Source organism: Falco cherrug, chromosome Z (genome assembly GCF_023634085.1).
Source record: "Falco cherrug isolate bFalChe1 chromosome Z, bFalChe1.pri, whole genome shotgun sequence".
Classification (NCBI taxonomy): Eukaryota; Metazoa; Chordata; class Aves; order Falconiformes; family Falconidae; genus Falco; species Falco cherrug.
The window spans coordinates 44221869-44365402 of record NC_073720.1 but is presented as its reverse complement, the minus strand read 5'-3'; the positions used below and the strand labels follow the sequence as shown (position 1 = coordinate 44365402).

At 40.5% G+C, this 143534-nt stretch overlaps 4 protein-coding genes across 13 annotated transcripts in view; 3 read left to right on the top strand and 1 right to left on the bottom strand.

Annotated features, from left to right (window-relative positions):
• The window catches only part of TUT7 (terminal uridylyl transferase 7), a 42493-nt gene extending 6498 nt beyond the window's left edge, over window positions 1-35995 (top strand). For 2 of the 6 annotated variants that reach the window (XM_055698395.1, XM_055698396.1), the window contains exons 3-29: window positions 1114-1286; window positions 1825-1941; window positions 2951-3128; window positions 3564-3652; window positions 4676-4727; window positions 6501-6570; window positions 7439-7565; window positions 8291-8410; window positions 9401-9532; window positions 10276-10456; window positions 10830-11965; window positions 12091-12241; window positions 12937-13023; window positions 13875-13975; window positions 14481-14538; window positions 15228-15331; window positions 16276-16365; window positions 16457-16570; window positions 16673-16750; window positions 17390-17567; window positions 18279-18326; window positions 18443-18534; window positions 18969-19084; window positions 31460-31785; window positions 33609-33685; window positions 33857-33920; window positions 35054-35995. In XM_055698395.1, the coding sequence (XP_055554370.1) occupies window positions 1114-1286; window positions 1825-1941; window positions 2951-3128; window positions 3564-3652; window positions 4676-4727; window positions 6501-6570; window positions 7439-7565; window positions 8291-8410; window positions 9401-9532; window positions 10276-10456; window positions 10830-11965; window positions 12091-12241; window positions 12937-13023; window positions 13875-13975; window positions 14481-14538; window positions 15228-15331; window positions 16276-16365; window positions 16457-16570; window positions 16673-16750; window positions 17390-17567; window positions 18279-18326; window positions 18443-18534; window positions 18969-19084; window positions 31460-31785; window positions 33609-33685; window positions 33857-33920; window positions 35054-35127 (4133 nt within the window). In that variant the 3' untranslated portion in view covers window positions 35128-35995. Of the gene's footprint in view, window positions 1-63; window positions 196-1113; window positions 1287-1824; window positions 1942-2950; window positions 3129-3563; window positions 3653-4675; window positions 4728-6500; window positions 6571-7438; window positions 7566-8290; window positions 8411-9400; window positions 9533-10275; window positions 10457-10829; window positions 11966-12090; window positions 12242-12936; window positions 13024-13874; window positions 13976-14480; window positions 14539-15227; window positions 15332-16275; window positions 16366-16456; window positions 16571-16672; window positions 16751-17389; window positions 17568-18278; window positions 18327-18442; window positions 18535-18968; window positions 19085-28580; window positions 28637-31440; window positions 31786-33608; window positions 33686-33856; window positions 33921-35053 lie in introns of those variants that run through there. The other 4 variants (XM_055698398.1, XM_055698397.1, XR_003560866.2 and 1 more) reach the window with 4 other exon arrangements.
• A 3132-nt stretch (window positions 35996-39127) lies between these two features.
• On the top strand, window positions 39128-45896 carry ISCA1 (iron-sulfur cluster assembly 1). Its single transcript, XM_055698399.1, has 4 exons — window positions 39128-39291; window positions 40878-40931; window positions 42638-42743; window positions 45462-45896. The coding sequence occupies exons 1-4, from the start codon at window positions 39211-39213 to the stop codon at window positions 45608-45610; spliced, it is 390 nt and encodes a 129-aa protein (XP_055554374.1). The 5' UTR covers window positions 39128-39210; the 3' UTR covers window positions 45611-45896.
• A 34971-nt stretch (window positions 45897-80867) lies between these two features.
• Window positions 80868-113631, top strand: GOLM1 (golgi membrane protein 1). Of its 4 annotated transcripts, none has more exons than XM_055698415.1 (11): window positions 80868-81092; window positions 81577-81638; window positions 88100-88221; window positions 90245-90424; window positions 96320-96374; window positions 97407-97509; window positions 104167-104305; window positions 107980-108109; window positions 109347-109631; window positions 111664-111777; window positions 112104-113631. In XM_055698415.1, the coding sequence occupies exons 3-11, from the start codon at window positions 88123-88125 to the stop codon at window positions 112151-112153; spliced, it is 1155 nt and encodes a 384-aa protein (XP_055554390.1). In that variant the 5' UTR covers window positions 80868-81092; window positions 81577-81638; window positions 88100-88122; the 3' UTR covers window positions 112154-113631. The 4 variants fall into 4 exon arrangements, with proteins under 4 accessions (XP_055554390.1, XP_055554388.1, XP_055554387.1 ...); XM_055698413.1 differs by having other exon boundaries at window positions 88045-88221; XM_055698412.1 differs by lacking the exons at window positions 80868-81092; window positions 81577-81638 and adding an exon at window positions 81649-81898.
• A 481-nt stretch (window positions 113632-114112) lies between these two features.
• Window positions 114113-143017, bottom strand: NAA35 (N-alpha-acetyltransferase 35, NatC auxiliary subunit). 2 transcript variants are annotated; one of them, XM_055698410.1, is made up of 23 exons: window positions 142905-143017; window positions 141425-141566; window positions 140313-140346; window positions 138759-138873; window positions 137723-137797; window positions 136298-136465; window positions 135405-135471; window positions 134606-134649; window positions 133961-134011; window positions 133073-133156; window positions 131171-131285; window positions 130620-130798; window positions 129650-129709; window positions 128571-128677; window positions 128275-128341; window positions 126897-126995; window positions 124905-125083; window positions 123009-123145; window positions 120911-120978; window positions 120526-120666; window positions 118680-118802; window positions 117187-117267; window positions 114113-116715 (listed from the first exon to the last, which is right to left on the bottom strand). In XM_055698410.1, the coding sequence occupies exons 2-23, from the start codon at window positions 141546-141548 to the stop codon at window positions 116656-116658; spliced, it is 2178 nt and encodes a 725-aa protein (XP_055554385.1). In that variant the 5' UTR covers window positions 141549-141566; window positions 142905-143017; the 3' UTR covers window positions 114113-116655. The 2 variants fall into 2 exon arrangements, with proteins under 2 accessions (XP_055554385.1, XP_055554386.1); XM_055698411.1 differs by lacking the exon at window positions 142905-143017 and adding an exon at window positions 142601-142843.
• Between the last annotated feature and the right edge of the window lie 517 nt (window positions 143018-143534).

Genomic DNA, 143534 nt, shown 5'->3' with positions numbered 1-143534 from the left:
GTCATGGAAAAGAAACTTTGTAAATGTATTTGGTAAAGCAGTTTTGATTTTTTTTTTCCTAAGTGATTATTACAAATGAAAACATGCTATAATAAGGGGTTTGGAGCCTAAGGAAGTTGCATAAACTTTCTCGGAAGCAGGGAACTTTGGAAATTCTATGTATCTGGACATCCTGTATAGCTGTTCAGGTGAAAGGTAAGGTGTGACCTGAAGTAATGTGTGAAAATCTGTCCTGTGTATATTCATTCCTGAGGTGATTTTTACAGGTATTCTTTGGACCAGTAGCAATTTCTGCTTCAAAATGATGGCAGAGTAGAAGTGATATTTACATTAATTTGTTCCAGAACTGTTGCTGTAAACATACAAGCTTTCTAAGCCTGTTTATTCTGCCAGTTTTACAGTTTTATTAAGCAATGTCTGAAGATACTTAACAAGTTCGTTATTTATTGACTTGTGTAGCCAATAGGGCTGGGTCTATTTAATAATGTGAAGGCAATACTGATCTATATTCTGATTTAATTGGAAGGCAAGTGACATTAACAGACAATTACTGCTGGTGATAATAAATTGTTCTGTGTCAGTTAAGATGTGGCAGTGCTACATCATAGTGCTGTTAGCTCTTACAAATCATTAAGATTGATCTACACTCACCAATTCTGTGATATTCATAGTGGTCTGTAGATCAGTTCACTTTCTAGCTTGTTCATCTACCTAAGCCTGACCAGGCATCCTGAAATCTTTGGATGTATTCTACCTGTTCGTTATAATGACATGCAGGTATGTCTCAACTAGGCAGTAAAACCTATTGCCTTTAGTTTTAAATTTTTGCCAAAAGAATTGTTTATCAAAGCTATCTAAATAACATCAATGCCTTCAATAGGACAGATTAGTGGTTTTTTTAGTAGTTTGAAACAAAGGTATTAGGTTATGACACAAGTACATGCTTTTGCTATTTTTAGACTTGCACAGAACAGATGATGAAACCATGCAGGAAAGATGATTTGTATCTTTAGGCTCCCACATTAGTGGAATGGTAATTAAAGAAAAAAAATCAAAATGCTGTGTGGTATCCTGAAGTTACTTGACATATTTGCTCTCATGACTCTTTGTAAGAAATGAAGTTTAGGAAACCAAGAAGACTGAGAAGAACTAGAAAAGATGAGTGTGATCAAGATGAAGTGGATGGTCCAGTCATAGATGAATCTGTGCTGTCGGCAAAAGAACTTCTAGGGTTGCAGCAAGCTGAAGAACGATTGAAGCGAGACAGCATTTATAGACTGAAGAAGGTGCCACTGTCTTTACTTGTATAGACCTCTCCTTTTGTCTGTGAATACAATATAGAGGGTACACTTTGAGCAATTTCTGTAAGTAAGAAGTCCAGTTATAGAACTGACTTAATGTACAAAGTGGGTGCTGCTAATTGTCAAGAGAAGGCAGGTTATCCTTTGGAGTTTTTTTACTCTGGTAAATCTTAGTTTGGCAGCAATTTAAGCACAAGAAATGGCTGCTCCTTTAGTTAGCAGTATCATCAGATCACTAGATACTGATGCAGTGAACCAAAAAAAAGTTTTATTGTATGTTTGTTCGGTTAATATATTCTTTCATGGGCACTGGGTATTTTTTACTGTAAAAGACAAGGCCTTGGGCTTGACTGACCCGATACAACCATTCTTCTGGCATTGTATTTGATATGTGAAGTTAGGAAAGCTAAAGTGAGTATTTCTAGATTTCAGAGTATTACGCATTCAACTTAGCAAAGGTATTGAATGAAATGAAGGTGATATCTTTCTGTATTTTAGAGGTTTTTTACTATCTTTATTTTAGCAGCCTCGAAGCTACCCATCAGCAAAATACACCTGCAAATTATGTGATGTTTTGATTGAGTCTGTGGCTTTTGCTCATAAGCATATTAAAGAGAAAAGACACAAGAAAAGCCTAAAGGTGAGTTAAGGACAAGAAAAAATATAAAATGCAGATTTATGAAACTGTCCTTACCCTACTAATAACAATGAAACTGCACTGCTTCTAAAATCATTACTCATTTAGTTTCTGCTGTGTTTGAATCTTATTAAAAATACCACTACTTGGTGATAGTGGTAGAAAGAGTAAACTCGTGACCAGGGCTTTGCTTCACCCTCGGCTTCGGTATTTAATTTGTACTTGTTCATGCCTATTATTATTAAAAGAAGTCCTCATTTAAAGGATAACTCAGTAATATTCGGTTACTGTTGACTGAAGTATGATAAAAAATTTGTTCCAACTGACTCTTCTGTTTTGCTGTTCTGTAATTCTTGTAGACTAGTTGTGTATTCTTCTTAGAGTATATTTCATTGGCCTATTTCAACACTGAAGAGTTTTGATCAAGTCTAGAGCAATGAGGGGGTAGCAATAAGCAAATACAGTTGGTATAGCATATTAGAAATTATAATACATATGTTAGGGTAAAGATGTAAATTCAGAAATAGTGTAAAAGTTAAGAAGCTGTGCAGTATTACAGACTTGTTTATCTGTAAGGAAAATAGGTTTGTTTTGAACAATAACATGAAAATAACTTCCAGCATAATCTCAATTTTACTTTCTTGTTTTAATTAAATATCTTCTGTACCTTCTATTTAATCACCTTGAAGTGGACATAACTATTTGTCTTCTGTAGGTGTTCTGTTTCTTCCTCTTTAAATCCTGCTGTTTCCCAGTAAACAGATGATGAAAGAATTGGTGACTTTTTTTAATGTTCCAAATACATGTATATATATACACATTACTGAAGCCTCCTGGAATATCTGATTTTTTATACCTGTCACAATGTCATACTCGGTGTTCTTGCTTCGAATGACTTCCATTATCTGGAAAACCTGTGGTGGTGTTACTTGTGTTGAGTTGCAGGCATTAATTCTAGCACATTAAGCAACTCAAGAAAATCATTAAAACATCAGTCTTACTATCTTTAAAGGAAAAGCAAGAAGAACAGCTGCTGACTGCTCTGCCTCCTGCAACACCTTCCCAGATACAAGCGATTGGTGTTGCTATTGAAAATGTAGTGCAGGAGTTTGGCTTAAATAAGGAAGATCTAGAAGAAAGGCTCAGCATTAAAACAGTGATGGAAAATTTACTGCATCAGAAATTGCCAGGTATTATTTACAATTTGTTTTGGATGCTAGATATGCCAACTTCATGAGCTGTTTGGGGTTTTTTAAAGTGAAAATCTTGGCTAGCGAAGTTCTAAAACAGTGTATTTTGTTTCTAGTTTGTTGAATGACATGTGACAGTATAACCCTGTATCAGAGAATTAAATTACAATGGTGCTCATGACCCAAATGGACCTGTCGTAAAAGGTGAAGATGAACAGGACATGGGCATTTGACCTTCATGAAAGCCTTTACAAACAACAGCATGAAAGGCAGGATTTACTAACACAGTTCTCTGCTGTCAGAATACCCTTCTTCCTTTCCTGTGGTTCTCAAAACTAGATGTAGGTTTAAGATCTAGTGACAATGGTGTGAAGTAGCTACTGCACATTTAAAATCAGGTATAGAGTAAATGCAGTATAATTCTTTTTGTTACAGAGTGCTCATTAAGATTGTATGGCTCCTCCTATAGCAGATTTGGTTTCAAAACTTCAGACATAAACATAGATATCCAGTTTCCTGCCAATGTAAGTAAGACCCTTTTATTAAGTAGGTCTAAATGGGTTTGAATGTTTGCAACTTTATGTAGATGATTGTTTAAATATAACTTGCAGTGTGGTGGTAGCACTTTTTATGAAAATGCATAAGGTAAAACAGAGCTAGCACATTAAAATGGTCTTAAAATAATATTCCTGGCTTCATACAGCAGTAGTGGTCAGGCAGTACAATACAGCTTTCTGTTTTATTGAATCTTTCTTCTGAAAAAAACACTCCAAACATCTGTATTCCTAGAAGTCCCATGAGGCAGGTCATTATTTAGCTTCTCTTATATCTGGAATAAATAGCACTTCCATGGTCTTGTTTCTGTATCGATATATGCACATTGGAGTTCGATTGCTAGGTTATTTTTCAGCCATGAACCCATCATGTCATTTCTATGTGAAGTAATTTAAAGTCTTGATTTGTATAGAAACAACTAGCATAACAACTTTGTGCTTGAACATGGAAAAGAAAGACTGTGAAGAAATTTTGATTCCGTACTCTAACTTATTCCTGCTGTAGTTGAATTGGCAGTCTTAGTTAGAATTTTGCATTTCCTCTAAGAAACAAAGATGGCAATGTTGCAGAGAAAAAAAGAATTATTCAAGTGCATATAACTTAGCAAAGCTACGATTCCAATCTTTGACATAAGGTAGATCCACTGTCAGAAGGCAGTCATATTTAAGCACAGTGAAACAGTATTTATGGTGGTGTGTTTTTCTCACAACAAAGTCTGTGATAGAGGTAAAAATAGCGTTACTTACAATTACTTCAGGATTTTATGTTTTTCTTAAAAATAAGCAGTTTGTGTTTCTTTTGATACAATTTAGGGATAGCCAAGGACTAAGAAGTTTTTTCTCAGATGCTGTAACTTTGTTTCCTTCTTGCTGCCTTCTCTGGAAGACAACAAAAGTGGCCTAATGGACGATGTTTTAAATTGTATTTTTTTTAATTGTGGGAAATCACCACTTTGACAGCTATGAAAACAGCTTTATTACTTGTATTGACAGATGACTCAACCAGATGTTCTCCTGCTTGTGCAAGAAAGTCTCCAGAACAGTGGTAAGAAAAAGTTGCTGCTTTCTCGATTGCATTAAACTGTTACTGCTTAGTATTGTTGAATTCCAACTCTGAACAGGTAAACCACATGCTCTTCTTTTTTTAGAAAGAAGTCAGACTTAAAAATACTGCAGGAAATAATACATTGACAGAACTATTTGATATTCAGTTTTATGATTATTGAAGTCCCATCATTTGTGTTGATATGAGAAATTCCTATTGGAAGGTTTTCTTCTACATTATAAGTGAAGATGTCATTAAACTTAAGGTAGACTGTGCTGCCTTTCTTCCCCAAGACTACTCTATTAGCTATGTATAGTACAGAAAGTAGCCTAAGTTCTTCTAACGTGATCAGAAACTTGGTAACATACTGTCAGGTTGTGGTCTCTCTTTGTATAATTATGGGCACATGCCCGTTAGTACAGTGAGACCATGTACAGATGGCTGCACACAGACACATGGGGTTTTTTTCAGGTAATGAATACAACTCTATGCATTAATACAGGCAAGTAAAGTTTAAGACCTTTAAAAAAGAATGCACTTAAACAAATTCAATCACGTGCAGGCAAAAAAAATTAAAAGATGGAAAGCAAACTCTGTCTTTTTAAATGCAGATTGCAAAAAAATAGCTTTATTACTCTCTTGCCTTGCTTTATGCCTGCAGTTGGGAAATCAGACTGTATGGTTCCAAACGTGTATATAAAACGTGCATATATTTACTGACCTACATTTTTCTCATTGCCACCCCCACACCCATTGTATGTGCTGCTTCTGCTCTGGTCAAATGACCATTATTGTCTTTGAGAATGGGGTTATTGTTCAACCAGACTAGGAGAATGAAGACCCAGATCCCATAAGAAGTTAGGATCGCTAACATGTCTTGAAAGCAAGCAATTAACATTTAATGCAAAGCCTTTTTCTGTGTGTCAGAAGATAAAGGCACAGAGCATTAGGTGTTTGAGGTACCCCAGTGGTAGAAACAAGATGTTTTTCAAAGTAGCAAAGTGTTCAGCTGGTTAGGTAACATCAAGAAGACCTTGTCATTTCAGGATTTCTGACTTGAATATCTAAAATTGTTTCATAGTTTCCTTTCTACCTGGCTGAGTGAAACAATAAGGCCTCAAAAAAAAAAAAGGCCAGTTTGGATCAGTAAACTTCGTTTGGCGAAGACTGCAGTGGCATCTCTACTTTTTAGAGTTAAGATAAAAATGTAGCTGAATTGTATTTGGAATACTATATAAAGAGTAAGAGGAAAATATAAAAAATTAAGCATCGCAAGAAGACATTACATTGTGCCAGTAAGCCTGTTCTGTGCTTACACAGAGCATTTTTAGATTGCCAGGGAAAATAAACTTCGATATTTTCTTTATGTGTAGTACTGACATAACGTTCTGTGTCTTTCATCTCTTACACTAATTTTTTTTTTATAGATGTTATTGGTCTGTCTGTATGCCTGGATTACTGAAGCCAGCACTTCAACAAAATATACCTACTTAATTATACATACAGTGTATATGAATTTTGAGAAGTTCCTTTTTTCTTGAGTATTTTCTTACCAGTGCTTATCATAGAGTATAGACCATACTCATCACATGAAAAACTTGTTTTAAAAGTGACAGGATTAATTTATCAGATGTACTGTTATTTGTCTCAAAATTAGTCATTATATTAAGAAGTTGAGGTTCTAGCTATACTTCTCTAGTTGCATCCAGTTCAACATATTTTTTGTCACCACCATGCTTAACGTGGCTTCTTCTTTTTCTTTCTCCCACCTAGAATCCTTTACGGAAGTTGATGCAGATTTCCATGCTAGAATACCAGTGGTGGTGTGCAGAGAAAAGCAAAGGTCTCGGTTGTCACTTTGTGTGTTCTAATAGTATATAGCAATGTAAATTATATGTACCAGCATCAGAAAAATGACGTTTCTGTACTAAATTATTACATATCCATGGATCTTGAAACAAACTAACTCATGGGCAAGTCATTCCTAGCCTAGAATAAGAGGGTAAGGGTTGTTCTGTCCTCAGCTGTGTATTTCTCAATCCCTTCGACCATTATGGCTTCCAGCATGTACCCTTACCCACCCTTCCATTTGGGATAACTGCTTAATGCAGAAACTTTCCTTCCTTATAGGTAGTGTAGATACCATATTAAATTATGGATTTCTGTAAGGGCAAGATCAGCTTGCTTAGCTTCACTAGTATTTTGAGAACAAATGAAAGATGTTTTATTTTGCCCATTTAATGGATATCACTTAAGATTAATGAAAAATTCTATAAGCAGCCAGTGATACAGAAAAATTACCAGTTATTTGCTGCTACCTGGATCATTCAGTATTTGAAAATATTTCTTGTGTTGTGGAAACATCATAGAAACTAGTTTTCTTATGGGAATGGTATGGGAAGATGGTTTTGATTCATGAAGGAAGTTGGTACTATAACTTTTTTAGTTCAGTGAATTAATGTGGTTAGAAACAAATACTTAAATTGTATTTGGAAACACTTTTACAGAGAATTATGATGCCTATCTTTTAAACCTAACCATAAATAAAATTGGTTTTCCACTCTTCTTTTAATGTAGATACGGTATCTTTGAGAGGCTGTTAAGTCTTTCCTTACAGCCTTCTGCTACACAGTTTTGTGAGATGTTACCTGACCTATGGCTGTTCTTACAAAACCTTCAAGATCTTTTACTTTGTTCTTTTTGGGTTTTAGTGGCCTTATTTGTAAAGTGAGTGCAAGGAATGAGAATGCTTGTCTGACAACAAACCATTTGGCTACACTTGGAAAACTGGAACCTACTGTAGTACCTTTAGTGGTTGCCTTCAGGTACTGGGCAAAGGTAAGTCTCATTTGGATTCCCCCAGCTTTAAGTAAATATTGAATCAACATTGATATTATGCTGGTAAGACTGTAGGTGTGGTTTAGGAAAAGTTGGAAAAAGGATATATATAATCTTTTTTATAACTTGTAAATTTTATAAGTGATACAACTATCATTTGTGTTTTAAAAAGTTCCACTGAACTTCAGAAGTGGAATTTTGAGCTTCAGCCAGTGTTGTGCAGACCATAACTATCCTGCTCTGTTACCAAACAAGTCAGAGGGATGTATATGAAATGGAATTACCAGTTTCCTGTAAACTTAATCAATCATGAAAAACATGAAAGGAAAAAGCTGCTTTGTTGCTATATGTAGATGAAAACTCTTGCAAATTGAAATAGCTTGCTTCAAAACTTTGTGTGCCTGCAATTAAAATAGGATTTGAGAAAAAGATTGAAAAACTTTTTACTTTTATTATAGCTATGTAAAATGAGTTGTCATTCTTTGCAAATGTGCTGTATGCTCTCTGCATCCTATGGTTCTTACACTGAAAATGCTATGGTAGTAACATCAGTCCAATAAATACACAAGCCTTCACAAAAAAGTCCATCTCATAAGAACTTAAAGATGTCTGAGTTTCTGTACTTAATGTGACAGACTTCTGAACAGTAATGAAAAGAGTATTTTTCACAGTATCACTTGAAACCTTAATGACTTATTGACCTTAATGACACATTATTTTTACAGTTGTGCTGTGTTGATCGTCCTGAAGAGGGAGGCTTGTCACCTTATGTGTTTGCTTTAATGGTTATTTTCTTCCTACAACAGAGGAAAGAGCCTTTTCTACCTGTCTATTTGGGATCATGGGTATGTATTAATACACTGAATAGTATGAATGAGAGGACCAATCACTTGTGGTGTGTAACCTGTCAGCTTCTTGCTATTCTGAGCAAGCCATAAGCCAGACATTTCTGCAGGAATTCAGAAAGAAGCAATGCAGCCACACTACACCTAATGTTTGTATGCTTGGCTGTAAGCATGTGACTCACAGTCCTAGTCCTGGAATTAAGTGCTCTGTTGCCCCTTTTGTGAGTAAGGAGAGCTGGGCATTAAGTAAGGCATTTCATAGCAATGTACTTCATCATTTCTTCAGCCTTTTTTTCAGGGTTATGAGAACTGTGAATTCACATATTACATCCTAAAACAACATCTTGGATTTTAACATCTAATTCTTCAAAATGTAGACCATAGTTGGGGAGCACACTGGTGTGATATCTGCCAGAAGTATCAGACTAGGGGTTTAGCGCATGTATTTCTTGGGTGTAGAAGCTGAAATGCATCTTAATATCAGAAACTGTATTACAGGCACAAATCCAGAACCCAGTTCTCTAGGACATCGTTCAGGTGTTATATTCATGATGCCTGTTTTTCTTCTTAGTCACCTATTATATTTAGTGTGCATGTTCCAGTTTCCATAACCAATTACATTGGCCTTGCAGTTAATAATTTCCTTCAGTATGTGACTGACTCATTCCCAAAGCCTCTCCACACTCTGCACTGAATGAGAGAAATGCCCTATACTACTATATGGCTGTATAATTAAAAAATACACATTTATGCTTGTGTTATGTGCAAAGACAAGGTTCAATACATATGAACACCCTTCGAGAAGCACTAAACTCCTGAAAGCTTTTTGTAAAGAAGAATAGGAAGAAGAGAGAAGCAGATTAGGGCATATTCTAGGCCTGGAACAGCTATTTTTGAACTCAGTAGTAATTTGGCCTACTACTATGGTGGGGGTGAGATTTAAAGTTCACATGATGTTTAGCTGTATGTTTCTTTTTCTGTTTCCTTTAGATTGGAGGATTCTCATTAAACAAATTAACTAATTTCCAGCTGAAAGAAGTTGAGAATGATTCTGTGGTTTGGGAGCATAACCCAACTGATGATCCTGATTTGCCACAAGAAACTTACCCTAGAAGGGGCAAGGTCTGAACTATTTAATTTACTTCTGTAGTAGTCTAGCAATCATTGCTGTTCTTGAAAAAAGAATCTTCTTCTACTTTAGTTTTGTGTTTGTTGCAAAACCACGAGCTGAACGGAGAGATTGCATGACCGCTTGATACAAGGTTTACTATGCTTACATCTTGATGCTAAGATGCTAGCAGGAGACATTTCCAACTTTTTTATAAGATCCTGGGTTTAAATCTGTTAGAAGAGAATATAGCTTATAGACTTGAAGCAATTTTATCTCTGAATAAAGCTAAGCATATGAGAAATATTTCCTCTTAGCTTTGAACTGTTCTTACAAATTATTTTATAACAAATTGGCAAGAAACATACTATTATATGATTGCATATTATTATGACAGTTAACAATACTTACTGGGTTCTGCTAAAAAATAGGCTATATCACCTATTCTGTCCCTTTAGATTAGATGTGATATTTTCTTGGAAATTTATAAACTATGGCACAAAGACTTAATTAAGCAGTTCTTATTAATCATTGTTTCTGTACATTACCATTGCTGCAGTCTTTCATTTTGAATTTTTATAATCTGAGTTGATACTATCTCTTCCAACTTCTTAATTGCAGTTTTTATTGCAATTGCGAGACTATAGAAGCAACTATATATTTTGTAATATTACACTACAGGTGAAATATGAGGAAGTGCAACAGCTAAACACCTGTGCATTAAATACTATTTCATCCTTTCTTCTGCAATTGACAGGTTCCCTTAGTGTTTGGTTCAGGACAGCAGTGTTCAGCACCTGCTGGTCAGCTATGGCTAGAACTACTTCGTTTCTATGCCTTGGAGTTCAATATGGCTGATTTGGTTATTAGCATACGACTCAAAGAAACAGTGTCTCGTGAATTGAAGGACTGGCCTAAAAAGCGCATTGCTGTAGAAGGTATATATATCAGCAAACTTCAAAGAACTCTTACTTCAGTTTTCTAGGGTACTGTCTTGGCTATTGGCATTGGGTGTAATAACTACTATGGAATTTTTCAATATTGGACTTGATTCCAAATAATATAGTAGAATATGTTTTGAAAAAAAATATCAATTTAAGTAATATTTCTCTTGGGTATTTTTTTAGTGTTATCAAAAGCAATTAAATGGATTTAAAAATAGTCTTCAGTGCAATTAATAGATATTATGTCCCTACACAATGTTTTAGAGTAACTAACAGTAGTATATTCAAATTTTGTAAGAATGTTAAGTGTATTTTTTTTAAAAAAAGTTAACTGCTGCACTGCTGGCTCACTTCTTCTTTCTACTAGACCCATATTCAGTCAAAAGGAATGTGGCAAGAACTCTGAACAGCCAGCTAGTGTATGAGTATATTCTTCACTGCCTGAGAGCAACTTACAAGTACTTTGCCTTGCCTCACAAAAAAAGTGCAAAATTGAGCAAGAAGTCCCCTCCAAATGCCAGTGAGGAGAAATCCCAAATGCTAGACCATGGAAAAAATGCTGTAAAGCATGAAAATTCTGAGTTGCAGAACTTGGATGGTAGAACAAACACAGCAGTAGTGGAAGACTGCATAACAGAGACCACAAGTATGACCCAGGTACATACAGCTGGTCCTTCAAAACTATGTGATGGCTCAGAAAGTCTCACAGAAGAAGAACTGGCTGTTGATATAAGTCATTTGGGAATTGCCCATGAAGATTCAGACTGTATAATTGAGGAATTTATTTCTGGAGATAATGAGGATTTTAAACCAATTTGTGAAGAGTCAGAGAGTGGAAATGAAGAGGAGGAAGAGGAGGAAGATGACCATGAACACCAAAAAAGATGGACTAGTATCTTGGCTAGTGAGCATGGAATAGGTGAAGACAGTGATAGTGGAGATCTCCCTGTCACAGTGAGTGAGCATGACATAGAGACATGTAGCACTTCAGATTTAGAAGGTTTTCAAAATTCTGCACTTACAGAGAGTGATGAGTTTGGCTTAGAGTGCAGTGGTATAATGGATGACAAGATTGACATTGATGAGGAGAGCACTGAAGGTACTGATGAACTGGATGAATCCCCAGAGAAATTCCAACGTTCAGCACAGACACAAATATCCCAGATGATTAACTGGGATAAAAAGGAGGAAGAGGAAGGAGAACCAAGTCATCTAAACCAGAGAGAATGTGGTATTATGATAAGAGCTAGAGATGAACTGGGTGACACATACACTGGATCTGGAGACGATGATGCACTGTCAGAGGAGGAAGATTTTTCCATCCTAAATAAATATGAGAACAAACATTTCAAAAAAAATGTGGACGGACCTCTGAGGATCAATCTGAGTCAAGAAGATCTTACTGAGAAGGGAAGCCTTTTTGAAGAGAACACAGTGATAGAACAGTGCTTAGAATCTGAACTTTTTTATGAATTCAGTAAATCAGCTTTTACAAAGGGCAAGGTAAGCAAGCTGTATCAGAACATAATCATACTGCTTTCATTCTGTTATCAGTTCTATGAAAGTGTTGCTCAAACTCATTTAAGTATTATAGTTTTTAAAACCAGTCTTGCTTTGTGTCCATTCAGTCTCCTACAGTTGTATGTACCTTGTGCAAACGGGAAGGTCATTTAAAGAGGGATTGTCCAGAAGACCTGAAAAAAATTGAGCTTGACCCACTGCCAGCACTGACACCCAAATTTTCAGTTATTCTAGATCAAGTTTGTGTCCAATGTTACCGTAAGTTGTTTTTTTTTTCTTTGACTATTTTGCGGTAGAAAAAGAATTGCAAAAAATAGTTAAATAAACACAGGCTTATGGTGTTAAAAAGGGGGGTGGTTTATTTGGTACACTGCATCCAACTCTTAGATACAATTCCAAGATTTATATGGGCTTTAATAGGACTGAGTAGCTTGTACCTAGAGAAGTACAAAATGCTTAGGCTTATCTTCCACATAGTGTCTGTCTGATTACTTATTTAGGCATCTTAATATACTTTCTAAGAGTTTAATTTTGGGTGGGCTTTTTGACTGATTTTCATATTTCTACCTACTTTGAATTTTGTTACTGTTCCTTACCTTGTAAACAAAGACTTCAGGGCTCTAGAAAAAATGGCGTCAAAATACTGTTTGGTAACACTTCTCCACTTTTGCTCTTTTCAGAGTGACCCTCCTTTCTTTCTCACCATTTCTGACCAGACAAAATGCATTATTTGTCTAATTAATGTTTTTCTTTGAACAGGTATTTCTCTTCTACTTCCTCCTTGCTCTCTTGCCTTCACATGTGAATCTTCTCTTGCTTTTTATCTTCTCTCCCTGCCCCCCACCCCACCCCCCTGCTGTAAACCCCTCACTTTTCTAATTTGAATCTTTGCTGTTGACTCTTTCTGCAGATCAGTTTGCCTAATTTTTTATGTCGTCTGGTTTTTTTTTAAGATGATTTTGCTACAAATATTGTAGAAGACGAGGCTCGGGAATTTATAAGGCAAAACTTGGAAAACTTCATTAGACAGTATTTCCCAGGTAACTAGGCAGTTCTGGCTTTACATTTATACTTTGGTGTGCTCATACTTGAGTATTGTCCAAGAAAATTTATCATACCAGCATAATAAACACTTGAGTTTTGAACATTTAGCATATATTGTTGCTCAGCATTGCTATACTTCATTAATTAATTTCTATTTTAAGTCTTTTAAGGCTTTGGTGTAAGTCTTTTTTTACTTATTCATATATACAGCACAGTAGGAAGGAACAGTGGCAAGTTAAGGAGAAAACAATCAAAGTAGTAGTGGAATGGGTTTTTAATTGTTATTTTAGCCTTATTCATTAGCCATACTTTTTGTTGTTGTAAATGCTCTTACAAACAACAAATTTTGCTTAGTCATTCTTACTGAAACTTAATGGGTTTGGAATATTTTAAAATACAGGCATAACATCTCATGTCTCTGCAGAACCTAGCTATTTGAATGTTTTTTTCCTGTTTCTGGAGTTCTTAGCTGTAACACCTGGACTTCAGTGCATAGGCTTTTGAAATTAGCAAAAGAGTTGTTGGGGCAGATATCCCTTATACTGAAAATCTCTGTAGAGAGCAGTCTTTTTTTTTTTTTTTAAATCAGATTTCAGCTCAGACCTGCATGCTGATGATTTATTTACTGGAAAACCCAAGTTGTATATGGATCTGTCAAACTGCTCATTTGAACCAATACAAATAGAGATTCTTTCCTTGTCAGAAAAGTTGATAAGAAAGTAAGTTTAGATGTACCATAGAAAGATAGTAATGTTTTCAAGCCTGTATTAAAAGACATGCAGTAGTTTGAAGCTACATACAATTTGAGATTCTGTGATAGTGTTATAACCCATCACATCTTTTACAGGAACCAAGCTGAATTTGTTTGGGTCTTCAAAAAATGGTTTTGGCTTCAAACAAAGTGACCTTGATATCTGTATGACGATAGATAGGCTGGAAACTGCTGAGGTAGATTGAAAAGATTTTTTTTTTTTTAAATAAATTAAAAATGTTATGGTTACATTGTGTATATAGTGTAACATCTATTATTTTATAAACACAAATAGGTGCCACAAAGGCAGATTATTTTAGGGGGTTTTGCTGTTTTAGGCATGAGTTTAAGAACTGCTCTCAGTAGCCATTTTTGTTCTGAGTTTTGCACTGCCATTACTTCTAGCATTGGCTGTGCAGATAAATAGCATGCTTTGTAGCATAAACAACTAGGAATGGGGGACAGTGGAAAAGGACACCAATCTCCTTTCATGCCTAGTATAAACTTTCTAAAAGCCTATGTTAAGATACTACCTAGTGTTGATTTTACAAGTGCTATGTGAATACCAGAAATTGTTTCAAAATAATTCTGTGTAATATGAAAACCGATTATACAGCTTTAAGCTTAATGGCAAGTCATAAAAGGTTTGCCTAAAACACTTAAGAGTAGATACAACTTTCAACTTTTTTTTTAATGTCTTAGGGACTTGACTGCATCAGAATCATTGAAGATTTAGCAAAAATTCTCAAGAAGCAGTCAGGTAACTCTCTTGAAAATTAAAAGAAGCCGTTCTGTTTATGTGACTTCACTTGCTGTAGTGAGAATGATCTAGGGCACTGTAGATGAAAATCATTAAGATTAAACTGTACTGAAGAGCTTAATGCAAGAGTGATTTATATGTTGTGAACATGTGGATTTATTTTTCTTTGCATATGTGGGTTTATGAGGTTATAATATTACAGGATCACATCTGAATTGGACAGATAGAATATTTATAACCTACATGCATAAGAACAAATCTTAAGTTAAACATTGACGCTTCAAGTTAGTAGTTATGCTGTTTTTCTATGTTCAGTGCCCAATAAATTCATATAAAAGATAGACTGATTCAAATTTGCAATGGAAAATTACAATTTTATAGTGCTTGTTTTGGTGTCTCACATGAATTTAATATAATTGGAGTGAACTATCAAAGACCTCTTAAGCTTATTTCCTGTAACATTTAGACTGATCTTTGTTTTATTGGGGGGGCTAAATGTATGTTTGTATATATTATGTTTAGCAGATTCAACATGTTTGATAAATGCCTAAAATCAATAATGAAGTACAATTTTGGTATCAACTAAGATTTTATTTTGTAGCCTTTTTACTACAGTCTGGGTTTATCTGTAGGGCATTTGATAGTCACGACTGTTTGCAGTCATTCAGTAATCAAACATTTCATCCTAGGTTTAAGAAATATCTTGCCTATAACAACTGCTAAAGTCCCAATTGTCAAATTTTTCCATGTCAGAAGTGGTCTTGAAGTAGACATCAGTTTATATAATACTCTGGTAAGGTTATCTCCTTTTTTTATTTTTTTGTTAACAGAGAAATGTGGGTCTGCTTCTTGAGATTGAAGTGATTGTTTTGTTGAGGTTCAATAATCAATTGTTTCCAATTACCTTTTTTTTAATTTGACTATGAGTGGAGTCAGTTGCACAATTGTGACTTTAGAGTTGTCACTTCCCTAAGAATATATATTGTTCCTCAGTAATAGTAAGAAATAGTGGTTTAGGTGTTTTAAGTCTCTTTGTAAATGAGAGAGACAAAATAGAACTTCAGCTTTCCCACACTCCACTTCCCATCACAGCTCTTGCTTAGCACTGAGACCTAGAATAGTGATTTTGAGCTCAGCTTGCCTGAACTGGAACATGTACAAAAAAACCCCACAAGTTCTTGGCTAAATATTTTAAAAACAAGTTTAGGTTTTTTTTTTAATGTCTCTGAACTTCAAAAGCCAGTTCCTTGGAACACCTAAGGAAAGTAAGTTTTAGAGCCAAGTAATCCTGAAGTTCTTGTATGAGCTCAATGGGAGTCTAGAAGAAGACACCTCAACCACTAAGCAAGTCTGAAAGTTTTTCTCTTCAAGTTATGCATCCGTGCGAGTCAGTTGATAGGTCTCAACATTTCTGGGCTGAAATCTCTTAGTTATATGACGAAATACTTAAAAAATGCAGTATAAGATAATGCGTCCCTTGCGGAAGTACTGTTCTGTGAAGGCTGCTTGTAACACTTCTTCACAGATTAAGGATGTTGATCAGGTTTTTAACAGAGCAGGTGATAACCAACCTCATTTGCTAAGTGCTTCCTTTCTCAGTATACATTCTACTATGCAGGACTTCACTTCTGCATTTCTAAGCACACAGCTAGAGGTTTTTGGTTTTCACGTTTTCAGATTATTCCTTCATTACTTCAGAGCTCTTGTATCTTCAGTGTGACTTCCTTATTTTTATAGGCCTTGCATAACACAAGACTCCTGTCGTCATATGCAGCCATTGATCCTAGAGTGAAATACCTGTGTTACACAATGAAAGTCTTTACGAAGGTAAGTATATCTCAGATGTTCTAGAAGTAGTAGTGCCTGCAGCAAGAGATGATAACCATAAAAGATACAAACGGAGTGTTTCTTTTTCTAGATATGTGACATTGGGGATGCATCTCGAGGTAGCCTTTCTTCTTATGCATATACTCTTATGGTGCTTTATTTTCTTCAACAGAGAAATCCACCTGTCATCCCTGTTCTTCAAGAGGTACAGTATGTTGAGAAACAAGTTATCTGTACACAGTATTGACCAGAATGTCAGTGCTGAATCTGAAGGGCTCTTGTAATGACTTTAATATTATGCTTTTAGATCTACAAAGAACCAAAGAAACCTGAAATTTTAGTTGATGGCTGGAATGTTTATTTCTTCGATAAGATAGAGGAGTTGGTGAGTAAATCAGGTTAATTTGAAATGGTGTTACCAGTAGATTTGCAAATGAAAAATAATTCCTTTTAAGAAACATTGTCCTCAGATATGGTGTCTGAATATAGAAACTGAAGTGGAGTAGCTATTGCTTTGAAAATCCTAATCCCATGCTGTAAAGCTTTAAGAATGTGGTCGGTTGTAATTAAACTGTGGGGAAAAAAAAAATCTGTAAAATCTGAAAAAATAGATTAAAAAAATTATTTTAAGATCTTAGTGAAGATTAATTGCTGTATGTGTCACATTACTGGGTGGAGATAACTCCTCCAAATACCAGCTGCATTTCTAGTTATAGCTGATTGATCCTGTTTAATGATTTTATGTTAAATAGGCACATAAAGGGAATTAATAGTTTTTTTATATAACAGGTAAAACCTGAAGGTCCAAGTTTTATTAATTCTTCACTTTGTAATATTTTTTAAAATATTACACAATTTTAAAATCAATATTGGATTATTAATACCCATTATGAATGGAAGTATTCTGGTGTAATTCAGTTGTGCTTCTTTATAAAACAGACTTACATTGTTTGAGTTTCCTAGTTATGAAAATTATTCTGTTTAATGTAAGTACTGGAAATAAAAATGTTTCTGTAATTTTCAGTCATCTGTTTGGCCAGACTGTGGCAAAAACACAGAATCTGTTGGGCAGCTGTGGCTGGGACTTCTCCGTTTCTACACAGAAGAATTTGATTTTAAAGAGCATGTTATCTGCATTAGGAGAAAAAATCTGCTTACAACTTTCAAGAAACAGTGGACCTCCAAATACATTGTAATTGAAGGTACAAGCACATGAAGTACTTGAATATGTGGCATTTCCTTAATGCCCACATGAAAAATTTGATCTTTCGACAAAACTTATTTATTTTTCTGCTACTAGATTATCAGTTATTTGCTCATGTTTTGAAATAATCGCAAAATTCCCGTTGAGTCTCAGTAGGGCTAAAAATTATTCTTGGGTTCTTTTTCTCTACTAAAAAGAAGCTGCAAAGCAGACTTCCTACTTTTCATGATGACAGTAACTGACAGAAAAATAGATTTAACCAGATCATTTGGAAAAGAAATCAGCTGTAATGCAACTGAGGTTTCTCATAAATACTAATTTTAGCTGTGTCCATATTTCCATGACCAATTTAACCCTGCATATGATTACACTGTTAAGTAATGCCATGGTCTTTAACAAGAAAATGCAGTGATGTGTTTTAGAAATGTTCCTTAAACCATTTTCTGGCCCATATGACTTCCATGGAAATGATTTCCACTCTCTTGCCTGCACATTCAACTTATTCTTTTACAATACTTCAGTCAGTTCAGAGCTGCACAGCTGTGTTCCCGCGTCCATGGTGTTAACTTATTTTCAATAAATTTGCAAAAGTTTGATTTCAGTATCTTAAATCTACATTGGGAATGGCTGCCTTGGGTTGTTCAGGGCAAAATCAGCAATGTATTCATACACATGGACTTGAGTAATGCTTGTAATGCTTTTTGTACAGACCCCTTCGATTTGAACCACAATCTTGGAGCTGGATTGTCAAGGAAAAGTAAGTCCTCTGTTAACAAAGCTGGTTACAAAGTGAAGAGCTTGTCTTAGATCTTGGTTTACTGGCTTGTCTGATGTTTGGATAATGTTTTCTCTTTTTTTTTTTTTCTTCTCCAGTGACAAATTTTATAATGAAGGCTTTTATCAATGGTAGAAGGGTATTTGGTACTCCTGTAAAAATATTTCCCAAAGAATATCCATCAAAAATGGTAAGTTGTTTCTAGGAGCAGTATGTGCATGCTGTGGGGTGTGTATACCTTACCACTTGCAGGGGTATGGTTGCACTCTTTTTAAGCACTTCTCTCAAATTTCAACAGTATTCAAAATCCTTACAGGAGTTATTGCTTCATGTTGTTTGCATGTAATATGTGGTGGCATGCAGAATACTTGTACTGGCTTACACATTTTAGTCCCTATCAAAACTGGCTTACCATTTCTTAAAACTGCAGCTTTAAAAATCTCTTGCAGACACAGGCTGCCTGTAAAAAGAGGCCAGTGGCCAGTTAAATCTCATCAGGTCTTTCAGGAGTTCAGCTATGTGCACCAGGTTTATTCTTCTCTGTAACTCTTCTTGCTGTTTTAACACTTGCTTGATTCCCAAGTGTACGGGTTTTCACTTTTAAATGAACGATTTCTTCTTCAGGAATACTTTTTTGATCCAGAGGTATTAACAGAAGGAGAATTGGCACCAAACGATAGATGCTGCAGAAGCTGTGGTAAAATTGGCCATTTCATGAAAGATTGTCCCATGAGAAGAAAGTGAGTATAGTTTTGGCATCTGTGTGGAACTTCTTAGGTTTGTTTAGTAGAAAGATTAGGATGGTAATGCTAAAGCAAAACTAGATGCTGCAGGTTTTCTTTAAAGTGTATCACTACCAGTTTTGGCAGTGCTAGATGGTGTTAGTTTTTTACAATTTGGTCTGTGTTGAGTCATGACATAACTTTTAAGAATCATCTGTAGTGGTTTTTAACAGAATCTCTTCATAGAAGGCTGCAAAACTACTTTAAGGTAGTAATGCTGATTCTGCACTTCATTATGTAGGAAGCAACAGTCAAAGAGAATCTAAATGCAGAGCTGAATAGCTGTGTGCTGTGAAAATCACTCGTGAGAGCATTTATGTATTTTCACTTAATAGCTTCTACTTCATCAAGACACGTTTTTGGCATGAACTGTTTAGAGCGATGCAATTCATGTCAAAAATTGTTTTCTGTCAAAGATTCATTGTCAAACGACAGTGTCACAGCATTGTTTTTCTACAGCACACACATATGAGAACAATGTCCTGTTTTACATCCAAGAGATTTCCTGATCCTGAGTAACTAGATGCCCAAAATTCAGCAACTGTCATCTTGTAACAAGTGAATGCTAAGCTGATCTTTCTGCTTTTCATATTATGAATGGTTTAAACTTAAAACTGATCCACTGATTATTTTTTTCCTAGTTAAGTCAAAGCTCTTGAAAGACTTCATGTCTAAAATAGTGAAAATTGGCAAATAAAACTTCAAGAGGACAAAATCTTGAAAGCCTTTGTGCTTACTTGTAAGGTGAATGGAAAAATCTAACCTTTGTTTAGAGTATGTTAAAAGCTGTAACTAAAACTCACCTGCACTATTATTTAAGTGGGTAAAAAGCTACTTACATCAGATCAGATGAAGTAGCCTTTCTACTACACAACAGAAGATGGTGAACTTACATTGTTGAGACTGAATTTGGGAATTTATTCAACTTCAGCAAATGCAAATATAGTAGCTGATGACAGTTTGAAAATAAAGAATGCTGAAGATTATGTTAGTCTACTCAATGTCTGAGCTGCTGTCTCAGATGCAATGGATTTCTAATCTTATTCTGGAGTGAAACCCCAGTTCATGTGGTCCCCATGTTACCAAAATCTTGGAATGAAGAACTTATCGACACCAATGTGATGTAGATAAGCAGACACTTCTTTATTAACGGCCGGGTGCGTGAGTGAGTCCTCTCACGATCAACGCACACCATGGTTCAAAATCATACACCTCATATAGAACTCCTTCATACATATTCATTAAATATTCCTGCATAATCATAAGATTTCCCATAAATCATTAACATACTCTCCTCCCATATCCGATTCTGCGCAGTAAAGCTTAGAAAGGTCCGGAAATGGGTCTGGGGTACGATTTGGGTAGGTGGTATATGAGTCGGTGGTCTCGATCTCCCCCTGCCGGAATTACCTTTCACTTAAGGTAACTGTTTCTTGGCCGGCAACTATGGGTTGCTTCACTCGACTCTCCCCAGTTCACATTAATGCTCATTTTGACATTTTAGTACATTCTCCTAGGTTACATATAAACAATCATCTCAAATCTTAAGTCTAAGTTCTAAACATTCCTACTAGGTGATTCTGACCAATACCTCCAGCCTTAGTACGGGGCTGTACAGAGGATTTTTATAGCAGCTTTTACTATAGAAGTTTCATTAAAATATATTTCTTATCCCTCTATATTTCTATTACATGATTGATTTTATAAAATCAAATAATCAATCAAATAAAGTCAATCAATCTTAACTTATTAGCAAATCTATAACATTTCCCCCCTTTGAAAGTGTTGAAAATTATTATTTCAATACTTTCACATTATTTACGTATCATTTGTTTCAACGTATTTTGGTGGTGGGCTATACCTTGGTGGACTAGTTGGTACTTCTCTCCTGATCATACGATTGACTGCAATTCTATTGTTAAACTGCTTCTTCAAACATGCATATACTAGCATGATCATCAAAAAGACAATCAGTAACAAAAACAAAGTTTTGATTATGGATTGTATCCAAGAGCTCAAGTTCCATCCTAATTTGTTAAAAATTTTCCCTAACCAGTCTTCTGACATACCTTCTTGAATTGATTCTGTTTCTTTTTCAATTTTATCTTATCATGTTCCACATCTTGTGTGACATTTGGAATGTGGATACAACAGTGGTCCAGTTTATCTTTGAAATATCCACATACTCCATGTTCTTTAAGTAGGAGCATATCTAATGCCATTCTATTTTGTAAAGTCATTCTGGAGATCGCCTATAATTGTATATTCAATTCCTTAAACCCCTTTTTGGTAATGTTTGCTAATTTTTCCACTTGACCAGTTAACTTATAGAGCCATGCTCTGTTTCTATAGAAAGCTATAGGATTTAAAAGTGATTCAAGTGCCCAGCCAATTTTCACTCCTGTAGATGGTTCATTCCAAATATCATCATTTGTCTCAGATCTCTTTGTTCGTTTCAGTTCTAAATTTTCTAGGGATCCTCTAAAAGGTGATTTCTTCCAAATTGGACACAATGTTGGCATGCCTAAAGTAATTTGTTTCACTTTACCATCTAATGGTAGATGAGTTGTCCAGGTTCCATCTCTCAATGCCCAAATCAGATGTCCTGGACTTTGAATAGTAGATTTTCTACAACTAAACATACTTCCTTTTCTGGGTGTATAGGCGCTAGTTAGATTAAGAATATTCTTAAGACCTCGACAAAAACAGCCATATTTTAAAACAGCGGCCAAAGGAGGGATTCTTTGAATTAAGTCTATATTGCTACAATCATACACTTTTTCACATTTCCACCATGACACTATTTTATTTTCCTTCTCTCCCAATGAAGTTGATCTATCATTGACCCAGGGTAATACTAAAAAAACTTTTCCATCCCAGGTAAAACACCAAGAAGTTTTTGCCATATACTGAAAATGGGAATATAAGGTCATAGACCAAACTGAATCCCAAACTATTTCCTTTTCCTGTAGGGTTCAATTCTTTCTCACATTTTGTCTCGGTTATCCATACACTGGTGTTTGTTGTAGCCATTTTAGGGTAGTAACACCATCCCTTGTTCCCTAAATCTCCATATAATCCCGGTTTTGCTACAAATCATCCTTTACATTCCCAAATGGTTGAATATACTGGTGATTCTTCCCCAGCTTTAGCCTTTTGCAATTCCCAAGTTTCCCTAGGTTCTTGTTTACAATTCATTGTCCCATTTTCATATTCCAATTTGGTCAGATTCATGGTTAAGATTCCCCATGGAATAGATTCACCTACTGCCCTCGGTATTGGTAAACAAGCAGTGATCTGCATAACATTTTATAAATTGGCAAATCCTTTAATCAATACTACCATCAAATTTTCCTCAGCCATTTGTTTGGGAATGTCAATCACTTGTTCTGTTTCTACTTGTCTTTTGTTCCTGTCCACCAAGTCAGCCCATGATCCCACCAACACTACCGACCAAAATAAAATCCAATATGAAAAATTAGACATGTTTCGGTGTCAATTTTAAAGTCTCTGGGTCACGATTGACAATTTTCCATGAAATAGGTGCTTTCTTCACTCGAATATAATGTATCCAAGCATCTGATTCTGCTATCTTGATAGCTGTAAAAGTGGTTAACAGTACTTGAAAAGGTCCTTTCCAATGTTCCTGTAAAGGTTCGGAGGTCCAGGTCGTCACATAGACATAATCTTCTGGTTGGAAATCATGCACTGAATTTTCCAGGGATAAAGGTCTATTCCAAATTACTGCACTCTGAATTGCAGCCAAAGTTTTTCCTAGAGAAAACAAATAGTTATATACATCCTGCTTTCCTTTTACATATATGTTTGGATTTGGTTCTGGAGACTCATATGGTTTTCCATATAATAATTCATAAAGACTGACTGAGGTTCCACTCTTTGGCTGTACTCTGATTCATAATGCCAATAAAAGTGCCTGAGGCCACTTTGGACTGGTTTCTTGACAAATTTTACTTATTTGTCGTTTCAAAGTTTGATTCATCCTTTCCACTTGCCCACTAGATTGTGGTCTCCAAGACACATGTAAATCCCAATTAATACCCAGTATTTTGCTAACACTTTGGACTACTTCAGCAACAAAGTGTGGACCTCTGTCAGAAGAAATTCCAATAGGAACTCCAAATCTCGGAATTATTTCTTGTAATAACCACTTCACCACTTCTTTTGTTTGTGTGGTGCGACAGGGAAGGGCTTCTGGCCATCCTGTAAAAATATCAACCCCTACCAGGAGGTACCGGTACCCATTTTGTCTGGGTAGCTCTGAGAAATCTACTTGCCAATAATATCCAGGTTGTGTACCAGATTTCAGTCTACCCATTTGAACCTTTTTCTTAATCATTGGATTATTCTTCAAACATACTTCACACTTTGCAGTTACCATTTTAGCTATTCCAAACATCTTAACTGATATTACTTGTTTTCGTAAAGATGTTACTAAGGCTTCTGCCCCCCAGTGACATTCTTGATGTCTCGTTTGAATTATCTCTCTCATCAAAAGAGGTGGAATTACTACCTGTCCATTAGGAGTTATCCACCATCCAGCTAAGTTTTTCTTAGCATTTAATAACTGACTCAATTTGTCATCTTCCTCTAAATATCTCGGTTTTTCCCTAGGAAGGGTTACTGTTTTAAAAGGAATTATTGCCATTTGCAATGCTTGTTTCTTTGCTACCTTTTTTGCTGTTTTATCAGCTAAATTATTCCCAGCTATTATTTTTGTATTCTCAATCTGATGTGCCTTACAGTGCATGATTGCTACTTGATCTGGCTTTTGAACTGCTTGCAATAATCGTAAAATTTCTGTTTGATATTTAATGTTTGATCCTTGAGAGGACAATAACCCCCTCTCTTTCCACAAAGCTCCATGGACATGCACTACCCCAAAGGCATATTTTGAATCAGTCCAGATATTTACTTTCTTGCCTTTACTTAATTCTAGGCTCGAATTAAAGTGGTAGGTTCCGCCTTTTGTGCTGATGTGGTACTAGCCAATGCTTCTGCTTCTATAACTGTAGTATCTGTTGTTACCACATATCCGGCGTATCGGACTCCTTGTTCCATAAAGCTGCTTCCATCAGTATACAATTCCCAGTCTGGTTGCTCCGATGGTACATCCTTCTGATCCTCACGACTGGAATAAACATACTCGATGGTAGCCAAGCAATCATGTTCCAGTTGTCCTTCTTCCTATATGGAACTTAAAAACACTGCAGGATTTACCAGGTTAGTTGTTTTTAGAATCACATCATCCTGTTCAGTCAATACCACCTGGTACTTCATCATTCGGCTGGGGGACAGCCAATGTCTCCCCTTCTGTTCTAGGACAGTTATCACCATGTGTGGAACATAGACTGTTATTGTTCTTCCCAAAGTCAGTTTCCGAGCTTCTTGTATGAGCATTACTGGTGCTGCCACTGCTCAAAGGCAGTTTGGCCACCCTTAACTCACTGTGTCCAGTTGTTTGGAGAAGTATCTGACTGGTCGTTTCCAGCTTCCTATCTTCTGAGTTAACATGCCCAGTGCAAGGTGGTGCCTTTCGTGAACAAACAACTGAAAATCTTTGGTTAAATCCGTAAGTCCCAAAGCAGGTGCAGACATTAAGGCACATTTTAACTCTACAGAAGCCTTTTGCTGTTGTGGGCCCCATACAAAGGGAGAATTCTTTTAGGCCTCATATAGTGGTTTAGCTATTAGCCCATAGTTCATGATCCAAAGGCGACACCACCCAGTCATTCCCAAAAATGCTCTGAGTTCATGAATATTTCTCGGCTCAGGTATACCACAAATAGCTTCTTTGTGATCTTTTCCTAATTGTCATTGTCCTTTTGAAACCTCAAAGCCCAGATATATCACAGTCTGGCAGGCTATTTGGGCTTTCTTCCTGGATACCTTGTACCCATTTAGTCCAGAAAATTCAAGAGGACAATAGTCACCTGTATACAAGTAAACCTTTCTTCTGTAGCAATCAGTATGTCATCCACATATTGTAAGAGTAAATGTCCAGGTCTTGATTTATCCTGTTTCCAGATTTCAAGTTCCTTTGCTAACTGATTTCCAAAAATAGTTGGACTGTTTTTAAATCCTTGGGTAATCTAGTCCATGTCAGCTGCATCTTTCACCCGGTTTGAGGATTTTCCCATTCAAAAGCAAACAGTTTTCTGCTTTCCTTTTCCAAAGGTATACAAAAGAAAGCATCTTTTAAATCAAGCACTATAAACCACTGATAAGTCTCCCTTAACACTGTTAACAGTGTATAAGGGTTTGCTACTACAAGATAAATATCCTTAACTATTTGATTTACTGTTCTCAAGTCTTGCACCAGCCTATATTCACCTGAGGGTTTTCTGACTGGTAAAATAGGAGTATTATACTCAGATTCACATTCTTCCAAAATTTTATACTCCAAAAATTTATCAATCAATTTCTTCAATTCCTGTCTCACTTCTGATTTGATTGGATATTGTTTAATTCTCACTGTTCCTGCGCCTTCCTTCAAATCTATTTTAACAGGCTCTGCTAGTTTCGATTTACCAGGAATATCTGTTTCCCATACAGTAGGGATCACTGCCAAATCCACCTCCAATGGAATTTCTTGTTCCTTTACTCTTTCTTGTATCATCAAGATTTCTCCCGTTTTTGACTCGGGTCTTTTCAAGAAAAGTTCTCCTTCGTCAAAAACAATTTGTGCATTTAATTTGGATAACAAATCTCTTCCTAACAAGGGTATCAGACATTCTGGTACATACAAAAATTCATGTATAATTATCTTATTTCCAAATTTCAAATCCAGGGGTTGCAGAAATGGCCTGTTTTTGTTCCAATTTTTCCTTTACAGGTATTTAATACAAAAAATGTTGCTCCTGTATCCACTCCCAATCTCACAGGTTGAGCAACATTTTTTTTTTTCCACTTTCTTATTATCAAAAGTTATAGCCATTACCAAATTATCTCTAATAGTTAGCTTACATTCATCCTGCCAATCCTTTCTTTGTCTTACATAAAAGAACAAATCCACATTTGGCATTTTATTCCATTTCCCTTCTCTTTTACAATACAACATTAACTGCAAAATAGTGTTATAATTCAGTGTCCCATTCATGGGCCACTTTTCCTGATCATCCAATATATACAAAGGCCACCAATTATTACAATAGTCAAATTATTACAATACTCCATCATCTGGCTCTTTTGCAGATCATCTTGTAAATTTCCCCAATGTGCCAATAAACATCCCAAGAAAAAAATTTTTGGGATTTTGTCATTTACAGCAAGATTACCCATGCTTTTACTTTTAAACAACCGAGTTAACTTAGATGCCATGGTATAATCACTCACAGTACAATACACAATTATTCAACTCTGTCACTCCGATCCGCGGATCCACACTCCACACTCGCTTTCGTGCTCAATTGCACGTCTCACCCTTACAGCCACGCTCACACTTTTCCACAATTGTTACTTTAAACAAAGACATAAAACACAATATTATACACTTCTTAATTTTCTTCTCGATACACAGACACAATAAACAATTCTGTATCAGAAGAAAAACCCCTCCTAACTTCTTGTTAGAGGCACTACCTTAGAGAACACTATAGCATATAGGTTCTCTTGTTTCCACTTTTGTCCAACCCTGCAATAGCTTTCGCTTATGTCTTACGGGCAGACGCCTAGGCTTCCACTTCCACAAGGATCCTTTTAGTCCAACCCTGCGCAGCTTTCACCGCGTCTGACAGGCAGACTTACTCAGTGGGACTCCAACCCACTGGTGGGTCTCCAACCCACTCCTTACCATACACTTATTATAGTGGGACTCCTACCCACTCCTTTAGTGCACTTGCTTTAGTGGGACTCTAACCCACTTACTACAATTACAAAAAGAAGTGTCTTACCAAAATCCAGGGAACGTCGCGAAGAGCCTTACGGATCGGGGATCGATGGGTATCCCCGAGAAATCCTCGGTGCTGGCTGGAACCGATCAGGTCCCCGACTCCTCCGGTCTCCTTCAGCGAGGTCCCATCTGGGTCGCCAAACTGTTACCGAAATCTCAGAATGAAGAACTTATCGACACCGATGTGACGTAGATAAGCAGACACTTCTTTATTAACGGCCGGGTGCGTGAGTGAGTCCTCTCACGATCAACGCACACCATGGTTCAAAATCATACACCTCATATAGAACTCCTTCATACATATTCATTAAATATTCCTGCATAATCATAAGATTTCCCATAAATCATTAACATACTCTCCTCCCATATCCGATTCTGCGCAGTAAAGCTTAGAAAGGTCCGGAAATGGGTCTGGGGTACGATTTGGGTAGGTGGTGTAGGAGTCGGTGGTCTCGATCTCCCCCTGCCGGAATTACCTTTCACTTAAGGTAACTGTTTCTTGGCCGGCAACTATGGGTTGCTTCACTCGACTCTCCCCAGTTCACATTAATGCTCATTTTGACATTTTAGTGCATTCTCCTAGGTTACATATAAACAATCATCTCAAATCTTAAGTCTGTTATCTACTAGGTGATTCTGACCAATACCTCCGGCCTTAGTACGGGGCTGTACAGAGGATTTTTATAGCAGCTTTTACTATAGAAGTTTCATTAAAATATATTTCTTATCCTTCTATATTTCTGTTACATGATTGATTTTATAAAATCAAATAATCAATCAAATAAAGTCAATCAATCTTAACTTATTAGCAAATCTATAACACCCAGACCATAAATGCCTTACAGGTTAAGACTACTGATACATTTGAGTCCTTTGCCCAGCCACTGCAATAGGTGATGCTATCAGTGGAGGGCATCCATCGCCTATGCTCTGCATCATGTTAATTGTTGTCTAGACAAGCTCAAGCACATTACTTTCAGCTAACTGATTGCCACGCTATGGTCCTGATTTCCAGGCCCCCTCCTGCATCGCCCCCTTCTTGGTTTTGAGCAATCCAACATGCGTTCTCGTTGTAAGCATTGAAACAAACAAGGAACACATAATGCTAAAATCAACAATACTGTCAATACCATCAATGCGCCTTTGATTATATTTTGTAAGCAGCCCCCTAACCCAAGGCTTGAAAGCCAGTCCGTTAACCCGTTCTCAATCTTTATGGTCTGTTCATATTTTCTTAACGCGGCGAGCTGCTTATGAATAGAGTTAGAGTGATCAGTCAAATTCATGCAACGCTTTCCTTAGTGCTGTTCACTATAGGCTACTCTACTGTTCATGCTGCTTCCTTCTAGAGGCGAGAACACGTTCCTCCTTTGTTTCTGTCTCATCCTAGTTTCTTCTCATACTCCCTCAAAATTATTTACCTCTTTGCTGCAGGATCTCAGCTGCACTTCATCAAAGCAAGCCAAAACTGCACATCAATGTCAAAACAACCCACTGTCTCTGTTCTGTACAATTTTACAATTTCCCCTTTCTGTTTTTGAACAGCTAGTACCCGGTTTGCCATGTTCTGCAGGGCCCTTGCAAACGTGACAGCAACTAAGGTAACAGCAAACATACAATACTGCTGATTGAGTGAATGGATGCCAAAAAGGTTGAAATTTTCTCAGATTTTCGTAACATGTTGCTGCAATGGGGCGCCTAAAATCCACATAGCACATACCATCAAAATCCTCACAGCCATGTCCTTGAACCAACAACAAAAAGCAGTGGCAATTTTGACTCACATTCTTAACTGCCTACCAAACAAGGTGATTTAACTCTTTAATGCTTTCCCTGCTGTTACTCCGGATAAGAGAAGAAGCGCTGCAATACGTTCCCATCATAGCCTCCTACTACATTAGCATCTACAGAAAGACAATTATCGACATTCAAAGTGTAAACAATATCATCTTCTTTTGGATTAACATTATACATAGGTGGAAGGGCACACCAAACAAGAACTGCTTCAGTCAAAAAGTTGGAAACATAGCATGCCTTCTCTGAACATACCTCTGGGGTCATTCCCTTCATTCCCTCTTTTTTTATGCAAAGAGAAACACTTTTACCATAACAGAGAAGCCCCTATTTACCGCAGCTGTATGCGCCACCAGGCTCAGGACAGGAATCATTCATGCAGTTACATAGCTATATATCACTACAAGCATGCAGACACCTATTAAACACTAGATAACCATGTTTATCTTTCCTATTCTCCTGCACGATACCTAGTTGTTCTCTCATTATGAATCCTCCCTTCCTGCACTGCTTTGCTTAACTCTTTAACAGCCTCGTATTGCACAGGCTGCCACTCTTGAGGTTCATCTGTCTGACAAAATACTGAACATGCCATAGCGACTCCCAAAACCCCTCACTTAAGTGCTTCACACTTGCATTCCTGCCACCAATCCCTCAGACCCCCTTTCACCCTCCCCAAAAATACAATCAATGCATCGGGAGAGACGAGGGGGTGGGGGAAAGGTCTAGCTCCTTTTCCAGATCTATAGGACCTGGATCAAAAGGTTTATCGGTGTCAATGAAATCATTTTCCGAGTTGTCCTGTTCCCGTGCTTGGTCCTGTGTTGCGAGGATCGCTGCAATCAGGGGCAGAAGCTTTGGGGGCAGAGGAGGTGTGGACAGAATCGCCATCGTTGACAGTGTGTTGAGTAGAGTCGCGCTGTCGGTGGAATTTACAGCCTCCTCTGGTTTTGCACCGTTAGTAGAATGAGTCCACCCTTGGCAAAGAGTAGTCAGAATTTGCCACCAAGATCTTAAGTGTATTCCCGACACGGAGTTCCCCTCCGCGGCAGCATCATACAACTTTCTATTGACCACTTTCATTTCTTTCAAAGTCTCTATAAAGTTTCTTGACTGCTCGCCTGTCTCAATGAATACAGGTTTCTAAAGCTTCTTAAAACTTCTTCAGATATTTAAAATCTCTAAAGTTTCTTGGCTGCTCACCAGTCTTGATGAATACAGGTGTTATCCTCAGGGTTTAGGTTGTCCGCCTGGTCCAGCCAGCCAGACGATCATTCAGCCAAGACGTCTCCTCTGGAACGCAGCCCTCTTCCACGAGCTGTCTTTTTTATCGACCAGTTCCGTCCTTATTCTTCCAAGGCTTTGGGACACCACCATAGGGGTCACCATTTGAGGAGACTGAGGCACGGACTCCCGGATCTGACTAGAAGACCCTTTATGAGTCCATAAACGTCTCTTTCTGGGGACGAAGCCAGATTCCCCATTACGGATTTCCCACAGCTCACCTCTCAACTCCGGAGGGATTTCAGGCCGGCCGGCTCCCGCCCCCTTTCAGCAGTTCATTCAAAGTTCTGTGGGACTCGCTGCATGTCGCTCAGTTAGGCGATTCGAGAGCGCTTCACGTTAGATCCTTAAACGCATCACGTCGGGGTCACCAATTTGCGGCGATGGAAAGACGGGACGCAGCTTGATGCAAGCAAATGTCAATTTACTGTGCAGAAGCACGAGTTTATATGCACTTTCAGAAGCTGCGCATTTTAAACAGATTGGTTCTTGAAGCTAAGCATTGCATACTAGGCAACCCCTGATTGGTGGTTAACTACCACCAATTAACAGCAAGGTGTTACCTTTCCTTGGCGCCATCCGTCCCCCACTTCCCTATGCTCTGTATCATGTTAATTGTTGTCTAGACAAGCTCGAGCACATTCCTTTCAGCTAACTGATTGCCACGCTATGGTCCTGATTTCCAGGCCCCCTCCTGCATGAGTCGTTTTCATTGCTATCAGCGCTGCATCTGACTGACCGAAGGAACCTTAGTATCATCTTCAGACTTGGAGGTTTTACTGATGTCTCCTCCTCTAGGTCATGTATAAAGAGAAGTTAGATAAAACCAGTCCAGCAGTGGTAGCCGTTTCTCCACTGCTAGATCATGTAGAACGTTAGAAGCTTTTCGCAGTAGAAGAGACTTTTAGAAATACTGTGAATATACACAGTTTCAGAAGGAAGAGACTGAGTTCTGACTGAATTGTACAAGTAGAAAAAAACCCCAGAACTATAGCCCTATTTTTTATTATTATTTTATTAGCATTTTGCTTGGGTTTTCTTTTCTTCCACTGTCTTTGCAACTCTAGCACCCAGAGTTTCTGTTGTGTTTCTATTTTTTGAGATATAATTATTAGAATTTAGGGCTCTATTGTGATCTTATCATGAAGTTAAATTGTTAGGTATGTTACATCAGTGTAGCAGTGTTTGGTAGGAGAGTCAAAGTACATTAATTCACTTTAACTCATTGAAGAAATACATGAAATGCATGTATTGTCTGTAGACAACACTGGTTTTGCCTGGGTTTTTTTTCCACTGTGCATGTATGTAAAACCTATCAATTCTGTAGCATTTTTCTGCTCCTGCAGACTAAGACAGAATCATGATTATGAAGACAGCAAAAACCAGAGGTACACAGAAAACAAGGAGAAAAGAAGCAAAGAGGACAAAGAAACACAAAATAAAACAACAGAAAAGGAAAGCTCAATCAAGGAGGGAAAGTTGCATCTATGTACACCTCAGAAGAAGAAACTAGCAAGGGTGATAGCAGAAACTGGAAGAGAAAAGACTCCCAGGCATTCAGCAGAGAAGTGGAAGCACCTGGAAGACAGAGACTTAAAAGAAAAACGTTGTTTTATCTGTGGAAGAGAAGGTCATATTAAAAAGGAATGCCCACAGTATAAAGGAGCTACAGGTATGAAAGTGGTTAAGCTGAGTAGCTTAAACAGAGCTTATGTTTTCTGGTATTTTTAAGAGAGCTGACTGATGGGTAAGGGTTTTGCTTTGAATGGCACCACGTAAATGCTGTCTTTGTTTTTACATGTAGTTGCATTTAGCCAGTTTTCCCTTCATCCTCACCTATCTTTCAGAACTTTGCTGTATCCCAAGATACTAGAGATGGTTTCTCTTAGCAGATAAAATGCTTGTAATAGAAAGACTATGAGTGTCTAATACTTTGAAATTGCTTCCATTGTCCTCACTATATAAGAGTTTGCTAACGTTTCAAACTACAGCTTCTCTTTCAGGACATCATAACTGCAACAAAAGCTAGCCTTGTAGCTCTTCACAACACGTAAACCAGAATTATTCCATAATAATCAAGTCACTATGAAAGTGAACAGATTGCTCGCATATAATATTATGAAGGAAATAAAACAATGTTCCTGCCAGCTCAGCAGTCAGAGATATACAATAATTTGTCTTACTTTGCATGAAGTCAGTTTGCAACTTTGACTTTAAAAAAAAAACCAAACCTACCACAATGCCCCCAAATTCAGATCCTGACTAACAGATCTGAACAGAATAATGAAGTAGTTGCTTAGCAGTATCTAAGTCATTCTTCACATAAGACAGATCTCATCATCTGTGTTGTAAAGGAAAATTATTCTAAGATAAAACTGAGACTCTTTAAGACAGTCAATAGTACTTTTATTTGGCATCCAAAGGAACAAAGTATTATTGTTTCTCTGTAGGTAAACCTAGGAGCATTTAAATTCATGCTGGGAAAATTTGCTTTACAGGTTACTCATAACTTGACCTCTTAAAAGTAACAAATACAAATCCTTTTTATAAATGTAATTTCAAGCCAGCTCTTCTCTACTAGTAAAAATGTTCTGTCCAGTTAGATCAGGAGACTCTTCTTAATCAGATGTAATAAGTGGAAGACTGTGCTTACAAAGACTCCCACAAAGGAAGTGGAAGGACAATGGTGTAAATGTATTTGGAAGTGTTCTTAGTTTGTCAGACAACTAGAATTGTTGGGTGGACAGAAAAGGTGTTTAAAAAGTGAAGCCACATTTTATTCAGCTTCTGACCTTTTGAAGGTGTGTGTCAAGTCTAAATTTAACCTTTGATCTTTGACTTTGTCTCTTTGAGGTTTTCTAGCATTCCATTTGCCATGATACTGAGTTGGCTAAGGTGGAGTATGCCTGACTTTTGTAGTCAGTGACGTTATAACATTCATCATACGAGAGCTATGCTGAGGCTGTACAGTACATATGTCTAAAATCATGATTTCTGGAGTAGGTATTTTTGTCTATTATCTGTATTTTGGGAATTACGGTATTTTAATTCAAAGAGTATTGGTGTTGCTAGGGCTTTGTCTCGTTTTTTTGCTTGCTCAGTGCCTGGTGTTCTCTCTAGTTGAATAGAGGATAATGAACAACTGGATCTAAGAGATCAGACTTTGTTCTTTGGCGTGCTACATCTGGTGAGACTATGGACAATTCACTTATCACCATACCTTCATTCATCCTCTGAAGATCCCTGTCTCCCCCTGATTCTGGAGGAGGATACACAGCTTTATTGTAGGTTCCTAACTTCCATGCTTAACTATGGATGCATCACACCTCATTGTGACAGTTTTCCACATTATAAAATTGAGGAAAATAAGTGTCCTACTTTCTATGTATTCCTAAGGTAGATTGCAAATATTTTGTTATTTTTATACCTTATGATACCTGAAGTGGAAACTAGTTTCAAATTAGAAAAATCTTTGTTATATTATGATCTTTATAGGTGGTTCAAAACCGGAAGTGTTGTGTGGATCCCCTTCTTTACCCAGTGCTGCCAAACATGCTGTTAGATTAAATCAGGTAAACACCAAGTGTCCCTTTCCTTTGATCTTTTTGTTTTAAAATATTCTAAAGTCCAATTAAAGTAATTAAAAATAGCTTTACTTAAGCTTTCAAGGACAACCTTTTTATTTTATTGTGGAATGACATAATTAAATTCTGTTGGTTCATCAGTGTTTGTGTTGTTTATAGGGAGTGATTTTACATGAAGAAAAAAATAAACAAAAAGGAAAAGTATTTTTGAGTCCCCAGTCAGGTTTGTATATCTTTGTTTCAATTCAGAAATTCTGTGTAAAAGCATGGATTTTTCACTTGCTTTCTTCGTCAGTCCTTATAGAAAATCTACTTAATTTGGTGACCACAGCAGGAGTCTGGACAGGTTGCTAGATAATTCTGAAGTGCAGCCACATTGGTGGGTTTTCTTACTGTAAAAGCATGCAATTTTTCAGTTTTGTTTTGGATGCAAAACCTAGGCATGTCAGTTCTGGGCATTTTTTCTTTACTCCGGTAGGTTTATTTTGCAGAAGGATACGGTAGGTTTCTATCACTTTCTCTCCTGTTTGGGCATACATGGGGTTTGTTTCTTCAGGGACAACATGTTGCTCAGAGTGGCTGTCCAGAACTTTCCACATGATCAACTGAGGGGAGACTATCAAAACACATCCTTGGTCTGAGCTGCCAAAATGCAAGGAAGTTAAAATTACACTTACAAATAATAGTCAGATGATAATACAAAGGACTTCATGTACTTTTTCTGGATCAGAGATGTTTTGTGAGAGATACGTGGTTACAAATACAGGTTCCTTACAGTAATTTCACACACCTATTAACGGATATGATGAAGGTTTTAAAATAACCTGGTTTTTTAATTACTTTGAGTTTCTAGTGCCACTCTGCAAACCTTGTAGCAGCTTGGGTTTTTTCAGTATGTGTGTGTATCTATCTATCTATCTATCTATCTATCTATCTATCTATCTATCTATCTATCTATCTATCTATCTATCTATCTATCTATCTATCTATCTCTTACAGGACACCAGAAGGGGGACTTAAGTAGCCTTTACAAACTTTGGAAGACTATCTCAAATTAATTTCTGTTTTCACTGTAAGGCTTTTCCAAATCTAAATTTGGGGATTTTAAACACAAAGTCATTTGTTATCAGGCGTTCAGTTGAAAAAAAATGCCACTTCTCAATTTTGTGTTTTAATATTGCCTACTGTCCTTCAGTTTTTAATGATCTAAAGTTGATCTTGTGTGTGCCGCCTTTATAGTTTGACTGAACAGTAATTTTCTTCTGGGCAATTGTTTCAGTTGTTTTATATCTTGTCTTTTGTGTGTTGCTTTGTTTTTTAAACCTTTATTAAAGTGCAATGCTTTCTTTCTCCCAGTCTTAGGCAGCCTTTCCAATAAATACATGACTCAGGGAAAAGCCTCACAGAAGAGGACCCAACAAGAATCTTGAGGAATATTAAGCACTGTTAAATTGCAATACAGGCACTTCATTCATTTTAAAAAAATTATTTAGCTAAAGCATCTGGATTCACAGGACAGCAGCATAGACAACCTTCGACTTAACTACGTTGTGTTTTATTTTAGATTGCTAGTACAAGTAACTGTGTCTTTTTCTTACGAACAGAAAAGGGCAGGTACTGAAAATGAACTGTTTTCACGGTTTTGTTGTTCCAGCTGACCATTCTAAAATGCACTAAAATTGTGTGCAAGCCAAATACATTATATTTTCTTCAAACATTGATTTTTTGAAGGCGCAAATAATATTTATTTATGTAGATTGTTTACCTTAATCCTTGTGTAAACGTGTTCTAAATGTTTGTAGACTGCCACATTATTTTTTTTATGTAGAGAACTGAAAACTTAGACACTAGTAAACATATGTAAAACAATCTTTGGACAAGCAGTGCCATTGATTTCTTGGGGTTTTTTCTGTTTTGTGATTTTATGGGAGTTCATTTGCTGCTGTGCTTGTGTACAAGAAGAAAGACTAAAAAACAGGTCAGTCCTGTTTGCTGCTGCTAAGAATTTTTTTCAAGGCCTTTGGGGATACAAACAAAAATGCTTTAAGGAGTAGAGGTATTATATTTGGCAACTAGGAAAATATATGTCGATTTTCATAAAATGTGCATAGGATCCTTGTACCAGCCAAGAATTTACTTAGTACTATTAATTTGAGCTTCACCTGAAGTCCTTCTGGCGCTGGTAATGTACTGTCTTATTTTGTTCAGGAAAGAATTAGTTACATGGTAAAGCTGAAACCACTGTTATTTATGACTTTGAAATAAATTGTAAAAATAAATAAATCGGACTTAAGTGTCTCTATTTCTTCTTAGGTTGTAATTTCAGGATTCTGGACTTAAATGTAAAATTAATGGTAACCTATTAGAATTACCTGGTTATAGACATGTCAGGTTTAATTTTTTCCTTACCCATCTATTTTTCTTAAAGTTGAAAGCTAGAATTGCCAAAGTGGTCTTAAGGAACTGGGATTCCGACTCCTGTTTTTGGTTTTCATCCATCTGTAGCCATCCATTTGTAAACTTTTAGATCAGCAACTTTCACAAATAATTTCTTTTGTATTCTTTCCTCAACATTTTCAAAGTAGTAGCAAGCAACAAACAGAAAATAATTCCAGCGTTGTCTTTATAGCATATTTCATCATATGAAACAAAGTCAGTTTTTCCCTCAGAAATAATTTAATTATTGTAGTTTTTCATATCGCAAAAGAAAAGTCTGGCTGACATGTCTTCTGTATGCCTTATTTGGCCCTCTCTTCAGTTACTTTTCAGTTTTGCCGATAGGAATGAAGAGTGTTAGCCTCTAAGGGACTTTGGCATAATCTCAAAGACTGAAGCTATTTTTTTAAAAAAAAAAAAAATCAGATTTATGCCTGCTCATCCAATTCAATTTGTGGTAATTTGTAGTTTAGCGGTGAAGTTTTCAGCTGTGAAACTTCTAAACTCACATCTGAATGAAAATTCATTCTGTAGATCCTCCAGGCTTCTCACTTCAGAGCTGCTTCTTCCTTATGCAACCACAAATTCTATATAGTTACAAGTATCTCATAGCCCTAAAATAAACCTCCCCTAATTTGGGATATATATCACAGGCATTAAACCACTAACACATCCTTTGCTTTAAAAGTAATTAAAGCACAGTCATAACTAACAGAATGATACGACACAGAAGAAACACAGTTGAGGAGGCATATATACCTGCTGGATGAAGTTGTAAAATTTAGGAAATTGATTAGAAATTAAAATTTAAGAAAACTGAGTTGTTCTTAACAATTCTTAGATCCTATTTGCCTTACAGGAGTATACTCAAGGGAGCAGCCTTCCACATGCAAAGAAAAACTCTGAAAGGATACACTGCATCAAGTTTCTAGAAAAAGAACTGTATCAAAAATCACAGTAAAAATTTAAAATAATAGTTCACAACTAAATTCATACTAATAAAATGTAATAATAAATACTAATAAACTAATAGTTTAAAAGGCCTCTACTAAACTACCTGCATACTCAGTCCCTGTAATGACACAGAGAGACACTGTTACAGGACTGTTTATTTGTACTGCTTTATTTTAAAAAAAGTGCTATTGCCATATTTCACGGGAATCTCACATGCTTTTGATGTCCCCATTTCCAAAGTTGGAAAATGTTTTGTGCTATGAGTAGTTAGTAATCAGTGCTGAAAAATGGAAAAGGACAAAGTTTTTTCAGGTATGCGGCACAGCTGTCTGAGATGACTTAATCTCAAGTTAGCTATATAACTAACTGCTAGATTAATAACACTCATCATCTCCCCTAATTTAATTGTTCTAGTGAGATTTGTTTCATAGCTGTATTTAAAACCAGTTTCTCATCCATTAGAAATTTTATTTAAATGTATTTAATACACATTGTTTCTTTTATAACCCTTCTCACATTTTTGTAAGAACTGCAGAAGCCATATAAAAAATTATCTTCATTATTAACTTTTCTGGGCTTAAAATAGCTGCTTAGAATGGGAGCTTGCTAGCAAAGAGTATTTTTTTCCTATACTGATAACTTTATCAATAATATCTCTTGTTATTCACTATTTAGATTTTAATACTGACTTTTGCTTTTTTTTGGTAATATACCGAAGAGGCAAAGCACCTTAGAAAACCTGTTGTTTTAGCCCGGGCTGAGTCTTTCATGCTGAGATTCAGTGACAGTGACAGTGACAGGTGACAGTGATGGTTGGAAGCATCCTAAGGAAGTGCAAGAAGGCAAAACTCTTCATGCCTGCATGGCAGACTGATGAAGACAGATAGTAGCTGCATTCATACCTAAGCTTCCCTCCTCCAAGGATACGTATCAGTGACTTCAGCTTCAGGCTGACGGTGTATTCAGGCCCCCATGACCCATAAGTGGGTGTGTTTTAGCTGAGGGTCTGCGCCCAAGTTGCACATACTGTGTGTGAAAGACACATTTTGCATAGCTGAAGAAAACAGAACTTTTTTTTCATGCAGTTGCTATATTTACATTTGAGGTCGAAGTACCGTGCCTCATTAAAGAGTAGTGAGTAATTTACATAATTATCTATGTAAAAAATAAACCCCCCTGCTCATGCACTGTTGAGCTCTTCAAAGCTGCTAAGCCCAGACTCGCCCAGGTGTAGTGACGAGGTGTGGACGTGTTGCTTGTGCTTGGACTTTGTCCGCGCTGGTTCAAGGTATTACCTACCGTATGCTGTCGGAGGAAATGGAAAACGAGGACTAGTTTTCCTTCTGGCGCAGGCGCCATGCGGTTCCGAGGCGCGGGATGAGCCCTCCCGTGCCAGGGCTGCCCCGCACGCGCCCCGCGGCTGCCACCAGCGGTGCGGGCAGGGCCGCGCAGCTCCCGCACTTCCCAGCCGCCCTCCCGCCGTGGCTGCGCACCGGGCGGGCGTCCCCCGACCGCCGCACCGCCCTTCACCCGGCCCCGGCCGCAGCCCGGAGGGAGGAGGGGGGCGCGGGCGGCTGGGCGGCCGTTCGCGGTGCGGTGCCCGCGGCAGCCCGCACCGGCCGCCGCCTCCGCGTTCGCTGCGCGGTCTGTCCGACCCGGCTCCCCCACGCGTGGGTTCTGCCCGCCGCGCCACCGCTTCCCGTCGGATCGCCTCACGCGAGGCCGGTTTGTACGCGCCCGCCTGTGTGACCGTCAGCCCGCGCTCCCTCTGCCGGCGTTTCTCGTGGCGGGGACTACGTGGCTCGCGGGCCCGCGCGCACCCGCAGACAGCCGGGGGGGCCCGACGGGCGGGGCCTCCGCCCGCGGCTGCCCTGGCCAAGCCCGCCGCCGCCCGCTGCCAGCCGCCCCGCGGGGGCCGGGCCCCGCTCCCGCCGCTGGCGCCCGCAAGGCGGAGGCGCCGCTGCACCCCCGGCGCCGGGAGGGGGGCGGGCCCGCCGCTGCCTGCGAGCGCCACCCGCTGCGCAGCCCGAGCTGGCGCCGGAAGCGCGCGGGGCGCCGTGGCGTCACGGCGTGACGTCGGTGGTGCCCATGGCACAGGGTAGAGGACGCGGCGGAGGGGGGCGATGGCCTCGTCCGTGGTGAGGGCCACCGTGCGCGCCGTCAGCAAGCGGAAGATCCAGGCTACGCGCGCCGCCCTCACCCTGGTCAGTGGCGCCGCCGCGGGCGGGAGCGCCGGGCCCACCGCCCCCGGGACCGAGCGGGAGCGGGAGCTGCGCCACGGGCGGGCCGGGCCTCCGCCGGCCCTGCCACCCGCCCCGCGGCCGGCCGCCCCTGCGCTGCCGGTGACAGCGGGGCGGGGAAGGAGGACGGGCCGCCCAGCCTCTCTGCGCGGTCGGCGGCGCTGGCCGCCCGGCCCGGCGGCGGGCGAGGCGCCGCGGTGGCGGGGGTGGGACGCGGCCGGGGCGGTGCTGCGGGCGCGGCCGGGCGCCGTTAACCCTCGGAGGCTGCCGGCTGGGCGCTGCTGCGCTCTGTAGGGAGGGTCTGCGGGGGGCCGGATGGGTCCCCTTCCCCCGTGAGCTCACTGCGGGGGAAGCTGCTGCCGCCTCCGGACCGCGCCCGGGTGCGCCCTGTGCGGGCCCCGCTGCGCAGAGCGGGGCCGCGGGGGGAGGGAAGAAGCGGTCGCTTCGCGGGGGCCTTTTTGCACAGTCACCCGAAGAACTGTATTTATCTAAAAAAAAAAAAAAAAAATTGCCTACAGAAGCTGACGAGTAGATGGTTTCCAAGGAGGCTTTGTATTCTTTTGTGGATTGAGGAAGTGTATTTGGCTCTGTGCCCTTTTGTTAATTGAGGCGAATTGAGGAGGCGAATTTGCGATTAGCGGCGGCGCTGGGGAGGCCGTGCTGTGAGAGGGACATACTGCAGAGTGAAAAGTACGGTCAGTTCCCTGCAGGAGCAGGGGCGGATGAAGTACTATAGGTCAGTCATTTGTCAGAGCAGGTGATTCCTGCTCGGTAGTGATTCTGTAACAAATTAAGAATAGTAGGTGTAATTAGGAAAGGTTTTCTACTGTAAGTCTACTTGTGGTTTGCTTTGTGTACTTAATTCTGCTCATGGCCAGAACTTCACGTTGCTAATGCTTTTCCTCTTCTCAGTGTCTTAGAAACTTGTAAGGTTGCAATGGGATTTTGTATGTTTATGTTTCATTCTTGCATTTCTGCAGCAGCTAGATCTGTATGAACAGTGGAATTTATCTGCTGTAAAGTCACAGTTCCCCTCTGGGTTAGTGGGAAGAGAGGAGTAGGCCATAAACACTTCTGTGCCTAATTGATTTTTGTCTGTAGTGCGTGTGTGACAAAAGTTTCACAAGAGCAGAACTATTAAATTGAATTCTGGTAGTGATTTTGGGGGGGGAAAAAACCCCAACCAAACACCCTAATATTAAGGACTGCGGTTCTTGAACTATCTGTTTGCTGCAGCATGGGTGAGGAGGGGAGTGAAGAGATACTGTGTTCTGCCTGGATTAGATTTAATAATCGTCTGTTTTACAGCAGATACAGCAGAGTGTGTATCTTCAGACGTTAGTTTCAAGTAGAACACAAGCTAGTCAGTACTGGCAGGTGGGTTACACTGAAGGAAACAAATGTCAACTGAGAACATTTGAGTGCATAGAGCTGGAACAGGAATTTTTTGTAATACAACTAAGTACTTTGCATGCTTCAGTACGTGCAAGTGCTACTGCAAATAAACCAGAAAAACCCATTTCAAATTGATGTGTATTTTTGTTTTTCAGACCCCATCAGCTGTTCAGAAGATAAAACAGCTTCTTAAAGATAAACCTGAGCATGTAAGTATAAACAGGGCTAACCTGTAGGTTGTGCTAAGGTACTAGCACAGCTCATAATTGCAAAGCATTTCTGCCTAGCTTAGAAATTTGAAATAAACACCGAGGCCTTTATTTGGAAGGGAATGCATAAGCTTGTTTATATACCAACCTCTGTTTTTTTATAAAATAAAAGGCAGGAAACAACTGACTGTAATGGTATTTCATGGTACAATGACTTTTGAGTTGGATAAAGTTAAAATCATAAGCTTCAAAATATTTTTAAGCTATATTTAAATGAAGCCTTTTGGTGTGGCATAGTGGTGACTTCTGGTAGGGGAAAGAGATCTTCAGCCGTTGATATTAAGATGCTATTAATGAAGTTCTTGTAGGAGTTCTTACTATGAAGTATATAATAATATAAAGTTAGATTCATACCCATTGGGAGACATTTCATTCTTGGGAAACTTGCCAGTGTATTTTTTTGAGTAATTGGCATTTTTCCAAATAACTGATTGAGCTTGTCATCTTTCTTCTTGCGGGAAAAACACTAAAGTCTTGCTTTCTAAATGTTATAAAAACAAGAATTAGATTTTCTTCTCTACAGTAACTACTATTTCAAGAACAATATTTGTCTTTTAACTTCCTTATGAGGCTCATTGTTTCTTTTGCTTCCTGCACATCTGCAACTAACTAGACTCTTTATTCTAATGTTTTAAAACCATCCTAAGTGAGCGTTAAGCCCACAGCTTAACTGGTCAGTCATCCCCTTGCTATAATGGTGTTTGGATCTTCTAACCCATTATTTGTAGCAGTTCCTGTAGAGAAAGGTATTTAGTCTGAAGAGATCAAAGGCTGTTTGTCTCAGATACCACTTGAAGACAGGTTACATGTTTTGATACATTTTTATTGTAACATAAATTATGGAGATGGACAATATAATTTTCATCTTCAGTTACAAAACATTGGTATGTGCAGAGTGGTACAGGTACTTTTGAAAGATTGTTGTACACAGAGTTACCGTTTTCTAAACACTTTCTCAGATCTTCACTTACACAGATGCTCTGTTGGACTTCTGTGGATGTCACAAACATTGACTAGGTTGGCTTTTAAGGTTGCAAAAAACAGTAAGCAAATAAACATACTTGATTTAAGAAGGAAATTGGTTTTTAAGTGAGACTGGCAGTAGACGTAATGAAGGAGTCGAAGGACGCTTTTCAAAACTTTGAAGTAAGTTTTCTGGTAGTGTCTTTACAAGAGTTCTGTGAAAATCTAGTAACTGCCCTTGGCCTCACAGCTTCATAGTTATGTTACTGTCAGTAATTTTAAGAAAAAAATAATAAATATTGCATGAATTAACATCTGAGTAAACTTGAATGTGAAGTTACAAAAATAGCCATCTTTGAAATTGCACCAAACAAAATTTCAAAATAACATAATTCATGAGACCAGACACCTACAGGAGTGCCAACAGTTTATTACTTCAAAACTTTAGCCTTACTTTAGGACTTGATCCACAGTAGCGAACAGCTGATGTTTCTTAAACCTTGGCAGTCAATTTTGTAAAAGGAAGAAAATGTTAGCTCTTAATCCATTAAGATAACTCTGCTTTGAGACAGTGGAGAACAACATATGTCAGCATTTTGTTGGTTTGCATACTTCTTATCTTGGTGTTCCAGAATAGGTTTTAAAAAAGTCATGAACGTGGTGGTGGTGGGTTTTTTTTTCAGGTAGGCATGAAAGTGGGTGTTCGTACGAGAGGATGCAATGGACTTTCTTACACGTTAGAATATACAAAATCGAAAGGAGACTCTGATGAAGAAGTGGTTCAAGATGGTGAGTTTCTGATAACAGCAGAGCAAACTTCTCTGTGGTGGTGGGGAAGAATAACCTATTACAGGTTTGCCAAGGTACTGGTAAAGAGTAACAAGTCATAGCAAGACATCCTACTGTTCTTTTATGGGGATTGTGGTCACCTTAGTTTCTGTTTTGAAGTAACCAGTTAGTTAAAATCTGCAGCTTTGCGGTCTCTGTCTAGTCCATCATTCATGGCTTTGGAGGTAGCTAATAGCAGATATTTGGAAATACTTTATCAGCATACCTGAACCAAGGCTTGGCAAAGTAAAGATTTTATTTGCAAGGGATTTTCCCAGCTGTCTTCTCTAACTAGTCTTAGTCTTCATTGATTCATAATTTGGTTTTAACTTCTTCACACTTTTGACCTTTACATTGCTTTGTAACAATGGGTTCTGTGCGTATTTTAAAAATTATTTTCTATGCTGGAATTTAATCTTTCTGCCTGACAACTTCATTGAGTATTCCATGATAGATCTATTGCTAAAGTTACTGTGATGGTTGTAACTCCAGCTAGCAATTAAGCCCTACGCAGCCACTTGCTCACTCTCCCGCTATGGGATGGGGGAAAAATCAACGGTAAAAGTGAGAAAACTCATAGGATGAGATATAGACAGTTTAATAGGTAAAGCAAAAGCCACACACGCAAGCAAAGCAGAACAAGGAATTCATTCACTGCTTCCCATGGGCAGGCAGGTGTTTGGCCAGCTCCAGGAAAGCCGGGCTGCACTATGTGTAACGATTACTTGGAAAGACAAATGCATAATGCCAGACGCCCCCCCCCTGCTTCCTCCTTCTTCCCCCAGCTTATATACTTAGCATGACGTCACATGGTATGGAATATCCCTTTGGTCAGCTGTCCTGGCTGTGTCCCCTGCCAACTGCTTGTGCTCCCCCAGCCTGCTGGCTGGTGGGGAGGGGTGAGGAGCAGAACAGCCCTGGCTCTGTGTAAGCGCTGCTCAGCGACAATGGAAACGTCCCTGTGTTCAGCACAAATCCAAAACATAGCCCTGTACTAGTTATTCTGGAGAAAATTGACTTTATCCCAGTCAAAACCAGCACAGTTCTATACATTTTTCCAGTTTTTACGAAGATTTCTGTCAGTGGTCTTTTTGTCAAGTACAGATTTTTACAGAAGCATAATAGTGTTTGGTTTTGTTTCTTTTTCTAAAAGCTCCTAAAATTCCTTTGTGGGGGTATTTTTGGGGGTTTTAGACATTACTGAACTCCATTATGTTATGTTCAGGAATGTTACTTTTAATTTGTTGGCAAAGTTAGAGATTTAAATATAAGTGGGATATCACAATTACTTTGTTACAGAAGCTATGTTGGTAGACAGAGCCCATCTTCCAGCTGTCTTCAAAATACCTGTGACCAACTCATAAATTTTATTCTTTAACAGAGAATTAGTTAGAACTTAGAAAATTACTAAGTTGAACCAGATTGTGTGAGATAGGGACTGCCACCTAATTCTGCAGGTGCCTCGATTTCAAATTCAGCTGGTTTCTGTAGTTGCCTCTTATTGATTCAAGAGCTTCTCTAGCTTTACAGTGCTAAAAAACTGTTTTCAGAAGGTATTTCCTGGTTTGGGTCTTAAGGAAGATGAAAGTGGTTTCCCTCAGTCAGGTTGGAGACTTTTTAAGTTTCAAAGCCAGACAGTATTTCGAGCGTGCCTCTGTGCTTTCTGTTTTGCTTTGGTTGCTTCTAGACAGTTTTCCATTGAAGGCTCTGACTTCTAGCTCTGTATTGAGGGAGTCGGTGGCTTTGGATACCTGCAAAAATTTTCTGGCTTTTAGGCAGGAAGGACTGTTTCAAGATCAGGTCCATGAACTTCCATTAAGTTTAACCTTCACTGTCAGTTACTGTCCAGATTGACCCCCAAAATATGTAGATTCAACTCAGTTGCCCATAGACTTGAGTTGTGTTTTTCAATATCTACTATGATGAGAAGCAGCTTTCCAGCAATCTTTCATATTACTTCTTGACTTCTTGTTGCTGTTTATTGATACAATTTTACATTTTTATTTTTATTAATTCTAGTCTGTGGACAGCTAAAGCAGTCCATTCACACCTTTGTATCAGATCTGCAGTTTTGAAGTTCAGTAACTTTCCGGCAAGGAAGGTACTCTGTATACTTTAGAAAAGGGATCTCCTTCTAGTTCCTAAGATGAACTACTCATTCTTCATCCTTACAAGTTGTAGTATCTTTGAACATTCACACCTTTGCCTTATTATAGGATTCAGTATTGCTAGTAGTTAATGTAGACCTAGTTTTTTTGGCACAGTAAAAAAATAATTTTGAGAGAGGAACAGTTGCTTTTTCAAGGGTTTTAGGCATATTGTTGGATGTGCAGACTTCAAGAATGGCAGGAAATGGATTACTGACTAGTACATGGGAATTGTGAACGAATCGCAGATTCAGTATTTGTGTTCTACAGCTTATTTCCCTAGGTATTGTGTTTTTAAATAACCCCTCAAAAAATACATACATTGATGTGCACACAAAAACAGTTCTGTACTGTTGCTGGACTTTTGTGGGTGCAGTAAAAACAGCCCATGTTAGGCCAGGAAAACCAGGTTATACTGGTAGTCTTCATATTTAGCTTCTTGTATTATTTTTATCACTCATTGAAAGAGAATTTCAAAGTTGAGTTGTGGTTTTGCTTTATGTGATTTTTTTTTTTCTTTGTTGTCTTCAAGGGGTTAGAGTGTTTATTGAGAAGAAGGCACAGCTGACGCTTTTAGGAACTGAAATGGACTATGTAGAAGACAAACTGTCCAGTGAATTTGTCTTCAATAATCCAAACATCAAAGGAACATGTGGCTGCGGAGAAAGCTTTAACATCTGAAGTCTCAGGACTGCTTTTTTGACTTTGAACAACACAAAATACTTAACTATTATGGCTTTCAGATGCAAATGCATTTTCTTTAGGTTCATACACTGCATAAAGTGTGGATACCATTAAGAAAAACAAAGCTAAATAATTTTGAAAACGCAAATTGTGTGTTAAATTATACCACTGATGTAGTTACGCTCTAATTTGTTATGAGTTGGGATCCAAAAGGTAAGAACAGGAAGTTCTGTAGTAACATCTCTGTACTTTCACATGCCAAGGAAATAAAATCTCACTGTTATTTTCCTTTGTCATTTTCTTTATTCACACTGCTCACAGTTCCCCATCCAAAACCCATTTGAAAGAATATATTGCCTATGTGTTCTACATTAATCGGGGGGTGGGGTGGGGTGGGTCGAGGCCCAGACATTTGTATGTGTTTTCTATAAAGATTTATAAACCCAGACACACAGTCCTCAGCCTCAGAATTCACTGTGATTGCGTAGATGCTTGCTTGGGTTTTTTTTTAGTTTTTTGATGTTTTCCTCTTTTTATGTGTGGGTTTTTTGGTGGTTTATTTTCCCATAAATCCAGGGAAGTTCATGTATTAATATAGCGGTAGGCTACCATACCGCTACTTTAGAAATACTTCAAAATGGGCTAACCCAGTTTTTTAGTTCTATTCCTTGCCTTGTTGAAGCATAGTCTCTGCTGTATTTAGGAAGTAATTTTCAAGAACATGAAATGTATTCAGTCACTGGCGTACTAAAGCAGGATACACACAGGCCTTTTCTCACATTTTCTGTAGTTAATCTTTCTTGACTGGAATTGCAAAGTGATAAACTGCCTGCGGATTCTGATTCCCCATGTTCACAGAATGTGCTGTCTGTGCACTAAAAGCTATGAACACCTCCTTTTTTTTTTTTTTTTTTTTTTGAGAGAGAGAGAGAGAAATCTAATACATCTCATTACTTTTAGGTTTTTGTAGTCATGTCTGCTAATTTTGTTACAGCTTGAACTCTGCTTCATAACTCGGTGAAAAACCCTAGATTTTACCACAAAACCTTATGGTAACTTCTATTTAACTCCTGTCTTGAAGTTAACTTGGTAACAGGAGAAAAAGAATTTGTAGTTTAAAACTATAGTATTTCTTAATAATTTAAAATTAATCTAGACAGTGATTAAAATGTCATGCTTACAAGAGGCCATTTTTTCATGGGAATGTAAGCTCACTTGCTTCTAATCAGAATCCTGATTTTTGTAAACCAGTATTTTTTAGGCTTATGAACTCTTCAGCAGTTCTCTGCTGGTGCTTGGGCAGAAGTGTACGTGTCTCCAGGCCTTCCCAAAAACTGGTATGAGAGAATTACTCTTCCACCCTTTTATCTCCATGTTTCTCTGATCATCCAAAGATGACACTATGCAGCTAAGCTGCTCCTTTGTGCAAAAGAGAAGATAACGTGTCTGCCTGGGCAGCTGGTTGGAACAGCTGGTGAAAAGGGTGCGAATAAAAAGTAGGGGACAACAGGCCTGGGATCTTGCAATCAAGGACAAGAAGGTGTTGGGATGAAAGTGAGCTGAGAGCATTAGGGCTGCATGCTGAAAATCCATAGGTCGTTTTGGTCTGGTCAGTTGTACCCACATGCCTATTAACAACTTTGGAATAGTAATGTGCTGAAGATGTAAAATTGCAGCAATGTTTTTATTCTTCCCTCCACACCTTTTCCCACGTGCAGAGGGAGGAATAAAAATAAGTCTTGATTTGTTTTATGTAGTGCACAGGAGCAGAAGGTCAGAATTTACACACCTTTGGTTTAATATTAAATGCTTGAATTCTGGTTGTATACTGTATCATCTTTTGATGTAAAACCACTTTATTTCAACAGTCAACTGTCGTGCACGGTTACTTTATATAGTAATGCAGGAATTACTGGTAATACACTGGCTGTGTGCATTTATAGTGCCATCTTTCAGTCTTGTCAAACAAAAAAATGCAGTTAATGTGATACAGCTACATTAACATGTCTAAAACTCCAAGCTAAGGGCATTTCTTTAGAGTGTGTTTCTCTGCTGCCTGCTAGAGGGTAAGACTTTTAATGTGGCAGTGCTGGTGGTTGGCAAGAGTACTAATACTCATTTAACTTGATGTACTTTGGGGCAGAGTAGATTGGTTTGCATTATTTTTTTTAGACCTGTGGTATGTATAGCAATCCTTTTCATGTGTTTTGTGTGTATGCCTTGAATGAAAGTTGGCACTTTCATACTCCCATGAAATAATCCTCTAAACTGTCACTTTACTAAGACACCTATCACACAATGTGTTAAACTTCTGTTAAAGTGCTATTTACAGTTGCATAGGAACATGGTTTTGTTGGTTATCATTATAATTCTGTGCAATACTGTATGCAGAGTTCTCAGTTATAATAATAATAAATATTGCCTGTTGGTAAACATGAAATATTCCTATCCTGAATGATTCTGTTTACAGTAATAAAGCACTGGTGGGAGAGAAAAAGTTTGTATGCTGGGATTACAAAGTAGATAAAATATTACTGTTACCTATTACTGTTACCTGAGTTAGTATTTCGTAGAAATATTAAACATTTCCAAATATGAACAGCATTGGAATAGCACAGAAACATATGGCAAAAAAATTAACTATGTACAGAAAGGTATTTACAGAAATCAGAAGGGTGGGCTGTTAATGCGTAGACTTCTATTAAACTTTGTGATACACTGTTCTCAGGGTAAAACTGCTAACAAGCAAAACAGTTTGAAGGCTTCAACATGCAAAAAAATCATTGTGGTATGTTTTAATGCAGGATGATGATTCTTAATAAAGTAACTGTTGTCATAAAAGGTTTTTAACTGGCTGGGCAATTTCAGGGTAGGAGTCAAAGGGCATTCCTGGCCATTCCACTTCAGGGCTGTGTAATGGCACACATATGCCATAATGCACTATGCTTATGACCCATTCGGAGTTTTTTTTATATATACAGGCTTTCCACCTCCAAAACTGCTTATTTTCCTGTTATGTGAAGATGCTGAACAACGGAGAGTAAAGTCAAAGTAACAGGAAGTCTGAGGGCAATCAAGAGAGACCTCAGGGCACTGGGGTAACTGGTTGAGGGATCAGGAGCACAAGCAGAGTTTTCTTCTATCCTACCAGTTGTAGGGAATGATGGGGGATGTAGTCGGAAGATCACACGGATCAGTACCTGGCTCCAGGCCTGGTGTCACCAGCTAAATATTGGGGGTTTTGATCATGGATCAGTTTATACGGCACCAGGCCTGCTGGCAACAGATGGGGTTCACCGGCCTCAAAGGGGAAAAGGGATTCTGGGTCAGGAGTTAGCAGGGCTCACTGAGAGAGCTTGAAACTAGCTTTGGAGGGGGAAGGAAACAGAACCAAGCTCACTAGAGGTGAGCCAGAGGGCAGAATGCCAGTGCTGGAGTGAGATCGATGGCACAACCGAAGTGCATCTACACCAATGCCTGAAGCATGGGCAACCAACAGGAGGAGCTGGAACCCACTGTGCAGCAGGAAGATTATAACATGATCTCCATCACAGAAACGTGGTGGGATAACGGACATGACTGAGTAACATCCATGCTGGCAATGGGTGGCAACAAACTCTTCAGAAAGGATAGGCAAGGGAGCAGAGGCGGTGGCGTAGCTCTGTATGTCAGGGAGTATTTCCACTAGAGCTTAATGATGGTAACAACAAGGTCGCATGTTTATGGGTAAGGATCGGGGAAGGCCAACAAGGTGGATATCCTGGTGGGACTCTGCTATAGACCACCCAACCAGGATGAAGAAGCAGATGAAACATTCTACAAGCAGCTGGGAAAAGTCTCACGATCGCTAGCCCTTGTTCTCATGGGGGACTTCAATTTACCAGATGTCTGCTGGCAATACGACACAGCAGAGAGGAAACAGTCTAGGAGGTTCCTGGAGTGTGGGAAGGACAGCTTCCTGACCCAGCTGGTGAGGGAGCCACCTGGGGGAGATACCTCACTGGACCTGCTGTTGGCAAACAGGGACAGACTGGTGAGTGATGCGGTGGTCAGAGGACATCTTGGGCATAGCAATCACGGGATGGTAAGAGTTTTCAGTTCTCAGAGAAGTAAGGAGGGGGTTCAGTAGAACTGTTGCCTTGGAAGTTCCAGAGGGCCAACTCTGGCCTGTTGAGGAGCCTGGCTGACAGTCCCTCGGGAGGCAGTCCTGAAGGGCCAAGGGGTCCAGGAAGGCTGGACAGTCTTCAACAACGATATCTTAAAGGTGCAGAGGCAGGCGGTCCCCACGTGCCAGAAGACAGGCTGGTGGGATAGAAGACCAGCCTGGCTGAACAGAGAGCTTTGGCTGGAACTCGGGGGAAAAAGGAGAGTTCACCACCTCCGGAGCAGGGGCAGCCAGCTCAGGAGGGCTGTAAGGATGACACGAGGTTATGCAGGGAGAAGGTGAGAAAGGCGAAAGCCCAGCTAGAACTCACGCTGCCCACTGCTGTGAATAATAACAAAAAATGTTACAAACACATTAGAAACGAAAGGGGGGCCAAGGATAATGTCCATCCCTTATTGGATGCGCAGGGAACATGGCCACAAAGGACGAGGAAAAGGCTGAGGTACTTAATGCCTGCTTTGCCTCAGTCTTCAATAGCAAGGCCAGTACCCTCAGGTTACGCAGCCTCCTGAGCTGGAAGATGCGGACAAGGAGCAGAACACGGTCCCCACAGTCCACGAGGAAACGGTCAGGGACCTGCTGCAGCACCTGGACACGCACAAGTCTGTGGAGCTGGCTGGGATCCACCCGAGGGTACCGCGGGAGCTGGCGCAACAGCTCACCAACCTACTCTCCATCATTTATCAACAGTCCGGGCTAACTGGAGAGGCCCCAGCTGACTGGAGATTAGCCAGCGTGACACCCACATACAAGAAGGGCAGGAAGGAGGATCCAGGGAACTACAAGCCTGTCAGCCTGACCTCAGTGCCAGGGAAGGTTGTGCAGGAGATCACCCTCAAAGCCATCATGTGGCATGTACAGGACAAGCAGGGGATCAGGCCCAGCCAGCATGGGTTTATGGAAGGCAGGACAAGCCTTTGACACTGTTTCCCACAACATTCTCCTGGATCTGGGGGTGCTGGCTGAACATGAGCCACCCATGGACCCAGGCGGTCAAGAAGGCCAACAGCATCCTGGCTTGTGTTCAAAATAATGTGGCCAGCAGGACAAGCAATAGCTTTGACCCCCTGTACTCGGTGCTGGTGAAGCTGCACCTTGAATACTGTGTTCAGTTTTGGGCCCCTCAGTTCAAGAGGAACGCTGAGGTGCTGGGTGCATCCAGAGAAGGGCAATGGAGCTGCTGAAGGACCTGGAGCACAAGTCTTATGAGGGGCAGCTGAGGGAACTGGGGTTGTTTTGCCTAGAGGACACTCGGGGGGGGACCTTATTGCTCCCTACAACTACCTGGAAGGAGGCTGTAGGCAGATGGGGGCAGGTCTCTTCTCCCAGATCACAACCAACAGGACAAGATGAAACGGCCTCAAGTTGCACCAGGGGAGGTGTAGATTGGGTATTAGGGAAGATTTCTTCAATGAAGGGGTGGTGAATTGTTGGAACAAGCTGCCCAGGGAGGTGGTGGAATCACTGTCCCTGGAGGTGTTTAGAAAAAGCATAGATGCAGTGCTTAGGACATGGTTTAGTAATGGACTTGGCAGTCCTGTTTCACAGTTGGACTTGATGATCTTTATGGTCTTTTTCAACCTAAGTTCTCCTGTTATTCTCTCATTCTAAGTAATAAATTTCAGAAAAATGCTAAAAATTGTTGGTACAGTTTGTTAATACTCTTGCAGGGCTACAATGTTATAAGCATTATGGAGACATGGTGGAGTGACTTATGACTGGAGCGTCAGAATGAAGGATACAGGCTCTTTAGGGAGGACACTGAGTGGGTAATAGGAGGGGGTGCCGCCCCTTATGTTATCAACCAGCTGGAGGGCATGGAGCTCTGTCTAGGGATGGGTGAGGAGCCAAGCAAGAGCTCATGACTCAGGATTAAAGGGAGCATAGGGACAGATGGCATTTTATTAGTCCTCTGCTACACCTGGCCGTGAAGACCAAGTGAATGAGGCCCTTTATAGGCAGATAGGAGCCACCTTATGTTCATAAGCCCTGGTCCTCGTGGGATACTTCAGCCAACCTGATATTTGTGGAAAAGACAACACAACATGGCCTAGGAAATCCAGAAAGTTCTTGCAATGCATTGATGACAATGTCCTTCTCCAAGTGATAGAGGAGCCAACAAGGAGAGGCTGGTGGGGAAAGTGAAGCTCAAGAGCAGCCTTGGCTGCGTTGACCACAAAATGGTGCCATTCAAGATCCTTAGGACAGTGAAGGGGGTGTATAGCAAGATTACTGCCTTGGACTTCAGGAGAGCTGGCTTTGGCCTCTTCAGGGATCTGATTGTTAGAGTACCATGGTGTAGAGCTTGGGAGGGAAGAGGTGCCCAAGAAACTGGTTGATATTCAAGGATCACCTCTTCCAAGCACAGCAGCAATGCGTCCCAACAAAGACAAAGTTGGGCACAGACACCATGAGGCCTGCATGGATGAACAAGCTGCTCCTGGACAAAATAAAATACAAGAAGAAAGTGAGAAGGAAGCCTTACAGGGGATGTAAGGAAGGACAGGCAGCCTGGAAGGAATACAGAGAATTTTTCTGAGCAACCAGGGATCAGGTTAGGAAAACTGAAGTCCTGACAGAATTAAATCTGTCCAGGGATATCAAGAGCAACAGAAAAAGCTTCTATAGGTATGTCAGCGCTAAAGGGAAGACTACGGAAAATGTGGGCCCTCTCCAGAAGGAAATGGCAGACCTAGTTACCCAGCACTGGAGAAGGCTGAAGTACTCAACTTTTTCACCACTATCTTCACCAGCAAGTGCTCCAGCCACACTGCTGAAGTCCCAGAAAGCAAAGGCAGGGACTGGGAAAATGGACTGCCTGCTGTAAGTGAACATCTTGTTCGAGACCATCTAAGGAACCTGAAGATGCACAAGCCCATGGAACAATGCATCTGTGAGTCCTGAGGGAACTGGCACATGAAGTGACTAAGCCACTATCCATCACACCTGAGAAGTTGTGGCAGTCCAGTGAAGTTCCCATGCACTGGAAAAGAGGAAATGTAATGCCCATTTTTAAAAAGGGAAATAAGGAAGGCCCAGGGAACCACAGGCCAGTCAGCCTCACCTCAGTGCCTAGCAAGATCATGGAGCAGATCCTCCTGAAAACAATGCTAAGACATATGGAACATAAAGAGATGATTGGTGACAGCCAGCTTGACTTCACTAAGGGCAAGTCATGCCTGATCAATTTGACAGCCTTCTGTGACAGGGTTACAGCACTGATGGATCAGGGCAGAGCGACCAACATCATCTACCTGGACTTGTACAAAGCTTTTGACACTGTCCGCATTATATCCCTGTCTCTAAACTGGAGAGGCATGAATTTGACAGATGGACCACTCGGTGGATAAGGTATTGGCTGGATGGTGGCACTCAAAGAATTGTGGTCAACACTTCAATGCCTAAGTGGAAACTGGGAAAGAGTGGCATTCCTCAGGGTCCATACTGGGACCAGTGCTGTTTAACATCTTTGTCAGTGACGTGGACAGTGGGATCAGGTGCACCCTCAGGAAGTTTACCAGTCACACCAAGCTGTGTGGTGCGGTTGACACACTGGAGGGAAGGGATGCCATCCAGAGGGACCATGAGAGGCTTGAGAGGTGGGACCACGTGAACCTCATGAGGTTCAACAAGGCCAAGTGCAAGGTCCTGCACCTGGGTTGGGGCAACCCCCAGTATCCGTACAGGCTGCAGGACGAAGGGATTGAGAGCAGCCATGTGGAGAAAGGCTTGAAGGTACTAGTAGATGAAAAGCTGGACATGAGCTGGCAATGTGCATGCGCAGCACAGAAAGCCAACTGTATGCTGGGCTGCGTCAAAAGATGGTTGAGGGAGGTGATTCTCCCCCTCTACTCTGCACTGGTGAGACCTCCCTGCAGTCCTGCGTTCAGCTCTGGGACCCCCAACATAAGAAGGACATGGACCTGTTGGAGTGAGTCCAGAGGAGGGCCACAAAGGTGATCAGAGAGGCTGGAGCACCTCCCCAGTGAAGACAGGCTGAAAGAGCTGGGCTTGTTGAGCCCGGAGGAGAGAAGGCTCCTGGGAGACCTTACTGCAGCCTTCCGCTACCTAAAGGGGGCTTATAAGAAAGATGAGGACAGACTTTTTAGTAGGTCCTGTAGTGATAGGACAGGGGGTAATGGTTTTAAACTGGAAGAGGGTAGATTCAGGATAGAAGTAAGGAAGAAATTGTTCACTGTGAGGGTGGTGAGATACTGGAGCCGGTTGCCCTGAGAAGCTGTGGATGCCCCATCCCTGGGAGTGCTTAAGGCCAGGCTGGATGGGGCTTTGAGCAACCTGATCTAGTGGAAGGTGTCCCTGCCCATGGCAGGGGGGTTGGAACTACAGGACCCTTAAGGTCTCTTCCAACCTGAACCTAGAATATATGACTTTATGAGTTGCACATTCATGATTCTGGAGAAAGAACCCAACCCTCATACAGTCAGGAGCCTGGAAATTCAATGGTTTCATACAGTCAGGAGCCTGGAAATGCAACAGTTACCCTTCTGTTGGATTTCTTACAGAATTAATAATACAGTATTAGTTATTATTATAAAAAATACAATAACAAACCACTTGCTTGCACCAGCAAGTCAGTATTCCTGATCCACCCCTTTTTATAGCACTCTTTGAATGGTCCAAGAACATATTGTTTAGGAAAACATGAGCAGTTCAATATGCAGTCATCCTTACAACAGGTGATGGGACAAATTTAATTTGAACTGCAAAATACAACATAGCGTCGCTGTTGACACAGAGAATTGTGCAGAAAAACCGAAAGGCCAAAAGGCCCTGTTTATTGTTCTTACTAAGCCTTTTTATACTTTTCTTAAGAATATGTGTCTATACATGATTGGTTTAATTACAGACCACCAGCTCATGATTGGATGACCTTTTGTTTGATACATCTTTGATACACTTCTTCTACTTGTGCATCTGGCAGTTCCTTTATCTCGTTAGCTCAGCCCTTCTTGGGACTTTCCGGACTCTTCATGAATACACAGGTATCTGTTCAAGGCTAAGCTCACATTCCGATCCCTCGGACCAGCCGAGGTTTCCCACAATTCCCCCTTCTTGTATTTGTGTAACAAAAATTGCCAGAGTTGTCCGCTGCAGGGCCTTTTGCAGCAGAGATGCAAGACATGGCAACATCAATAACACAACTACAACAATGAACAAAATCAACAACCTGGTTTTCATCAGAGACAGCAACCACCCTGAGAGTCCCCATCCTTTAAACAAGTTATTCAAGCAATCCCATCCATCACCTACTTGTAATTCTTGAGTCCATCTTTTAGAAACTGAATACTTTTATGTAATGACTCAGAGTGATCCAATAAATTCATACAACACGTTCCCTCAAAGTCTTCACATCCATGTCCTTGTGCCGACAATAAAAAAATCAATAAAGCTCGATTTTGTAGCGATGCATGACGAGCAGAATCAATATCTTTTAATAAGCCAGAAAAAGCATTGCTTGTAGCATTACTTTCTTTAGCAAGCCAACAACCTAACTTGTTGAGTGAATTAGGAGCATGTCCTGTCCCTATAGAAAGGACTAAAAAAGCAAAAATGCACTGCACTGCATTCCAGAACTCAACCTGAGAATTACAGTCGGTTGAGAAATCTGCACTGCCCTCTTTCTGCGTGTGTTGTTTCCACATCCTAACCACTGAGTCATTGGGGTGAAAAAAGGAAAGTTTGCCAAATGTACAAGGTCCCCCTATTGCCCTACTCGGAATTCCCTTCTGAGCTCTGTCCTCACAAATCAAAAATGTGTTTTTCAAAAGGCCAGCAGGGACTGTACTGGATTTAACTGTTCTAGGGGCAGTATAATTGTACCATGCAGACTCATTTCAATAGATTGTCAAGGTACTAGTTAAGTCAATACCCATCGTTTCATTTGAGTCACTAGGTGACCTGGTAAACTTTAAATAAAAACACACGGGAGCTTTTATAGTTACTAATAATTTAAATTCTTGGGGCTCTAACGGAAGGGCTGGGAAGTTGCTAATTTTGTCAAGACCTGTTCCCGAATCATTCTTTCTATACCACCGAGCACTTTCACCCCCTGTTAACCGCCAGGAGGCGTCACACCACCATTTCGGTTCCCGAACGCCCGTACTGACGCAAGCCCCTTGTACAGTCGGATTATACAATGAATCCCATTCCATCTCAGTGAAAGCAATGCCCACCAGGCATGTTTGGAATGGATTTGCTGGGCTACTCATGGGAACACACAGTGTAAATTGAGTGGTCGCATTGGTGAGGGTGAGACAGACGTTGGTATCAGGTAGAGCAGGCAGATGTTAATAGCCATCACTTCTATAGATCATCCAGGGCAGGCCAAATGCAGCAAGCAGGAACCACCAGGGGCCACCATCCATGGAGACACCAGCATACCCTCTTCCCCAGGTTAATAAATCACATGGAAGTGACCATTGACCGCTCTGCAGGTCCTTCACCTTTACCTTAACAGTAGAGGAGACAGTGGTCATTTTACGTAGGGACTCAAAGTGGCGACCCATAGGTGATTCCTGCAAGTCCTCTGTTATATTAACAAAATGCAGCACATAGGTGGCTTTATTAAGCTGTGCTTCAGGGGATTCACCAGTTATTCCCCCTTCTTGTTTTTGAAGAAGGCGCTTGAGCGTGCCGTATGCACGTTCCACAATGCTCTGTCCGGTAGAAGAATGAGAGATACCAGTGATATGGTAACCCCCCAAAGCTGTAAAAAAGCTTTCACTTGACTGGAAACATAAACAGGACCATTATTGGTCTTAGTTTGATGCGGAACATCACATACAGCAAAAGTTTGTTGCCAATGTTGAATGACATTCCGAGCTGTTTCCCCTGTGTGCACAGTAGCTACCATGACTGATGAAAATGTGTCAATAGACACGTGCACATATTTTAATTTACCAAATTCTCCAATGCGGGTAACATCAGATTGCCAAATCTGCAAAGCCTGTAACCTCTGGGTATCATACCATAATATGCAGGTATGTGTTTTCTGAGGTTTCCCACAAAATAGCATGCAGGTAATGGGACAGTGAAATTTAATATTGAGGAAACACACTTTCTTTTTCTTTCAATTGAATCCTATCTGCCATAGGTTGCTTCTATTCAGTTGGGGTTTTTTTTAATCCTAATTATTATTCCTCCCATTTATTTCAACCAGTGCCTTTAGTGGAAAAATTCTCCAACTATACCACTATTGTGCTTGCACTGGCTGCCTGGCCAGTTATTAGACAATTTTTTTATGATGCTAGAATTGTGCAGTCTCTTTTGACAGAAGAATCCCAAAGTTATCTGATGTGGCAGAGTATGCACCCCTGTGTTCATCCAAAAAAAGCCCTCAAAAGAGTACTTGAAAAATTAGGTTTTGTCACAACCAGTACAGCTTTTTGCCTATGGAGGGATCTGTCAGACAGTGAGGAGTTTTAAAACCTATGAGACATGCTGCTTCAACTTGTTGAGCAAAAATGCAAGTACTTAGCACAATTCCACATGCATTTATTTGGGTTTGAGCAGCATTTGAATGGCAGTTTTGTATGCAATGTCTGGCATTTTCTTTACAATGAGATACAGCAAGGGAAGATTAGCCACTGAATTGGAGCAACGTCTTTGCCCTTACGTTTAGGGTCCCCTTCAGTGGACCATTTTGCCAGCCAGTGCATGCCTTAGCTGGCAGCCGTCCTCCCCAAGCTTCTCACACGCCGGAACTCAGGGGTCCCATACCATGTCTGCCTCGGGGCTGGGTCTAACCTGCTCAAGGTTAGATCTAAAGGTCTAACCTGTGTAGGTCTAACCCCTGCTTGCCTTCGTACACTCGACTCGAAATTCAGAGGATCTGGGAACAGACAACTACTGCCACTGCGTGGCAGCAAGTCTCCAGCCCACGCGTTTCGAAAGGCGAATCCCTTCTTCCCCGACACCCGTGTCCGAAGTTTCCTATAGCATTTCCTGAATACCGCAGTACTTTTGCTTACACGTATGAAAACTATCGTTCAGCTCTGCTGTTTGTCCTTCTTGTATTCTGTGCCATGCTTTTCACCTGTTCCTGAAGGATGGCAGATGACTGCAGAAATGCAAAATGCCAAGTACTTCAGACCTCCTGATACAAAAATAAGCAAAGGAGCAGGGTGGAGCTTTCTGACCAGCTTTGACTATTGAGGCATTGATTTTTTTTCCAGCATTCCTCCCTTTGCTAGTAGTGTGCTAATGTTGTGTCCAGCTCCAAATTATTGCAGATTTATTTCTGACTGTTAGCTTTAACCTCTAGGGTAACAGAAGTTTCTTGCTGGGTTAGTACAGTTCAGTGGGACAAAGAATCTCACAAAACAGTATAGTCTTCATTCATAACAGAAATATTCTCATCCCCTACACCTTACTTATCTGGGTCTTTTACTGATTGAATAATGATTTTCTTGCATATGCTTTTAATGAAAAATTCCTTCTGTAGCTTACTGAAGCTAAGTCCAGACAGCAGGAATAAGGTCTCCTTACCAGCTTGTAGGAGACCAACTGGAAAAACAATCAATCTAACACCAAGGAAAGGCATTGCACCCTCAGAAGGGTGCAAACAGCAGCAGGAGATGAAACCCGTTAAGGCAATAGGGCGTAGAGGTCCCCTGAGCCTGTCCAAGGAACGTCTCAAACACAAGATTCAAATGAAAGGTTACTTTGTATGAACTGAAGACTGAAAAGAGAGAACAGCCTGCCAAAGGGTGGATAACGGCACAAGAAACAGCAGAGTTAGCAGATTTCTGCAGTAACTGGGGGAAAGGTAGATGCAGCAAAGGGGAGATTGCGACCACTGACCCAATTCAAGACCAGAAAGACTTGCCCCCTCCTTGATGCCTATAAGGAGCATGAGTGCTAGTTCTTTATATGGCAAGCAAGGCTGATTTTAATGGGATTGGCCCACACTGAAGGATAAGAATAGAAGATGAAGGTAAATGCTATTTTATGATTTTATTATTTAATTATGCAGTAAGAATAGGAATGAGAATGGGAATGGGAATGGGAATGGGAATGGGAAGAACAAGTAAAGAAGAAGAAAAGAAGAAGAAGAAGAGGAAGAAAGACGAAGGAACTTTGGATGAGTGCTTCTACAAGGAACACTCCCCATCAGCAGGCCAAACACTGGATCCAGGACTGGGGATCTGTCTCCCTTTCTCTCTCTCTCTTTCTCTTCCCCCCCCCCCCCCCTCTTTTTCTCTTATAGTTTTACCTTTTTCTAGTAAGTAATGCAATGCATAAAGTTTTATACACATGGCAAGTGATAAGCATTTCTGTTACCTGATTATTTACCAATGAGCTTGACTATGGAATAAAAGTCTTTGTTTACCTACAGACCTGGTATTATGTATACCCTATCCCAACCAAGGGAATCAGTGAATCTTAGTAACTCCGTCCTTCTTGGCGGGACATGACATAGCTAAAGAAATGAGCTTCCAAAAATTTGAAATAACCTGAATAGCAGAATTCAGTTCATTCAGTTTTGCAGCTAGCCACTTCCTTTTTCAACCATGTGTTTTAATCTTTAATTTGTTCACGGTGAGTCATTCACATAGAACTTTCATTCCAAACACAGTCTTCCTTCTGATTGAGTACTGAATAGTTGTACGGAGTGTGGCAAAACTGTGTTTAAATTAGATTGCTGTTAATTATATTATTTCCTTCCTTGTGCTTGTTCCATATAAGAAGCTTAAATGAAAGCAAGTATTCAAATGAGGAGAAGAGGCAAAGTGTTAATGAATGTAATGTAGGATCTTACAAAGCACATAAGTGGTAGGGAACAGGAACCCATCCCTCCTGTCAATCTCCATTTTTACGAGGTATTTGCAGAGTGCAGTCCACCCATTGGCACATGAGAGCTAGCTGAAGTGTATAATCAACATTTATTTCTAGTGAATATCTAACAAATACTCCCCCCAAATAAATAAATTGAAAATCCAATACTTGAGTATAAAAAGTGATAACATAAAACTGCTGTTTGGAAACTTCGTTGAAAAGAGAAATCATATTGCTTTTCCTTGAGATACATCCTCTGAATTTCTTCCTTTACTATTTGAGCTATAAACTGTGATTCTACTAAATGAACATTGGCAAATATTGCTGAAGTGGTTTTAGAAGTTTCCTGTGTACTTGTCCCCTCTGAGGCTGCCACTCTTATGGCAGATCTGTGAAGCAAGTGCCTGAGTCTCAGCTGCTGATGGTGACTTTACATTAATGTGTTGCAGTGTGCATATAGTTGCTCCAAGAAAAGAACCTGTTTACTGTTGGTGAAATGGGGGAAAACCCGGAAAAGTGATAAATACTTATATAGTGAGTGCAGTTTACTTAAACTACCCTGTCAAGAATAATGGAGATCATCTGCTGATGTCTTAGGGAGCCTGAAATACCTTCTGCAAGGATTTTGTAAGCTGCATCCCACAGTATTCTTTTCATGAAGACTCTCTGGTTTCTACATATAATTTAGAACATTAAAATGCTCTTGCAACCCTTAAACCCAAAGCTTATTAAACATGTCACAGGGGTCTTTGCCATTCCCATTTGACGGACATGGCCCACTGCAGAACTGTGAGGCAGCTTGAAAAGACTCAGAAAAATGGTTTTAACTGCAGGTTTGGAAACTTTCAGAGAAAACTCTTCAGGTTAGATCTATACATTTGCCATCCTATGTCTCACTGAAATGTGCTGCCAGGGCTGTACTTAAACTGGTTAAAACATCCCTACATTATGAATAGGCCCATATGTCACAATAAAGAGCCTTTTGTATGCATGTGCTTCTAAAAATGGAATTCTTGGTTTATTATGAATTGAAAATTCGTTTTCTGGAAAACAGCAGTCTGGTGGTAACCCACCAGCACTAAGTTTTGCACAGGAGATACTTGGGTGCGCTGCAAAGGCTGTGGCTTTGTTTCTGCTCTGCTTGATACCTCTGGGCCAGCCAGCTGGAGAAGCTTCCCTCATAGCCACGCACTGTTTAAACCAAGCCTGCCACAGATCATGGCACTTTTAATTCAAGAAAGTGGCCTTTTGAGCAGGAGGTGAAAGGAGAGAGAAAATAGGCAGAAACTCAATGATTTTTCACCCAAGGTAAAGCATTTAGTAAAATACTTAGCCAAATAAATAAAACTTCCGTTCAAATCATGAAGTAGCCAGCCTGAGCTGCCACTTACTGACGCTCATTTGCACGGTCCAGAGGCCCCAGGAGTTACCCCGTGACTGAGACCTGCCTTCCCCTCCAGCTATACCCACTAATACAGAGCTAGGGAGCTGGGGGTTCCCCTCCCTTTGAGGTGTGAAAGAAGGACCAACCTTTCCCCTTCCCTCCTGCTGGGCAGCCAAACAGAGAAAACGAGGCATGGGGCAGATGAGGGGCCCTGCTGGTGGCAGACATGCTCCCCAACCCTGCCGCTGCTGCCTCCTGCCCCCCGGCACCTCCTGGCACACCCCACCCCACCCCCCCCGAAAGTGTCCTGAGCTGCTATTGGCTAACTCATGCTCTGTTACCCGCCCCATCCACCCAGCAAACCAATCGTGTTCTCCCTGGTCAGTTACTCCGCCCCCCTCAGTGAAGGTGCGAGGGCGGGGTGTGGCCATGGGCGTTCCTTGTGGTGGCGGGTCCCTCACAGGCCCCGGGGTGAGGGGCCAGTGGGTGTTTCCAGCACCCCTCCTTTTCCATCTCACCAAGAGCGTGGTGGTTTGTGCGTGGCACCTGGTGGGGCCTACCAGGAGCCGGGCTCACGGCGAGCAGGGTGTGCCCAGGTTGTCACCAGAATGAGCACCCATGGGCATCCCCCTGAGCAGGAGCCCCTTGGGGGTCTCCTCTGCTCCCCTCCTGGGGTGTGGAAGATTAATTCAGGGAGGATCACAGCAACAGTGGGAGGGCTGCTAGGGAAGCCCACAAAGTGATCTTAGAAGATAGTAGTGTGCCTTGGCAAAATGTACAGAAAGGAGAGAAAAATGCTGGTCTACCAGGATGTGTAGGCAGCAAGCAAGCAGGGGATTTGTCTACTGCAGGAAAAGGGAAACCAGGGGAAAAAAAGAATGATGCTAAGTAAGGAAAAGTTACGATGAGCTTTCTGCTGAAATCTCTTGGTCTGGGAATCATCTCACAAGGGAAGTGAGAAATCCTGCCATCTTTGAGGTTTTACACTCCAGTGGGTAAAGTACTGATGCATCATACAGAGGCACTGTGGTTAGCTCAACAGACACCAGGCAATAAAGGACTGACTCCCTCATGGGCATTTGTATTCTTCCTGTTCATCTTTTTACCTTTTAATACTGTTTCCCTACCATTTTCAAGTCTCTAAACTACTAATTAAAAGTAGTAAAATTGGTATAATTTTAACACAGTGAAGGCACAATGGATCAAAATGGGAAAGATAAACATAGGGGATGTGATACACCCATTCAATGCTGTGTTTCTTTGCCCAGAAATTTATAAAGTTATTTCGGAAATAAGTCCCATTATCTAATTCAACTCTTTCTGGGCTACCATGCCACCACAAAATTTGTCTTTCAAGGCACAAGATGGTGTTTTAGGCAGTGGCATGGTTTACAGGGTGTGTTTCTAGTCACCCAGTAGTTTATTCCATCATGGTGAGTATATAGCACTTGCCTTGGCAAGTTCTTGTTGGTGAGCCAGTGTAAGTCAATTTGCCAGGCCAAACCATAGCAAAAAAGCAGCCAGTGCCCTCTGTTAGAGGGAGATTTTATTTGTATGGCTTGCTTGATTGCAGCATGTGTTTCACATTCATGAGTGACCTATGTGATGGCATCCACGGTCAAGTCCATCACTCGATCAGGAGCCTATCTGTATGTTCCATCTGTCCCTAGATGTCCTGAGGTTTCATGGGCCCATTGAGCTACAAATACCTCACCCTTATGCTACCAGTACAGGTCCACCTGAGCTGCTTCAATTTCAGCAGCCTTGTCTACCAGTTCATTGTGTTACTATTATTCAGTAGCACAGCTTTTGAGCATGTGAGCATCTACATTACATACCTTTAAAGCCATGTTTTTCACTCAGGCAGCAATGACCTGCCACAATGCAGCAGCCCAGACGAGTTAACCCGTGCACTGCCAACTGGTCTTCTTCCACTGTTGTAGCCACCCCCACAGGGCACTAGCCACCATCCAGGAGTCAGTACAGAGGTAGAGTACTGGCCACTTTTCTCATTCAGCAATGTCTAGTGCTAGTTGGATGGCTTTCATGTCTACAAACTGACTTGACTGCCCTTCTACTTCAGGGGCCTCAACAACTTGTCCTGTGGGACTCTACACAGCAGCTTTCCACTTCCAGTGGTTTCCTACCACACGATGGGATCCATCAGTTAACAAAGTGTAATGCCTTTCACCTGCTGCTAACTCATTATATGGTGGTGCCTCTTGGGCACGAGCCACCTCCTCAAGTAATGCTCCAAAATCTCTGCCTTCTGGAAAGTCCATGATCTCTTCCAAAATTCCTGGGTGACTGTGTTTCCCCAGTTGAGCTCATTGTGTGGTCAATGTTACCTACTTACTCAGTGTAGCACTGGTTGCGTGATGTGTGGAGGAGATGTTTCCTTTCAACAACCAGCGTAGGCTATTGCAGTGCAAAAAGGAGACGTGCTTCTGTACCAACATCTTCTGAAGTGGCTCAAACCCCTGCATATGCTGCTAATATTTCTTTTTCAGTTGGTTTCTGGCGGGCTTCTGATGCTGACACCCTGGCTCCAAACCCTAATGGATGACCTCAAGTTTCTCCTGTTCTCAAGTTTTCTGCCAGAGGCTCCAGGTGAGACCATGCTCCCCACCTGCAGTGTAGAGTACATTCTGCACAGCTGCTCCTGTCTGGACAGGCCCAAGAGCTACTGCATGAGCTATTTCCTGTTTGATATGCTCAAGGGTTTGTTGTTGTTCAGGAACACCCCCCCCCCCAAAATAGTTCTTCTTTTGGGGTTACTCAATAGAGACAGTTCACAAGCTGACTATAACCTGGAATATGCGTTCTCCAGAGCCTCACAAGGCCTAGGAAAGCTTGTGCTTCCTTCTTGTTAGCTGGTGAAGACATAGTTGCTATCTTGCTGACCACATCCATATGCATATGACCACATCTATCTTGCCATTTTCTTCCCAGGAACTGAATCTCCTGTGCTTATCCCTTGACCTTGCTTTTCTTTTTGGCAAAACCAGCTTTCAGAAGGATCTGAATTACTCTCTTTTCTTTCTCAAATAATACTGCTTTTTTGTTTCACACAATGATCTTACTGATGTATTGTAGATGTTTGGGGCATCACCCTTTTCCACTGCACTTTGGATGAGTCCATAACAAATGGTAGGGCAGTGCTTCCACCCCGGAGTGGTCAATTCTGGGTGTATTGGACACCCCTCCCTGTGAAAGCAAACTGGCCTGCACTGTGCTGCCAACAGGATTGAGAAAAATGTGTTGGCAATGTCAGTTGTAGCATACCACTTGGCTGCCTTCAACTCCAGTTCATACTGGAGCTCTAACATGTCTGGTACAGCAGCACTCAGTGCTGGCATCACTTAATTCAGGCCACAATAATCTACTGTTGTCCTTCACCCTCCATCAGACTTTTGCACTGTCCATATGGGACTATTAAAATGCGAGGGAGTCTTGCAGATCACTCCTTGGCTCTCCAGTTGATGAATTGGCTCATGGATGGGAGCCAGGGAGTCTTGATTTGTGTGATATTGCCACTGGTGCACTGTCCTGGTAGGAACTGGCAACTGCTGTTCCTCAACTTGCAGCAGCCCCGCAAGGAAGGGACCTTCTGAGAGGTCAGGCAGGCAGACAGCTGTTTGATCTTCTCTGTATTCACAGCGGCTACACCAAAAGCCCATCGGTACCCCTTTGGGTCCTTGAAGTACGCTCTCCTGAGGCAGTCTATGCCAAGGATACAAGGGGCCTCTGGGCCAGTCACAATGGAGTGTTTTTCCCACTTGTCCTATGTTAAGCTCACATCAGCCTCCAATATAAATTCTTGGCATCTCCCTGTCACTCCAGAGATCCAGAGGGGTTCTATGCCTCTATACCCTGATGGCAGCAGCATACACTGTGCACCAGTGTCTACCAAAGCCTGATACTTCTGTGGGTTTGATGTGCCAGGCCATCAAATCCACACGGTCCAGTATATCTGGTCATCCTTTTCCTCCTGATGGCCGGAGGCAGGGACTCTCTGTTCCTGATCCTGGTCAGAGTATTTACTGACCCTTGCAGTGCCAGACCAGAAGTCCCTCAGCAGGATCAAGGGAGATGATTTCAGTTCTTCTGTGCCTGTGGGAGTGTTGATTGCCTTCCTGTGTCTCTCCAGCCACTACACTGACAGCCTTCTTGGCTGACCCCTTCTTAACAGATGTCTTCCCTCTCAGTTTGCATACACAGGCCTTCAGCTTAAAAGTGGGTTCACCATCCCACTTCCTCATGTCCTCCCCCTGGTCACGCAGGAAGAACGACAGTGCCATGTGCCTGGGGCTCTCTTTCCCTCTGACTGGAGCAAAAGAGGACTGATTTCTTGGGACACCCCTGACAGCCAAGCTGCTGGCTGGGAGGGATAAGGAAGTACAGAGTTTTTCTTCAAAGTACTGGAGCCAAGAAGACACTTTCTCCATAATTGGAGTATCCATATCTGGACAATATATCATTGCCAAGATGTTAGAATATGACACTGGGGCATTTTGAATCACCTTCCTCCACATGGCTGGTATGCACAGGACATCCTCTTCTGGATCTTTGGAGACCTCATCATCGTCTAGATCACTGTAGATGACTTCCAGTACCACTAGTTCTCTCAGGTACTGGATGCCTTCATTTGCAGTAGTCCACTTCCCTAGGGAGTTCACAAGATCTTCCTTGAATGGATATCTCACCCTCACACTTGAGAGGAGGCACCTCCAGAGACTGCAGATTGCTGCCTCTTCCAATTCCTCTCCCAATTCCCCAGCTTCTAGCAAGGGATCCCAGTTGTTGGGCTTCCTTGCCTTCCAGTTGCTGACTGTCGGCCCCGTTATTTCAGCATTGGAGCAGCAATCTGCTCACCTGGCTGGTGACTGTAATCTTTCTGCATATCTTGAAGTTCTGATAAGGTCAAGGACCAGGTGATTTCTGCTTTCTGTCTGAATTCTCTCATGCCTTCCTCCAATTTCTTGGTTGAAGGACTGGTCTCGATCAAATCTTTCTTCTTCTTCCTCCTCCCTTATAAATCTATGATCTGGACCCATTGTTCTTCCTGTCCACTGTATCTTTTTTACTACTGGGATATTTACTCCAGTTGTCATTGTGTCCCTGTCACAAGCATGGTGTCCTCAGATGCAGTTTGGGTCCCTACCTCAACCACAGTCCTCTGAGAGTGCTGAACTGTGGCTCAATAGGTACAGGCCAGGCCTCAGTACAGTGCTAGAAGCTACTGGTTTTCACTGGGGTAGGCAAGGCACCCTTCTATCAGGTGACATGTCTGTGTGCCAGGGTTGCTTGCCTGTTCAAATGTAAAGTCCAAGGCTATGGGAGGTGATAACCGTCCCAGGAATCTGCCCAGATCCTTCCACACACGCTGCCACCCCAGGACCAGCTGCCTTGGGACACATTTCAGTATTACCTCACCCAGAAGTTATCTTCTCTTACACCAGGATGAGGCCAAATTCCACAAAACCCATAATATGCCAACAGTATTAATTACTAGTATTAAACAGCTCACATAAGGGTGAACAAGGATCTCAGGAGCCTGCATAACAAAACCATCCACATCAGTCCTGGGCAGGAAGAGGCAGATGTATTCTCTCATCTTCCCACAAAATAGCTGCCCCAGCACAGCAAGGCCATCAATGCCTGGACAAAACGCATAGCCACTATTTCTATTAATGTGTTCGCAAGCTTAGAAAAATAGACATAAGCAGGTCAGCCAACAAGCTTTGTGACCCACACAGGAACTTGATGCTTAATAACTGCTATAGCTATAGCACACTTAACACAAGCTTGCTGTTGTCTTGCCCCACCTTGGGCGCGAAAAAGACTGTGGTAGATTGACCTTGGCTGTATGCCAGGTGCCTACCAAGCTGCTCTGTTACTCCCCTCTTCAGCGGAACAGAAGGGGTTGAAAATAAGATGGAAAAAACCTCACTTGTGGGTGAAGATAAAGGCAGTTTAATGAAGCAACAGCAAAAGTCATGTGCATGGAAGCGCAGCAAAACAGAAGATGTTATTCTCCACTTCCCGACAGCAGGCGATGTTTGGCCACTTCCTGGGAAGCGGAGTTTCAGTACCCATAGGGGTTGCTCCAAAAGACAATCGTAAATAATGAATGCCTCCTGTTTCCTCCTCCTTTCTCTAAGTGTTTATATCTGAGCAGACATTGTATGGTATGGAGTATCCCACTGTTCACTTTGGGCCAGCTGTCCTGGCTATGTCCCTCCCATCCCAAGATCTTGCCCACCCCCAGCCTGCTGGTGAGGGGGCCAGGGGGAAGGTTGGAGAGGCAGCCTTGATGCTGTGCGAGTGCTGCTCAGCAGTAGCAAAAACACTGGTGTGTTGTCACCACCTTTCTAGCTACCGATGCAAGCACAGCGCTATGAGGGCTGCTCTGGGGGTCAGCCAGACCCAGTACACCCATTAGACTCTCCCGTTTTATGGCAGGATTCTTTCAGTCATTACAAAGGACATCTCTCTTCCAGACCTACAACCTTGTCTCCAAGTGTTAGCAACATCCTTGGCTCGCATGGTTGTCATTGCTAATCATCAGTCCAGTGGTGTCGCCTTGCCAAAAATCCTCCCTTCTTCCCAGGTGCCCAGAACAGCCACAACCATTCTTTTCAAGCTACTCAGGGGTCTCCACTGCTGGTAGCTGCCTGGTAACTATGCTCTTTTTCTGTCTTTGCCATGTAAATAAGTTATTCCCTGGAGGCACATGTGACTGTTAAACACAGCAGATGAAAACAGTCATCTCTTCAAGGATGAGATATCAAGCATGGATGCAGTCAAGCTGTACCAGATGGTGTTTATCCAAAGAAAAATCACCTAAGCTGCCTTCCCCACCCACCACTAGCCATTTTCTCAGAAATCCCACTGGATGTAAGCTATGTAAAAATGTCAGGTTTACTCTAAAGCTGTAAAATATTCTTTTCAGATGCACAAGGGCTGTGGGAAGGATCTGAGTGAAAACCTCAGCTGGGTTCTACTTTGCTCAGTTTTAATTGTATCCCCACCCAGAGGCTGGCAGCTAGGTGGTGAAGTACTACTATGTGATTTTGGGGTTTTCTAGATTATCTGATCTGAAATTCATCAAAGTTAATGAAAACTTCCAGACTTCAATGAACTTTGAATTGGGACCACAAAGCATGAAATTGGCTTCTTCTGACATATGAAAGGTAACTATTCAGTGAGGATCCTTGCTATTTTCTGGTAACAGCTGTCCCCACTTTAGGATTCTAGTTTGAAAGAACGTGTAGCTTGATTCCCCAGACATGTACTGCTGGAAGAAAGCACTGCCTCTGAAAAACAGTGTGCAACAATGTTCTACCTGAAGGAGGGTAATGTAATTTTCCTGTAGAAATGATTCCTTTAAAAAATGAGGTGTTTTAATGCTGCACAAAGGGAAGACTATGCCTTAGCTTCTGAAGACTCTTGCCTGATGGTGGTGTCATACCGTAGTGTCCTTCCCTCACCAAGTGATCTACAGAATGACAAAGCAGACTCTATACCTCTGATTCCTTCTGCTCATAGAAACACGCTAAGAATGTGAATCTGACATTTATTTAGATGAATTCATAGTGCTAGAGTAGAATATGTGACACAAAGTTTGTGTAGATCTTAGAACAAGTGCCTATAAAATAAAAGGAAGTTTGCGCTTCTGTTTCATTTGTAGCGCTAGCTTAATTGTTCACTGTCTGTAATTTGCAGGAAAGACATATTTCCTAGTATAAACCAAAGATTGCATAATGTCCAGGAGGTCCGCTTAGACTATACTTATTTATGATGCTTAAAACTCATGGACAGGCTAAAACAACTGCTTAGGAGCCTTTGGAGAAGTCTGAGGAGGGAAAGCGAATGAGAAGGAGGAGGGCACTGTGGTTTATATCAATGTATTTATTGACGTAGTTTTCACAGTGAGGAATTTAATTATCACAGTGAGGAATAAAAAAATTATTCTAACATCACTGTGAAACTAAGTAACCCAAAGCTGTGTAGGAGAAATATAATCTATTTTTCCAAGCTTTCAGTATCTGCTATGTCTTTTGAGGACTAATTGAGCTATTATCCCATATCTGTAGTTACCTTTATTTAATAAAGATGTGAGAGTCTAACTTTCAGTGATGGTTGTAATGTTGGATGTTTAATTCTGAAGTCCTTTATTTCATGCAGGGTGTCGGAGCTGGCTCACCGTACGATGCCTGTGCGTTCCAGTGGAAGCCTCACTGTCTTGATGTGGGTCTTTGAATCCTACTATGCAGCAAGATGATTAGAAGTTACATCTTTAAAGGTGATCTTAAACCTCTCCCCTCTCTTCCATATATCCCCGAGTTGTCCAATTAAGTTCTCTTTAGCTCTCTGTCATTTCAGGCTTACAGACACTGTCTGGGCTCTCATGCAACAAACAGTATACATAAAACAAGGGGGAGTTTTGTCCTTTCAAGGCTGCTTCTTTCTCTGACCTAACAATGTGGCAACAAGTTTTCTTTGCCCTGTGATTAGTACTGTAACAGCTTGCATATTTAGGAATGGCTGTGTCACAGTGGGCTGTTTTTTCTTACATCTGAAGCACAGCCTCACCATACAATTATACTGTAGAGGTAACAGAAGACCAGGTTCTTTGGTGAATTACATGTAAAGCACAAAGAACCAGGGCCATTACATTGGAAAGAAGCAGTCCATCCCCACCAGAACTTTATAATCCTCACTGAAATCCTTTTTTATCATTATGTTTTAAGAGTAACATGCGGTGGTGGTATGATGAGAGCAGTTTTCCTCTGTTACGTAGTGGAGTAACTTTTGCCTTGTACAGATTTGCTATGATATCTAACAAATTACAATATGTAACAATTTAGTCTATCATTTAATAGGTTTCCACTAGTTGTTAGTTTGTGTGATTTTTTTAAGTAATGCTTGACAGTGACAGTATTATCCTGCATTCATGCACCCACTTAGAAATCTCAGTGGGTATTTCACTGGCTTTTCCCTAGCTCTCAGAAACAGGCACTTGGTGACTCAAGCTGTGAGCATGAACAGGGCAGCAAAGTTCAAAAACTCTTACAAGATAATATCCTTTTTTGGTTGCTTTCCCAGTGTACCAGTAAATATTCCTGTCTTTTTAGTTTTAGTTTGTTAATATACTTGTTTTGTTTTGTATGACATTGTAGCTTAACATTTCTGTTATGTTATATGCATGGTGCACATAAACACTGGACAGCTACTGAACTCACCAGCCAAAAAGCCTCAGAGCAACTAATGAACCAGCACATGTATGGAAACTTGAAAATATAAAGACTGCTTTCCCAAGGTCACACAGGCAAAGTAGCACATCTGGAAATAATACTCAACAGCTATTGTCTTCAGCCTCTTCTATTATGCCTTGTAAATCATGCACTGCCCCAAAGCAAATATAAATTATCCTTCTCTTGATTGCAATAGTCCCTGTGTGTTGCCAGAGTAGCATGAAAGGGCTACATGCAAATGATTGTCACAACTGACAGTTATTAATTCCATGTAATGCAAGTGCAAGGCCCTGCTTGTGGTTTCTTGAGGGACTGCAGAGAACAGAGTAAAAGGCTGTCAGTGCTTTGCGGGGAAAAAAATGAAAACAGAAAAAATGCTAGAGCCTGAAGCATGGCAAGAGTTGGAGATGTGGAAGAAACCACAGCAGATACACTGAGATTCACAAAAGGACAGCTGCTAGGCTTTTCCAATTGCTTCATGGGGTTGCCTTCTGTACAGAGAAGGGAGGTGATTAAATTTGAATGGAGACACCTCAAGACAGCCCGGATCCTCTTTCCCACCTGGAATGACAATCACCCAGAAAGCACACATAGGAAAGTGTTACAAGTATAGCTAGGAAATCCATGTTTTCTTTAATGTTTGGGGTTGTTTTTTTTGGTATTTCTTTCCTGCTAAGGTTGTTTTATTATAAGGGAAGATTTTTTAAAGTTCCTTCTTTGTGAGATGGAAGAGTAATATTAGCAGGGTGAGTGGCACAGGTCATGCCCAACAGTAGTACTGCAGACTTGGAGCACTGCTGAGCAGCCACTGCAAAAAGTGAGAAAATGTTTGCTCTTTCCCTATGTCCCAGAGTGTTCTGGGGCAGGCATAAGTGTGTTTGCAGCAACAGCTTGTAAAAATGGTTCTCAGGTCTGTAATTGCTTGTACTTGCAGCTGATTTCAGGCTCTTAAAAATCACATTCATACAATCAGAGAAGAAAAATTATCAATGCAATTAGTCCCCACTTACTGATCCTCAGGCACCAAGAGAGACAGTCTGTGCTGAGCTATGTTCCAGTGGGCTGTCATATTCCTGCTTTGAGTATATTATTTCAAATGCATTATTTTTAGAGCCTTCAAGTCTATAAAGGTCGATGGATATTGGACAAGGGCCAGCTCTGACTGCACTCCTAAAAGTGCTGTCCACAAAGAGCTATTTAGGGTAGTGCCGTGGATAACGTGCAGATCTAATAAGCTCCTGGGCTGTGTTGGGCCAGCTGTGATTTTCTGTGCTGCAGAGCAGCTAGCTCATGGAAGGTGCTTATGTGCAGTTTATTGTCAGACCTAAGGCAGTCCCTGGCTATGCAAAGAGTATGAATTGACTTCAGGAGTTAGCCTTAGCATGCCATAAGCAGGCAAAAGGTAGAAGGGCCCCTACACATAGTTGCATTTCAACTGTTGCACAGCTTCCTCTTCATCACTGCTGCTCCAAATAGTCTTTTGTTGGCAGTTTCCTATACAAATTCAATGATAGAATTAGCCCTGATAGCACTACACTTTCCACCACTGCCACTGTCTGTATCAATAGTCCACATGAAATAATCCAATCTTCTAGGGGAAAGATGGAATGTAATAGTAAACAATATCTCTTCCCAATGGGAACTGTAGTCACTGGTGAAGAGGACAGGCACAGATATGCCTTAATTTCTGTCCTGTCAAGGAAGGTGGTAAAAGCAGGAGCAACAAATTATCTTTCCAGCTTCCACTACTGTGATCGTTGTTCAGAAAGCAACAAAGCAATCCACACAGAGCATTATTTAAAGTGGAGGCTCTGATGGGATCTTGTCAAGGAAGATAAATATTTCCGCAACAGCTCTACCAGCTGCCACTGCAGTATCAAGGGGAGAGACAGAGATGAGACCCAGAAGTGCAGGAGGACCAAAGAGAACTTGGAGATGGCCAATTTACAGCAACTTACCCCTAAGTATAGAAACAAAACCTGATGTTTTTACCTACCTTTAAAAGCAAAGGATCCAGAATTTTATCTCACGGTTCTGGTGCAAAACGTCAGTCACTTAGAGGCATGGATCACCTGACAAGCAAAGCAGCATTGCCAGCCTTTGTGCAGAGCTGGCAGAGACGTTGTGAACTCTTCAAAATCTAGCATCTTCTTTCTTGTCAATATCTCAACTCTTAAGCCAGGAAGCTCTAGAAACAAGAATTATTCTTACAGTGGTGATGGCATTGGATTCAAGTGCTGGCAAGAGGTTTTGGGTTGGTTTTTTTGCCACCTGGTAGTGATAACCCATGCAGATGTAAGCTTTTGTGCTTCACCCAGAAACTCCCAAAGGCCTAATGCACTCCCAAAAGGCCTAATACACTCTCCCTTACACACACACTCAGTTTTGGAAAGCCTTGTTTCCTAAACATTACGCTGTTTTGATGTCTGGGGAGACTGTGACTATAGAAGACTGATGCAGTCCCTGTAGCTGTGTAAATCAGGATCACCAGAAATATAGCATACTGTGGTATTTGATTAGGAGTTCTGTATCTATTTATCTGTGGGACAGGACAGATTTTTATGTTTGCCTAGAACAGCCTAGAGGCCAAATCACTGTTGCTTTGGTGAACAGATGGTATTTGCATAAAGTAGTGGATGAAAATCCTGAAAAGGGTTCTTCCACTGCACACTGTTCACTTCTACAACGTTTATGCAGAAGCTATCAGGCCAAAGAGTTTAGTAAGCACCAAAGACTTCTTGACTTTAGATTGAGAATCAGGTTTGACAATGCAGCAACCAGTTGATTGAAGACTACTGTGAATCATATTGCTGATTTTTGTGAAAATCCTAATTTTGTCTCATCTGTTTGTTTGAAGGAACATAAAGGATGTGTTCTGCTAACAGGAGCAAACTGACCACAGAGGTTGTTTTTCATGGGTGTTTTTTGATGTAGAAAAGTTTGACCCATTGTTCATAATTTATGTAGTATTTTTGCAGGTCAGCCTGTTGAGCTCACATGTATAAACACATGCATGAGTTTTCATGGTTTCAAGAAATGTAGTATAACTGAGAAAATTCAAGATACCCATACTATGTGGTTTCTACCATCTGGTGGCTATCTCCATACACTGCATTTTTATTTGCTAATTATTTCTGTCCCTTTAAAGGATTCTGTTTTTAAAATGTATCTGTTGTGCAGTATCAATTCTTGCAGGTTTGCAGGTGAACAGTGTCACAGAGGCTGTGTCTAATCTGAACCTTCAGACTTTGCTATGGTACCCATATTTTTGCCGCACAAAATCTGGAAATGCTGTTGATGTGACACATTCCAAAGGTGATGTGTTCTTATTCCTGCTATGTTGGGAGTGTAGAAACACCATTTGTTTAATTTCAGCAGTATTCTGTACATACCATCTTCGAACTACTGATGGCAAAAGGAGGTTTGACTGCTGTAGCCAGTGAGTTAATGTTCGCAGCAGTCTCAGCCCACTTGTGGATAATTAGCTAGCAGCCCTAATGGAAACGCGTTGTTTTGTCTCAGTGCTAAATCACTTGTAAGGCTTTCATTCTTTATTAGCTCCCTGTTGTGACCCATGAGATGGCAAATCAAGTTCACACACAGGTACTTGTGCCTCACAGACATTAGTTCCAGAAACCACAGCATTGCCTTCACAGAAATAAATACCACTGTATGAAACTTGTACCCTGGAGAAAGCTTTTCATAACCTTTATCCTGGTTTATGTATTTACATTTTTATATATATAAATACATATATATATTTATAGCCACATACTGTCACTAATAAATTGAGCCTCTCAGTGTCCTTGTTAGGTGGAAAAAAGCATTCTTATTCTGACATATTGAAGAACGCAGAAGATTGACTTGTACTTTAACTATGCACAGCAGAGGTCAGGCTAGAACCTGCACTTTCTGAATTTCAGTCAAATATGCCTAAATTTTGCAAATGACAGCCCATGGTCTCAGGAAAACAGGTTTAGCCTGTGACCTGCGCATGTGACTGTGCAAATCTGCATCCTTTATTGCATATGCAATTGGTAGCACAGAAATCTGTCCATCAGTATAACATCCATAGAAAAGAACGTGTTGCATTCCTTTTACTGGCTTACACATACGGAAACTAAAAGGGTTGATAATAAGGGACTCAGTCTTTTATATTGTTTTGGAAAAGAATTACTTAATTCTGGCTACTTAGGTATTCAAGGTGAACCATCAAGAGTGAATACAGCCATTGCCTGCAGGTACTACTTTTCTAGAGAAAATGGCAGCAATCAATACTGAAGAGTAACATTAACCAATGAACCTTCTGAAGCAACCTTCAGAGATATCCTGAATGAAGAACGTATTTCCCAGTGCAGGACAAGGGAGCTGTCAACATACCAAAGACACAGAACTAAGGTGAACAGAAAGAAGTCACACAATGAAGCTGACAGTTAATCTGGTAAGGATCCTGGACAGATATCCAGATGTCCAAGCCAACATGTCTTTGCTAAGGTGGCATTTTACTGCCTTTTCAGATGATAAGTAGATGTTGATTTTGTTCTGGCAAGACCAGCCCACCTAACTGTAATTCTTAGTTAGCCTGGAAGCTGTATGTTTTCATATCAGAGCATACTGGACATTTTCTCCAAACAAGGCCGTGCAATTAAGCAACAGAGTTGATACTTCGAGGCAATCTCTGCAGAGAGAGCTGAAGAAGCCAGAATGATGCTGCCATTTACAGACACTATGCCCAGGGCCAGCATCCAGGGTTACTCAGAGAGAGCATACAAAAGCTGGGAAAGGCAAAGGACATTTCATTGATCTGTGATAAGATGTCTGTACTTAAATAATGCAAGACTGCAGCCAGATTTCAGCTGATAGTTCTTCTGAGATCTGTTGTAGAGGAAAATGTACTGTTCCTTGTGTCCTAGGTATTGCTTTTTTTTGTGAATGCCTTGTTTCAATTTAACATGACAAAGTGATTACCTAAATAGGTGAGTTGGAATACAGATGAAGCTCTCAGAAGGGTTTCTTTTAAAATGGAAGTAGAAAATACCACCTAATACTAACACCTGTAAAAGGAATTAGTATTGTTATATGTGGACAGCCTACAGGCTTTTAAGATAAGAGATCAGCCCCTGAATGTGCATGTAAATCAGGATGCACTTAAAAAAAATACATGCACACCTATTGTGCAGAAGAAAAGACATGGTTCATACTACTTTTTTGTCTGCTACTGAGAAATGTGTTGCAAATGTGGTCTTTCATATCCTGCAATGTGCTCAGCACCTCTGAAGCACATAATGTGGATTTAAGATGCCCTCCCTTGAGAGCAGGAGACAGGAGGCAGGGGAGATGATCAATCTCCCAGCAGCTGCCTTCAGCACCCCATCCCTCTCTAGTTTTGGTGTATAGCCCTGACTTAATTAAAATATTTTTTGTTAATTCTTGTTGGTAATCGGTATTTTTATAAATCTTTTGAATGCTTAGATTACAAAACTTCATTTCTTCAGGTTAGATCAGATGTTCAAGAGAATCTCACCTTCAAAGGTAGAATCCTCAAACTCTATGACATTGCATGGATGAGACTTGTCAAGAGTAGAGACAGATGTCTGGCAATTTAAGTTAATGGTATATGGAAAAAAAGGAAGGTGTTAAACCTTTCATTTCATTGGATGCTGTGGGGAGTTAGACCTCTGTTGCTTGGGATCTTTAGGACTAATAGTATAGTCTGTCTTACTTACTGTGATCAATACATGACTAACACTTTTCTTGAGTAGTTTGAAGTTTTATGGCTCTGCTGGATGATAATGGTTTTCTGATAGTACTTTATCTATGGGTGTCCAGAGGGTTATATCATAACTGGTTTGGCACTCTTGTTCTACCAGAAAGTTTTCAGTAGCTTTCAGTAAGCAGAGTGATCATTTTGATTTTTCTTATTTGATTACTCTTTTTAGTGAAAGGGTAATAACAGTCAGATTGGTTTACCTTATCATTTAGCAGAAAAAGCATGTTAGGAAATAACAAATTGTTCAAGGTAATCTATTGCTCTGCAAAATTTTGAGAGTCGCTCCTTCTTTGTCATGTGATAGGAAAGCTAAAAAACAGAAAAAAGGATCTAACAGAAAAGAGTCTGAGATGTAGGACTGATAAGGAAGTCTGAAAAAGTTAGACCTATTTCAGTTGCAATTAGATGGTAGTAAACTTTTAGCTAAGACATATATGCATGCGGTTTATTTTGTTGACATAAAATCCCTCTCTCTCAGTTTGCTTTGGAGAGGAAGAAGTGACAGCAAGTCTGCCAGCGTCAAAAGTGCAGTCAACATATTTAACACTGTGAAGCACCAGTTTTTATGCTTGGTCTTTTAGGATTATTTTTTTCCCCTGTTGATCCTGAGAAGATGTTCTTACTAGAAAAGACACAAGATAAAAACTTGGACTTTAACAAGTGAGTGACTACACTTTTTTGTCTTTGAAAGGGACGGGATTTTACTGAAGGAAAAGTTAGCCCAGCTAACATCATATTTTCAGTCAAATTTCAGCATGGGTGTAGGGTCTGAAGATGAGGATCTACTTCAACACAGATGCTCTTACATTTGCTTCTTCTGTAACGTAATTCTTTTTCTTTGACTTGGTTTGTTGGGTTTTTTTAGGGGTGGAGAGATGAGGAGAGGGGCAGGAGGAAGCCTGTGCATAAGATGCATTCAACTTGGAGAGTCAGAACTACTGTTCTGACTGGAGAGTCTATTGTTATGGTGCTACTCTGAGTGATCTAAAAGGCGAATTAACAATAATGCCCTAAATCTTTCTTCATCTAGGCCAGAAGCTGGAGTTACACTTACAATTCTTCAGCATTTAGAAATCACTGTAAGTCTCTGTCTTTTCGCATTAGCTCTGGTAGCTGACCTTTTTATATGTATGTATTGTTTTCATAATGAGAAGAAAGAATACAAAGTTTCAACTACTAGTGCTGTGAAAGCTTCTATAAAAAACAACCCTTGTCACAGAATCACAGAATTGTCAGGGCTTCTATGATTCTAGATGAGGGTTCTTCACCCGGTGTGCAATAAGCCCATCAACACACAGCCGATACTTGCTTTCATTTCTAGTTCTGCAGAATCAGGTGCCAGGCATCTAATGCAGGCAGTACAGCCTCGTTCTGATTAATCGTTATGTTTACAGTACCAAAGTACAGCTGGTTGGTGCATAACAATTTCTTTTACTGCCCATAATTACACACAATCATGTTTATGCATTTAACTTTGTGTTTAAAATATTTAGGGAGGCATAATTAGCACACTCGTTATTCACAAAGGGGTGTGCATTTTAGTATTATAATTACCCAAAGTTAGTTAAGCATTCACTGTTATGTGAATGCTGTTCCAAATTCTTGCATGTGTATCTAAGTGAGTAGCCATAAGACAGCAAAGCAGAAATTTACAGCCTATCTTACCTTGGGGCTTTCCATGATGTTCTTCTTCAAGGTTAAATACCTTTCCATGGTTTAAACACTGGCCTACATGATCGCTCACTTTGGAACTCTTAACCCTATTCTTTTTACATCGTTGCGGGGTTTTAACATTAGTTTTGTTCATTCATACAGGTATCAGAAACACCACACAAAGCACAGACACATAGCACTGGGCTGGTAATATCTAAAAACTGTAGACTGTACAAGTCAAGCAATTATATGTTAGTCATCCCCTGGAAATGTAGGATGCCCACACTTCAGAATAATCTCCTGATTTATTTGTCCAGGAGTTCAAGAAAAAGCAAATGTACTATTTCCATAGCATCAACTGCAAAGTACTTTATACCTCAGATGTTTTCTTTTGATGGAAATTTCAACATCTGTGGAAACTACTGCTTATAACGAAGTCTCTGTGCAGAGAGGCCTCATAACATGGTAAAACTAATGTAATACAGGCACCTACAGAATGCTGTTATCTTTGATGGGATAACTCTCAATGTTATAAAAATGTGCACCACCATCAGTTTTAATGTTTCTGACACAGATAAACCAACATTTGTTCCTTTACCATTGACTAATTTGCTAACTTCAATTTTTGCACCAGAATGCATCCTGGTTTCAGTGCTATGCCAGCTATATAAATATATATGTTAATGATCACACATCTACTGTTGCATTTCCAGTTCATCTAATTATAAATAACCATTATTATACTAATTTGGGTGCTTTTAATACCTCTTTCTCAAAGCACATCGCATTTTCTTACTTCATTTAAACAGCAGTTTTGATTTTCAAAAATACCTCTGGAACAGATACAAATGATGCAGGTGATCCACCTCCAGCAGCCTTCTGTTAATTGTTTACTTCTAGACCAAGCTCTTCAGGCACAATATTTTGCCAGCAGTAAGTCACTAACACTCAGTCCTAGTATGTAGGGTTTTCTAGTACGAATCTGGCTTCCTTCTCAAGGCCAGCTCTCTCCAGGCTTGAAAGTCACATTGTCTTGTGAAGCCTATATAAATAATCCCTTATCAAGTGTATTGCTGTTAGTACTGGTCCCAAGACATCTTGCTGAGATTCTCAACTTTTCTACAGTTTAATGTATGTAGATGTGCACTCCTATTGGCTTCAAAGCAGTGTTAGGACACAGTTCTGAAAGACCACTGTAGGACTGTGAACATACAGCAAATAGGAAACCATGCCGAGTGGTCTGGCTGCTGTATGCCACCCATTTTGTTCTTCTAAACCAAAATAAGCGGTTTTCATTCAAGGATTCTTTGCTTTACTGTGTTTACATTTAAAGACAAAACTTGTGGTTTTGTTAGTTCTCTGTTTAAATACATGGCTATTAGTTTTAAAATAATGATACATTTTCATTAGTGTTGCATGTTCTACTAGTTTTTGTGCAAGATTGGTTATAGTTGTCATTTAAAGTATTAATTAATAGGGAAATAAATGTAGGCTATGATGATGAAATAGAGCAGTTGTTGGTTGGTTGTTTTTTTTTACATAGGAATTATTGCTCTGCAGCAACTGAGCTTTTCACAACTATCTTTCTGGCCGGTATCAATTACTGGTATTTTCTGAAACAATGGTGATGACTGCTGATAAACATTTTGAAGCAGTTCTGTCACTGCCAATGTGTTTAAGTCTTCTTCAAATCACTGTTTTCAGACTGCATAGTGCTGTATTTTTTTAACTTTAATTTTTTCTCTTTGGATCCATACAGCAGACAGTGCTGGCCTTAATAAAACATTCACTCTGCATATTATAAAGACAGGTTTTATGGTCAATAAGGTTTTGAGACTTGTCAGTCATTTCTGTTATCTAAATGATCCACGCCCCACCAATCTTCTGGACAGAACTGCCTCACCTGAAGACATCCTCATGAGACAGGGAAAACAATGGGGTTATGTCTCCAGAATTTTTAGCTGCCTGTAAGCAAGAAGGGCAAAAATCAGTCAATCAGTGGTTCCAGCTGCAGGCAGTCCTCATTTTCTTCTGCTTGCACAGTTATTCCTAATGAGTATTTTTATTGGTGTTTATTTTAAACATCTTCCTGTCTTCCTGACAAAAGATGAATGAGCTGTTTTCTGAGTCTCATTGTGATTTTATGGATCTCAACAAACAATTCAGTGCCCCAAACATTTGAAACCTGGTTTTAGTTAAATCACAACTCTAGACTTTGGCTGGGCTAGGCTGCTAATGAAGGATCCACTTTTCCTTAAAAACTGAAAAATAAGGGGAAAAAAGCTCCTACTTGGGAAATCATGTATCTTCCTAACTAGAAGGATGTGATCCGACATGGCTTTGAACTTGTAAGAAAAAATTCTCTTTCTGAGCTAGACAAAGCCATTGCATGTATTATTTAGAAAAAAAAAAAATTAAAACCCCCTTGTTCTAGCCCATAGGAAAGCTAACATGGAAGTCTTACACTGCTTTTAAATGGTCTTCAAGGACTGGAAGAAAGGCTTATATTCAAAATTATCTTGTGACATGTGGAAGATCAATTTGGTTAACTTCGAGCTCTTTGTTCATTTAGAAATACTATGTTTTTGTTAAATCACCACATTGTTATGGAAATTGATCTCAAAATCGTAACTTCTACCAAAGATTAATAAATTCTTTTGCATTTTTCATAGCCTGCAACTGCTGTTGCAGCAATTTTTATAGTCTGCTTTCACTCTGATCGTGTATCTTCCACTTGCAAAAGCTAACTCGCAGAAACAGCAGGCAGGTCGCCGCCGTGGGCAGCGTTCAGCTGAGCTGATCGCCGTGGAAGACACGCTGCCTAACGCCGAATTTTTTTTTTTTTTTACTTCTGAACGAAGAAAACACCCGCTTCACCCATTTGGCTGTCAAAAATAATGTTCAAACGCCCTTCCAGAGTTTTATGCCGCTGGTTTCTGATTTCGCACACGCAGCTCTCCCCACGCGCCGCTTTCCAGACGCTCCATCGCCTGTGACCGCGACCGGGACCCGGGCCCTGCGCGGGGCCGCGGGTCGGGAGCTCCGCCCCGGCCGCTGGGGCGCGACGCGCGGGCTGAGGGGAGCGCGGCACCCGCTGCTGCCCGGCGGCTTCACCGCGGGCGGGCCCGAGAGCGCGGCGCTGCCGCCGCCAACCCCGCCGCAGCGTCCGGGCGCCCCTCGCCAGCAGGCGCCGGCGGGGCGGGGCGGGGCGGGGCCGGGGGCGGGGCTGGCCGCGAGCGCCCGGTGTCGGGGCGCGCTCGCTGCCCCTGCGGCTGCCAGGCTTCGCCCGCGCCCGCCCTTCCTGCGCTGCCCGCCCTGCCGGCCGCGCCCCTTGCCGCTGCCACCGCTCTGCCTCGCGGCGGGCGCCGGGGGGCTGCGGGAGGCGCGGCACGGGCCGCCGCCTGCGGTCGCCTTCCTGCTCGGCGGGCGCGGCGGCACGGCGAGGTGAGGTGAGCGGCTGCGGCCCCCCGCCTTTGCCCGCGGGGCTGGGCCGGGGGCTGGCGCGGCCGGGCCTGCCGGGAGTCCCGTCCCCCTGCACCTCGGTCTCGGCGGCGGCTGAGGCGGGCGGCCGGCCGGCGGAGGCGGACCGGGCCGGGCGAGGGGTGGGCGGCGCGGCGTCAGAGACCCCGGGCCGCGGCCTGCCGCTGCCCCGCCGGGCTCGCCTCGGCCGGCGGCAGCAGCCCGTGCCGGGCGGCGGGAGGCGGGCGGCGCGGGAGGCGCTGGGCTCGGCGGGAGGCGGGCGGTGAGGCCGGCGCACCCGGCCCGGGCTCCCAGTCCCGTCCCCCGGGAACTTCCCCCTTGCCGCGGGTGGATGCCTGCGGAGGCACTGGGGTGGCTCGTCAGGGCTTAGGTTGCATGCATACCCGACACTTAACAGCGGTTTATTGTATTAATTATTGGTTTTTTTTAATTTCATCAATCTTCCCTTTTTAGGTCTTCTGCACAGACGTTTCTGCGTGTTGAGCCCACGACGACTCTGAATATTCACAGCAGAGGTAGAAATAATGATGGTTAGAAATCAGAAAGGGTCATAACAAGGCGGGGTGTGAGATGATCTGCAGGCTCCCCTTCCCGGGAAGGACTGGACCAGATGGTCTTTCGAGGTCCCTTTCAGCCAAGGCTGTGGCCTGAAACTGTTCACCTTTCCTACTTCTGAGCCAGCCCTGCTTCAGCAAGTTCCCTGCTTTCCCTCCCCGTGGCCAGACAGAGCTGTGGAGGTCTTCTTGACTTCTGCTGGGGTGGCTGATGCCTTTTTGTAAGTTTGTGCCTCCAGAGGCCTTCCTGCTTCTGCTTGGAAAAGTGTTTCTTCCCCCACCTCCTCAGAAACTTTGGCTTAACTATTGAGTACACAGTAATAACTGGGTTTATTTCCTGCACTCCAAGAGGTTTACCTTTCTTCGCTTTGTTGTTTTCCCTTGTCAGCTTGAAGATGGGAGTAGCTGATCAAGTTTTTAATTAACCTAGCTCCTGGATTGAGTCTTATATCATCTTTTACGTTAACAGCACTTTGCTCCTATAGAGCTATTTGTAATGTTGATTTTTATTTTTTTCTCAGGGGAGGTTTGCATGTTTTACAGCGAAACTATACGTGTTGTGTTACAGGGGTGGGAGGATGGTAGCAGTTTAGTGCGGAAGGGTGAGAGTGCAGTTGCTGAATGTGTTCAGCTGTAAATGCTTCTCTGCTTCCTGTTCTTGTATAAAGTGTAACTTCATAATTTGGGCAAATAGTGACTCAGTGACACATCCTGCAGCGTCTGTGTTTGAATTATCTTTTTTTTTTTTTTTTTTTTGGTGTTTGCTACTTTGTACTTTGGGCAACTGGCTCATTTCAGAAGTTTGAAAAGTGTTACTGAATGTTTCAGGAGTTTTTTGTTTGTTTTGTTCTCCTTTCAGCCTGCAGTTTGCGAATTGTTGTGGAAGGTATTTGGAAGGTTTGTGGTCAGCAGGTTTGAGTTCACTGTACAAAGTTTAAATCTCCATTGGAAGAATATTTGTTGACCTCTTTTTGACTTGCAAACTTGGGGAAAAAAACCACCCCTGAAAAGTGTTGTGGCAGAGGATAAGAAATCTGTGTGCTGTGTTTTGTGACAGTGTATTAGACCCAGTCAGCGCACCCCTGAAAGCATGAAGGTTGCTTTTGGCGGTAGCTGGTTCTTGCTATGTGACTGTGAGTGATGGTACTTGTGGGTAACATCCAGCTGTGAGTGAACACCAACAGCTGGATTTCTCTTCAAGGATGATCACTACTGTATGTTAACCACATATGAAACAAAAAATGAAAGCTTTTGACTCATTTTTTTCACCTCTCCATTTCCATTTGCCCCCAAACCATCCTGGTTTTTAAATATGTGCTTTTTGATTCACTTTTTTAATAATTACTTTTTAAAAGTTTTAGTTAGTTATTTTTAATAACACACCATTTCTGGTACCTTTAAGTCAGATTTAGTAAAGTCTGAGTATAACTGACTTGTCAGCGAAAGAGCTTGACTTGCTTGATGAACTGCTTGTTTGGTTAAGCTGATATATTTTTATTCAAGCAGTCAGGCATAGAAATTTGATGGCAGTAGCTCAAAAAACAGGTAATTCTTCCAGAATCTCACTGACAAACTGGAGAGGAATCTGCAAAAGGTGAGGCTAACACTGTTGTCTTATCTGCGGGAGTCCCTTGATGGAAAGAAGTTACCCCAGCCTGGGCAGAGCAGTCACCTGTTGGCCAGTCTGATTGGGGTGGCATTGTGTATCCTCTCAGAGCTGTCTGGTAGCCCTCAGGTCCTTGTTGGGTTTTTGCCTCTGGTTATCAACCTGCCTTTCTAAAGGGGTTTTCGTCAGTCTCTGTCCTTACTTGGCGGTGCAGAGCTCTGAGTAAGATGCACCTTCACACATGTTGCACATGTTCTTCACATGCTGCTTCAGCTTAGGATGGCTTTATACCATGTGGTGGCTGGGTGGTGGAGGAGGTAGTTGGTAGGCATGTGAGTGGGCCAGGGTATAAGGCACTCCTTTTGCTTCTGCTGTGGCTGTGCACTGCTTTTATTTAATGCTTCATCTGCTCAGCAGGTCTCACACAGATACAAAGAGTATCTGGACCTTGTGAGCAGAGGGGCTTGGCTTTCCTTCTGGGAGTCTGAAATGCACAAATTGTTTTGCTCTGGTTTTGCCTCTGTCTTAGTGTTGAGACTTAGTCAGTGCAGCTGTTAATTATCTGTAGTGGAAAACTGCTGGATACCAGCTATCCTACTTCAGCTGAGTACACTAAAAGAAGGAATTGCTCAGACTGATAGTATATTAATAGGGGAAATAAAAATGTGTTCTACGTTAACTCACTCGAATATCTCAGTCTAAAACATCTTCCTCTCCAGTGAAGCACTGCTTGGTTGGTAAAGCAGAAGGATGAAATGTGCTATTAAGAAGTCAGGAATTTTATGCTCTAGCAAATGTGGAGCATTATGCACATGATACACCACCTCATGTTCACATCTGTCATAAATATTCATGAAACACAGATTCCTTCAAGTTCAGTAAAATCACTTTTTTATCCATAAAATCAGAAACATATTTATTTTCAACTCAAACAGCTGTGACAAACCAGATGTTTCCTGTGAAACAGCATGTAAAAATACATTTCCATGTAAATGTACTTACAGAGCCGATTTGCTTATCGCTTCTCCAAAATGCATATGTGTGTGTGTATCCTTGACAGGAAGTTAAAGTTTTTATTTTTAAACTAATGAGAAGGGGAATATCAATATTGCAACTGAGGTAATGTTTTGGATCTGCGCTATTTGGAAGGAAGATCCTTCTGTGTTCTTCATCTCTTTCCTCTTCCTTTTGCCTTTCTTTCTGTTGAGTATAAAAATACGTTCCCAATTCACATGATTTATTTAAGGGTAAAAAACACTGGATTTTCTATAGAGAGAAATGTATTGAAGTCAAACAGGTTTTGGTGAAATCAATGCTTTCTTGCCTGCCTGCTTTTAATAGCTAAAACAACAGAAGAGTTGGTGAGGCTGCTGGGTTTGTGTACTCATGTAGTGGGTTTGCATGGCAAGGTTTTGGTAGCAGGGGTCTACAGGGGTGGCTTCTGTGAGAAGCTGCCAGAAACTTCCCCTGTGTCCAATGGAGCCAGTGCCACCCGGCTGCAAGACAGGCCTGCTGCCGGCCGAGGCCAAGCCCGTTGGCGACAGTGGAAGCACCTCTGTGGTAGCTTATTAAGAAGGGAGAAAGAGAAGGGGGGAAAAAGCAACATGCAACAGCAGAAGAGAGGAGTGAAACTGTGAGAGCAAGAACTCTGCAGACACCAAGGTCAGTGAAGTAGGAGGGGGAGGAGTGCTCCAGGCGCTGGAGCAGAGACTTACCTGCAGTGTGAGGTGCAGCCCACGGTGAGGCAGGCTGTGCCCCTGCAGCCCACGGAGGCCCATGGTGGAGCAGATACCCACCTGAAGCTTCTGGAGGACCCTGTGTTGGAGCAGGTGGGTGCCCAAAGGAGGCTGTGATCCCATGGGAAGCCTGTGCTGAAGGAGGTTTGCTGGCAGGACCTGTGGACCCATGGAGAGAAGAGCCCAGGCTGGAGCAGGTTTGCTGGAAGGACTTGTGATCCTGTGAGGGACCCATGCTGGAGCAGTCTGTGCCTGAAGGACTGCACCCCGTGGAAGGACTCACACTGGAGCAGTGCGTGAAGAACTGCAGTGTGTGGGAAGGACTCACGTTGGGGACGTTCATGGAGAGCTGTGTCCCGTGGGAGGGACCCTGTGCTGGAGCAGGGGAAGAGTGTGAGGAGGAAGGAGCGGCAGAGACAATGTGTGATGAACTGTCTGTAACCCCCATTCCCCATCCCACTGCAGGGAGTGATGTTGAGCCTGGGAAGAAGGATGGGGTAAGGGGAAGGTGGTTTTTTATGTTATTTGAATGGTAATAAACTAATTTTCGCCAAGTCAAATCCATTTTGCCCATAATGGCAATTGCTGAGTGATGTCCCTGCCCTTATCTTGACGCACGAGCTTTGCATTGTATTTTCTCTCCTCTGTTCGGTTGAGGAAGGGAGTGACAGAACAGTTTTGGTGGGCACTTGACATTCAGCCAGGGTCAGACTGCCACAACTCGGTGGGTGTATTGGCGTTCCTTTAACATGGTTTTGTGCCCATGCTTTAAGCTACACAGTGAACTATTCGTTCTTCCTTTGAACAATATAGTTGCTTTGCATCTGAACCTTTTTTGAGCTTAACAGCTAGTCACAAATATTTGTACAGTAGTTAAATTCCAGTGCAAGTTGTTACTGCAGGTAATGTGGACTGCTTTCTCTACTTCTGACTGCTAGGAGGAAAATGCAGATTATTTTATTCAAGTAACATTTGGAATGATGCATTATGTCTTCCAGTGCTATGTTTAGTAATTTTTCCATGTTTTCAAGTATAGCGGCTAATATTCTAACACTGAAGAGCAGGATACAAATGGCTTCATGACAGATTGCTATATATATTTTTGGAAATGTAGTATTTTATTCCAGTAAGCAAAAGTAAATGAATTATCTCATTCTTAGCTGATGCAAGAGTGCTGATCATCCCCATTTTCCACCTCTCATTTTTGCTGTTCTGGAGATCTGTGGTTTGTGGTTTTCAGGGAATCTATGTAAGGCAAGGTCACTCTGTACTTCTCAGGCTCTGCTTGTAGGATGGCACAGAAGGAGCATAATGTGTGCAAAATGTAGTTGTTTCTGCAATTTTTGGCTTTGTGTTGGAAATTTGTGTGTATCTATGTGTGTGTTTTAGTCTACTGCATTTCTATTTTTCTGCCTGTTTTTCTGCTTTGCAGCTGTGTTGCATCTATCGGTTTGCTCTGTAGCTGAGGTTTTCTTAGGCAAGAAACTTGAGCCTTGGGTGTTGGACCTGTGCAGCTATGCACACTTTTTTTGGTTTGTTTTCAGTTTGGTTTTGGAGGGTTTTTTGTCTCTGTGTATGTAAATACATGAAGAGAGACCATTTTCAGGAAGCCATTTTTTACTCTTAGACTCCATATATACCCCATCCCCACATTCACAAACTCTTCAAATGAACATGTAGACTTGAAGCCGTAACCAATCTGGTGAAGTATCATGCAGTCCCTGCTGAGAAAAGAGGAGGATGGTTTTATTTTATATTGCCTGTAAAGAGGGTTTTCTGCAGAGGGTGCCGTGTGCACAGTTATGTGTGAGCTGGACATACAGTAAAACTGGCATTTCTGGTACCTGCTAACTGCTGACATCACCTTCTTCCTCTGTGATTACAGTGTATGTCCATGTGTAAACCCTTTGAGAGTTGATACCATTTGTTAATTTTTAAATACATCACAACTTGTGAATTGCATCCATAGGAAAAAGGTTGGTTTATTTAAGAGCGTGCACCTTGAGAGACTACAATATATTAATAGGGAATGTACCTATTTTGGATTTAGTTAGTGTCTTGTGATGCATCAGTGTTTGCTGTCTGATTTTCTGGGCTCATTTTTGCTGGTTTTTCTTTGCAGGAGCACAAAAGGGGAAAAACAGTTGATCTCTCTCTGTTTACAAGAGAGCAATCTGTTACAAACCGTGCTCAAGATTCCCAGTGGATTTGAGGATTCATTGAGTTAGATGCTATTACACTCATTAAGAACAGATTTTACCATGTCATAGGATGAGTATGGCCTATTTCAAACAGCATTGGAACTGCCCTTTGCCTCTGCTTTTCTGCTAAGATAGGCTATTCCACAGAAACAACCCAAGTTCAATAGCAACCAGTAGTACCATTGGTACTGCTCATTCGTCAAAGCAAGGTTGTCTTCTGTTGGGAGCAGAGAAAGCAGCTGAGGATCAAACCAAACATCACATAGTACTAATTTACCATTGAAATCAATGGAGTGTCTGCTATTTTTTTTTTTCATTATTATTATCTTTAATTTGGTACAATCTGATTTATTTAACTTTCTGGTTCCAACACTGAAAATAAAATAGTATTATCAGAAGGAATAAGATGAAATGAGCCAAGTTTAGGAAGCAAAATGCAAATTACTCCTGAAACAGTGAGGCCAAGTGTATTTTCGGACTGAGGGAATTAACAAGAAATCTATCCTATCTGTAGACCATTGTTGTCTCATTAGCTTTTTGGGTGGCATGTATGATAAAAGGATGGCTGGTTTGTTCTGTTTATTGCAGATCTTCATCACATTGTTAGGAATATTCATGATTCCCTCTGAAGTCCTTGTGAAGCTTTATGTACAAGATTGCTGTTCTTTGTCCTTCAGATGAAAATACCTGGACAGTGGGCCTTCCTTGCTAGGTGTAGGTCCCTTCAGCTGACAGCTCTTGTGTTACTGCAATAAAAGTTTCATTGTGTATATAAAATAGCTGTAGCGAAGGATGCAATATAATTTGTCTGTTTTAATTTGCAGGTTTCCACACTGTTGTGGATTTTTGGGTTTGTTTTTTTTCTTCTTGAAATGGTAGGGCTAGGAAACAGCTGTAGAGGGATGAAGTCTCCACCCCTCCTCCTGGCTGCGCTTGTGGCATGCATCATTGTTTTGGGTTTCAATTACTGGATTGCAAGTTCTCGCAGCGTGGATCTGCAGGTAACTTTCCTATTGCTCTGCATGTCATCTTGTAAATGTGTGGTTAACAGGATGCAAGATGGATGTTTCCCCTGCCTGTGGTAGGCCAGGAGCTTCAGCTTGTTACAGGCATTTTCACAAGTTGTTGCTTACCAGTAGTGGGAGGTGGGGAGAAATGGGAGGAATGCCTTTTTGTACGTGGGTGGGACACAGAACTTGAAGACCTTCATGTATGGTACTTGTTACTTCTGCTCACACAAAGTGTTCAGCCATCTTGTGTTCTTTCAGTTACAGAGGTGGCAAATGCCATCCTCTTTTCTTCCTAATTGTACGTTGAGATGGGCACTCCATTTTTAATGTGAATGGGCATGTGCATTTTGCTCATCTCCCTAGATTTTTTTTCTTACATGACCTATAAGAACGTATGCATACTTCCCACCAAGTACAAGGAAACCTTGCTTGTTCAGAAACAGTGTCTAAAGATCTGTATTTGTGCTTCTTGGAAACCTTTCCTAAAGAGGGCACACAACTAACATGGAATAATTACCTTGTCTGTTATTTTTCTAACAGTAACTGTATTTGCTGTGACTGTTGAACTTTGTTTTTAATCCTTTCTGGAGTGTACTCTGAAGTTAGGTATGTGAATAAAGTTTCTAGTTTGTGACAATGTGTGCAGGATGGTTGATTTTTTTTCTTTGCCCTTTTTTTAACAAGCAAACATAAAAACTAATGAACTAGTGATTAAACATGGCTGATGAGAGCTCCATCCAAGTTTTTCCAGTGAATTTGTGTCCTCTTTGTAATTGAGCAAGATGTTAGTACTGAGTTGACAGCTGTAGCAATCGAACTGTTTCACCTCAGAGTGCGCACTGTTCAAACAGGATATGTGTCTCTGGCCATGTGGTTATGGGTATGCCTTAGCTTTCCTTTGGTGAGGGTATGATGCCCTGTCCTCTGGGACTCTGGTCATCCCTTGTTTTCCCTTAGTCAGTGGCCTCAGGGTGGTGGCTACCAGCAGTACTGCTGAAGCTTTGCTGCATGGCTGTAAGCCAGCTAATAGGGGGGAAAATAAAGCTTACTCTTTATCTCAATAAACTAGAGACACAAGGTCCTCTGTACTGTTAACTGATTTAGTATATCATCATGTACATTTCTCCCAAGATTAGCTTGAAAATAGTTTCAGTTCTGCATAGTCATGTACTCTGAAGTAAAAGCGTAACTGAAGATGCAGACAGAGCTTCTAAAGCGCGCTGTCAACTCATTCGTTGGCAAGACTTTGCAGCTGTTATGACTGAAATGGAGTAAGTGCTTTTCTTTGCTCTTCCAGCTAAACTACAACTCAGCGCCTCACCCCATCCCTGCCACCTCTCCGTTCTCTCTCTCTCTGTGGCAGAGAAGCAGAGTAGGCGGGCAGTAGTATGTAGCATACTGTGGTGTGTGAATTTTCCTCTGATTGTCACTGCTCTTTGAGCAATCAAGAAGAATGACAATGTTCTGCTTATAAATGGGGTTTTCTCGTATGTGTCTTTGTGTAACAGCCATATGTCAGTGTTTTATGTTGGGCAGTGTTGTTGTTCCTCTACTCTTTCCCAAGTCTTTCAGGAAAATGTATTGATTTGAGAGATGAGTTTTCCTTCTGAATTAATTTAAGATCAACACTGGGAAGTGCAGTGATATCAGAATTGCCTGGATTAACTTATAAAAATTATTTGACCTTGTACTTCAGAAGAATTGTAGACTGCAGCCTTTTTTCGTGGGTTATTTTTGTGGGAGTGTTTTTGATTTTCTTCAAGCTCAAGTACTGAGGCAGCTTTGCATTTCCCTTAACTGAAATTTTGATTGTCTCGGACTATGCTGTACTGTTAATTTGTGTAAAACTGGGGTGGGTGTGTCTGTGTGTGGCAGGTATCCCCAGCTGACACTATACTTTGGTGACATTAGCATTGTTAGTTCTGTGAAATTTGGTATTCTTTGAGTATATTGGGGAAGAGTCTGGCAAGGGGGAAGCATTTCTGTTTGCTTTGACTAATTTGCTCATCCTCAGGGTCGGATCATGGATCTGGAAGGCAAAGTCCGCAGGGCGGCAGCAGAGAGAGGCGCTGTGGAGCTCAAAAAGAATGAATTCCAAGGGGAGCTAGAGAAGCAGCGACAGCAGATAGACAAAATCCAGTCCTTGCACAGCTTTCAGATGGAAAATGCGAACAGAGTACATCAGGAAGAAAAGGTAGGGCCTTTTCTAGCCAGTTTTCTGCGAGTCTGGTTTACCAAGACACTCTGCAACAGAAAAATATTGCTCATATGTTCTAGCCGATACAGTCAGTATTGGTGTAGCAAAATATTTATTTCAACTATTATTGCATAGTATATAGAAAATGGACATCGAATTCACATTATAGCATTCATTGTATGTTAAATATTAGAAGCTGAAAGTAACAGCACTTGTGAATAAAATCTTTACCCCCTCTATAAATTATTCTTACCAATCTTGGGTTGGCCTCTGGCTTTCTTTCCTGTATGCTGATGTTTTAAAACTTCATGAAAGGAAGAAACTGCACCAACAGATATATTCATATTCCCAAATACATTTGTATGTATTTGTAGGCATAAATGGTTGACATTTATTTCTAAATGCGTTACAAATTTTCTGGCACCTCGACCTTCTGTCTCCAAGACCCCATAGTGTTGGGAGACATGATAAGTTTAGACTAGCCTTTTGTGGCAGTGCTCCTGACAGTGCAGCATTGCCAGAGAAGTTGGGGTCCTTTGTGAAGAATGTGACCATACCTTCTTAAATAGCAGTGTGTGTAATTACTGCTGTGTAGTATCTTCAAAACTGTTTTGTTCTGTATTTTCCTCATGTTGCTTATACCAGTCAGGTATGGCTGTTAGTCAATATCACTTTTCTCTTGGTTACTAGAAGTATTTAGCTGAGAATATTTATTAGTGGCTTATTGTTTCTCCTGTGGAGTCTCTTTCCAGGACTATTCTTTTCAGTGGACTGAACAGATACAACTGATGATGGTAATAGGTGCTCTTCAGGTTAAGCGTTGATCATTAGGTGATGATTTGCGGCTCAGAACTTGTGGTGCATGAATAAAATATCGCCAGAATAATCTTAGAAAGACTTAAATGAAAAATGGAAGGTGCAATTGTTTCATTAATACACACATCAGTGGCATATATTCCTAATTTATTTTGAATCATTTTTATCCGAGGTCTTCAAAGAAATAATTCTTTTTACCTCTTGTCCTGGTTTTGGCCAAAAAGGACTGGTTTAACCCCAGCCAGTAATTAAGTGCCACACAGTAGCTCGATCATTCCCCCCTCCCACAGAGAGGTGGGAAGGAGAATCAAAAAGGATGCGAAACTCAAGGGCTGAGGTAAAAACAGCTTAATAATTGAGGTAGAATAAAACCATAAAAGCAATAATAGCAACAATAACAGTTACAATGAAAAGGAGGGGGAAGGGGAGAGGGATGAAATCCAAAGGGAAGGGAGAAAAGAAAACTGAGGCACAGTACGATTGCTCACCGCCTGCCAACTGATGGCCAGCCAGTCACTGAGCAATGATCAGTACCCCAGCCAGCCCACCCTCCCCCAGTTTATATACAGAGCATGATGTCCCGCGCATGGTATGGAATATCCCTTTGGCTAGTTCAGGTCAGCTGTGCTGGCTGTGTTCCCTCCCAGTTTCCCGTACCCCTCTAGCCTTCTTGTTGGCAAGGCCTGAGAAATGGAAAAGTCCCTGAATAGCCTGCTCCCACACCTAATCCACACACAGCACCGCACTAGCCACCAAGAAGAAAATGAACTCATACTTCAGCTGAAACCAGGACACCTCTTTTCATAGAACCGTAGAATCATTTAGGTTGAAAAAGACCTTGATCATCAAGTGCAACTATTAGCCCAGGACCATGAAATTTTCCACTAAACCATGTGGCTAAACATTGCATGTATGAATTTTTCAGACACCTCCAGGGAGGATGATTCTACCACCTCCCTGGGCAGCTTGTTCCAACAATTCACCACCCCTTCATTGAAGAAATCTTCCCTAATACCCAATCTACACCTCCCCTGGTGCAACTTGAGGCCGTTTCATCTTGTCCTGTTGGTTGTGATCTGGGAGAAGAGACCTGCCCCCATCTGCCTACAGCCTCCTTCCAGGTAGTTGTAGGGAGCAATAAGGTCCCCCCCGAGTGTCCTCTAGGCAAAACAACCCCAGTTCCCTCAGCTGCCCCTCATAAGACTTGTGCTCCAGGTCCTTCAGCAGCTCCATTGCCCTTCTCTGGATGCACCCAGCACCTCAGCGTTCCTCTTGAACTGAGGGGCCCAAAACTGAACACAGTATTCAAGGTGCAGCTTCACCAGCACCGAGTACAGGGGGTCAAAGCTATTGCTTGTCCTGCTGGCCACATTATTTTGAACACAAGCCAGGATGCTGTTGGCCTTCTTGACCGCCTGGGTCCACAGGTGGCTCATGTTCAGCCAGCACCCCCAGATCCAGGAGAATGTTGTGGGAAACAGTGTCAAAGGCTTGTCCTGCCTTCCATAAACCCATGCTGGCTGGGCCTGATCCCCTGCTTGTCCTGTACATGCCACATGATGGCTTTGAGGGTGATCTCCTGCACAACCTTCCCTGGCACTGAGGTCAGGCTGACAGGCTTGTAGTTCCCTGGATCCTCCTTCCTGCCCTTCTTGTATGTGGGTGTCACGCTGGCTAATCTCCAGTCAGCTGGGGCCTCTCCAGTTAGCCCGGACTGTTGATAAATGATGGAGAGTAGGTTGGTGAGCTGTTGCGCCAGCTCCCGCGGTACCCTTGGGTGGATCCCAGCCAGCTCCACAGACTTGTGCGTGTCCAGGTGCTGCAGCAGGTCCCTGACCATTTCCTCGTGGACTGTGGGGACCGTGTTCTGCTCCTTGTCCGCATCTTCCAGCTCAGGAGGCTGCGTAACCTGAGGGTACTGGCCTTGCTATTGAAGACTGAGGCAAAGCAGGCATTAAGTACCTCAGCCTTTCCTTTGTGGCCATGTTCCCTGCGCATCCAATAAGGGATGGACATTATCCTCGGCCCCCCTTTCGTTTCTAATGTGTTTGTAACATTTTTTGTTATTATTCACAGCAGTGGGCAGCGTGAGTTCTAGCTGGGCTTTCGCCTTTCTCACCTTCTCCCTGCATAACCTCGTGTCATCCTTACAGCCCTCCTGAGCTGGCTGCCCCTGCTCCGGAGGTGGTGAACTCTCCTTTTTCCCCCGAGTTCCAGCCAAAGCTCTCTGTTCAGCCAGGCTGGTCTTCTATCCCACCAGCCTGTCTTCTGGCACGTGGGGACCGCCTGCCTCTGCACCTTTAAGATATCGTTGTTGAAGACTGTCCAGCCTTCCTGGACCCCTTGGCCCTTCAGGACTGCCTCCCGAGGGACTGTCAGCCAGGCTCCTCAACAGGCTTTTGGGGCCAACCTAATATAGCTGTTTCTTCCTCTTAAGTGCTTTTCACTCCGTCGTCCTAAAACGCAGTTGTTCAGTGATGGGATAGTCTGTGAAGCTTGCTGTTGAAACCTCAGGAGCTGATGCTGTAGGAAGCATTTGATAAAAGTGATGCCATGAACTAATTTCCGGTCTTCTGCTTTTTTTGTACTGGGAAGAGCATGTCTCAGGAGCCTGAAGTGGTAGGACAAGCATGTGTGTGCCTGTGCTCCACTTCATGGCAAATACAAAATTTGCTCTTCTTGCGATGCATGAGTAAATACCCTGCACAAATAGATGTTGTTTTCTAACTGTGTGATTTCAGAGTAGGGAGAGCTGTTTTACTAGGAACCTGTGTGTATTTGTCAAAAGATGCCATCAGTCCAGTTGGCATAGATTCATCCACTCTTAAGTTAGGAATGCCCCTGGTATGGTGGTAAGGAAGAGAGGGAAAACTTAGTTCTCCTTACGAAGGATCTTGATCTGAAGAAGCTGTCCAGGATCAAAGGTTATTGCACAGAGAGATGTGGAATGTAAGAAAAGACTGTTTCTGAGTGATTTTCTTCATGTGTGTATGTATATCCGTGTGTGTGTGTTGTATATTCACATGTGTATACATACTTGTATACCTACACACACAGGCACACATTTATCCTTGTTTTTTGGCCTCACAGATTCTAGTGGAATCGAGGATTCCTGAGAGGCAAGTAATGCATTCACCCTTTCTGGTTATGGGAAACTTGGTCCTTGAACTGAACTTACTTACCCCACAGGGATTAGCACCAAGTATTTACCTAGTCACAAAGGATGAATGCGAATTTGAATCTCCGAGCTTCTCAACTTGCTTCAGAATGAATACAAACTGTCTGACTAACTAGACAGATCTCTGAGTGGGAAATGGGATCTTGTTTAGTTGTTGTTACTGTTTATAAAGAAAAATGAAAATGCTTTCAGGTGATGTGTAGGAGTGAATGATCCATCTCAAAAAACCCTTTTTCAGGGAGAAATGATGGTTGTTCTGGTTATAGAAAAAATCTGTACAGGAAAAAACTTTCACAATGTGGACTCCTTACCAAAAGCAGCTCTCAAATGACATTCAGGACTTACCTTAATTGCAGTTCGTATGTGTTCACTGTGTTTTACTTCTCTGTTGATAAAATACAGAATAATTATGTTCCTGATTTAGTTTCATACCAAATAGTACACCAGTAAAATACTTGCCACATTGAAGTCCATTGTCAGTGGCAGTGTGGTAACCACTTTGAGTTAAATCTGCCACCTTTTCTGATGGAACTGTCACTGTGCTGCTTAAAAGGACTAGGGCATAGAAGTTGGGAGGTGGTCAGAGTCTGACATACCCTGTGGGTTCACCATTCACTAAGGCAATGTAATCCTGGAAAACTGTTGTAATTATGACATAATTACCCTCTTAGGTGTGAGTATGTGTAAATCACTTCTGTGATCAGTCTTCTTTTAAAAAATCTGCTTGACTTTTTAAGGATTAATGTAAATTTAGAAAATATGTTCTGGAAATCCATACAGAAATAAACTGAAGAGATGAAGAAAGCTTACATGAATAGATAAGGAATCTGAAATGTAAAAGGGCTGTTTCTAATCCATAAGCAATTTTCTAAAGAACAATACTTTGTATGGCTGTTATTTAGAACTCATAGCTTTTGGGATATGTGCAGCAACAAGAATCTTTTTGAAGAGGAGAACAGTATGTGTAATGTCTCTTATTTGTAACTGCCAGAATGTGCTTTTGCACTTCGTAATTTTCTTTGGATTTCTGTAATTCTTCTGAGCCCACATTTTTTTACTGAGCAGGGACCCAAGCTTTGTATATTACATGTGAAGCATGTCACTGTCCTGTTGTTCAGTGTCTTTTAATACTGGCCACAGCTGCTCTCAGATCCCCTCCTTCTGGGAAAATTTGAATTCCCAGCACAGCCTTCTGAGACAGAGTACCTATTGGTATGCAGAGAGTCAGCTCTGCTCAAAAAAAATGACAGTGGACTGGGGTGGGGTGAGGGGAGAAGAAAGCCTGCTGTGAGAGGGAGAAGGTGCCTACATGTGTTTTGTTTCTGTTTTTTAAACCAGTGTTGCATTTTATAGTTTTGAAAAAGCTTTAATGAAAAGCAAGCACTGCCTCATGCACCACTCTACTTGCTATAGCATGGTGTTGCTAAATTAGCAAGAGAAATCAGTCTGCTCTGCTTATTCATGACTGGTACAGCAGAGGTCTGGAAGACTACCTCTGTTTAAAACGTATTTCCACATGGTGGAGAAAACAAAAAGGATGGTCTGGTACTAGCTGAAGTTGTAGGCACCCTAACAGTGGAAATTTAGAGTGTGTATAGCTTAAGAGTTATCTACTGGAACATTTCTACCTCTTCATACCAAAATGAATGGACAATAACAAAAGCAGAGGGTACATTATATGTACCTGTACAGGTTTTATGTTAAGAGTCTTACATCATAGGTTTCTGCTTTGTTTACACTGACCACTATTTGGGTTTTTCATTAACTATAACAGTGTTGTGAAGGTCCCCTAGCTGCACAGATCCTGTTACAAGTGCTTGGTTGGTGGTGTTTATAATATTAATGGTAACACAGGTCCTTTGCAATTAAAACATTGTCTTCTCTTCTGCTCCTTTCAGGCAGTGCTCATGAGTAACATCACAGTAAATGACCGACTGATCCAGAGTCTACGAGGTATGTTGTAGTACCTCTCTGCATCTCACTCATGCTGGTTTTTATCCCCCTGTTTTTAAGACTTGCATTTTTCTGGTGTCTTCTGAGAAAGCTGCCTTTCTTCAAGTCATGGGGATGCTGCAGGAGCTGTGGTGGCTTAGATCCTGCAGCTGGCCCAGTCCAGTGAAGTGTCTGGCTAATCTGCCTCAACAGTAGAAGGATTTGCCCCTGTAGCACTTAATGTAGGACTCTTGACCCTTATGATGCAAAATAATATGGAATAAACCTAGCTTCTCTATGTATTGTGAATAGATTTATTCTTCATTCTACCTTTTGCAGCATATTCTTGCAATTCCTCCCTGAGGTGTTTGGGCCATGCACTTAAGCTCTGGAGGAATTAAAGAACTCCTGTATTAAATAAGAAATATCTAACTAATTTCTGTTCATGCTGGTGCTTCAGAATTGTTGTTAGCAATTTATTCCTCAGGAAGTCTGAGTAATGGATCCTAAGTTCTATTAACAGGTCAGTATGCTGTGGTGCCTTCCTCTGGTGCCTTCACACACAGCTTTCTATCAGGAAGAAAACAAAATCATAGATGCCTCTGTTTTGGGGGAACATAACTGTAAATTGCATATTATTCAGGGAAGTATTGTAAACTTGTCTTCCGATGGCTAATAAACATGAATACCATTTCATGCTATGTTCTGATTAGTATTTAATAGACCTAAAGATTTTCTGGGCTGAAACCTAGCAGAGCAAGGGTTTGCAAACAAGTTAGCGTATTCCTTATGAAGAGAAGTAGGTAAAAAAAGCTGTTACACTGTTTTTGTTAATATGTTAGGCTGAAAAGCTATTCTCACCCAATCCTGTGCATCTTTGATGAATAAATTCAACAATTTCCTATGCATTTGTTTACAAAATGTAGTAAGCATGACAGATAGATGGAATTAGCATGCTTACCATGATCTGTCATTTGATACTTCTACTGTAATATATGTAGGTATATATATGTGTGTGTATTTTAATATACATTTTAATCCTGTTCTGGTCAGAACACTTGAAAGAATTGCAGACGGAATATGGAAGGCTACAGCTGGATGTTTACTGGTTTCAGAAGAACCAGACTAACCTTCAGAGGAAGTTCTCGTATGACCTGTAAGTATGTTCTTTCTAAAAGGTGGCTGCTGGAGCTGTAGGTGACTTGGTTGTAACCCAGAGGATTCTGGTGATAGCTGTCGCACTGTTAGTAAATGTACGTTTTTAAGGAGAAAGTAACACCTGACACATGTAAAATTACAGTTGATCTTGGAGAAGAGCGTAGACCTTGTAATGCTTGGCATTTCAGAATCCACAGATTTCTCCCGCACTCTTGATGTTCCTTCCATTGCAGGAGGAGAAAGGTAGCAATATTCTCATCTGAGAGTTGGGGGGGGGGGAAATTGAAACACAAAGAGGCTAAACTCTGAAGAAGTTTAAGAACTAAGATATGGCAATACCCTCACTGACCTGCCAGAGGTCTCAAAAAGTTTATGGTACAAGTTGTGGTCAGAGCCATGTGTTCTGCATTACAGTTCATAACTAGTCATGGTTTTTGTTGAAATTTCCCACTGAATTATGAGGCATGGGTAACTGAACACAAGTGCTTGTCAGTACCCTTACACTAAATACACATTTCTGGTATTCCTAGGAATTTATCCTGGATTCTTTGTAGTCAGTAATGTTCTTGTTCCCTCTACCAGTCTTCACATGCTTTTGTATCTTCCCTCTAGTATGTGGCTACGGAAAACCAACAGAATTTGCTGTTTGCATATTCTCGTAATGATTTTCCATCAAGAATATAATTGCTGAAGTGATGAGTATTTTTTCAGCAGCCACTGTTTAGCCAGATTTTGTAGGAATTACAAGTAAAAGTTCAACACAGCAATCAAAGAACTTGAATTATGCAGGCCAGACTTGAAATACGTTTTTTCTTTATTTTCCCTCTAAGAATTAAGGATTAGTATTAGTGTTTTGGGTGGGTTTTTTACTTTTTTTTCTTACAGATTACCAATTGGCTTTATACTTTTTTTTTTTTTTTTTTAGAACACTATTACTCATTTAATAATGGTGACCCAGATAGATTGTGTTAGTGGTGTTCTAATAACTTAGGACTTCTAACAGGAAAAGTAGAAGGAAGTTGGAGAGTTAAGTTTTTACCAACCTTTTATTAAGACATACTGCACTTACATGTCCACTAAGATACATTTTCCTTCTTAAGCTTGTTGTGTACCACGGTTGTTAAGTGGCATGTCTTTGCTGTTTAGTTAAATGACAAGGCTGGGACTCATTAATAGTTCTTTGCAAGTTAAGAGTACCTGTTTGCCAGCATCTTCTTTGTAAGGCTGAGATTGGCAAGAATAAATAGATCTGTAGCTGTATGTATGTGCTGTACGGTCCTGCTCTATATGAGAAGTACATCCTTGAAGCACTGGATTGGTCCATGTGTGTGGGCAACTGATAGAAGGCAAACGTAGTGAGTCTAGCTTCTGAAAACTAAGGTTTATTGCCCATGTCTGGTTAAATGTTTTAAAGTACAGCTCCATCAAAGAAATCACATCTCTGCTCATGGGAGTATACTGTGAAGAGTCCCTCTTTGTTTATCAGAAGAGGAGAAGATCAGATTTGGAGGGCACAGCTCCAGGGTCAAGGCTTGGCTCAAGGTGAAGAGCTGAACAAGTTACAGTGGTGAAGATGGGTTTTCTTGTGTCTGGGTAGATGTAGAAACAGGCATGATAATTCCGCCGTGTGCTAGCTGAACAGGGACTTGCCTAGCTGGTCTGCCTCCAGCTGGTCCTGAGGTAGATGCTGCACTCTTTCCTGCAGTCTCTCCATGGGAGTCCATAAAAGCAGTTCTCTCAGTCAAGGACCTATACTTTCTTCAGTAGCTTTGCTATATAACACATAAGTGTTCATTTTCTATTTCTGGATTTTTTTTGTAGCTATGCAAGTGAGGAAAACAAACTTGGCACTCAAATTTTCATGGAATGATTTATAGCTTGGACACCGTGTAGCATGCCCACGATTCTAGCAGGAACATATATAAATGTATCTTTTAAATGTTGCTTGTTGTGTACCTTTGGGGTGGGTGTGTTGGAACATTAATACTTCACTGTTGCAGTAAGTTACATTTGAGTTGTGTTGTGGTAGTTGTAGAAACAAACATCGGATTGTACTTGGTTACATACAGTCCTCTCTGCTATTACTAAACACTTACTTAATACTGTCATTTTAAATGCTTACAAACAACCTTTCCCCAGTATGATGATGGGCCTAGAAAAACAAGTATTATTAGAAAGACTCAAAGTGTTACTTTTAATCTGTCTTTCTTTGCTCAATATTAGGAGTAAACCAACATCTTCCCACTCTGTTCATCTTTAGTAAGCCTTTGCAGGAGGCGGCGTTAGACTTGCCTTTGTGCTGTGCCAGTGTTTCTCCCTTTGACATGGATGGTTTTGCACCTTACGTATCAAGTAAACTTTGCCCAGTGGAAAACGGAGAGAGAGTATTATTATATAATTGAAAATGTTAGAAAAAGATGACAGAAGTCAAATGCTTTTTTTTTTTAACTGCATGTGGAATACATAAGTAACTTTGTTACTTAGAAAGCACAAAAATAACTATTTTTCTCATGCCCAAGTCTTAGTTTCATCTTCGCATTTTATTCTTTTTTTTTTTGAACAAGCTTAGTGTTTTCCATACAGAAGTCAGGAGAATTATGTGAGCTTACTTATGGTATTGTGTGCAAAAGGAGTGCATGTTCCTCAGCAATCCACTTAGCAAAATACCTCTGGTGCACACTGTGCCTAGTATTGTCTGCTCACATTAGAGCTTGGTCAGCAAAGACTGACTGTTGTGTCCTGCATCAACCAGAGAGAAATGGAAGACTCTAGACCGATCTTTTGAAGATATTTCAACATTAAGATGCATTTTGATTCCTAGGAGCTTTGTTTGTTACATAGCTGCTACTTTGGAAATTTTGCTACATGTAAAAAGGTCTGATAATTGGTTAATTTGGTATTTGCAGCCTTGGCAAGTGTAAGAGGGTGAGTGCACAAGTAATCTTTTTTGGCAGAGATGAAAGGAGCTGATGAGATATGCTGATGAGAGGAAAAAGGTGCCTGTTTCTCACCGTGGGGTTGAGGGCAACAGATCCAGCAGCCTGGGAGGGGAGAGGCTGCACATGCATTCTTGTGCATGCAGAGCACGCCTGTATGTAGCCAGGTGTGCGAGTTGACACGGAACCATGCAGCACTCACACAAGCACGAACACCAGTAGCTTCATCCAGGTTTCCTGAGGGTGGGGCGTTGCTACTGAAAAACGTGCTTGTGTACATAGGTACCGGCTGGCACTGGTCCCTGCACCGCCTCTGTGCAGCCCTCCCACCCCCATCTGACTCCACTTGCTGCACTCACCCTCCCGTACATGCGCACACACACAGTGAACAGAGTTCCTCACGCAGGAAAGAGCTAAAAAGGCATTTAATAAGAAATGGGACAGACTGTGCTGGTAGGTTGCAGGGCAAGGCCAGAGAAGCACACCGACCAGCAATGTGTTTACATGCAACTGACTTCCTCAGCGCTTGTTCCTGTGGGAGATCTATCCCTTTCCCTGCCTTTGGTCCCATAATAAGTCTTGTGCGATCCTGACATCATCTATCCCTGCATCCCATAATGTGTCCCGCACCCTGGACAGGAAACACCTTGGTGCTGTTGACTCATGTTGATGTGTTTCACCCCTGAACATGAGGGCTGAGGCTGACATGAGACAGCCCAGGGGCTATGGGGTGGTCTGGACAGGGTGTCCCTTCTTCTGAGTCCATAATTTAGGCTCCCCGCTGCCCTTGTGCCTCTGTGCTCATGGAGGTGGGCCTTGGATGGGCTGACAGCCCCTGTGATGGGCCTGGGAGAAGCTGCGCGGAGTATTACTTGGGCTTCCTTTGTGTGCACAAGTGAGCTGTGTATCACAGGAACTAACTCTATTTTGGAAAACACACCACAGAGACTGAATTTAAGAGCACTGGTTTGGTTGTCCAAAAAGCAGATTCGTGGCCTGGTGTACTGTAAGACAGTTTTCACACACGCAGGGAGACATTGTTTATTTATTTCAGCTTTGCGCAGTCCTGGGTGGTTTCCCACAAATCAAGCAGACCAAACAGGGCTTCCCGTGATAAATTCATGTACTAATACTATTAAGTTAGTAAGTTTCCAAGTCCATCCTCTTTACACTGATGAGTTAGTAATTTGCATAACCTTATAATATAGTTACACAACCATTTCTACTATCATGCATGCTCAGGGGAGGGGTCTTCACCTGGGTCTTTTTGACCTGGGGGTGTGATTTTTAGTATTACAGTGAGGATAGTTCAGTTAAGGATACATGGACCTTAAGTCTTACGGCCAACTTGGCAATGCTCGTGAAACATCCTCAAAGTATCCTGATTAAATGTCTCTTCAAGGACTAACTGTTCCAGAGTGTCCTTGCTCAAAGAATGGCTGTGTACTTTCCTGATGGCAGCCTAAACTTGTAACATACACGAAGTATATCTTGCACAAAGCAACCAGGCCATTCTGAATCTATGAGTTACCCCTCAACAGTTTTGCACATTTGAAGTATGTCAGGAGATGGGACGAGGTAGAGAAAACTAGTGCTGTTCTTGTGCTTCAGAAGTTGTATGCATGAGTATTCAAATCCCCACAAATCCCTTTTACAAGAAGGGAATTTCTTCACGGATAATAAATTAAAAATGATGAAGGTTTGCCACAGATGTTAAGTGAACTTTATTTTCGTGTGCGGTGTGGGATAAGAGCATTTGCGAAAAGTTGCTCTGTCTCCAGCTTCAGGTTGTCTGTGTACTGCATCTTTCTCAAGTTAGCAAACTGAGGTGCAGGCAATTCTGATGTCCTTTTATTTCCTAGAAATTGGTGAACAAGTGTATAACTGAAGCCTATGTTGTTGTCTCTGATGTTCATTGACTTAGGAAACACTGCTTATTTTGATGACTCTTCCATGTATTAGCATTAGCAAAATCAGGCTTTAGAATAATGTCTAGTCAAGAAGAGATTGTAATAATGGTAACTAATTTGTCAGTTCATAAAGATCATTAATTTGACAGTTCATGGCATATCCAGCCACTGTTCTTCCTTTCTGGGTGTGAACTACAGAAGAAATCTTTTGCTTTTAAGAATTGGGGCTGGAGGAGGATGAAGATGCAATAAAAATGAGTGACTTGCTGTTACAGAAGGCACACGCCCTGAGAATTCCTCTGGATTAGGTAGTAGTTTATTTGCAGCTTGAGAAACTAAAACATGCCTGTCTGAACCAGCTGCTATACTAGGGCGGATTAACATTCTGCCAGAGCTAGGCTGAGAAGAAAACCATCTCCCTTCTTAGTGAGGGGGAGGTAAAACTTGCAGTATGTTGACTGTGTTGCTGTGCAAAGACTGCTGAGAGAGGTTTTGCATGCAGGAAGATGTGTTTGCAGGGTCTGTAGCTGATGGTATACATTGAACTCAAAAGTTACCTTAGAGTGGTAAAAAACGAAGGAGAGAGAAAGGAAAAAAGGGTTTAAAAACCCCAACAAACTGCTTTGCTGCTGGGGCCAGCAGGGAAGAGGAACAGTGTGGTCCCCAGCCAAACCTCTTCTTCGGACACATTCTCCAGTGCAGCAGGTGCTGACAACAATGGGGATTTTTCACTACATTTTCCTCTAGCGTGAGGCACTTCCCATCAGGATCCGTACAATCCTACTATTGCTTGCTGTCGTTCACAGTGGGATCAAAGCACGCTTGGGGGTACTGTGATGACTGGTTTCTAAGCCTTCTACATGTGTGTTATGGGGTAATGCTTATCTGCTTTGTTATTCACTAGGTCTTGTTCTTCCTCTAATATAAAGTGAAAGTTACAAAACAGGTTATGAAGAGAGTGGGGGAGGAAGGGTGATCTTGCCCTGATGGCAGTCACTTCCCCTGAGTGACTGTACTGAAACCCAGCGGTACAACACCCCTGGGGTTTGCACGGGATCCTCAGCACAGCCACAAAAGGGGAAAACACTGTCCTGGAAGTTTCAGGAAAAATGCTGCCACAGGAGCCTGGGGCCTACCTAGAGGGTATGGAGCTGTGTGGGAGAGGCAAGCTACAGAACTGCAAAGTCCTCTGGTGTCATGAAGGTTAAGGCACTAATGGCACTGTGTAACTATTAAAAGTATATAAAAGGTACACAGTACTTGCATTTTTAGGAAATACTCCTTTTGGAACTTATAATAGCTGTTGATGAACTCAATTTTTGTAACATGTTTTGTTATGTCTTGCAGCACAACTCTTTGGTGAAACACTGAGAAAGGGTGTTCAGTTTGCTCGCAGTACCTTATGCTTTTTTTTTTTGTTTCAGCTATGCTGTTTCCTCTCCCTAGCTAAAATCCAAATATGCATTTCTGTTATCATACAGAAATGCTACAAGGACCAAAATTGATTTTTACTGAACTGAAATTGGCTGGTTAGCAGAAGACAAGAAAATTAATGTAGTTTGTTGAGCTGGTCTAACAAAAGCAGTTTAAATTAATTTCTTCCAGTAGAACCTGGACCGTCTGCACCATGAGTTTTTCCTTAGGATTTAGGTTAATATCCCATTTTTTCCTACTGATTTCTGAAATGTAAGCACAGAACTAAGGAAATAATAAAATGGGAAAAAAAAGAAGTAATGATTTTACAAAAGAACATTTTAGAAGAGTGTGGACAAAAGTTAAGAACTGCTTTTTTGTTCATGTTTTCTCCAGGTCACAGTGCATCAACCAGATGAAAGAATTAAAAGAACAATGTGAAGAAAGGATAGATGAGATAACAAAAAAGGGCAGTGATGTACCACAAATCAGAGAAAACAAAGACTTCTCAGAAGATTCAAAAAAAAATAGCCAGGTATGGTTTCGTAAAAATCTTTTTCTTTGTAGTTCTTAAGCGGTTTTTCACCTTTCTGCTGTCTCCAGCTAACATTAGCCCATGTCATTAAGTTTTGGACAGCTTTCCTTCACATTCATTGAATGTTTCTGGCCTATGGGAAATAGACTGATTCCAAGGACAGAACAGGGAGAGGTCCTGCAAGAGACTCCACTATGTCTCTGAGACGGGCAGAATTTCAGAGGTGATACGGGGTATGGTGTCGAATTAAAGAATAATTCGAATGGTGTCCATTAAAGAATATTTAGCCTGCTGAGCTTTGGTTCACAGCTCCTTTTGACTTTGTTAAATGACTTAGTTGCTTTGTGTGTTGTAGATGTGTGTTGAAGATGAGGATACATTGTGAATCACTTCAGAGTAGCAGCAAGCCTTGAATATATTTTAGCCCAAGGGCCTTTGAGGTCCATCAGCTATAAATTTTCACAGAAACCCTAATGTCAGCCTTTTACTGTGGGCATAAGGGAAGGATCAGATGTCTTAGCTGTTTGCTTTTGGATATTTTGAGTCAAAGAACCACAAAAGGCATTGATGTATGTGACATGAGAAGGCTCTCTAGGCTAGGGCTGGCTTGCCACATAGGGTGGCTGCGTGCCAGTTGACTCTTCCTGGGGAGTCAGAGTGCGGGAGGAAATCCTGAGAAAAGGCAATTTCAGATCACCCTGTTGTCTTGGCATGTGAATTATTGATGCTTCTCCAGTGAAGCAGGATTTGGTCAGCGATAGCACTTGATTGGTTAAGCTTGACACAGATGTCCCTGGGAACACACAGTGAAGCTCCTGGGTGAGAGGGCTGCTAGTTTATTTCTAGGTACCGAAGAATCCCTTTCTTCAGGACTACAAGCACCAGTTGCAGAAGTTGTGTTTTTCACATGTGATTGCAGTCATGCTTTTCCCCCATACTGGGTGGCCAACTCTCATTGCAAAGGCAGTGAGGGTTTGGTGGTATATGCCTTTTTCTCTTTGGCTAGGAAAAGGCTGTTAGAAGAAACAATTTGATGACTTCAGAAGTGGAAGGGGTAAAGCAATGAATGTTTTGCAAATAGCTGGAAATAGGTGGGTGAAAATGGCTGAAACATCTGCCCAGAGACCCCAAGGTGTGCAGGTAATGATTCCAGTCTGCATCCAGTCCTTTATGTAAAATGGTGGGAGAGAGAACTGCTGAAGTTTGTGACCTTTTATCCTGGGAACCTGCATTGGATGACAGCTGCAAGATTGATCAAGGCATTAGAGACAGGAAATGCTAGCCAATTGTCCCTTTAAAAAAATGAAAGCTGTTGTTTGTCAGTAATTTTTATCAACAGTATCACATAAGTAAATAAAAAGTAATACTAGTAAAATATAGTAATAAGTAAATAAAAAGCCCACCATTTGGAGATGTCAAGATGTATAATACTATTTGGAAAGCTGATGTGGGGAAGACCATATTAGAGAGGTGGTCAACTTAATTTCTAATGTGGCTTTGCAGCAGATGGGGTTTTGGGGTTTTGTTTGGCGGTTTGGGTTGGGTTTTTTTTTACCATTTCCAGTTTGGAAGGGAAATTATCCCCAGAGGGATCTGAGGAGTTTGGCTGAAGACCCTCTGCAGGACAATTTTGGTCTCCTGCAACAAATCCCATAGCTGGAGGCAATCTTTCCTCAAAGCAGGTAATAGGTTAGGCAAGGCTAAATAAATTCTGTCTGCTTGCATTCCCTAGTATCTGTGACAGTATTTTTACATTAAACTGTAACCTTCTTTACCAAAGAATTGCAACTATTTGCTTGTACAAAAGCCGAGTTATCCTTAGTGCAAGGTGATCCTGACAAAATCTATGTACATTTTCAGCCTGTGTTTTTAGCTGAAATAATTCCTTTTTGTAAGATGTACATGTTTATGTAAAGGAAAGGTCAGTGTTTCAATAAAACAGAGAAAGAAAAGGGTCTGTTGGTTGGTTAATAAATATACAGCTTTTCTTACAGCTCTGTATTTTAAGGAATGATATATTCTCAGTTGAGGAATATACAACATATTCCAATGATCATTTTTTCATCCAACCACTTCAGCTTCCAAAAGTTTCAGCATACACCCTTTTAATTTATTTGACACTGTCATTAAAAATAACTGAGCTAGAAATTTAAGATAAGGGCTTTTGCATGTTTAATTAAGAGGTAATTTCTTGCTGTTGAGTGCAGGCTTACTCAATACTCTGTAAAAATACCTTAATTCATGCCCAGCATAAAGTGAAAGATGGTTCTATGTTCAGTTTCTCATGATTCCCATTGTAGAGTGAGCTGAAGAGGCTGAACTATTTATAAAACAGAAGCATTTTTCAATACAGCATTTTTGTTTTAATGACTGAGGGAAAATGGAGTTCTGAGTATCCTTACTGCAATAACCAGATATTCTGTGGTAATATTTGCTTCGCAAACTTTCATAAGAGTTAGACGATCTGTTGTTGATGTGGGGACTCCATGGTGTTGACTCAACAAGGTCTTTAGTTCTGCCTGGCTTTGACTACAAATCCCCTACAACTCTGGCTTCTTGGTTATTTAACCGCTTCTTTCTGCAGCCATTTTTCCAAATGACTGTGTGAATACCTGACAACCTAGTGTTTTATTGACCTGCCGGGAACAATGGGTAGTTACATTCTTACCAACAATGGCAACAGAATACTTTCTGTTGACTGTATGACTTTCTATACCAAAAGGTTTCCTATTCATTTCTATAGTACCAGATAGGAACAGGTTTGTCTCTAAATGTCTGTATGCTTGTTCTTTCTCTGCATCTCTTGATTATTTTTCTTTAACAAAACAAAAACTCAACAAAAAATCCCCACGGAACAAGCAGTTTTGTAAATGTTTTTTTGCACCAAAGCTGGTACAGCACAGCACAAGCTCCAGGTGCACACTTCACATTCAGGGTTTGTATGAACTGAATTGACATAGCTCTCAGCCAATTAAATGCCACTGTGAGAAAAAACTGTACATAGAATTTTAATTGCTAAATTGGAAGATCTTCAAGGTGGTGTACATCTTAGCCATTAATCTTTAAGCAGGTCAGATGCTGAGAGCAGCCTAGTATTTAATACAGTCTTAAGTAAGCTCTCATCATGTTAAAGAGACAGTTGTCTACATGGTTGATTTATGATTTCCCTTAATCCTGCAATCAGCATAGTATTAGACCAGTTCTGTTCAAGCTTGCTTAACTGAAGTCTGTTACGCTGAAGCTTGGTTTCCCTGTCCCTCTAGATTACCAACAGCAGTTAATGCAGTCTGGTTTTTTGCTATGGTAGCTTTTTGACACAGTAGCAGGGCAACAATGGAGAAATGTGTGGTGTTACAGTTCTGTGACCCTCAGAGAGTAACACTGTTTCTTGTGAAACACTAACCCAGAATAGTAACCTCATCCTTAGCTGCAGTTAGATTAAAGGTGTTAAATTATCCCAGTGTTGTGCTGTTACGTAGAAACATCACTGCACAGTCGAGACTGTATGGTGCTTCCATCACCAAAAAAAATTTTGGTACAAATATTTCCGAGTGTGTTAGGATCTTTCTCCCCCATACTGAATTCCAATCTAACCTCTCCACTTCCCTTTCCCGATCCAGGAGTAGTTATATCCTTATCTGTTATATGCTTATCTGTTCACGTGCGCTTTATAGGTCAATATTGAACTGCCAGCCTTGAAGCAGACAGAGTTCAAGGCATCTGACTTCGAACAGCAGAAACCCAATGGAGATGTACCTAAAGCAGCACCTACTGTAAAAAAGCCAGACCCACCGCAGGATAAAGGTGAGGTGAAAATCACCATCTTACTAGCAGCTGGATAAGAACATTTGTAATTTAATTGAACATTCAAAAAAACATTTTTGTACACAAGATTAAGATGAAAAATGTTACACCAGAAGACAACTTTAATCAATTTTCCAGCTATGGAGAGGTATAATAATCTGTTCAAGCATTTTTATTACTAGCATTTCTACTGCTTCATTTTTGTTGTAACTCACATGTTGCATGTAAAGGAAAATACAAATATTTACAATTCTGGAGTCATATTCCTCATTTAATACAGAGAAAATACCCTACTTTTGGAAGCAGTGATTTTCAAGAACATTTACTATTTGCTTTCTTAGTAAGTTTGACACATCTGGTCTGCTACTTCTTCCTACAGAATAGCTGGAAGTTAGGCTTCAAACAAACCCACACACCCATGCTTCCCTTGCTGTCACGGAGCAAAATGCAAGTAAAGGAAATGATATGCATGATATCAGATTAGTTAACCTAATGGGTGCTTTTGGCACTACACTCTCAGAAACTATTAATTTGAATGGATGTATCCTCATGCATCAGTCTTGCATTATACTGTACGTGATAGAAAATCAGTTTCCTATTTAGTTTTTCTTACATGACATTTTAAATTCGTCTTGGAAGCATGCAACTCATTTTAAAGAACTAGCAAGTGAAGACAACGTCTATATATAGTTTATTCAGGCAAATTTAATCTTTTTTTTTTTGTTAAAAATACAAATACACAGGAAGAAAGATATTGTAATGTCTGCTAAAAGTAATAGCCCTTCCATACTTCCTCTTCCTCTTTAAAAACAACAGCCTTGATTTACTTGCAGATCTGCCCACGTGACTGCTTTGTTCGGAGCTACGTTTGAACACCAATCATTTTTATTGTTGGTAACAAAATTAACTCAGAAAACTGATGCTTATATAGCACACTGACATTTTTATTTAAACTGCTGTGTTTCACCTGCCCAATTTATTAACTGCATATACCAAAATTTTAAGTAGGTAGAAGCATGAATCTGTTGACAGTAAACAATGTCTCATCCTTGTAGGAAAAACATGGGTTGGCTTCTTTTTATCTTTGGAACTGTTGTGGTTGAAAGCTACTCTTTCAGAGGAAAACCAAGATTTGAATGAGAAAGATAAAGCGTATTTATTAAAAGTTTTTTTTTAACTTGTGCCACCACTGAAAGGCATTAGGTTGTTTACTTACAATCATGTTTATTGTTTACAGAAAGAATAAATGGCCTAGCTGAAATCAGAAAACAGGAGCCTAAGGCAGAAGAGAAGCTTTCTAGTCAACTGAAAAACCCACAGGATTCACTCAAGGCTGCCGCAGGTCACAAGGAGATGCAGTCTGAGACAGAGAAGGAGCTGAATCAGTCTAAAGATGAAAAGCATGTAGCGGGGCAAGATGCGTTACAGCCAGCAGAAAAACAGGCTGCCAGTGAGGAAATTGAGAGGGAGCAGCTCCTAAATTATGATGCTAAGCAGGATGATTCGCCCCCCGGAAAGGCTGGTTGGTATCATGTCATGTATTATTAAGAACACTAACGAAACAAAACTCTGGAATAGGGCATGATTTCTGCAACAGTGGTGGCAGCTGGCTTGTTTCATAAAGGTTAGTGTGAGATTTAAGAGCTCAGTCGTTCCCAGCAGCCTTCTACAGTCTGTGGGTAAAGATTGAATCTTCTGTTTCTGCAACATGGGGCTACCAGGCTGAGTTCTCCATCACCACAGCAGCCTCCCTGTCTCTCTCTCTCCACTGGCTGTACAAGGCATTTGGGGAAATAGGGCCTGAAACTTCTGGGTGTTGAGGCTTTTTAAGAATATAATGTATGTGAAGAGGACAAGATGTTATCTCTCTACTTGTAAATGCTTTGGATGGTTGCTGCATCTTGATGTTTTGCAGATAGTCCTTATAGTGTCAACATGTAAATGCTAGCTACCCCTACTTCAAAATAAGCTAGCGTGAATAAAACTCAACCAAAGGCTTCAGGTATCTAAAGTTGCATTAGTGAGTCTGCAAAACTGCAGATCAGATGTTGCAAAGGTTCCAGTTTCTGGCATTGACTACACATGACCCCGAACCATGTGTCTCCACAGCATTAACCATAAGAGTATCGATGTTGTGCCTAAACCTGACCAGAATCTGGACACCCCACTGTCTGTCCTGAGGAACTCAGTCTCAGGTGGACACAGCAGCCCAGAGTAATCAAGCGGGAAGCTTTATGACAGTCAGAGCCAAAACTGATGCTCACAAAAGATGCTGTCTATGCTTTTCTAGTAAACACATTCATAGAATCATGAGTAATGATGTTAAGACTATTGATAACTTGGCAGAGATAAATAATCTCATCTGCATTGCTAAAGTATTATTCTTCCAGCCGCTCCAAAGATGCTGGCCAGAGCAGGCTGTCCCCCAAAGAGAAGTGAATAGAAGTTACCTAAACTGCTTCCATTTTAATGGAAATAAATAGTAGAAAGGTAAAAAAAATTATCCAACAACTAGTGCAAGAAAAAACTCTGACATGTAGCTTGTGAAAAGTGAGAGTTTCTGTGAGCTAGAAATACTAGCTTTTCAGGTTTGATTGTTCAACAAAAATACCATACCTCACTGCACAGGCTCTTTGTAGCCTAAGGAGTCTAAAGTAGACACAGATTTCTTCCCTATTCTCTGAGCATCCTCTGTCACTTAATAGAAGCCTCTTTTAAAAGTCTGAGACCTTTAGGTCTGTAACTGTAAAAATCTGCTTGATGTGGTGCTCTGAACATGGACAACACTGAGGCTAAAAATTTTCAAGCCTGTTTCTATGCCAGTTACTAATTAGAGGGCTTGGTTTAAGAACGTTCAGAACCAGAGACTTATCTCTCTTAACTGGGGTATGCCTCTATGCTGTTATATTTTTTTCCTGGCTGATTAACTGAAAAATAAGGGCATTTCTGATTTGACAATCAGAAATAATGTTTCCATTTACTTCTGAGCTCTCTATATAATAAAGAAATCCTAAGATAGTCATTAAAAGTTGCTTAAGATTACTTAATGACTGGGTGAAGAAAATCTTACAAAACATTGCTTTTGTTTCAGGTTAGCACATCATAAAATAACTCTTTTATTGCTATATTCACTGCTTTCAAACTAAAACAAGTGGACAAGCTAAAACAAGAAGGGGGAAGCTGAGATTCATTTTAGCGGTGGTGTTAATACATATAAAAGCAATCCCCCAGTCAAGTACTCAGTAGCGGCTTCAGGTTTTACTCTTCCTTAGGTGGTCCTTTAATGTATAATACTTTTTCTTTCTGAGTGTTGGCTGGATTTAATTATATTTTCCAAATTCCAAAAGATAGTCTTTTATCTAGTTCTTTATACAAGTTTTACAGCAAAAGCTGCTCTGAAATTTTAACAGTTCAGAAGGAAAAATATATTAAATGAATGAAAAAATTCATTCAGCAGCAAAGTAAATTCTGTGGAAGACTATTCCCGTAAGTGTTTCTTGTGCAGATGACCTTGTGGTATTGCATAAAACAAATTAATTTTAATGCTTTTGCAGAGAAACAGCAACATGAAGCACTGAACCTGGACAAGGATGTTGATTACAATTTAGATGAAAATGAAGCTGAATCAGAAACAGACAAGCAAGCAGCACTTGCAGGGATTGAAAATGGTAAAAAAGAAAAAAACAAGTTTTAACCCAAGTACCACATGCTGAAAATTTTAAGATTATATTTTGAACAATATCCTGTAGCAGACATAGCTAGCTAGTTTCTGTTTGTTGTTTGAGCTTTCCCTCACGTTGACAGTGTGACCTATTTTCTGTATAGCATCACTGAAGTTACTGTTTAACTTGTGGTGGAGACAGTATCTGTAGCTTTACTATACAGTACTTAACAGTTGTTTCAGAATTCTCCTGCTGTGCTCTAGATTGTTTTCTAGATAAAGAACTATTACTTCTGCCTCTCACGGAGATTTCTGTACCTTTTTTTTCATTAGTTAAAAATCCTGAAGATCTGAACCACTTATCTGAGCATGCTGAAGAATGACAGAGGTTGTGAATGAATGAGGTTCATAATGCAGCTTAGTCACCTCTTCATATAAATGCAGCAATGAAAACAAAATTACCTGAAAATGTTTTGATTATCTTCTCAAGGCTTCAATAAGAGGCCAAATGAAGTAGTATTTTCTTGTGAAGTTTTAGTACTGTTTCAGTGGTGAAAAAAAATCCCTTAAATCTGTGGAGGATTGTTTTAAAGCAGCTTGACCTCTGCAATGACTCTTTCCTTCCTACCAATTATAAAGCTGAAACCAGCTAGCAGTAAGTGCAGTAACTTTGAAATCAGCCAGCTTGCACAGTCATATTACAGTAACAATGTGTGGATTGGAGGTACATGAAAGAGTTCTCTACCAAGGATGGATCTCTCCCCTGAGAAATGCAGTAAAGAAATCCCCAGCCTAGTTTTAAGAGCAGCTTAAGGGGACCTAACTTACCTTGACGAAACACGGGAAGGATGAAAAATGGCCCATGCTGCATCTACCCTCGTGTCTATTCTGGCACCTTTTTACTGCAATGTAGACAGAATCAGAAAGCCGGATTGTTGTCCTTAGATAGGACAGAATCATAGAATTATTTAGGTTGGGAAAGAACTTTAAGATCCTTGAGGCCAACCATTAACCTAGCACTGCCAGGTCCTCAGAATGATACATTTTTCTGGGCATCTTAAATGAAACTGCTGGCTTACACCATCTGTAACCAGGCTGAAACACTATCCTAGTTGTGTTCTGAGCTTTTAGATTATAATATTCTGACAATAGTGTCTTCTTAAAGAGATTAGCCAGGAAGATTTTTCTCTAAGCTTTGTTGGACTCCTGTTCACAAGGTCACTACTATGGTACGGTTCAGTTAGTTACACTTTGAACTTGTGCAAGTACAAATTAAAATTCCTGAACTTTAATTGACAAAAGCTATCTGAAGTGTTGTTAGAACTACCCTTTACTCCACTCAGCTGCTATCTTCTGCTAAAAAGTAGCAAGGCACATGCTTGCCTTGTAGAACAGCAGTCATCTCAGCCATTCAAAGTGACTCATCTCTGCAGGATTTCTGAAGAAGGTCAACCAGACTATGCATTTACCAGACACCACAGTGTCTCCCACAGGGAAAGCTGTACTTGTTGTGAAGGAAGTCCTGCATTATGCACAAAGTATCACGTTGTTAATGTTCTGTAGTCTTTGTCTTTTCTGTAACTTGTTGAATATAAACTGGAAATTATTCTACAATAATGTCAAAATACCCTCTGCTACCACTAAAGCACCCTTAACTGCAGTACAACCTGCATTGCGTGTAGCCAGCTGTTTTGAAGATTGTATTTGTGTCTATTCTCAAGACCGATACCTGTATTGGTTTGGAGCAATCTTTGAGTATGAACCAACCTGTCAAGAGAGCATGCGAGCAGACAGACATGACTGACTTCCCAACCACAAATTCCATTTAAGAAAATACAAATTTGTCTTGGCTTTCTGTTAATTCACTTCATTTTGTAACTGCCTTTGTGGTGTGTCATTCCTATTCCTCAGTGTACTAGTTTACAACTCCTGGACCTTAAGATGTCTAAATATGCAAGTGGAAAGTTTATTCTTTTTGTGTATGAAAAGAGTATTTGCTGTCATCAAGTTACAAGACAGAGCTCAAGTCAAGTGGTGACTATTAAGCCTAAATACGTAAACAATTCACTGGTAAGACTTGCCACATGGAACTTAGATTCTTCCAAGAAAACCATTAACTTCCATTACTGGGTTTTTGGTTACTCTAGGTTTTTTTCACCATTTCAGTCAGATTTCACTGGTCTGGGCTGCTACAGTCAATATAGCAGGGAAGACAAATGCTTGTAAGCAGAAGAGAAAAGAAGGTATAAGCATCTCTCCTAACTGACAAGTATTAGGAAGCTTGGACTACTAAGGTGGGGTTTTTTGCAAACAATGGCATGTTTTAACATCAAATTGTTTACTCATATTCTCCATAAAAGTGGCATTTTCGTAGGACTTAATCTGTAAACAATTACATAGCTGAGCTGATGTTAATCAGGAATTTAATAGTGATTGTTAAAGAGCGTATATATTCTAACAGTATAAAATGTACAGTGAAACACAGTATTCAACTTGATGCTGGTAAAATCCCAAACGAACAAAATCCTTAAGGTAATCAATGTATTGCCAGTACATCATTTAAAAGGAATTGTTTTGGCTGTTCAGTACCCAAACCAGACTGGGCTTCTCGCTAACCAGCTACATATTGTCTGCTCCATGAACAAGACCACCTTTGTACAAACCACACTTGTTTCTTCTCTGACAGTAGGGGATCTGAAAACCTGTGTAAGAGCAATGTTCAAAAGCATAAAGGAATACAATCTTATTCTCAATTGCTTCAAGTGCTACCGGAATGTAACTAGGGTGGTAGATTTCTAGTAGACAAGGGGCCTGTATGTCTAATGTATAGAATTTTAAAATTAAAGGACTTCTAGTTGGAAAAAAACAAGAGATTCATTCTGAACTGTGGTTTGCATAGTCTTCTCTATCACTAAATTTTTTAGTCGTGTGAGGCAGGGAAAGCTTTGCTGTAATCATCTCGGGGTTAACACTTGTCCTTGATTGATCTTTTTTTAAAAAAAACTTACACCTGATCCATTTTTGATAAGCATTTTAAAATAAAAATGTCTTCTCTAATAAGAATGTATTCTATTAATACTTCTCTAATAAGGTGTATTCACCTTGTTCTGTACAGTTCATCCATGTCTAATATTAATAGAAAAGATGATCATTCCTGTTTTCTTAAGTTCTATGCATTATGTGGAACTTGGTTTCTCTTTTCATTTGCAGCTTCCTTTGGAGAAATACCAAAGGCTGTCCTTGAGCTGCTGTCATGTAGTTCAAGATTAAGACAGGGAAGATTTTTGTGATTGTTCACAAGAAGGCAGCAAAAGCCAGATGAATTTTCAGTGCCCTGCACTAGAAACAGTTTCCCAACTTTACAACTATGTTTTCCAAAATTTTCAATCCTGTGGCAACAACACAGAAGCATTCAAGTATATTTACCGTGACGACAAGCAAACATAAAATGGTATGCAACTTCCTTAGCAGAGAAATTAGGAAAAGCATGTCTTCAGGGCAGTACTTCTCCTTATTTCAAGAAGCTACAAATCGCTGGCAGACAAGTGGGTGTTGCACTTCACAGTTTCTTTTTTTTCCAGCTCTAGCTCAGCAGTGCTGCTGCTTAGGTGATGGAGCTCAAGTGGTATTATTCCACAGCACAACTGTGTTAGGAGAAACACAAATGTCTTGCATGGTCAGGAAGGAGCTACAAGCTCATCGCTATAGAGGAAGACATTCTGCACCAAAATGAAGAACTGTCCATCCAACATGGTCAGACCTGGAAGATTTGCTTGTATGGCCCAGGTAACGACTTGGCAGTATGGTTTATCAAAGAGCAACACAGCTTTTTATACTTTTTTTTTCCCCCCTCTTGTAGCAGAAGGTTGCTCAACAACAGCTTATCTCTTATTTCACATCTGGAAGCACAGGAGGAAGAACTGTTCCAAGAAGGAAAAGGTAGGTTTGGGACTGCTCCTGTTCAGGACTTTTACCTGTATCAATCATTAGAGAAGGTGGTAGGATCCAGCAGCAGCATTGCAGTCAAAACAAGAGAATGAAGGTCACCCAAGAGCTGACTGAGCAATGGAACAAATAGCAATCCCTTGGTTGCACTGGTACAGTAACAACAGGATTGAAATAAAGTTGCAGAGCAGTTAAAATACACTCCTAGTGTGCTGCGTTCCTGTGTTGCTAGTGACTTAACAGTGTGGCAGCTATGCAGATTCTCCAGTACCATGAAGAATGAAGACAATGACAGCTAGAAATAACAGTCCCTTTCCCACTGTCTTCAAGTACTTATTCTATATTTGAGACAGAATACTCCTAGACAACTGACTTCAGTAAAACAAAAATCACTTCATTCAGTGCAGTAAGAGGAGCTAACTAACTAGTTTTCATCTGCTCTTGATTTCTACAAAGATTGTTTTAGCTTACAGGACTTGACAAGAAAAGAACCCAGTCTCTCTACTTGTAACAAGCAAATTTGATGCAATTTAGGCAAAAATAGTGAAATTCACAATCTCTCCAAGTGGCTTTGTTCAAGGTAGAATTTCAGAAGCTCAGCTGTGCCTGTCAAACATGAGGCATTATTTTTATGCAGTCCTCAACGAATTACTAAGTCCCTAAACTACCATATTCTGGCAGAGCTCATTCATAAAATTAGAACAGTCTCCAACAATACAGTTCATTAAAATTGGCTTCACCCGTAAGATTTTATACAAACCATTTGAAAAAGCAATTACCATTCAGATGATGTAAAAGCAGCAGACTATAGATATTCCATATAACAGTACTTTTATCCTGGAGATCCCTCTCAGTCTGGGTATAGCACTAGATATTCAATCCTACAGCTGGTATCTGATGCATATATTATGCTTCAGGAATCCTAACAATCTCTCGTCTTTCAAACAAGCTTCACAACTGGAAAATATTTATGAGGGGAGAAGTCAAATTCTGGAGGAACCTAGAAAGAAAAAATTTAAAACATTTCACAGTGGTACTACTGAATTTAATACTCAAAAGGAGGGATACCCTGCAGAGTAAAACTTTTAAACAGCAAAAGATTGGAAAAAAAAATCTAGCTTTTTTAATTAGTATCTGAAAAATATTCCAATCCATTTCTGGATATGCCAGTCATTCTCCAGTAGTGATGGGCACAAAGCTGTGGAGTGCTTTTGAGGAATACTTGTATTTGTACATGTCACTGCACATACACTCCCAATTTATTTTTCCAGAACATTTACAAGTGAGTTTTCCATATTTAAATAGTTACAACAAACTATTTTCAAGGGAAAAAATGGATTAAGCCACTTTCCCAGTCCTTTTAAGAGCTAGAGTAACTATGTCTGAATCTGCTCATTTAGCTGTAAGAGATCTGTGGTAGCACTGCATGTAATGCTCCATTTCACATTCAATTCAACTGGCAGTTTCTTACCTTAGAGTCTTTTTTGTGGCCGCCTGCCAGCAGCTTCATGACCACAATATTGGGTTTAGCAACTTTTAGAATTCGACTGACCTAAACACAAAACAGCAAGAAGTTTTCAAGTGAAAGCATAAGAGAGGGGATCTTATCAATATCAACACATACAAATATCTTAAGGGGACATGTCAAGAGGCTGGGGCCAGGCTCTTTTTGGTGGTGCCAAGCACAAGGACAAGGGGTAACAGGTAAAAACTGAAACACAGAAAGCTCCATCTGAAATAAGGAAGAACTTGTGTACTTTGAGGGTGGCAAGGTTACCCAGAGAGGCTGTGCAGTCTCCTTCTCTGGAGATATTCAAAACCCGCCTAGACGTGATCCTGTGCAACCTGCTCCAGGGTAAACTGGCTGTAGCAGGGAGTTGGACGAGATGATGTCCAGAGGTCCCTTTCACCCTGGCAATTCTGTGACCTGAAAATTATTTCAAAACTAATACTCAAATGTTTACATACTCTTAACAATACAGAAGTCCTGTTATAGTATCAGTTTAAAAGAGATCAGGGTATTTTGGATTTGCTTTGAAGTATAACAACTGTCTTAATGAAATTTAATGAAGAGAACACTTACTTTAATAGTCACTTCTTAAATTCTGACTTAATATAAACTCTCCATACTTATTTTCAAAAATTGTTGAACTATGGCGGTTCTGAGGCACTCTATAAGGTTTTGACAGACTAGACATCTACGTCCAACATGATGAGAAGGGGAAACTCAAGTACCAAACTGGTGGCTTTTTGCATGAAGGTGTTCTGGGCACACTCAAACTACCTCTTAACTACCCTGCTTAGCCTCAGTCAGATAGCTCATGTACAAGTACCACCAGGATCCTGAGAACAGGCAGGGATTCCTAAATTCTCAGCAGAACCTAACCCTGTAACTGTTCTTAACCTGCTCAGGTGTAACAGAATAAGCACCCCCCTTGCTCCAAAATAGTCACAGACACTTAGTTTTAGGCTATGGCCAAGAGGGAGAAATTTCTACCTATGCTTACAGTCCAGTGCTGAGAAAACTGCTCCAGGAAACAAGTGCCAAACTCCATCCTCTTTTCAGCTTGATGACATTCAAACCTATTTTTCCCATCTCTCAGGAATACATGTGAATTACCAGATTCCAGGTAAGTGAGGCAGGCCTCTGTCACCTTCTTGTTAAAACTGACAGTCTTTTAGAATGGGGCTAGAAGGCAACGGCAAGAAGGCATCAAGTTGCCATCTAGCACCTAATATACTCAGCAGCAAGAAGTTTGTAACAGCACAACCCTGACTATGTCATCTAATGTACTGAAACACAGCACCTGTGTCCAATGCCACCGCCCTCCTCTGTCCACTCCTTAATGAAAACACTCCCCTTTGCTCAGCATTTTGACAAAGTACACTTGGGATCTCAAGCAGATCCAGCTGAAAACAAACACTTAATGAGCAAATACGCCTTTTTCAGTATTTTAGTCTTACCTCATAGTCTGGATTAGGAATATTCTCAAGAATCATTTTAGCTTGCTGGAAGTGTTTGCTAGCTGCCATGTAGAGATCTGATGACTGAGGAGGTGGGCTGTACTTATTTAAATCAGACATTTCCTAGCATGTTACAGAAATGCATATTAAAATCAGTTGCCAACAAACTATTTTCATCACCTTAAATAAAAAAAATTACTATATTCATGGAAAAAGTTATGTCAACTAAGTAGTATTTTAGGAATAAATATTGGAGTGGAAAAGAACTATTTAAAATGGCAAATACCAAGGAGCAATATGGTGGTTGACAATTGTTCTACAGTGCCACAAAATGCAATGAACTTCTCACACTTTTTAATAAAAACAAACCCTCTCCTAAACAACTTGTTGTTCATTTGCTATGACTGCCATGCAGCAGGGTGTGAAAACTCAGGAAAAAATAGGAGGAAAAAATAAGTATGTGATATTGCTTACTCAAACCAAGTTTACAGCAAGTCAGATAGATACTGAAACTGTTCAAAACTTAGTTTTATATAATTTTGATACTTCCAACTTTTTTTTTTATTAGGGATAAAAACACTTCAGTGACGAGGAAGCTGTGACAGTGTAGAACACTACAACTCTTCATAATACTGAATTAGGGAGAATGACTTTCATACAAAATAATGCAGTGTCAGTTCAGAGTGACCTCTAGAAACTTAAGAAGTGGCTACCAGAAATTTAAGTTCAACAAGAAATGCCCAAATTTCTGCACCCGAAGCGGAATAACCCCACTGATCAGTAGAGGCTAATAACCAGTCGGATGAGTAGCAGTTACTGTCGATGTCAAGTTGAATGCAAGCCAACGAGGTGCTTTTATTACAAATTAGACAAGCCTCCTATGGGACTATACAAACAGCAGTATGGACAGCAGGTCAAGGAAGGTTATCATCCTATACTCAATATTTGAGCTGTAACATCTGAAATGTGGCATCCAGTGTTGGATCCACTCGGTTCAAGAAAGATGCTGACATGTGGAGAAGGCTGGAAGCCTAGAGCACATGACCCACAAGGAGAGCTCAATGGACCTGGACTTTTCCAGTTAGACAAGAAGGATGCTAATGGATAATCTTAATAGCAGCCTACAACTAGTTGCAAGGCGGCTGAAGAAGAGAAATATTCCTTGTTACTGGCAGAGAATATCACATGGAGGGAGAGATCACAAAGCATGGCTTGGATAATTCACACCAGTATTAGGAAAAAAGGTCAGTAGCGTGGCCCTCAATCAGGTTATCCAAAGGCTACATGGACCAGAGGAAGTAACTGGATCAAGTTAACCGAAGAGGTCTGAAAATCTCTGTTCTGATTTTTTCAGACTTGGCTAGGCAAAGACACAGCTGATGTGATATATAATGCTACTTCAAGGAGGAGACTGGACAAGACTAGTCCTTTCCACTAGTCCTTTCCAGCCAACACTTCTGTGATTTAACACTCAAAATTACTTTCGTTTAATTTTCCTGTTTGCTTGCTGCAGTAACGAAAACATGCTGCTATAGAAACCAGAGCCAAAAAGTCTGTCAACAGACTTTCAAGAGATTTTATTTTCATACAAACCAATAAAGTACCTCATAAATGGCCACGTCAGACCAGTTTTTAAACATCTAAGAGTCCTAATTTTAGGTAGAATTCAAAGCAATGTATTTTCTTTGCACAGAACTACAGCTAGAATTCCTTGCCATTTTGACTCATGCTTCCATATGAACTTTAAGATAGTAAAGGTTCTTTATGATGACAGCAATGTGTAAAGCAGGTGAGCAAATGACTTTTCATAAAAGCATGAATGGCACAACATTTTAAGATCACTCACTTTAAACTGCAAGTAGTGCACTGGGGGTGGTGTGATAACACTGTTGAATGGAGCAAACCTGTGCTCATATCTAACTTGTTCACTATCCAGTTCAAACTTAGGTTTTCTTACTTTGCCATCCATGTCAAATGCAATCATTGTCTAAAAAGGAAAGGATAAATACAGTGAACATTGTTAGCTCTGTGTCATATATTGCTGTGAGCAAAAAGGAAGTTAAGATTTAGCTACAACTGGAAGAATAAAAAAATAGTAGAGAATTTACCATACCACATAAACTTGAACTTAATTTCCAGTCCCACTAATAACAAAGAAGGTATGCAATGCATGCGTGATTCCTATTACAAAAAAAACTGAAGCCATTATTCAGCAAGCACAAATAAATTACCTTGTACATGCCAGCACACATATTTTGGTATGCTTGACTCATGGTGATCTCTCTGCTGAGAGGGCGAACTGCAAATTTCACATAAAAATATTTTTGTTTAGTCAATGTAAGTACACGTTCATTTCAGATCAAAACAGTTCTTTCAAATTTTCAGAAAATGACATAATTCTCAATTATATTTTAAAATAATGAAAGCAAGCATGGGCATGCATTTCTGCTCACCTGGCTCCTGATTACACAAAGCAACTCAAGACATATTTAAGTCACAGGAACACCATACCACTGCCGATGAAATAAACTGATCCAGTCAGTCAGTGATATTAGCATGTCACTATACAATGCTGGTCTGGAATTTAAAGCTTGTAGCCGAGAAGCCTGTTTGCTTAGTTCATGGATTTTTTTAAACTTCTAAGACTAAAAAGTTAAAGCGTTTTTACTATAGTAAGGAATATTGTCAGGATAAAAATCTTTCTTAAGTGCCCCGTGCCCCTTTAGCTTCCAGTGTTTTAATTGGTGCAAAACTGCCCCACGCTTGGCACCTTTTCAAAAAGCATAAAACAGTTGTAATTTTCCAAATTTCTAGAGACAAGGGAATGTCATTGATATGACCTTGAGCTTTTCATATCTAATTCTTTGTTCCCCTTGAAAAGAAGGCAAGGATAAACACACACAAAAGAAGGAATAGCAAAGAACGAATGATAGAATCATCACAGAATCGTCTGGGCTGGAAAAGACCTTAAGGGTCCTGTAGTTCCAACGCCCCTGCCATGGGCAGGGACACCTTCCACTAGATCAGGTTGCTCAAAGCCCCATCCAGCCTGGCCTTAAGCACTCCCAGGGATGGGGCAGCCACAGCTTCTCTGGGCAACCGGCTCCAGTATCTCACCACCCTCACAGTGAACCATTTCTTCCTTACTTCTATCCTGAATCTACCTTCTTCCAGTTTAAAACCATTACCCCCTGTCCTATCACTACAGGACCTACTAAAAAGTCTGTCCTCATCTTTCTTATAAGCCCCCTTTAGGTAGCGGAAGGCTGCAGTAAGGTCTCCCAGGAGCCTTCTCTCCTCCGGGCTCAACAAGCCCAGCTCTTTCAGCCTGTCTTCACTGGGGAGGTGCTCCAGCCTCTCTGATCACCTTTGTGGCCCTCCTCTGGACTCACTCCAACAGGTCCATGTCCTTCTTATGTTGGGGGTCCCAGAGCTGAACGCAGGACTGCAGGGAGGTCTCACCAGTGCAGAGTAGAGGGGGAGAATCACCTCCCTCAACCATCTTTTGACGCAGCCCAGCATACGGTTGGCTTGCTGTGCTGCGCATGCACATTGCCAGCTCATGTCCAGCTTTTCATCTACTAGTACCTTCAAGCCTTTCTCCACATGGCTGCTCTCAATCCCTTCGTCCTGCAGCCTGTACGGATACTGGGGGTTGCCCCAACCCAGGTGCAGGACCTTGCACTTGGCCTTGTTGAACCTCATGAGGTTCACGTGGTCCCACCTCTCAAGCCTCTCATGGTCCCTCTGGATGGCATCCCTTCCCTCCAGTGTGTCAACCGCACCACACAGCTTGGTGTGACTGGTAAACTTCCTGAGGGTGCACCCGATCCCACTGTCCATGCTGCTGACATGCTGAATAGCACTGCTTCCAGTATGAACCCCTGAGGAATGCCACTCTTGACCAGTCTCCACTTGGACACTAACCTTTTGACCACAACTCAATGCAAGCAAGCTTCTGCATAGTGGTCATTTGCAATGTTCAAGCTCTGACATACCACAATCTTAGTAGCCATTTAGGCATCCCATGTATCAAATGCTGTTCAGACACTGGGTTTGGATGCATTTTTTGGTAGTAGGCTTACAGTTCTGAACACAGAGCCAGACCACTACGATATAGGTAGGGAAGTTCTCATTTTCTCTCATGCATATACACTGGAGAAAGTATGAGTTTCTAAAGGATCTTTTGCACAACAGTACTACAACTGAATTGAAAAGGGCAACTCACCCTTGCAAAGTTAAGAAACATGCTACTTGTTTCTACAGTTCTACATGGCTGCATCAAGGGGGGTGTGTGTGGAGTCTGAGTTATGCTCTACATCTAGATACCTTTTTTCTTTTTCTTTGTTTTCTTACTACTACGTCCCTTCTGTTGTTCCTCCATTATTCTCTCTTCCGCCATTTGAGAGCTGTCAGCACGGCTCAGTGTTGACATCAGCCAGGCATAGAGGAACTCTGACAGATACCTACAGTAAAAACAGTATGTAGCTGTTACATACTACAGTGAAAGACATTCATAATCCACACATCCTCACTGAATGCCAAGTCATTTACTCAAAGTAGTAATAGTAAAGGGCAAGTCAGGGTATTTAGAACTCTGTGTTGCATGGCTGAAATCAGCAGATTAGTCTATGTTCTGTTTCGGTTTTTCTTGTTTTGTTTTAGACAAGATGCTGTACAGATTCAACCACAGGCAGCTCAAGGTATGCAAGTTACTTATACGTTTACTAAACAAAGTCTAAGGTTATTATTTCAAAACCTGTATAAGGTCAAATTTTTCTAGAATTTTTCCTTCCCCCAGCAAATGAGACTTTTTTTAAAAAAATCACTATGTTAAGACCATTTCTACTTTTGTAGAATGTTTTGAGAAACAAGTTTAGTACTGATTTGTTTCAAGCATTACAAAGCCATGAATTATTAACTAAAAAGGTCAAGGAAGACTAGATCTATATGCAATTCTTAAGATTTAAGAGCAATTGTTAACAATTCTTCAAGAGTGATTTAGTAAGTGGAAGTGGGTCTAAAAAATCTCTTGACTGACTTCAAATCAAACAGAATAGGGAAAAAAGACAGTAGAAATTACATATTTGGAGCACATGAAGAAATAATACTTCCTTTATAAGAATGCATAATTCACAAGAAAAATTACTGAGAAATAATTATGAGTCCACTTGCATATTTCCCCTCAGAAATTTCCTCTTTTTGTTCTTCAGTTACAGTAAGGAGATAAAAGCAGTTGAAATTACAGTTCAGATTAAAAACCATTTTATTAAAACGGTGAGGGGAAATATGGGCACGTAGAAAATACTGTCTTACAGAAAACTTGGTATTACTTACTGGAAGTGTTACTAATTAATACTGACTATCTGGTAACTATCTGGAGTATTAATTTTCTCACTTAATGCTTAATCCACTAATGAGACAGCACAGAAACGTAGTAAGATGCACTGAAGTTGAAGTCATTTGAACCAGTCTAATCTCTCAGAAAGAAGGCTTGCAGTTTACCTAGTAAAAGTATATTACAGAAAAGCACCCCAAACCAAAACACAGAAGTACAGAAACACTTTAACACAGGAGATTTTTAATGCTGAGTCAAAAATGAACCATCTAAAATAATTTAATCTTTCAGACTAAGCTATCAACTACGAGAAATAATTAACGTGACGAAGTGGAAAAACAAAAAGTCTTTTGACTCCATATAGTGCAATAATTTTCACTAAAGGCAGATGTCTCTTCAAATATGGTTACAGAACAAGATGTTATTTTTACCTAGTCAACTTCCAGATTACAGTCACAACTTAAAACTCTGAAGATATTTTTAAAAATACTACTACAGTTCAACAAGACTATTGATCTTGGTACTACAATGACAGAAAAGAATAAGCAAAATTGCTTTCCTCCTGCATGTTCTTGTCTGCCAAAATCAGCATATTTTTCATTCATTGTCCTTAGAAGACACTATTTTAAAAGCTAAATGGAGAGCAAATTACTATTTCAGAGGGGGAAAAAAAACTACACTAGCGAGTTTAGAAAAGACAACACCACATTTTTTTCTCCACTTGTAATTTTATGAGTAGGTTGACTAAACACTGTTTGAGTAAGCTTGAGATTAAAAAAAAAATATAAATATCTAAAAGCCAGTTGAAGTCCCTCCTTTAAATAGTTGCAGTTTAGCTCTGTGGGAGCATCCCTCCTCCAACAACTGTCAATAAAGCATCCTCTTACCAATATATGTAGTAATATTCATGCATACTGTAAAGTTCCAACTCAAAGCCACTCAGAAGATACTGTATCATAATACGAAGGTTATGATATAGGACCCAGGTGCCCAAGCAAGCCAAATGTTGCCTTTGTGGTTCCTGCTTCAGTAACATACTATGAAGTGCTGCATCTACTTTCTCTGCCTATTGAAAAAGAAAGCAAAGTAACAGGGGAGGAAGAACATTTGACTGAAACATCCAAGTTTTGCCAGAAATAAGTCTTAACAAAATCTGAATACATATTAGGTCAGTAAAGCCATGCTCCACATTAAAAGACAGAAATATGATTTTACAGATGCTGCAGCTCTATAGTCTAGAACTGTCAGAAAACTGTAAAGTTATTCACATAAGTAAATTCTGCCACACAGGAAAAAATATTCTATACAGTAATACAACAGTAATATTAAAATTTTTTAAATTAAGAATTTTAAAAGCTGTTTATATATAGTTGGCAGTCATGTGAGCACTGAAACTCAAAACCCATTACAAGTTGTTATTCATCGTGCTATATTGGCAATAATTACTTTTTTTGTTATTTGCTTGTTTGTTTTTTAAACCTAGCTGCATTTGGAAAACTAAATTTAGAAGCTTAACACACAAGAAATAGACAGTGTCACACCAGAGAAACTAAGATATTGCTAAGACCAATTCAGTCTTAAAAAGTAATTGTATGGAAGACATGAAGTCTCCCACAGCTGGAATATTACCAGCAGTCCTGAATAAATTAATCCGTATAACCTGTTACAAAGGGAATAGTGTGTCTTAGCTGCAGTACTGCAACAAACTCTCAATCAAACCATCTCAAGGGAAGCTGGAACACACAAAATTTTGCCCCAACTCCAAGTTCCTCAACTGTGCTTCTTAGCATGCACATGTGGGAAAATATTTTATTATTTCATGCCTCTCACTGCTTAAAGAAATAAATTTCCAATAAATGAAAACATACCTTTCCCTGTCATCTTTCACTCCTCATTCTTAAGAAATGTTCAAAATAAGTTGGAGCACATACTTTTAAGAGTTATTTCTTACTCTTATTATATATTATTATTATAATTATAAATAAATATAAATATAATAGTAATAATAGTTATTACAGCACCACCTGAGCCAGTGCTTAGGAGCATGGGAAAAGTGGAGATGGGTGCGCTGGACTGGCTCTTTCCCAGCTCTTTGGTACATCTCTGACAGCCAGATGCCATCATGTTCTTTTCATCTGACTTCCCTGCTGCTTTGGAGTTTAGTCCTTTCTAAGAAGCATTTCCCTAGCTTTCAAATGACTACCTTGACTGTAGGACCCGCTAACATTTTTCTTCTATTATGTATTTTAATACTCTTATGTTGGCTGAGCTGAAGAACCTAATATTCTGGATTTTGTTTTTAGGGCAACAGTAGTTTCATTGGAAGACTTTGAACAAAGGCTGAACCAAGCTAATGAGAGAAATGCGTTTTTAGAAAGTGAATATATAGAACATATGAAAAATAATAATATAAAAATATATTATTATAAATAATTATTATATATTATTATAAAAACATTATAAAATTTCACCAATTATATCCTACATAACTGTAAGACTGAATTTTCAAAGGTGTCTTGTAAACATGGCTCATCCACCTCTCCCTGGTCACCTTCTGCAAACTGATAGCTACAAGTGGGATAGAGACTACAAGCAGTAGAATTACCGGAGTTACAGACATCACAGCAGGTTCCCCTGAAGTCTACTTATTGGATGAAGTTTTAAAAAATATAATACCTTCTTGCTCAACACAACTAATGGAAATTCTCTCAATGCATCCTACAGACTTCCTGAGCTGTACTTTAGGAATCCTTGTCCTGAAGATTTTAGGACAAACAGAGAAGTTGCTTCATTTATCTAGAATCTAACACCACATGCTCCAGTCTGGTAAGAATATACCTGTAAAGAAAACTTTGCTGGGCTGCTGTCTGGGACATTACCTCATCCTGGAGGGTGGCAAATTCTTCAAGAATGTGACCCAGTTTATCTCTCTGACGAGCTCTATTGTGTCCATGGATTTGAATTAGACTACAGAATGGCTGAAAGAAATTTAAGTTTTAAGTTTTCAACGTACTTTGAAACTACAGCAGTAGTACTATGATGTCTATTTAGGCATCTGTTTTATACATCTATATTAGGAGGCAAGTTCCTTAAGGCTCCCCCTTATGGAGTGCAAGCTAGCAGGCAAGCAGGCTCCCTAGAGTGATGCAAGAGTCCATTTTTCTGTACACAAGTCAACATGAAATTGCACCAGCTTCCTTTAGAAATCTGGTACAAACAGATTACTTAGGGTAAGAGAGAAGATATTTCTTATGCCTAATTCCATGCACCCAGGTGGCCAATACCATCCTGGCTTGTATCAGAAACAGTGTGGCCAGCAGGACCAGGGCAGCGATGGTCCCCCTGTACTGGGCACTGGTGAGGCCGCACCTCAAACGCTGTGTTCAGGTTTGGGCCCCTCGCTGCAAGAGGGACGCTGAGGTGCTGCAGCGTGGCCAGAGAAGGGCAACAAAGCTGGTGCAGGATCTAGAGAGCAAGTCCTATGAGAAGCAGCTGAGGGAACTGGGGCTGTTTAACTTGGAAAAAAGGAGGCTCAGGGGGACCTTATTGCTCCCTACAAGTACCTGAAAAGAGGCTGTAGGCAGGTGGTGGCAGGTCACTCCTCCCAAGTAACAAGTGGTAGGAAATAGCCTCAAGTTACACCAGGGGAGGTTTACATTGGGTATTAGGAAAAATATCTTCACCGAAAGGGTGGTAAACCACTGGAACAGGCTGCCCATGGAATCGGTTGAGTCACTATCCCTGGAGGTATTTTAAAGATATGTAGATGTGGCATGTAGGGAAATGGTTTAGTGGTAGACTTGGTAGTGTTAGGTTAACAGTCAGACCAATGATCTTAAGGGTCTTTTCCAACAAAATGATCCTATGACTTTCTTCAATTTTAATTGTGCTGCATTCAGTAACTGAACCTTTTTAAAACAATTTTGTAGAATTTTTGAACTAGAGTGCAAAAACAATTTTGTTTTTTACTAGTGTTATGCATTTGTTTTGTGGTATGAAACTACTGTGTAAAGAGGCAGCAGGTGCAGGCCCCTAATAATTGAAATCTTAGTGAAAAATCTGGAAGTATAACACAGGAAACAAACAGCAAAAAATAATACTGGCTTTTTAAGAAGTGTTACATTTTAAGATGGCCAACTTCTGCAATTTTGCCTTCGTATCAGGTGTCTAAAAAAAATGGTCTCATTTTCAAATGTAAGCAAATCTTTAAAGTGCTTATATATGCATAAACACACTGTAATTGGAAAGCACGCTTACCCGAACGCAATGTGTCACAAAGGAATCAATGTAGTCTTTCGCCTGATGATTATTATAGAGACAACACCTAAAAGGGAAATATTTGTGTACATACATATGCTTATAAGTGTCATCAGCCTATGTAACACAAAATTAAAAAAGAAACACAAGGGCAACCACAGCAACTGACTCCTTCACACCTAAGGACTGAGTACAAAATGTGTATGTTCTTTGTATGCCTTTCCTTGTTTTTATAAGCAGGAATATTTTTTCATCAGACATGTGAACATATGCAAGTAAACTCAAGATCCACTTACTTTGGAGAAAGTACTGGAGGACTGACAAAAGACCTTAAAGCATCTTTTACCATGTCTTGCATGAGGTGAGTGCCAAATACCTTCTTGTTATCTACCAGAAAAGTTGTCTGAAAGTGAAAATATATTTTTAAAAACATATTTTATGTTAAAAGAAATGTATGTTATTTAGAAATCACTCATAGAAAGCTCTTACAGTACCTGTAAATTGTATCAGAAATTTGCAAGATTGCTTTAAGAATTAAAATGGTTCAGCTAGGTACAAGCTTACAGACTCAGAGAGGCATACTGAGATCTGTCAATTCTGTGGCATTCCCATGACACAAAATACAGCTCTGTTACTTGCATAAGACAATGCATGCAAAATGATTTTATTTCTTGGACTTTAAAGATGATTAATCAGACAGGTGTTTATGAAGATTAACATCAAATAGGTTATGTTGTTTCCCTGGAGGCTGACAAAGGCAATAGCCTTCAGACTAATGCAGACTTTTTCTATGCCTGCAGATACTACTGCTTTCATTGGTCATATCTGATGCCCATTCCACTTTCCTCCATGAGTTCTGCATCCCTTCCTTACACAGTTCTTGAGTGGGTGGAGATAAAGCTCCTCTGAGTTATGGAATATGTAATAACACTTTCAAGTTAAGTAAAAACATGAGAAGAAAAGTAGCAGCCTGTTCTGCTGTAACAGTAAAACTGATGGTTACGGCAATAGAGGCAGTATCTACATGAAATTCAGTCCGAACAGGGAGGACAAATACAAACATCAGCCCCAAACTCAGACAGCATAAAAATGCATATACAGGCCCTACTTTATGGCAAAGAAAAATTTTTAACACTTTCTGTTTTAATTAGCTTGTACTTACATGATCTAAACAACTGTATTTTAAAATGTTTTACAAAATGAGATCAGAAAGTAATCCTCCATATATCTAACACTTAAAATATCTCCAGAAAAAATTTTACCATGTATATATGAAGTGATATGCAACTAATTTAATTATTTGAAACACAAAGATGAATCCATATTTATAATGAATGCAGAAGTATTTTATTCAAAGACATAGATTAGGACTTGCCTGTAACAGGGATCTTGAAAGAACACATGGTGACTGTTCGCTAAACTCACAGAAAAAATCCTAATTTACATTTAAGAAAAAAAAGATAGTTCAGGTTAATATGCCAAATTTTTAGAGATGCTTTTAAGAAAGTAAGCATGAATGATTTAAATAAAACAGAAAATATTATGAAACTAAAATCTCTTTTTGCTACAATTACCTGTTACTTAACATACCAACAAGTTTCTGCATTTTCTTCTTCAGATGCAACAATTAGGATGATAGTATTAAAAAAAGGTACTGTGAAACTGTTAAGATCACAATGTAACAACCAATTATGTAACAAAACTGCAGTGTTTAACTGGTACAAAATGCTTCATGCAAACCCTGCTTTAGTTAGTTTAACAGGAAACAGGAAGACAAAAGATTTTTTCTTGATCTTTGAACTGATGTAACTGTGACTCTTTTCTCCATCCCCGAATGTGTGTATGGTAAGTGTTTTAAGCATTTAAGTGTCTTCTAATAAATGTAGGCAGTAACTTAGAATAACATCACTTAGTCAGGAAAGAATGTAAGCAGGTGCTTAGCTTTATGTCTGGGCAGGGAATTACATGCTTAAACAGATCCTAAGTGCTCTCTTGTGTTATAGGCACATACGTAGAATACCACTTTTTGCATCTAAAAAAATCAGGAATATAGCAGGGTATTATGTTCTCCTACTGCAGATGCAGCTCTTCAAGGAGTTCCAAGGAAATTAACTTGCTTGAGCTCTGCCACTAACGTGCATAATTGTTAACAGATTACGGGAAATGGGAGGTTTCAAAGGAGGAAATTTTGAAATTGTACACAACAATGAGAAACACCAAAACATTTATACATACAGCTCATTCTTTCCTCCAGTGAGCAACAGCATGTATATATGGAATGATTTTTTGCAAGTTACATTTTAAGATCTTATCTTTGGCTATAGATAGGAAATATTCATGCTTACCAGTATACAGTGCAAATTAGTTAAGTTGACTACTTCACACACAGTTTTTATTCGGTCTATTAGTTTGGAAAAATAATTGACCATTTCTTCCCTTTTTATTATTTTTGCATATCGAGGGAAAGTTGGTGGCAGCAATCTCTGATTAACAAGGGGCTCAAAGCCCATCATAATAGGATGATCTAATGAGGGAGGAGGGTAGAAAGAGAGAGAAAAAGCTGCGTGTAAGCTGTGTTTTCAGAACTCACTTAAAAGTATAATAGAAGTTATGAAATTACCCAAAATTAACTTTTTAACTGACAGTTAAATTCCAGAGACACTAAACACCCAACTGAAACAACTACTATTTAAAAAAAACCCAGCCCTCAACACCTCAGCATATACTTGTACAGACAGTGCAGTGGTGGTCCCTGTTTTAAAATGGCATATTTCACTGATGTGAAGTGCAATGCACTTAACCAAAAGTCCGTATTATCTCTGTCTTTGAAGTGAAAGTATCACTTTCAGGACAGCATATTTAAGAAAGGAATAAAATTATGAAATTCGATACATACCTCCTTTAGTGGTATCATTCTGTGCCTGTATACCATGATGCAGTGAATTGTGGATAGCAGAAAGCAAGTCAGATGCCTGAGTCATTAGTTTCTGAGCTTCTGCAACTGCACTCGTCTGAAAGGGAGGTAACAGTTACTCACATTATGAACAACGTATTTTGACCACGGAATTAATACTAGTATCATAATAAAGAATGATATTGGGATTCTAATGTTTGTACACAACTAGTTCTGGGGGAAAAAAAACCCACAGAAAATCCCTACCACCCAACATATCTTTATGCAATAGCATTCTTTATATTTTATGTATCTATACATTTAATGCTGTATTTTTTTGCTGTATAAGATAAGCCTTAATAATAATTAGAACTGAAAGTCTAGTATACACTACATGCAAGTCCTATACTTCTGCTTCTGGCTGACTGGCAGGAGGTGTGGGGTGCAAAAGCCCCACAAAACACTTCTGCCCAATGAGGCAGAACTCCAAACTGCAAAGAGGAAAAAATCATTAGAAAATGCAGAATTCTTGAGAATACTGGAAAACCACAACCTATCAACTGAAATGAAATCACTACATAACATCAGAAGATTCCAGACGTCCATTAGAAATCTCGATTCATTATCTGCTGACATGCTGAATTTTCTGATATCCTATGAATCAAAATCTGTGAGCAAATGGGTACCATTAAAAATAGCTCTCTGTAAAACCTAAACTCTTGTTTTAAAAGTTCTGCACTAACAGTCCCTGATGGAACTTCAAGTATTTGAAATCTTAAGTCAAACTGAAACTCTACTTTTAGAAAAAAAAAGATGTTTAAAATGCCTCCAAGATCTAAAGAAGCTGCCTAAGATCTGCAGCTCTGCATAATGTATGTTCATGCATTATAGCATCCACAAATCCACTAACCAAATAAGCTGGTAAGCACACCTAATTCAAACCAGCATAGTCCATGACGTAAATAACTTCAAGTAATCACTTTAGTGACATTAAGGTAATCTGATTTTGCACAGATCATTAACACATAGCAGTTAACAGACAGAATTTGGCTGCACCTCAGTGCAGATCACTTCTATGTCACAGTTTGATTTCTGACATATATTGCACACAGAATGCACTTATTCTCAACCACTCAACACTGATATCTACCAATGATACTTGCACCTGAGTTTCAATTTAATCAAGGTCTTTAAAACTGTACAGTATGCAGCTGCTCCAACAGCAAAATATGTGGGAAAGGCTCCATGCCACTTAAGTAAGAAACTCACTTCTTTATGAAAACAGAAATAACAATAAGCAATAAGCAATACAGATATTTACCTTTAAATAAAGAAAAAACAATTAAAATAAAAAGCTTTGTCTTATATGACATGTGATTCTACCCCTTTGCCCTAACGCAACCAGTTCCTTCCCCCCTCAACCATTACAAAATCTTACATTCAAAAAAGTATGAAAAAAGCACAGAAAGCAGTTCTATTCCTTTTCTCAGACCAAGTAAGTTTAGATGCAAATTCAGTATCACATGGAAGGAAAAGCTTACAATTTTCTAGCAATGGAAAAAACACTGCCCAGTGTCAGTTAACTCCACAGAAGGGGACTGAACTCCAGAAAGAAAAGTTTTCCTCATGTATGTGAAAAGAGTAATCCAAAACTTGTATTTTCTTGAAGTGTTCTAGAGTGAATATTCTCTCTGCAACGCCACTACAATGTCAGCTACTAGCTTTCCCTGTGTTTTCTTTAAAAATGAATGAAAACTGAATGCTTGCCACTGTAAGGCCTTATCCAATGCTTTACCTGCAACAACATCAATTCATATCTACAGAATAATTACTCAACCTTAGAGAATAAAAGATTAGTATTTCACAGGATCACAACGTGAACACAAAAAACCCAAATGAACGTACCTCTTTTTTGGTAAAGGCTATTAGAACAGTCAGTAGTACCCGGGTAAACTTGACTCTGCTGAACACAGCTAAACACTGTTGGTGCTGTAATAAAAATGGCCTGCAAATTACTGAGCAATATGCATAAAATCCTCAAACTTTTACAGTTTTATTGAAGTATGCTCTCCAGTCTTAAAAATACAGGATGTAGTATGATTCTGACAAAAAGTTATAGAATTTATAGAAGAAATCTCTACTGCTGTTTGAAAAGCACTAACACAAAAAATACTAAGACACTTCAGGTAAAGCCCAGCCTCTGTACAGCTATGTCCTATGCACACACTATTTGAATCTCAGCTTAAGTGAACAACCTCAAATTATTAAACCAATTTTACCTCCTTTTCACTGAAGATCTATGTTACAAGTAATTTCTGAAGAAAACATTACTGGGAAAAGAAACCCACACCCTTCCAAATCAACCACATCAACTGCCACTTTTAATGGAAGGAGCTACACTGCTTTCACCTTCTCTTCCTACTTTTTCCCTTGACAGTGAGGCTGCCAGCAGCAGTAAAAGCTGCTGGGAACGAACCAAGGGAAGAAAGTACAGCATAGGTAAGACCACCTTCTTTTCTAATGGCTTTTTCTTGAGGGATAGGTGCATAAATGGCAGATCTGCAGCAATAGCATCACTATTTTGCCATTCAGATCGATCCAGAACTCCACCCTCCAAAGCATAAAAGCCTAACTACTAGTCTGGGATTTGCTTAGGGTCACATTTAGAACAGCTCATATATGACAGCAGTAGCAACACTGGTCATACACATTTCTCACAAGCTGTTGACAATGATTGAAGTAATGTACTAATCCATGAAATCTAGAAAGAAAAGAAAAAAATATATTCATTACTTCAAGTTCAACTTCTGGATCTCTCTCCTCTCCTTGTCGACTTCGAGTACTCTAGAAGGTAAAGGAATTTCAAATAATTTACTAAAAATTGCAAAGGGAAGCTTTTGTAGTAAAATTCCTTTATCATCTCCAGAACATCCATCTGTTAAATAACACTAAAAATCAGTTCTCAAGTCCAAAACTTCTTAATATATAACCTAGGTACTTGAATGCTACAAGACTTTATAATAGTAATGAGATCTATCTCAGTCCACTCTGCAAACAGGCAAGGAAATTGTACGAACATTTTATATTTTAAACTGTGGTAAAGGAAGACTGACTTCTTTAACATCACATAATACATCTGTGTAAAAGCCAGAGGTCAAACACACACTTTCTGTGCCCCAACCCTGTGTTAAGTTCTAGATCATGATATACCTATTACCAGTGAAGCAATTAAAGAGTTTAGAAAAGTCTGAAGACTTCATCATCTTTAGAGCTGGAAGGCAAACTACCAGCATGTTACACAAACCATTATGGCAGTTCTTCAAAGAAACCCCATTTAATGACACAGAACTTCTGCATTCTTCATAATCCAACTCCTTCCCCCAAACCTATGTTAAGTACGCTGAAGACTAACCGATAAGGCAAACATGAGAAAAATACCTTCACTCGTCTTTGCATGTCATCTTCTACATCTTTTAGCATACCTGGAGAAGTCACAGTACAATTAAAAGCTGAGAAGCATTCCTATTCCCATCAGGGGAAAAAAGTTTTGAGAGGAAATCAAATTTTGAAGAGCTTTACATAATCATTAGCCAAAGACAACAAAAAATATTCTTGTGAGGGATGATAGGGATGGCTTGCAACAACAAATAAATCAGAGACTGATCCAAAGCTAAAGTGTTTACAAATTTTCTAAAAATAAACGGAAAGCTCAAGTATGTATCAAAAACAATGCATCAAAAGGTTTTTACAAAATAGCATATGTATTCATAGCTTTAGAACACTGTTTTTTCCTCAAAAGCCATCTGTTTAGATCACAACAAATAGCGAGGCAGAGAAGCAGAATTCAAGCAGCGCACTTTCCAATGGTTTGCACCTATCTCAGTGCTGGGTAAGCTCGGGCTCAGCCACTTGGCTGGCACTTCTAAAAGTACTACTTCTGTTTCTCAGGCATGTAACAACGCTGAAAACAGCTGAATAAATAAACACATATTTTATTTAATAATAACAATATATATTGTATCATTATCTATAATAGATAATGATAAATAAACAATAAATAAATAGCTGAACCTTTTCAAGGAAAAATAATTTGACCTTTTTACCAAGCCACCAATTTTCACATGACTAATGAAAAAACTTAACATCTGAAGCTCCTACCAATTCATTAGGTTTGGTTGAGTGCAACCAGCATGCTCAAAAGGGAAAGAGACTGATGGACAGAAAGTACAAACTGTACCTGTAACTCTAAGATCTGTCACAGTGTTGGCCATTTTAAATCCGTAAGTCATTGACTGAAAATCTTCCTAAAAAATAAAATTCAAAGAAGCAGTATGCAGTGAAATATAAACAGCAGTAGTTACATTTTCAAGTTGAGGTTTGGGGCTTTCTTTTTGTTTTTTGGTTTGGGGTTGGTTTTTTTTGGGGGGGGGGGCGGGCAATGTTGTTGTGTTTTGTTGGTTTGTTTGTTGCAGGGTTTTTTGGGGTGTTTTTGTGTAACTACACAAAGTATAGAAGTCCAGTTTTATTCTGCACAACTGAATACACCCATGGTTTGGGTGACTTTCCTGCCCAAATCCAGCTTTGGGTAATTATTTGCTGCATAAAACCTTAACATTAGTATGCCCTTAACACCAGTGCCACCCCATCAAAATGTTATGAGAACTATGGATGCAAAGTACTATTTAGTCAATTTTAGGTATAGTCAGTAAGAAGTGACTTGTCCAAGCTCAGAGGAAACAAAAATTGCTGTGAACACAGAACACTGGATTCTGATTCCATTGCTAGATGGACATTTCAGACAAAAGGCTAAAGTAGAAAACAGGAAGAAAACCACAAGTAAAACTGATTTTAAATGGTTAGCCACAAAGACTTGCATTGCTTCTTGAGTAAAATCTTTATGAGACTCCAATACTCAAGCAAAACATAGAAAAGCGTATGAAACACCTTCACTGAAGCAGACTGCATTTCAGACAGATCAAGTCTAACACTTTGGGTTTTTAGGAGGATGAACTGCCACTCCTACAGTATCTTCAAACAGCAGTAACTTTATCTGATGTACTGCTTTATTTGCATTATGGAGCGTATGTATAATGCTACATATTTAACCATGGGTCATACTGAAACACATACCTCCTCAAAAACAGCTGCTTTGTTAACTTTTTCTCTGGCAATATCACAGATTTTTAGGATCCCTAGTGCAAAAGCCTTCATGGCAGGATCTTCTATGAAGTCTGGATTATGAATGTAAAGGCACGTGAATACAGTCTGTGCCAAGGAATGTCCTTCTAACCATGTAATCTAGGGAAAGGAAAATAAAATGTTTCACTCATGACAGCAAAGTCCTCATTTTTACATCTCCAGTCTTTTTCCATTCTTACTATGCTTCAGTGAGTTGTAAGGAAGTCTATCATGGCAAACTTCCATTAGGCAAAAACAGAGAGTCTCTCAACCTTTAACCTTCATGCTTCTGCTGGCTGTGGCAGGCAGCAAGTTACTAAACCCCATAACACCGTGAAATTCTGGTGTTGGATAAACCTCTTCCACAAAGTTCAGGTCTAACCTCTGTGACCTAGCATGACATTAAGAGACCATCAGATTTATAAGCTTCCTTTATACAGATACTGAATGAAAAATGCAAGTGGCTACGAAACAACTCAGCAATATTCTGCATGTTCTCTTCTACAACTTTAAGATTCTTTTCATGACCCCCTCTCTCTACTACTTTCAGGCTGCTTTAAGCTACAGGGAAAGATTAAATAATTTAAACAGTTATTTCTATCTTGAAACAGCAAAAACCACTGTAGGACCAGACTTCTAATATGCTCACTGTTCCTTTTTTAAAAAAGGAAAGTCAGTATTTGGGAGGAGGAGAGAGAAGATGGATTATGTTACGTGTCAAATGATACAACATTATCATAAGTAACATGCAACACTAAGTGGCCTTAATATGTCGTTTTGGACTAAACTAATTTGAAATGTTGTTTTAAAAACCAAAGTCATTTTATGGATGTCATTTTACAGAGTTACTGAGAATAATTTGTATCATTCACTGATGAAATTAAGACATATACATAGAGAAATAATCATAATAAATAAATAAAAGATAATTCAATTATGTCCTTTCCAAATGGATTTAGATATTTTCTTTCTTCAAAATGCCCCATAAGCTCAGTCATACTGGCTGTACAGAAATGAGTAACAAGAGTGCTGTAGGTTGCTGCACACTCACTATTCAGCACAGTCAAACACCAACATACAGCAGGCAGTCAGATACCGTATGTGTAAAAACACAAATTACAAAACCTTTTTACATCATTCAAAATGCTACCAGTTCTCTTCCATAATTACTTCTACAATAAAAAAAGAAAAAAAATCAAAATTATGCCTCTTAATAGCCAATGCAAGTATCTAAATGGAAAATAAAATACTAAGTATATATTTTCTGCTTGGTGAATTTTTTTTTGAGTTCTACTGTTTTTTCTTTTTTTAAACTAGATTAAAGGATTGTATTTTGAAAGCAAAAACATCTAATGTTAAGAGCAGAGAAATGCTTACCAAACAACAAAAACATGTATCCATTATTCCTACCAGCTCAGGTGAAGTGAGATCCTTTATTTTTATGGTGCCATCCTTAGAAAACAAAGAAAGAAAAAATCCTAAAGACTATGGAAACCTATAAACAAGACACAACTGATAATCTGTGCAGCCGAAAAGGAAATTACAATTTGGTTAAGGCTTCAGAATATTTGTATACCACTAGCTTTACTGAGCAGCTTCATAATGTGCCATAAGTCCTGAAAAACTCTGCTTTCCATCATTGTGTTGAACACTGACCAAACACAAAGCTATTCAAAGAAAAAGCTAAAATAAAATTTCTGATATATGAATAGCCAATAGAAGTTTAAACCAGGTAACTGTCAACACTTAAATCACAAAACAGTACATATAATAATAAAGACTGAACAAGGAATAATATGCAGGACCCATTCTTTGAAGACTGCTTTTTACACTGCAAATACTTGTAGAGTTTTACGGCTTTCAAGGTCAGCTTTCATTTTATTTGTCCAATGTATGCAACATTGCATATATTCTACATGACTTAGCCACTATTTTAGTTCTCTCAGTCCATTCAAAACAAGGTTTATAGTACATGTTTTTAAATTAGCCAGCTTCTGTTCAATGCTAATGAACTGATAGTCTCAGGAAGTGTTAATTTCCAGCTTTTGTAAGGAAGCTGGTTTCCATTCAGCTTGAAGAGGGACTATCCAATACATCTTTATACAAAACACACGTTTGGGGGAAGCACAGGGTGACCTGCAAAACTTCTGAAATCCACCTGAGGTACCAATACCCAACAACTTCACAGTACTTTTCACTGGAAAAGTTAGCATCATTGTGATAATGTAGTTAACAAAAAAGGTAAACATCACAAGCTATTTCTTACTTCACTATCCAAAACAAAAAAGAAAAAATAAATTTAAAGTAAAGATTGAAAACATTAATTATGTTGAATTGTGCTGAACTGCAATTTGATAAAACTGTATCATACTTTTACAGACTATGTAGGCAAAACCAAGGAAGTCACACGAACCTTAATAGCTTGCTCAAAGTTAAGAACCTTTCTGTTAACTTGGTTTCCAATCATACCAGCATCCATCTTGGGATCCATCATTTCAATGGCAGACATGGCTTCAAAAAGACCAAAACTAAGAACACCAATAAAAAAATTTTCTGAATGTAATTATTTTATACAAAACAGTCTTCACAAACCAATGTAAAAGAACATAGGATGGTAAACTGAGTACACTGTATTCTGACTACAAACAGTAAGGTACGTAAAGATTACTACTAATCTTCAGAGATCATGGTTTTCAGGAATTCGAGGATCTTTCAACAAGTAACACAACAGATGTCTAAAAGTACAAGAAAACTCAGCCTTTTTTTTTTAAAGCTGAAAAACACTCTTTAGCCAAATAACCCGTTACTAGACCTATGCACACTTGTTTCTACACACCTCATAATGATATAGCACCTTTTTAAAAATCACGTAACATAATAAGCCGATATTAAGCAAGCTGTTTTGTTGTGCTACATCCAAAAACTTAAAGATATGTTCCCCACAAACTGATGACAACATGCATGACACAAAACAACAATAATATACATTGAATATACCAACCCTGTTTAAAGAGAGCATGTTAAGAAAACTGATAGGAAAAAAAACCCCAGCATTTGACAATGCATCACTTGTAGTCAGGGCATAAAAGGTTGCAGGAGAACCACACCAAATGAAGACTGGCCTACCAAAGAAGGACTATAGTGCCTCACCTTTGGTACATACGATATACATCAGAACTGCCGCACAAGACTTTATTCTATAAAAGAGGTTATTGCATGTGGCACATTCAAATTCTGAAAACTGTTATTTGCTCTGAAATGCTCTTATTTATGAAATTATACCTGAAGTGTGCTTTGCTTCTACTGTATAAGTACTTGGTGATATCCTTGCATGCATTTTTAAGCGGGTTTGTGTTTAATAGTGTTCCTGTCTTCTGAGCTATTAGTCTTAAATAAACACTTTTTTCTTTACGCAAGTTAACAGATGTGTGGCTAAACAATTTACTATCTCATTTACTGTATCATCCTTTAATTAATTCAGCAAGATTTTAGCACGCTTCTTTCTGAAATAATTTTTTTCAGAATCTGTAGAGCCCTCTGTTTCCATTTCAGCATGTCATTTAAAAGTTACATTAAAGGACATGCATTGTTTATCCTGAACTTATTAGTAACATCCAAAGCAACCAAATCTGAAGTCTTTCTGGCATGTTTTTATCAAAGCATGTCTACACAAAATAGTTCCATAGATTCAGTAGTGTCAACGCCACTGATCATAAGATGTGCTATAAACTTCTAAACTACATTGATGAACTGAAAATGTTATGTTACACTGGTACCATGAGAAACGTTCAGCATTCAAATAGGTTCATCATATACATGCTGAGGAAAAATGATATTCTGAATATTTCACTTTACTTAAATCACAAATTAAGAAAGCTTAGTTGATACTGCGTGACTTATTAGTAAACATTAACATGTTTGCACTAATCCTATCTAAAAACCAGAACTATCCCACAGGCATACTTACAGCTTGTCATGAAGCAGTTCTCCCAACTTCAGTTCTACAAAGGAACAGAACAGGATAAACGATTACAATCATCTTTCTAGCACAACTTTTCCAGGATAGTCTTGTCACTCAACAAACTGTCTTATGCTAAGAGAGAAAAATGTGTGGGAGGAGACCAGACATTTCTACTCCACCTTCATTTGCCTTTACTTACAAAGCACTTTCAAGACTGAAAGACTAAAAAACCACAGTTGTTCACATCCCTCTCTGATGTTACTCATCCCTCTCCGTTATTCCAACAGTTAAAGGGGTTTTAAAATTACCAAATAGTAGCATCTGAATAGCCTGGAACACAGGCCAGCAGTTTTCTGTGCTCCTTTATGGAGATGTCATATTTTTTCCCCAAGGGACTTTACTGAAAGGCTTGCTTTTCCTCATTACTTTTAATGAAGCTTTTAGATGTATTTGATGTGAATAAAACCAGTTTATCACTAATATATAGCAATTATTTGATGGTATAAGGAAATTGTGTTTGTCCTTATGTCATATTGTGTGTGGTAAGTTGCAGGTTTTTATTTATTTTTCCCTATTATCATCATAAAATCAGCTGAAAAAATATAATCACAGTATGGTAAACTAGCACTAATATCTAAGAACAATAAAGGTACTGTTTAAATGGAAGCAACTGCTTCCCCATGACTGGGATGCACTGCATCTCCTCAGAAGCTCACCCCTGTTTCAAAGATGAAAAACGACCAGTTAAATGAATAAATTGTTTGGACCCTACAGATCCAGAAATGTACAGGAAAAAAAGCATGTTGATTATGCATGGATGGATGAGGCTTCCATTTGGCTGAAGAGTTAGGAAGAAATCTCTACAAAGAAAAAAAGCAAATGTAAAAATGCGTAAGATTAAAAAATACGACTTAAAAAGGTATTTGTGTAATCTGGAAGAGGAAGTAAGGTGAGGGTCTCCTGATATTTCCAACCTCACAGTTAAGTTAAACACAGGGAAACATACAATCAATGTAGTCCATCCATCTGGGTCAAACTATTGCTTAAAACACCTCAAAAAAATATGCTCAGTCCTGCAAAGGATTCCATTTTTTCTCAGCGCAAGCAGTACAACTCACCTCTACAAGCCTCTTCAAAATCCTGGGTTATATCTATCCAGCTTGTATGACTCTTTTCCATCTTGTCAGGCATACCAAGTTCCCATCCTGAATCATCATCTTCTACTGAAGCTTTCATAACCATGATACTGCACCTTTAAAACTGTATCACAGACAACGCACAACATGTACAAATCAGAAGTGCTTCACGGGAGTAACTTTTTTCATTTTCAAGAAATAGGTAAAAAAGGGAGACTAACTAACCTGATTTCATTGAAACAGCTACCATTACATAAAACCAGGCCAAAAAAAATGAATGAAAATTATTGTTAAAAAGTTTTTTTAATTTACCGTTTCTTTCTCTACAACTAGCTTGTATGCTGTGAAACCTTCAAGAACTAGGGACACCAAAACTTTAGCAGTAGAGAGCCTTAATAAAGCATGTACTGTCAAACTGGAAATAAAATGGGAAATAATGTCAAAAAAATCCTCTCTTATAACAGATGTAGATACGACAAATATTTTGTTGTTGTTTTTACACTATCAGAAATACACATTTCCTCCCCCTGCTCTGTCAAAGGGATTAAAAGGAGGAAATTGGAAAGCTGACCACACACAAGGGTTTTTTATTCATACAAAGTGCATCTAAAGAAATTTGTAAAAACGAGCATGTCTCCTCTGACTTCTTCAGCAGAAAGTAACATGAAGATTACCGCTGCAACGTTAAGCGGCTTCAGACTGGAAACTTCGCAACCTCGTGATACTCGGGGCAGCCCCGAAGCTCCCTCACGTTTGGCCAAAGCGCCTGCCCGTGACAGGCACCGCCGCCAGCCCTCCCCTCGGCCGCTCGGATGGGCTTGCGAGCGGCACCCGCCGCCCGGCGAGCTCGGAGGGCCTAGCGGGAGCTGCCGCGGCAGCGCCCAGCACAGGGCCCCGCGGCACCGGCCCCCCCGCAAACCCCAGGGGTCGCGGCGGAATGCGAGGCCCGGCCCCGCCGCCCCGCCACGCTCGGCCTGCCCCGCGCCCGGCCGCTGTGCCGCTGGTTCCGAGGCGACAGCAGGGTCTGCCCGGCGCAGCGGGCTGGGATGAAGAAATACATGGGAAGCGAATCGAAACAAAGGGAAATCACACTTCAATTTCGGACAGGATCGCCGAGGCACCCAGATCCTGCCCGACTCGCCGCTCCCCGCAGCTTACCCCGCCCCGGGAACCCGGCGCTGTCTCGGCCCCGGCAACCCCGCGGGGCGCCGGCCCGTGCTCAGGCACGGGACCGGCGGGCAGCCCTGCTCCGCCAGGGACGGCGACCGAACCCCGCTGCTGCCCGGACGGCAGCTCGGTCCCGACGCTGGAGAGAGGCTAGCGCGGCGCCCACCCGCCTCGCTGCGGGGCACCGGCGCCGCGGACTCCCGTCCTCGGCTGCCCGTCGCCGAGAGCTCCCTGGCTCCCTCCCTCCCTCCCGGGAGCCGTCAGTACTCCCCCCTGCCCCGCACGGGGACCTCACCCGCCTCGCCCCGTGCGCGAGCCCGCTCCCTCCCGTCCTCTCTCGCCACCGCCGTTGCCGCCACTGAGCGCGCACGCGCAGCCCCGCCGCCGCCAGCCAGCTAATACCGGGATCCCAGCGCAGGCGCACGCAGGGCTCGGCCGCGCCCCTCCCCCCGCCGCGGCTGCGCCGGCGTGATCCGGCGGGCGGTGGGCCCTGGCGCCCGCCCCGCAGCCCGAGGGAGGGGTGGGGCTGAGGCGGGTGCGGCGGAGGCGGTTGCGCTGGGCTCGGCGCTGGTGACGGTGCCCCTCCCCCCCGTTATGTGGAGAAGCGGGGTGGGGGCCCAGCGGGGACCCCAGCGGTGAGCGGCGGCGGTCCTTCTGGGGAGGCCGGCGGCCCGAGCCTGGGCTGGGGGGGGGGGGGAAGGCTGAGAAGGGCCCGAGGCCCGGCGGCAACGTGGGGGCTTATGGCGCCGTGGGCGGGCGGCACCTGCGGCGGAGCGAGGGCGAAGTGCCCCGTCTGTCCCAGGTGGTGCGGGCGAACCGCTTGTTAGCGGCGGCGCGGCCCCGCCTCGGGCTCCGCGGCAGCCGTGGTGCCCGCTGCCAGCCCCGCTGCCTGCCGCCGCCTGCTCGCAGCCCTGCGCGGTGCCGC

What these genes read in the sequence shown, in the direction of transcription:
- GOLM1 (XM_055698412.1), top strand. An exon ending in ATTCAAAAAAAAATAGCCAG is followed by an intron (nt 104,306 to 107,979) that starts GTATGGTTTCGT and finishes TGCGCTTTATAG; the next exon opens with GTCAATATTGAACTGCCAGC. An exon ending in AGACCCACCGCAGGATAAAG is followed by an intron (nt 108,110 to 109,346) that starts GTGAGGTGAAAA and finishes TATTGTTTACAG; the next exon opens with AAAGAATAAATGGCCTAGCT.
- NAA35 (XM_055698410.1), bottom strand. Translation starts at nt 141,548, where the DNA reads ATGGTTATGAAAGCTTCAGTAGAAGATGATGATTCAGGATGGGAACTT. An exon ending in ACTTTGAGCAAGCTATTAAG is followed by an intron (nt 137,798 to 138,758) that starts GTTCGTGTGACT and finishes TTGTTTTCTAAG; the next exon opens with GATGGCACCATAAAAATAAA. An exon ending in TTTCAAGATCCCTGTTACAG is followed by an intron (nt 128,678 to 129,649) that starts GCAAGTCCTAAT and finishes TTTCACTTTCAG; the next exon opens with ACAACTTTTCTGGTAGATAA.
- ISCA1 (XM_055698399.1), top strand. Translation starts at nt 39,211, where the DNA reads ATGGCCTCGTCCGTGGTGAGGGCCACCGTGCGCGCCGTCAGCAAGCGG. An exon ending in TTAAAGATAAACCTGAGCAT is followed by an intron (nt 40,932 to 42,637) that starts GTAAGTATAAAC and finishes TTTTTTTTTCAG; the next exon opens with GTAGGCATGAAAGTGGGTGT. An exon ending in TGAAGAAGTGGTTCAAGATG is followed by an intron (nt 42,744 to 45,461) that starts GTGAGTTTCTGA and finishes GTTGTCTTCAAG; the next exon opens with GGGTTAGAGTGTTTATTGAG.